This window comes from Aotus nancymaae, unplaced genomic scaffold (genome assembly GCF_030222135.1).
Source record: "Aotus nancymaae isolate 86718 unplaced genomic scaffold, 86718_ANA_hifiasm-v0.15.2.pri h1tg000077l, whole genome shotgun sequence".
In the NCBI taxonomy this organism is placed as follows: Eukaryota; Metazoa; Chordata; class Mammalia; order Primates; family Aotidae; genus Aotus; species Aotus nancymaae.
In genome coordinates, this window is record NW_026988492.1 from 10,039,372 (window position 1) to 10,183,550 (window position 144,179).

General features: G+C 42.1%; 1 protein-coding gene across 4 annotated transcripts; it reads left to right on the forward strand.

Annotated features, from left to right (window-relative positions):
- The first annotated feature begins 14,471 nt into the window (after positions 1 to 14,471).
- On the forward strand, positions 14,472 to 107,484 carry PRTFDC1 (phosphoribosyl transferase domain containing 1). 4 transcript variants are annotated; one of them, XR_010339546.1, is made up of 10 exons: positions 14,472 to 14,549; positions 22,715 to 22,821; positions 29,511 to 29,694; positions 85,327 to 85,392; positions 97,798 to 97,815; positions 99,191 to 99,273; positions 100,791 to 100,837; positions 103,847 to 103,998; positions 104,663 to 104,739; positions 106,207 to 106,219. XR_010339546.1 is itself a non-coding variant. In XM_064368592.1 (10 exons), exons 3-10 carry the CDS (start codon positions 22,718 to 22,720, stop codon positions 106,252 to 106,254), a joined length of 627 nt encoding a protein of 208 aa, XP_064224662.1. In that variant the 5' UTR covers positions 14,533 to 14,549; positions 15,463 to 15,519; positions 22,715 to 22,717; the 3' UTR covers positions 106,255 to 107,484. The 4 variants fall into 4 exon arrangements, 3 of the variants coding, with proteins under 3 accessions (XP_064224659.1, XP_064224662.1, XP_064224660.1); XM_064368592.1 differs by lacking the exon at positions 103,847 to 103,998 and adding an exon at positions 15,463 to 15,519 and having other exon boundaries at positions 14,533 to 14,549; positions 106,207 to 107,484; XM_064368589.1 differs by lacking the exon at positions 103,847 to 103,998 and having other exon boundaries at positions 106,207 to 107,484.
- Positions 107,485 to 144,179: the final 36,695 nt, after the last annotated feature.

Sequence of the window (144,179 nt, forward strand, 5' to 3'; positions counted from 1 at the left end):
GGGTGAGAGTGTGGTTGCCCATAAATAAAGGAATATGCTCAGATACCTAAAGGGTTCCAGAAGTACTCTTCACTAAGATTTCACTTCATCTCCAGCATCCTTCTTATATCATATTCCATCCATTTTAATCCTTACGTGTGTGGAGTGACACATTCTAACAGAGAGTGATTCCATTAAGAGAATAATGAAAAGGGTGTTGGAGGACTGGGCTTGCAGCCCAGGCTGCTCAGCGAATGCTGGAAATTGTCTCAGAGAAAAGGTGTTTCTGGTGTCCAAAAAAAGGCCCACAGCACTGGGAGAAAAGACTGAATAAAAACGGAGGGGGTTGCGGTCTCAGCGAAGGTCAGTGCTGCTTTCAAAGTTAATGAGGAGGTTGCAGGTTTGACACATTGGGGTCTCTCCTTTATTAGCCACTTTATTATTAAGGCCTTTCTTTGCACGCATTTCATTTTTCTTCTTTAAATATAAAGGTGGTATTGATGCCAAAATGGCAAATTGCGTAAGTGACATATTGAATTTTCTATTTTCTGGATGCAGCAGAGAGGTTCCAGTTTCTACTCTCCTTGCACTGTGTTTCATACTCATTCTTCTAGAGGAAGGTGATGAATCTGGATGTGTTCTTGGCAAAGTATTCTTATGGGCATCCTCCACTGAGTCAATATCCAAATACTATTGCAGGCAAAGCCAAATATAACTTATTTTCTCTGCTAATTATATCTCTTATTCTGAAATTTTAATGTTCATACTCTGTAAATTATTTAACTAAAGGTTCAGATCAGCCTCCCAAATTATACAACCCCTACCAAATGCAAGAAACAAGACTAGGTTTCAGGTGGTTGTATAGCTGTTAAATTTGTTTCATAATTTTGTATTCGATGTATTCTCATATAAAATCTTTAAATGCAGCAACTTTATAGGCCCGCGACTTACTGATTTCTATAGCTCACTAGGGAACAAGAAAAGAGATGCAACCAGTGTTGTTCCAGAAGAAAAATCGAGAGGAAAATATCCACACTTTTCAATAATTAGAACTCCTCAAAATGAAATGGAGTGCCCTGCAAAGGACTGAGTATACATCCATAATTCCTCCCAATATTCCTCCCACTCAACCCTAAGGCATATCTGATTATATTTCACAAAGAACTTAATTTTCCAGATTCATAGGCATCTAAGCACTTGGAAATTTAAAGAAATCATTTCAAGTAGTAAGAAATTGGCAAAGTCAATTTGATGAAGCATGTAAGCTTCTTTTTCTGAAAACCCTGCAGAGGTGTGACTGATCTCTCTATAGGGCTGGGACTCAGAATCAAAGTTGGGCAAGTGAAGGAGGGCTGTGGCCCCTGGGAGGCCTGTGGACCAGATGCAAGTGGAGAGGAAAGGAAAAGAAGGAAAGGAGGAAGAATAAGGTGGGTAGCGTTGATAATGATACTAGCATAATCATCACAACAGTCAAATCAATCAATTACAGTTGTTCTCATTTGTTGGAAATAGATAGTCGGTGCCACAAAGAAAAATTAGCACTGGGACGAAGGATTTTTCAGCAACACAATTTTTACTTCCTGGACTGCAGGAAGGGTAACTTCACTAGCCATCATGCCATGAGAGTACAAAGAACAAAGGAAAACACACAAATTTATCCCTTACTCATTTGGGGATCATCCTTACTGCTGTGTCTGATCGCCATTAGCTGGAGCCAGACCTCTCAATCTAAACTAAAACCCGATTGGCTAACAACTTAAAACTTTTCTAAACAGATAAAAGCAATGGAGAGTTGGGACATGCCTGTGAGCGTGGCCAGCATAGATATCTTGGTTAAAGTACGAGGACATAGAATGTACTACGTGCCTGTAAGCATGGCATGTTTAACAGCTACATGGAATAGGGCTTAACAAAGTTATTAGCACATTTATTTTTTAACAAGGAAGAAAATTTTAAAAAGGAACTTTTCTACTTCCCACATCATTTTTCACACAAAGGAACTGAACCTTAGGCCCTAAGTCCCAAGATCACAGAGTAAGTGACAGAGTCAGGACATGGTAGATTTCATGGTTGGGATTCCTGATTCCAGGTTTTCCCACAATAGCAGGACAATGGCTTGTTCATCTCAGCCTGGATGAAAAAAAAAAATTTTTTTTTTTTTTTTTTTTTTGAGACAGGATTTGACTCTGTTGTCCAGGCTGGAATGCATGACATGATCATGGCTCACTGTAGCCTCAACCTCCTAGTCAAGTGATCCTTCCACCGAAGCCTCCTGAGTTGCTGGAACTACAGGGATGCACCACCATGACCAGCTAATTTTTTGTGTTTTTAGTAGAGAAGGGGTTCTGCCATGTTGCCCAGTCTGGTCTTGAACTTCTGGGCTCAAACCATCTGCCCACCCAGGACTCCAAAAGTGCCAGGATTACAGGCATGAGCCACGCTGCTCAGCCTGGACAGTTCTATCTTAAAGGCAGGTCTAAGAAGGGAAGCTCACTTCTAGAAACTTCTGTAAGTCTCATGAATTTAAAATATCATTACTGTGGGTAGTCATAAGTACATTGCTTAGATTCCCGAGAGTCATCTTCCTTTATATAAAATGGAAGTAATATCAATGAATCTTGGATGTCTATTAATATTATAAACTCCAAATTCCAATTTTGAAAGACTAGGAGAAAATGGAAAATGATTACTTTTATATTAAAAAGAAAGTGCAGGTCTCTAACTTCAGCTTTGCGTTTTGGCCTGAGTTTCATTTAACTTATGTTTCTCTACGTTTGGAACAATTAATATTTTCTTTGGGTTTATGTTTTTTATTCTAGGAAGCATGAAAGAAAGAACTGCCCACTCTCCACCCGACCCCGCCACAAACTTTTCTCTCATTATTTCCATATTCAAGAGAGCTATAGACCTGTTGTCTACAGGTCTATCAGCTATGAGCCTAACATTTTCATTTATCTCCTAAAAACAGAGTAAGAAACAGCTGAGTCCAGTATAAGGGCTGTTACTCTAGGGCACTGATGGTTACAAATAGCCGGGGATGAGTTTGTGCTATTACCCTCTACTCCAACCATCAGGGACATTTGGCATTTTCTGAAGACATTGTTGATGGTTACAATTGGGGGTGCTACTAGGTTCCCAGGGGCAAAAGAAGCCAGGAATGTTGCTAAACAGCTTACAATACACAGGACAGTCCCACAGCAAAGAATCATGGAGCTCCAAGTGTCTATAATGCTAACATTGGGAAACCCGGATCTAAAACCAGGTAAAATGCATGGGGTTTTACAAATCCAGTTACTTCCATTGGCAAAATCTTCTAAGCCCCCAAGCCTAGAGAATAACAGCATGACAGAGCTGTCCACAGCTTTTGACAATAGATAGAGAAGACTATCCTGCATTCTCCATTAATGCTCATAGAATGTGCTGTGTGAAATGGGGAATGTTTCTCAGATCATTCTTTTCACCATTTTTATTTTTCTCTAAGGAAAAGCAAACTGGCTTTTGGGAATTTTTGGTTGCCTGTCATTTTACATCATTTTTCATGGTTTGCTTTTAATGTCAGAGTTTTTCTTTTTATTTGTCTTTTACAGGAAGAAAAAGGATATATGAAAGGAAATTTGGAAAAAAAACTTTTCAAAAATGTGTAATGTCTCTAAGAATAAGAAAAATCATCAGAACTGTGTGTTCCAGGTTTTCCAAACCAACTGAAAGAAGTTTCTGAATAATAACAACTTCAACAACCGTTCTGCATATTTACCATTTTAAAAGGTCTGCTGCTTTTAAAAATCAACCCAGTTGATTAGACAGTTGGACTGAACCTGAGAACTATGCCTAAAGCAAAAGCTCAGAAACACAGACAAGTTTTAAGACTTAGAATAAATGTTGAAAAAGAATACGGAAAGGTTACAGGTAACACTGCACACACAAAAAAAGAATGGGAAAGGCAATATGACTTGACTAAGAAGGTGATAGGCAATGTGTACAGAGTCCAGGTATGACTTTACAATTGCTAAGACATTCTGTGTGTGTCATTTAAGCTTTGGCAAAATCCCCAGACCCATAGAGAAGTCTGAGTCACCCTTCTCTCATCTCTTTATTCTCTGCAGAAGGTGACCTGAGTGACGGCTGTGCTCTGTGGCTGATCGTCATGAACATGCTGAGAAATCTGAGAGTGGAAAGCCAGTGACATCAATCTTGGAGGTACAAAGAAATTATTATTTCTGGGTTCAGCATCTGGCCTTGCCTTGCAAACTAGATTTTTCTGGTGTCCTATTCTTTGAATGGCCTTCATTTAAAGTGTGTTGAAAAATTCTCACCTGTGTGTGTGACTTTTAGGGTTGTTTTCTTTGTGGGTTTGGTATGAACCTAAGAGAATCTGAAGGTTCCTTCTCAAGCCAAGAGACAAAGTGAGATAATAACAATGTCGGCCTGAGATTTGGGGTCAGAAGGATCATGATTGTAAGGCAAAGTGAGCACTCGGATAAGAAAACCACTGAGCACTGTAACTGAACAGCATATAAAATGGTTATGGAAAGAGAGAACCGCTTCAACCCAAATACCAAATTCAACGCCCACTTCTGCATCAGGAAACAATCTTTCAATGTGTATGTGACACTTTTTCTAATCCTTTTTTACAGACACTTAGAAAAATGTTTAAACAATTTTAAAACTTTGATCCACTTACACTTGTTCCTTAGAAATTAAATATTGAGATTTAATGATGTAGTTATGTTTGCTATAGAGCTTATTTTAAGTATACTCATTGATTTTGAACTTAATACATATTATTGTTCTTCACATCCAAACATTAAGAGCATCAAATCAGGTTAATTTTTTTTTACCTAATATAAGATAAAAATAATAAAGCAATAATTTTTTTAAATAGGGCTCTTAATTCAGAATCCGTCACCACTTATACTAACTAGACAGAGATTTTCTTGTAAATTACTTTTGTTTTACATACTCACATATAAAGATAAGATATAACGTGTATAGAACAAGTTGATAACACAAGACATAAATATAATTTCATGGAAGAATGTTAGCTCATTTACATAAAGAGGCTTTTACAGATTGTAGGTTAACTTTTTTTTAAACTGCTAACTGACCTGTTTATTATCAGTACACAGAACTTCTAAATTGACCAGGAATTCCACTACAATAATTCTATTTTGATATTGGGTAAAAGGTATTGAGCATTCCTTAGGTACTCATCACTCTGAAAACATTATCTTCTTTAATCCTCACAGTAACCCTAAGAAGCAGGAACTGGCATGATCTCCATTGAACAGATATGAAAAATAAGGCAAAGAAAATAAGCAACTTGCCCAAGGTCAAAATCAGGTGGTAGGTGGTGGAATCTGGTTTTAAAGCTAAGTCTGCCTGAGTTGGAGCCAAAAATCTGAAACACAGCACCATAAACTTTTCATTAGTCTAGGTATTACTTTATGGACTACAACAATAAAACCACATTGTTTTAAAATAGTGTAAAGAATCAATCACAAATTCAAACTGACTTTTCTTATTAGTTCCAATTACTATGTTTTTAACATGTTAGCCAATATTCTTTTCCCTCTAACCTCAAAGTGTTTTCACAGTAAACTTTTATTCACAGTGAAAAATCTTACAAGATTTACTGTATTCTTCCACTGAAAAAAAGACACTCATATTGTAAGCTAAATTTAACAATATATATGTCAAGAGCCTTAAAATATTTATACTCTCTAACTTAGAAATTCCATTTCTGGAGAGCTTATCCTCTAGAAATAGTTAAAATGCATATAAATGTTTCATTACAAACACATTTATTTATATATTTATAAAACCAAAATTTGGAAGTAATATATTTATACTGGGGAACAGTTAAGTAAGTGATGGCATTGCTATTTCAAATGATGTTTATAAGGAATTTATTATACCATGGAAAAACACTTGTGTTATATGTTTATTTTGCTTAGTATGTGAAGCAGACGAGAAGGGAACAGAGCTATGGCTGGAGCATTTAGTCACAACTAGGTAAGATAAACTTTCCAGAACCATAAAACTGGAAGAAGGCGCCAAAATATGTTTAACATGCTTTCATATTTTACTTCTGTTTTTTCTATATTTCCCAATTTAAAACAATTTGTACATGCTAATTTAAAATGGAAAAATACCTTTGCACTTTCTTTCTAAAAAGTGATAAACAGAATGGCTGAAACACTGACCTTCTATGAGTCATGTTCGACTTGCCATGAATCTACAGGTCCAGCTGAGGAAGGGAGTGTCATTAAGAGATGCCTAGTTAGAAAACACAAGGAATGGCCAGGTGTGGTAGCTCACGTCTGTAATCCCAGCACTTTGGGAGTCCAAGGCAGGAGGATGGCTTGAGCCCAGGCGTTTGAAACCAGCCTGGGCAACGTAGTGAGACTCTGTCTCTATTAAAAAAAAAAAAAAAAAATAGGCTAGAGATGGTGCCTCATGCCTGTAATCCTAGCACATTGGGAGACCAAGGTGGGCAGATCACTTGAGGTCAGGAGTTCATGACCAGCCTGGCCAACATGGTGAAACCCTGTCTCTACTAAAAATACGAAAATTAGCCAGGTATCATGGCGCACACCTGTAATCCCAGCTTCTCAGGAGGCTGAAGCAGGAGAATGGCTTGAGCCTGGGAGGTGAGGTTGTAGTGAGCCAAGATCGTGCCACTGCACTCCAGCTTGGGCGACACAGCGAGACCATCTCCAAAAATAATAATAATAATAATAAAACAAAAAATAAATAAAATACAAGGAACCCAGTTTCTTAAAGTGCAGCCCATAGGACTATCAGTCTGAGAGCTGCAATAGATTCCCACCAGGAGAGTTCCTTGGAAAGAACCTTGAGTCCAGTATGCCCACACCTTTGTATGACTTTTAATACCACATCCCCGCTCTGCTTCTTGGTTCACTGGGATATTCCACATGTTGGCAATGTCTAAAAACAAACAATTACCTTTGCAAGCCACCACATGGTTACTGAAAGAGACAAAATGGAATTGCCACAAGGAGATGGCTTTCATCTCTCTTGCTATTCAGAAGCCTGATTTTGTTCACACGCAAGGGAGAGAAAATGGCAAAAATGGGACTGGGGGTGGTGGATGGAGGTGGGGATAGGGAGGTGGAAATAAATTTCTTGTCTTCTCGGAAAACACCAAGTTGCATATCAACTTGAAGAATAACCCAAATTGCAAATCCAGGCTATTTCACACAATGAGAAAGGCCTTAGCCATTTCCATTTAAATTCCTATTACATACTTTCACAAAGAAAAAAAATCTATGCACAGTTTGAAAACAGTATTACATTTAGAATATTTAGTCCTTTTAGTGTATCTTTAAGAATATATAAAACTTCTTACTTGGAGATAACATTAAAAGCATAGATTTAAACATTTTATAATACTGCAATATTTTTAAAACCTTTATAAAACACCTTCCAGAAAAGTTTGCATAGTCAAAAAAAAAAAAAGCTTGGGGAGCATTGCATTTTACAAAAGACTTCTTGAATATTGGCAGTCCATACTGATATATTAAAGATTCCTAGAATACCTACAACGTAGAAGTTGGCTTAACTTTGCTTATCTAATTGTTTCTCAAACCTAATGAATCAAAACACCAACTTCTTCAAACATAAAGTGGATCAAACACACAATTAGGGAAGCGTTGCTCTTTGTAGATGAGTGTCCAGTTGCTTTTACTTTCTCCATCTCTCCCACGCTCAAGCCACATCTCTCAACCTCTTTCCCAAGTTCCTCTCACCTTAACTCTAAGATGCAACCCAGAACCTGGCAATAATGGATCATGTCTTGGGATATTGCCAGTGGCTGTTACACATCAGCGCTGATCTGAAGAGAATCCATGTACAGCTAAGAGAATAAACAGCTCCATTCCTGTTCTAGTTGGTTGTTTCCCCAGGACAGCAGCCAAACTTGCCGCTGACTAAGGAGGCCCCTTTATTTTTTTGTTTTTGTTTTTGTTTTTGAAGTGGACATCTTTCCCTTAGAAACTCAGCACTGGCTGAGGCACAAATTAATTTTGCATAAACCGCCACAGCACCATCAGATGCTAATCCGTTCGTTCATAACCACAGAGTATTGTTTTAGGGTCATGTATGTGACTTCTGCCTCCAGCCCTGTGGATTTATTTACTGCTTAGTCCCTAGTTCCTGCAGCTGTGTCCTTTCAATGACTGCTTTATGGTGGCCAAGAGAGTTGAGGTCGACTGCCAGGACTCTGAGATCTGGAGGAACACATGGACACATTATTCTTTTGCTCTGAAGCTATCCAATTCCTGTTCCGGTCAGATGGGGAGATAGTGGGAGGATATCTCTGAAGCTGCCCAGCACTTACTGCTGATATTCCTTATGTCTGACATTATTGCAAGAGAACAGACTTAGATATACTCTCTATGTGTTCTTCAGTGGAAGATGAATTACTAACGAAAGTGTAATAATACAAAACACAATTGAGTGTAGCCTTGACTTTATTTGTAAGACCTACTCTGAAGACATTATTTTCTTTACTCCAAGACTACACATTAGATCCAGTCTGCTTCAAACAAGAGGCCGGGAAAGACGGGTTACTATGCTAATGGAATACTAATAAGGCCTTTGCTTAAGTTGGGTTTTGTTGCAATTATTTGCCACTACATTTCTTTTGTATTTATGTAGAGGGAAAACTAAAGTACTTCAAAGGTAAGAAGATTCTTACTTAGCCTGAGCACTTGCAGAAAAAAACGATCTTGCTACTCTTTCTTTTGTGCTTGTACCATTTGTAAAGTGTTTTGTTCAGCACTATGGAAAAGCAAAATATCACCATCATTATTACTGGCCTTTGTCCACAGTGGATTTCATCCAGATTCTAACCAGTGACTCTGTGACTAACAATCTGAGTCACTACGTTTCAGATGTTTATGGATTTCAACACAATTCCCAGGCTGAAAGTTTTTTTAAAATTTATGTTTATGTTTCAAGACTCAGAAAGAATTAAATGCTTTTCTGTATTTCCAGTCTAGTGCAGATATGATTAAATGTCTTTCTGTATTTCCAATCTAGTGTCACTGAGTGATTGGCTAGGAACAATTCAGTGGATAGATTGAATTGTTCCTTCAATTACAGATTTGTATTGATGAAAATCAAGGAATTACCAAAATGTCAAAAAAAAAAAAAAAATTAGTATGTACCTCCAGGACAATGTCTCCAGGCTAGAAGAGAATTCAGTTAATTATAAATATTTGTGTTTTCACCATGGTAGTAGCAAAGGATAATTACAGAATTTAAAATGCAGAGAACCATGGTGCTGGGAAAACTGAATATCCACATGTGGAAGAATGAAACTAGACCCCTCTCTCTCACCATATACAAAAATCAACTCTAGGCCGGATGCGGTGGCTCATGCCTGTAATTCCAGCACTTTGGGAGGCCGAGGCAAGTGGATCACTTGAGGTCAGGAGTTCAAGACCAGCCTGGCCAACATGGTAAAACCCCGACTCTTCTAAAAACACAAAAATTAATTGGGCGTGATGGCGTGCACTTGTAATCCTAGCTACTCAGGAGGCTGAGGCAGGAGAATCACTTGAACCTGGGATGTAGAGGTTGCAGTGAGCAGAGATAGAACCGCTGTACTCCAGTCTGGGCAACAGAACAAGAGTCTGTTTCAAAACAAAACAAAACAAAATTAACTCAAAATGAAGACTGAAATGTAAGACCTGAGATGATGAAACTACTAGAAAGAAAACACAGCAGAAACACTTCATGACATTGGTTCAGACAAGAATTTTTTTGGGTAAGGCCTCAATAAAAAAGATTGAAATCCTGTCATTTGCAACAGGGATGAACCTGGAGGACATTATGTTAAGTTAAAAAAAGCCAGGCACAGAAGGCAAATACTACATGATCTTACATGCGGAATTTTAAAAAGTTGATCCCATAGAAGTAGAGTAGAATACTGGTTACCAGAGTCAGGTGAAAGGTGGGGAGGAGTGGCGGAGGTGGGAGAGGTTGGTTAATAGGTACTAGGTTACAGTTAAATGAGAGGAATAAGTTCTGGTACTCTACTGCAGTGGTCTCAACTTTTTTGGCACCAAGGACCAGTTTCATGCAAGACAATTTTCAACGGATTTTGAGGGGGGATGGTTTTGGAATGAAACTGTTCCATCCCATATCATTCAGCATTAGTTAGATTTTCATAAGGAGCACACAACCTAGACCCTCCCATGTGCAGTTCACAATAGGGTTTGTGCTTCTGTGAGAATCTAAGGTGGCTGCTGATCGGACAGGAGGCAGAGCTCAGGTAAGAATGCTTGCCCGCCACTCCTCTCCTGCTGTGCGGCCCAGTTCCTAACAGACCACAGACTGGTACTAGTTTACAGCCCAGGAGCTGGGGATGCCTGCTCTGCTGTACAACAGAGTGATATATGTGGCAATAATGTGTTGTATATTTCAAATTAGCTAGAAGAGACGATTTTGAATGCTCTCACCACAAAGAAATGAAAAATGCTTGAGATGATGGATACGCTAGTTATCCTGATCATTATGCAATGTATACATGTAGTGAAATATCACATTGTACCCCATAAGTAATATGCACAACTATTATGTGTAAGTTACAAATAAAACAAAAAAAAAGAAGCATAAATACAACATAAATACTTAAAAAAAAAACCACAGAGAACCTACTGCTAAAAGGTGATAAAGAGAATGATAGAAAAATGCAAGTATATTAACTGGTTATTAACCTTGCAAAGATGTACATCTTTATTCTTACAGCTCCTTCAAAGGAATATTAGAAAATGGACAATCTGACCAGGGCCTACTTGAGGGTGGAGGGTGGGAGGAGGGTGAGGATCAAAAACCTATATATCAGATACTATGCTTATTACCTGGGTGACAAAATAATCTGTACACAAACCCCTGCACCATGCATTTTTCCCATGTAATAAACCTGCATGTGTACCCCTGAACCTAAAATAAAATTTGGAAAGAAAAAAAAATAAAAGGAAATGAACAGTCTGAGCTAAAATATCCCTTTTTATGGAAAATCTCATTATTTTAATAATTTTATCATTTTTCTGTATTCATTCTCATACCAGTTCTAGATTATCTCTAGACTATAACTATCCCTGATTGATCACCTTACATCAATCTTTTATTACTATTATTATTCATTTGTAGGGACGACAGGGTCTTGCTCTGTCACCCAGCCTGGAGTGTAGTGGTGCAATTATAACTCACCACAGTCTCAAACTTCCAGCCTCAATCAATCTTTCCAGCTCAGCCTCCCCAGTAGCTAGGACCATAGGTGCCACACTACCATGCCTTAAAAGATGATTCCTTGTCATTTTTACATGGAATAATTTTACAAATATTTGGTCATAAATTTTTATAATATCTCAGGTTAATAATACCTTACCGTTTTATAGCATTTTGCAAAGAAGTCTCCTGCATGTTATCTGACATTAATCTCATCATCATATGCAGTAGAGAATAAATGTGTTGCTCCATTTTACAGATAAGAAAATTGAAGTACATTACACTGATGTAATTGACTTAGACTCATTGACTAAAGTAACATGCATTGTTACAGAAAAGCAGAGGTCCTGGTCCAAAGCTGTTCCACTAGACATGGGCTACGGTTCGGCTCTGTGTCCCCACCCAGATCTCAGGTTGAATTGTAATTCCCAATGTTGGGGGAGGGACCTGGTGGGAGGTGATTGACTCATGGGGGTGGATTTCCCCCATGCTGTTCTCATGATAGGGTGTTCTCATGAGATCTGATGGTTTAAAAGTGTGTGGCACTACCCCGTTGCATGCGCTCTCTCTCTCTCTCTCTCTCTCTGTCTCCTGCTCTGTCACGGTAAGACGTACTTGCTTCCCCTTTGCCTTCTGCCATAATTGTAAACTTCCTAGGGCCTCCCAGCCATACTTTCTGTACAGCCTGCAGAACTGTGAGTCTTTTCTTCATAAATTACCCAGGTCTCAGGTAGTTCTTTATAGCAGTATGAGAACAGACTAATACAACATATAACAGAAATTTGAGGTTTAAAAAGAATATCGGCCTCTATATCCTCATAATGCAAGATTAAGAATAAAGCTTGGACAGATGAGCTGTTATTTCTGGATACTGGTCTTTGCAAATACTATTTGGGTTATCAAGTATTATCTTGTATTATGTTAATGCTCTCCAAAGTATCGAAGTATAATCAGATTGCACTAAATATTATCAAAATATACGAAGATAATAAAGAAAATAAATTAGATTTTAAAAAACTATTTATTCATCATTCTGTGACCTTTATAGGATGCCCTATATAAGTCTATGTAGGATGTTCTTGAGCACACATTCATAAAATTCCCATTGTCTTTAAATCAAGTTACATTTTTCACTATGAACCTGTTGGATTTTATGTTTAAACTAACAGCCTTTCTAAGGGAAGAAGATTTATCTACCATTTCCCTTACATCTTCCACAGTGTCTAGGCTGGAACCAAAGTTGTTGCTTTTTGGCTTCTGTATGGCAACTACTCCTGTGACATATTTGAAGTTCCTTGTACCCCCACCCCCCCCCCCAATCTGGTCCTGCACCCATACTGACCCTCATGGCTAAGTCTGATAACCAAGCAATAAGATGGTCAAGTGGAATCCCCTAAAGCATGGTTCATGAACCACCCTCATTATACATCTGGGTGTCTCTGCAGAACTCTAGGTGCTTCCACAGATCTTCTCAACCCAGTGAAGCTGCATTAACCAGCTCCCCAAGAGAGTATTGTGAACTCTAAAGTTTGATCATCACTCTAATGATAGCACTTTTCAGCTCCTAGAAATGTTAGCCACCTTGCTTGTGAATATGGTTCCTGGGCCTGGTCTTCGAAAATGAAAATGGAAGATGGTCCTTGACCTTTGGGAAAAGAAGTAAGAGGCAGACTACAAAAATGGCTCAAAAGAACGCCCTTGGCAATTACTAAGAGAAAATGTTTACCAGTGAGCTGGGAAAACAACACCCCCATTTCCGTGAGGCAGTTCCCAAGCAGATGCTTGATCTTAGGGATCCCTGGAGCTGCATCCTCCAAGGCGCTGGCCCTTAGGAACATGAACACCCAGCCCTGCTGAGCGGGACCAGGGAGCAGGTCTGAATGACTAATATTTTTCCAAACTAGAACGTCAAACCGATTAATAACCATTTCCCCTCTAAACCAGGAAAAATCAGCATTCCTCTCCCCGTTGTGTGCCAGAATCCAAAGATGAATGAAAGAGGCCTGCATCAAGAAAACTGCGTTCAGTTCTCTTGGGTTCAGGGCTTCGACCCGAAGCAGGCTGAATGAATGAAGATGGTGTTGCGTTGTCAGGGACCTGGGGAATGAAGACACACCCAGGAAAAGCAGGACCCTGCAGGAATGGACAAAGATCCAGGGCATTGGGATGCGAGAGGGCTGCGAAGAGGAGTTGAAATGAACAACAGACTCATACAAGGAGGATTTCTAATCAGAGGAGAGCGATTGCTTTAATAAAGCTGCAACCTGGAACAATTACAATCTGACCAGATATTCTTGCAAAATTGGTAAAGCAGAGAATGTGTAAAAATCTCTCCTCCTCCTCCCCTGAATGCAGTTAACGAAAGGCTGAACGGCCGGATTCTCAAAGCCCAGATCTGATCACTGCAGAACAGGGCCACCCTAAAAGCAATCGGGTGGAATCTTTCCAGCTCCAAGCCCGGGGATGAGGGAGGTGGGGGAAGGTGGAGGGAGGTGGGGGAAGGTGAAGGGAGGTGGAAGGAGGTGAAGGGAGGTGGGGGGAGGTGGGGGGAGGTGGGGGGAGGTGAAGGGAGGTGGGGGAGGTGAAGGGAGGTGGGGGAGGTGAAGGGAGGTGGGGGGAGGTGAAGGGAGGTGGGGGGAGGTGAAGGGAGGTGGGGGGAGGTGAAGGGAGGTGGGGGAGGTGAAAGGAGGTGGGGGAGGTGAAGGGAAGTGGGTGGCGGCACCGGGGTTTGAAAACACATCCAGGACACTTCCCCATCCTGGGAGAGCACCCTGGCTCGCAGCGTCTTTCACGCTTCTGCTTGGGACAACCTCGTGCATGAAATCTGGCAGGGGAGGAGTCGGTCGAGGAGATTGTTAGCCCGAGGGCTGGAACAGTGGATCTGGGAAGCAGGGGCTGGGGGACACGTTCTCTTCCCTCCACGGGCTGCCTCGTGCTCCCGAATCCCCGCGGGGCCTGGCGGCCTGACCGGGAGCTGCAGGCGACCATCCGGCAGGCGGCGGCGGCGACAGAGACAGCCGCGAGGGACGCGCCCCGGGCCCGCGCTCAGGGGGAGTGGGCGCGGCTCGGCAGCTGCTCCCCGCGCCCCCGCCAGGGGAGGGGGCGTCACGCCTGGGCCTTGGATCCGCGCCAGGCCGCTCCTTCCAGCTGGCGGACCGGGGGCGAGGCGGCCCGGTCCCTGTCCCCGTCCCATCCCCCGCGCAGCCTTTGCCCTCCCAGCTCCTTCCCTCTCGGTCTTCCCTTCCCGCGTTCCCGGGAGAAACATGGCCGGGAGCAGCGAGAAGGCTCCAGACTACGGGCGAGGCGTCGTGGTAAATGCAAACTCCCGATTTCAGGGCTCGCCCCGTTCCCCTCCCTCCCTGGCACCCTGCTTGTAGATTAAATGCCTGCCGTGCGTCTGGGGAGAGAGCTGGCCACCCCTTTGTTCTCCCTCCCGGCGGGGATCGCTTCCATCCTCAGACCCGGGCCTCCCCTCCCCGCCCCCAATCTGACTAAACGCCGAGTCCAGTCCCTTCACCCCGAGTTCCCAGCGTCCCCCCACCGCGGCCCCCGTCCGGGAGCCCGCTCCAGCAGCGTCCCGCCGGCGCCCAGCCGGGTCCCCACCCCCCTCGAGCCACCGCTTCTGTGAGCCGGGCGGGGCCCCAGAGCCCCCCGCGTGCTGCTCGGGAGGCCTCCTTCTTCCTGGGCCTCCTCTTGACTCCTCCAGTGAGGGCTTCAAGTTTTGTTTTTAAAAGGACACGGAGGGGTTTTGAAGGCAGCTAGGAAATAAAGTAGCTGCAGTGGACGGAGTTTGAGCTTTGACGCCTTTGGTACCCGGGTTGGGACTCTCTGGCTGCCGAGGCCTCCGCAGGAGCTCTGCGACACGCTGGCAGCTCCTGAGTGACCTATGGCTTATTCGTAAAAGGAGCAGCAAGCTGGGCTGTGGAGCGAATTGGGAGGATGCATGTAAAATATCTAGCAGTGTGTCCGGATGGGAGGGCGTGGGGTGCCGGTTTCCCAGAATTGAACCTCTTTAACCCTGAGAATCCTGGCGGTGTCAGCCAGAGGGTACCCATCTCTCAGGGTACTAGGACCCAATCCGTTCTTGACCTTGTGGCCACTTCCTCCCGGCTCCCTGAGTAGTGGTTTTCCTAGAAGCTGGTGGCTATAACTTGTGTCAGGTTCAATGTGAAACTCAACGGTGGTGAGGATGGTGGGTGGGGCTAACTTGCCATCTCTTTCCAGGGATCGGCTTGTCATTCACAGACAATCTGTTTATGAATATGAATGGCCTGAACTAAAGTAAGTGGGTTGGGGAGGGAAACGTGTCACACTCAGACAGAACCGGTCAGGTTGAAATGTGGGGCTCGGTGCTTAATTTAACAGCAGGATCTTTCCTTCTTAAAGGATGAGGAGTTGGTTTATTAATTAATTCCTCACATGTATTGTGCTGCTTCGTTCCAGGAGGTGTTCTAGGCTCTGGGGGTGCAGCAGACAAAGGCCTTGTCTTCATGACCTTGCATTCCAGAGAAGACACAGGCAGGCAGTATGTAAGCAAACAGAAAATTTCAAATAGGAATATGTGCAATAGGAGGAGGGTAACAGGATAGAGGGTAATTGGAGGAGAAGCGGGGAGTGATGCTTTTGTCTAGGTGGTCAGGGCAGCCTCTCTGTGGTGACCTTTGAGCCAAGATCTGAAGGGTACACAGGAATAGCCGTATGGACTGCAGGCAGAGACCCATATACCAAGTGCAAAAGAATCATTGCATCCGATTTATGCTTTTACAAAAATCATTCCAGTTGCCCCAGGAGGAAGGGCAAGCCTAGTGGTGGGATGGACGGGAGGGGAGACTAAAACGCAAAAAGGGAAATCGTTAAGTTCATTCTGGACAAATCGAGTCTGCAGTGCCTGTAAGGCCCACGGGTCAGGATGCACTCTAGGCAATTTGAAATTCACGACTGGAATTCAGGAGAGCGATTGGAGAGATTTAGAAATCATCAGCAGAACGAATAATATTTAATGTTCGTGAGTGCTCAGCGAATATGGAAAAAGCAATTAAAGCAACTGTTAAGGATGGAGGCCTGGAAAGTCCCAAATGTAAGAGGCTGCCTGTGGAGGAGAAGCCGGATGAAGGAACCGAGAAAGAACGCTGACGGGTGGAAGGGCAGGCAGGGTGGTCAGTGCCTTGGGAATAGAGCATTGTTGGGCAGGAGGGGTGGTGTCAAGAGGTCATCAGAAGTGTCAGATGCCACAGGGACAGCAAGTTGGATACCACAATGGAAAACAGCCACTGTATTTAACAATTACAAAGCCGTCAGTAGGAAGAATCTTTTAAACAACCACTCCACTGGTAGAATGATTAAAACATAGTACAAGTTGAGCATCACTAATCCAAAAATCCAAAGCCTCAAATGCTCTCAAATCTGAAACTTTTTGAGCAGCAACATGATGCTCAAAGGAGCACTCTCACTGGAATATTCTGGATTTCAGATTAGGGGCACTCAACCAGGAAGTATAATGCAAATATTCCAAAATCCAAAGGAAAAAAAAGTCAGAAATTGGAAACACATCTGGTCCCAAGCATTTTAGATAAGGGGTACTCAACTTGTACTACCTTGTAACATACTAGATATATATATATTTTTTGAGACGGAGTCTTACTCTGTCACCCAGGCTGGAGTGCAATAGTGTGATTTCAGCTCACTGTAACCTCAGCCTCCCAGGTTCAAGTGAATCTCCTGCCTCAGTCCCCCAAGCAGCTACGATTACAGGTGTGCGCCACTATGCCCAGCTAATTTTTGTATTTTTAGTGGAGATGGGGTTTCACCATGTTGATCAGGCTGGTCTCGAACACCCGACCTCAGGTGATCCACCCTCCTCAACCTCCCAAAGTGCTGGGATTACAGGTGTGAGCCACCGTACCTGGCTTCTAGATACTTTTAAAAAAGAATAAGGTGAATCTAGATGAACGGATGGAGTAGGTAAATTGTTGCAGTCTAAAAAACAAGTGAGATAACGTTGTAAATAACCCAATCTATTGGTGTCAGTGGAGGTCCTCTTGGAAACAAAGTAATCTTGTGAAAGATGCAAAGAGGTAGTGAGAAGGGTATAAAGAGAGTAGAAGGTGGGGTGCAGTGGCTCACACCTGTAATCCCAGGACTTTGGGAGGCCGAGGTGAGTGGATCACCTGAGGTCAGGAGTTCGAGACAATCCTAACATGGTGAAACCCCGTCTCTACTAAAAATACAAAATTAGCTGGGCATGGTAGCACATGCTTGTAATCACAGCTACTTGAGAGGCTGAAGCAGGAGAATCACTTGAACCTGGGAGGCGGAGGTTGCAGTGAGCCGAGATCACGCCATTGCACTCCATCCTGGGCAACAAGAGTGAAACTCCATCTCAAAAAACCAAAAACAAAAAAATGAGTAGAAACCGGACCAGCTGCGATGGGGCCTGGTGCTTGCATGAAAGCCCACCGAGGTGGGAAATTATCCATGTATAATGGAGATAGTCCCTGTATTTACATTGTTTTCTCCAGTAGAACTTGGAATAATTAGATTAACCTCAAGTTGGATGTAAGTAGGCAAATTCAGAGTGAACCCAAGCTGCTGGTAGAAGGCAGTTCATGGCATGTAAGACCAGAGGGAAGGAAGAGCTGAAGAGGGTAAGTTAACTGGGAGAATAGAAAGCTCTCAAGGGTGGGATACAGAAAATCAAATTAGTGCCATTTTAAAAAGGGGGCAGGTGGCTGGGAGCAGTGGTTCACACCTGTAATCCCAGCACTTTGTGAGGCCAAGGTGGGCAAATCACTCGAGCCCAGGAGTTTGAGACCAGTCTGGGCAACCAACTTCATCTCTACAAAAAATACAAAAATTAGCCGGGCATGGTGGTGCATGCCTATAGTCTCAGTTACCAGAGAGGCTGAGGTGAGAGAATCACCAGAGCCTGGGAAATCAAGGCTGCGGTGAGCCATGATCGCGCCACTGCATTCCAGCCTGTGTGTCAGAGTGAGACCCTGTCTCAAGAAAGGGGTGGGGGAAGGTGATAATAGCAAGCATTTCTTGAGCACAAGTCTGTAAGGGAGGCCTAAGGTACTCCCCATTTTACAGAGGAGGAAACTGAGGCACTGAGAGTAAATCACCCAGGTAACATAAGTAGCAAATGGCATGAGTGGGATTTGAACCAGCTTTCAATCACTATGCTACATAGGAAGCTGTGATTCCAGAGTGAAATTTCAGGGTTGGGGTTGTCTGTAGGACTGGGGTATGTGAATGTATTGCTAAATGGAGAGTAAGGATGTAGTTTGAGCTAAGGCCGGTGAAGGAGCTGCAAGATGAAGTAGCTGGAAGGATCGTCCAGGTAGGTATTGGTGTAAATCACCCAAGGAATTGTCCAGGAATTAGGTACAGAAGAAAATTCTGAGTTGGTAGAAATTTGTTGATAAAGAATGCAAGGGAAGTAGAGTCAAATGATAGAAGCATGAAACGAGAAGTTTGTACAAGAGAAGGGAATATTAAGAGATTTAAGATGCTCTTGCCTATAAATGGTTTTCAGTTGAACTGAGGAGGTAGGACATTTATACCGTTAACAATAAATGGTAGTAAATGCTAATTGCCACATAAGAGAGGTAGACTCTAAGGCCAGAAGTTTTGCTCGGAGTTGGCTTGTCAATTGATCCGGAGCTAATAAAGTCACCAGATTCCTGGTTGATACTCTTCGTTACTTCTCAGGGAGAGATAAAGATCTTCGCTAGCCACCGGCTTTTGGGGATCGGGTTATTAGACATGTTTTTGTTTGTTTTTTTTGTCTGGTTTGGTTTTTGCCAAAGCATTATCAACTGAGCCACTGTCAGCACTTAACTGAATTTGGTAGGAATGAGAAGAGAAAAATCTGAGATGATTGTTGTGTTTCTGTTATAGCTGACTTCCCGTCACCACCACCCCCCATGAAAATGTGGCAGTATCTGAGATAAGTAATAAGGTATAGTTTCATCAAAAGCACAGCTCTACTAGGTGGTAATGAGTTTTCTTTCTGAGGGGCAAACCCACCACAGAAGAAGGCATGTGGATATGAGGTGGCTGGGCTGTCGAGCTTCCTTCGTTCCTCTGCTAACAGAACCTGGGAATCTTTTAGCAAACCACTTATCCCCACTTTTCAAGATGTGTGGTTATGAGATGGGGCCCTTCCTAGGCCTCCTCCCTCCCTGGCTCTGGGGCTGGGACAAGAACCCCAGAATTCCTGCTGGGATTCTTTGAATCAGAGTGAAGGAATGAAAGCCCCTTCCTCCTGCTGGTGGAGGATAGATGACAACTGTGGCCTGAAGGAGAGAGCAGGGCCAATCTATGGAGCTCAGCAAGAGACAGGAGCAGAGATGAGCTTCTTATATGTGTTTTCTCCCTGATATGATGTATTCTCCCTTATATGTGCAAAAAAATAGTCTAAGAAAATATATATGTTTTATATATAAGCAAAAAAATATATATAATGATTTAGAAAGTTTTCAGTGCATCTTCAGTGAGAAAAAGAGAATCAGAATTAGTTCTGGGATTTGGATGTTGCATAAAATGACTCAGTTAATGAGTTTGTCACCTCCCCCAGCTTGGCTATGTTTTGCTGTTTTGAACAGAGAAAGCGTTGTGCTGAATAAACGTAGAGCATATTATCTGTGATACTGAAACTGTCTAAAGACTCTGGTTTTGATTTTTAAAAAAGAAGGTGAATAACAATTATCTCCAGTTATAGCAACCTCTATCCCTGCGGTTTCAATGACTTACAACATGATTTGCATGCACCATTGAAGTTAACAAAGCATAAACTAGCATTTTCATCATCGCAAACTGACTCTTGTCTCAACAATGAAAACTCACTATTTCAGATTAATTGCAAATAATGGCCAATTTGGATTATAAAACAGTTTTAGAGAAATATATTTTTTCTAATTTTATACTTTTCTGTTGTTTTCTTGAGACAGAGCCTCACTCTGCTGCCAGAAGTTTGAGGCTGCAGTGAGCTATGATTGTACCACTGCACTCCAGCCTAGGCAACAGAGGGAGATCCTATCTCTTGAAAAATAACATAGATGGCCGGACACGGTGGCTCACCCCTATAATCCCAGCACTTTGGGAGGCCAAGGTGGGTGGATCACCTGAGGTTGGGAGTTCGAGACCAGCCTGACCAACATGGAGAAACCCTATCTCTACTAAAAATACAAAATTAGTCGGGCATGGTGGTGCATGCCTGTAGGTCCCAGCTACTCAGGAGGGTGAGGCAGGAGAATTGCAACCCAGGAGGCAGAGGTTCCAGTGAGCTGAGATCGTGCCATTGCACTCCAGCCTGGGCAACAAGAGTAAAACTCCATCTCAAAAAGTAAAAATATTTTAAAATTTTAAAAATTTTAAAAAAGCAACATAGATGATATATACCATGTGGCCATCAGTCAGCCAATGGATATGACACATTGGAATCTCCAGAACCTTGAACAGTGGTAGTCTTTACACAAGGAGACAAACTCAGAGTTCAGGCTGGAGTTCAGCTTTTCAGGTAGCCGGAGGATGGAGACTGTGTCATCCATTCATTCAACATTTTTGAGCACTTACCATATTCCAGATCTACATTCTAGGCACGGAGAGATTCAACAATGAATCAGAAAAAGTCTCTACCAGAAGGAGCTCATGTTCCGACAGAACACACCCAAGCACTCACACGTCACCCAGGGGTGAAACATGCTCTGAAGGTCAGGGAAGGCCTCTCTGCAGAGGTGACATTGAATGGAGACTTGAGAGAGGTAGAGGACAGCCTTGTGGAAATCTAGAGGAAGCATGTTGCAGGCAAGAGGAGGTGCAAGTGCAAAGCTCGGGAGGGAGGGGCGTGGTTGGCAGATAGGAAGACTCACAGGAGAACAGTGGCTGAAGCTGGGGGAAGAGGAAGAGGAAGATTGCCAGGGATGAGTCAGACAGGTAATCCCTGGCGAGCCACAGTGAGGACTCTGGTCTTTACTCGGAGTAAAATGATAAGCCCTTGAAAAAAATCTCAGCAGAAGGCTGCCATGAAAGGATGTCCTTTGTTTGTTTTTATTTATTGACAGACAAGGTCTTGCTCTGTCACCCAGGCTGGAGTGCAGTGGCACAGTCATAGCTCACTGCAGCCTTGAACTCCTGGGCTCAAGTGATCCTCCTACCCTGGCCTCCTGAGTAGCTCTGACTACAAGCATGGACCTTGCCTGGCTGATTTTTTCATTTTTTGCAGAGACAGGATCTTGCTGTGTTGCCCAGGCTGATCTCTAACTCATGGCCTCAAGGGGTCTTCCCGCCTCGGCCTCCCAAAGTGCTGGGATTACAGGAATGAGCCATGTACCTGGCTATGATGTGCATTTTTAAGGGAGCATGTGCACTTCCATACGGAGGGGCTGCAAAGTAGAAGCGGGAAGACAAGTGGAGAGGCTCCTGGGACAGTCCTGGGAGAAATGATGGTGGTAAGGGACTAGATAAATTTCCAGGGAATTGAAGATACAGTTATCTACTGGGTTGCCTGAGGAGAGTGAAAGAAAGGAATCAGTGACACCTTCAAGATTTTGGACTGAGTAACTGCAAGTATGGGTGCCCTTTAATAAAACAGGCAACAGATACACTTGGTGAGAAATAGCATGCATTTGGTTTGCCTGGCATTCCAGAACCCAGAACTGTACTATACATTCCACTGCCAGAAAATGAACACAGGGGAACTGGCTTTGAGTCCTGCCTGAGGAGGAGGGTGGAAAGTGGGGAATGTCACAGCACACAGTGGAGCAGGAGTGGGGTCTAAGACAGCAGCAAACAGATCAGGCCGAGTGAGCGAGGGGATGGAAGAGACAGGTGCCTTCTCAAGGAGCCTGCATGGGAGCCTTGGGTAGGACAGAGAGCTACAAGGGGCACCAGGAATTTGGGAAAGGTCAGAGGCTGGGAGCAGTCAGCAAGGCCTCCAGGAAGAAGCGGGTTGTGGCCTGAGGATCACTTGAACCTGGGAAGCGGGGTTTCAGTGAGCCCAGATTGCATGAGTTCAAGGTCAGGAGTTCAAGACCAGCCTGGCCAACATGGCAAAAACCTGTCTCCACTGAAAATACAAAAATTAGCTAAGTGTGGTGGCACATGCCTGTAGTCCCAGCTACTGGGGAGGCCAAGACAGGAGAATCACTTAGACCTCGGAGGCAAAGGTTGCAGTGAGCTGAGATCGCCCCACTATACTGCAGCCTGGGTAGCAGAGAAAGACTCTGTCTCAAAGTCTCAAAGAAAACAAACAAACAAACAAAAAACAAATATTGTATGATGCCCATAGTTGGGAATTGAGTGCTCTGTTCGTTTTAGTACTAAGCCTCATATCAGGTTGTAGAAACAAATCGCCTTGTCTCACTAAACTTTTCATAGCTTGAGGGGATTCTGTTTTCAAATGATATTCTTTTGTTATGTTTTTAACATAAATTTCTGATGAAAAATACCATAACCAAAATAATTTGATTTGCAGATTATGGACGACTGGCCGGGGTATGACTTGAATTTATTCACGTACCCACAGCACTATTACGGAGACTTGGAATACGTCCTCATACCTCATGGCATCATTGTGGACAGGTGAGTGTGATTTCCTGTTTCAATCTTGGTCCTGTACTGGGCTGGCCCACTCTTGCATGAATCCTACAATATACTTTAGAACCCTATTCCTGAGCTGCTTTTTATAGTGGTAGAGAGAACTTTTATATAGGGCAGTGAATTTGAGATAAAATGAATTTATGCTGAGAGATCCAAGATGGCCGATGACTAGCAGCTCGGGCACGTACCTCCCAGTGAAAGCGCAAAGAATGAGAGGACGTCACACTTTCAGACGAATATTGGACCAGGAGATTCCCAGTGGAGGAGCCCCACGGGTCGCCAGGGCGACTCTTGTGGCTGGCGCGGCGGTTTTGCTGGTGCCTCAGCGCGCCAATTCTAGGTGCAGAGTCCGGAGATTTCCGGGCAGAAAAGCACCATCAATCTTAACACCGCTGTTTTGGCCGGTGCAGTGGATTGCTCAGATTTTGGCGCAGGGAATCAACAAGTTGGACGTCAAAGACCCAGTTAGAAAGTCGGCAATTACAAAGACGACAGACGGATAAATATATAATGAAGGGAAGAAACCAGCGTAAAAAGGTAGAGAACACTCAAAATCAGAATGCCTCTCCCTCTACAGGGGATTGCAATTCCCCATCAGTAACGGAACAAGGCTTAATAGATTACACGTGTGTTCCAATAACAGAAGCAGGCTTCAAAACGTGGGTGATAAGAAACTTCTGTGAATTAAAAGAACTTGTTTTAACCCAATGCAAAGAAACTAAAAACCTTGAAAAAAGGTTTGATGAAATGTTAACGAGAATGGACAAGATAGAGAAGAATATAAGTGAATTGATGGAGCTGAAAAACACAACACAAGAACTTCGCGAAGCATGCACAAGTTTAAAGAGTCAAATTGATCAAGCAGAAGAAAGGATATCAGAAGTCGAGGACCAGCTCAGTGAAATGAAACGAGAAGACAAGAATGGAGAAAAAAGGATGAAAAGGAACGAGCAAAGTCTCCAGGAAATATGGGACTATGTGAAAAGACCTAATCTACGTTTGATAGGTGTACCTGAATGTGATGAAGAGAATGAATCCAAGTTGGAAAATACTCTTCAGGATATCATTCAGGAAAACTTTCCCAACCTGGCAAGGCAGGGTAATATTCAACTCCAGGTAATACAGAGAACACCACAAAGATATTCTACAAGAAGACCAACCCCAAGGCACATAATCGCCAGATTTATTAGGGTTGAAATGAAGGAGAAAATATTAAGGGCAGCCAGAGAGAAAGGTCAGGTTACCCATAAAGGGAAATCTATCAGACTTACAGCAGATCTCTCAGCAGAAACCCTACAAGCCAGAAAAGAGTGGGGATCAATATTTAACATCCTTAAAGAAAAGAACTTTCAACCCAGAATTTCCTATCCAGCCAAACTAAGCTTTATGAGTGAAGGAAAAATTAAATCTTTTGCGAACAAACAAGTACTTAGAGAGTTCATCACCACCAGGCCTGCTTTACAAGAGCTTCTGAAAGAAGCACTATACATATAAAGGAACAACCAATATCAGCCTTTCCAAAAATATATCAAAAAGCAAAGAACATTAACATAATGAAAAATTTACATCAACTAATGGGCAAAACAGCCAGCTAGCATCAAACGCCAGTATTAAACTTATATATATTTTAATTGGATAAAAAGCCAAAACCCATCGGTATGCTGCATCCAGACCCATCTTACATGCAACAATACACAAAGACTCAGAGAGAAGGAGGAAGAAGATTTACCAACCAAACAGAGAGTAAAAATAAACTAATAAACAAAAAGCAGGCGATGCAATTCTCGCCTCTGATAAAGTAGACTTTAAAGCAACAAAGATCAAAAGAGGCAAAGAAGGATATTACATAATGGTAAAAGGATCAATGTAACAAGAAGAGCTAATGATTCTATAGATCAACGAGATAGAAACTTAACAAGGACATCCAGGACTTGAACTCAGACCCGGAACAAGTAAACTTAATAAACATTTATAGAGCTCTCCACTTCAAATACACAAAACATACATTACCACCTCACACCTATTAGAAAAGTGACTACATAATTGGAAGTAAATCACTCCTGAGTAATCGCATAGCATTTCATAGGTTTAAATGAAATATTGGTTGGCTGTTTGTTTGTTATCTTCTTCCCTTATTCCTTCCTGATTACATCATTAAGTATAATTATCATTATAAAAGAGGTTTTTAATAACCATTACTAAATTGCGTTTTAGCCTGGGCTAGAAAGCAATACTCCCATTCTCTCTCCCTTCCCTCTTTCTTTTCCTTTTTCTTCCTCCCCATTCTCTCTCTCTCTTTCTCTTCCTTTTTCCACCTCCCCATTTTCTCTCTCTCTTTCTCTTTTTTCTTCCTCCTTAAAAAAAAAAAAAAATGAATTTATGCTTAAACTGAACGGTTTACCTGTACGTTTGTTCAGGCGGTATGGTAATACGGTAAGGAGGATAGACGTGCACAAGCTATTGTAAGTAACAGCCTCAAAATAACAATGTCCTAAGATAGCTTTTCCATGGCATAGAAGTCCCACCCTCACAGAGTGGGAACAGTTCCATGATCAAATAAACTTTAGAAATTTTCTATCTCCCATATTTTTGTCTTTCAGTTGACAAATCAAAACAAACATTAGCATATCACAAATATGGAAATTCCAGCCAAAAAAAAAAGAACAAAGGAAAGAAACCTGCTTGACTTTAACAATTAATCCAACTTTTTTTGTGCAAAGGGAGACTTTGTACTCAGTTTACTTATTCATAAGTCTCAGAAGAGATTTCCCTTAATAGTTTTCCCAGTTTGGGAAGCTCCTAATTTAAACAAATTCTTCTTGCATTTCTTACCTGAACTTTCTAATTTTAAATTAATTTAAAATCAGTCAGAACATGATTGACTCTGGGGTAGGGTTACCCTAAGCCTTTTCTCTATACAAGAGAATCATCCAGTGAACTTTTAAAAATGCATATTCTTAAGCTTTATGTCTAGAAATTTCAAATCGATATTCTGGGGTGGGGCCCAAGAATGTCCATCTTCACCTTTAAAATAAATTTATTAGCTAGGGGCTATGGCATGCATCTGTAATCCAGGCTACTCCAGAGGCTAAAGTGGGGGGATCACTTGAGTCTAAAAATTTGAGGCTAGCCTGGGCAATACAGTGAGATCTTGTCTCAAAAAAAAAAAAAAATTTAAGATGTAATTTACAGGGCTGGATACAGTGGCTCATTACTGTAATCCCAGCACTTTGGAAGAGTGAGGCAAGAGGACTGTTTGAGCCAGGAGTTTGAGACCAGTCTGGGCAATGTAGTGAGACCCCATCTCTATAAAAAATTAAAAAACATTAGTCAGGCATAGTAGCACATGCCTGTAGTCCCAGCTACTAGGGAGGCTGAGGCGAGAGGATCACTTGAGTCTGGGAGGTCAAGGCTACAGTGAGCCATGATCACACCACTGCACTCTAGCCTGGTGAACAGAGCGAGACCTTGTCTCAAACACACACACACACACACACACACACACACACACACACACGGTTAATTTATACACTACTGTAGAAAATTCACCTATTGCAGGTGAACAACTAAATGATTTTTAGTAAATTTTTATGGTCAGGCAGCCATCAGCGCCATCCAGTTTTACAACATTTCTGTCATCCCCAAAAGTTTGTTTGCTCCCACTTCCAGCATCGTTCTCTATAAATTTGTCTTTTCCGGCCATTCTGTGTAAAGGAAATTATACAATAGCTAATTATTTATTGGCCAGTGGTGTACATTTAGATGTCCCATTTTTTGCTGTTGTGGAAGTGCTTCAATAAACATTCAGTTTTTGTGAAAAGATATGTGTGGACCTATCTCTTCATTTCTCTTGGATGGATTTCTCAACTTGGAATTCTGGGTTTTCTGGTAAGTGTAAGAAACTGCCAGTTATTTTCCAAAGTGGCTGCACCTTGTTACATTGCCACCAGCAGTGTATGACAGTTCCAAGTCTTCCACATATTTGCCAACATTTAATACTGTCTGTCCTTTTGATTATAGCTATTCTTATAGCTGTCTAATGGTATCTCATTATGGTTTTGATTTTTATTTTCCTAATCATTAGTATACTTGTTATCTATTTATATGTCTTCTTTGGAGAGAGGTCTTTTCAAGTCTTTTACCAATTTTTAAATTCAATTATTTGTCTTCTTATTGAACTGTAAGAGTTCTTTATATATTTTGGATAATAGTCCTTTATTAGATACATGACTTGCAAATATTTTCTCCCAGTGGCTTGTCTTATTATTTTCTTACTGGTATCCTTTAAGAAGAATGTGTATCCTGCTGTTGCAGGATGAAGTATTGTATACGTGTTAATTAGATCCAGTCGGTTGATGGTGCTTCTCAGTTCAACTACACACTTACTGATTCTCTGACTATTGGATCTGTCAACTACTAATAGAGGGGATGTTAAAGTCTCCAAATTGTGGATTTGCCTGTTTCTCCTTGCAGTTCTATTAGGTTTTTGACACTTTGTTTTCAGGAGTATACACATTAGGAATTGTTATGTCTCTTTGGAGAGTTGACCTCCTTATTATTGTGTAATGATGCTCTTTCTTCCGATAATATTCCTTACTCAGAAGTCTGCTATGTCTGAAAGTAAAATAGCTACTCCAACTTTCTTTTGATTAGTGTTAGCATGGCATGTCTTTCTTCTCCATCTCTTTACTTTTAATCTATCTGTGTCTATATTTAAAGTGAGTTTTTGTTTTGTTTTGTTTTTGAGACAGAGTCTCACTCTGTCACCCAGACTGGAGTGCAGTGGCACAATCTCAGCTCACTGCAACCTCCGACTTCTGGGTTCAAGCAATCCTCTTGCCTAGCCTCCCAAGTAGCTGGGATTACAAGCATGTACCACCACACCCGGCTAATTTTTTGTATTGTTAGTAGAGACCGGGTTTTGCCATCTTGGCCAGGCTGGTCTCAAACTCCCGATCTCATGTGCTCCATCCGCCTCGGCCTCCCAAAATTCTGGGATTACAGGCATGAGCCACCACTCTTGACCCAAATGTTCCCTCTTAAGGAACATGCCAGATATTCTGATGTACATTTTTTGTGATCATCTTTTGAGAAATGTTGCCTGAAACCATGGTTACCATTCTTTATGGCTATGTGTATGTATATACGCATATATGTAAAATACATCATGTATGTATATTATATGTAGAATATATGTAATATTTACATATGTATTTGTGTGTGCACATGTACATATACATATATGATTTAGTTAATCCATTTTAAATCTAATTCTATTTGAAGTGCTAGTGGGGATTTTTTTTTTAAGTATATGCCTTAGATCCTGCCTCCATTTAAGATTTTAATGTTGTGGCTGGGCATGGTGGCTCACACCTGCAATCCCAGCACTTTGGGAGGCCCAGGCAAGTAGGATTTCAAACCAACCTGAACAACATGGTGAAACCCAATCTCTACTAAAAACACAAAAAATTAGCTGGGTGGGTGTGGTGGCGGGCACCTGTAATCCCAACTACTCAGGAAGCTGAGGCAGGAGAATCACTTGAACTCTGGCGGGGTGGAGGTTGCAGTGAGCCTAGATCATGCCATTGCACTTCAGCCTAGGCAACAAGAGCAAAACTCCATCTCAAAAAAAAAAAAAGATTCTAATGTTGTATGGTGTATGGGCAATGGACTTAGAGACATGAAACAACGGGGAAAAAAATACGAGGACAGTTCTGAATGAGGTATCAGGTGAAAGTCCCAGGCTGCGGGGAGATCACATTGCACAACTCCAGGGGGCATCCTTCACTTTGGGTTCCATGGAAACACTGCCTCCTACAATTGTACTCTGGGGCAACTTTCACGTGGGCAATGTGAAATATAACGTAATGTTATTAAATATAAAATACATGTTATTCTTTTGATATTACTATGGGCTTGACTTTTCCTTCTGTCTCTTATAATGTTGCAAAGTGGGTGAATCACTCTCCATTTCCTTTTTCTCTGCTCTAGAGTGAGTGTAATATCACCAGATACCATCATAACATCGTTAAGGGTTAATAACTGAGCTCTATAATGATAAAATCATAATAATCAGGACTTTTGACATTCTATTTTACACCTTAATAATTTTTGTGGCATTGAGGACCACATACCATTGATGATGTGGTCCTCAATGTCTTTCAGAAATATGTTTTAGACCAGGCATGGTAGCTCATGACTGTAATCCCAGCATTTTGAGAGGCCGAGGTAGGTGGATCACCTGAGGTCAGGAGTTCGAGACCAGCCTGGCCAACATGGAGAAACCCGTCTCTACTAAAAATAGAAAAATTAGTGGGGCACAGTACAGGTACCTGTAATCCCAACTACACTTGGGAGGCTAAAACAGGAGAATCACTTGTACCCAGAAGGTGGAGGTTGCAGTGAGCCGAGATTGTGCCACTGCACTCCAGCCTGGGTGACCAATCCAGACTCTGTCTTTAAAAAAAAAAAAAAAAAAAAAGAAGTCTTTGAACACCTTACGTTCAACCTGAACAAAGCTTTTCTATCTGTAGGTTTCTGTTTACCAAGCTTTTCTCCATATTCCCCTGAGTAATTGAATATGTATAATACACCATGCATTTTTATTAAAGCAACACAAATACTCAGAAGTAGTTGTGCCTTAATGTATCTTTTATCCTTGACTTCTTCAGAATTGAGCGACTGGCTAAGGATATTATGAAAGACATAGGATATAGTGACATCATGGTCCTGTGTGTGCTTAAAGGAGGCTACAAATTCTGTGCTGATCTCGTAGAACACCTTAAGAACATCAGCCGAAATTCAGATCGTTTTGTCTCTATGAAGGTTGACTTCATCAGACTAAAAAGTTACAGGGTAAATTATTACAAGTTCTATTTTATGATATTTTGCTTTAATAACAATGCTTTTGAATAAAAGAATCAATAATGTCATGAAAATGAAGAGTACAATTTTTAAAAATTGAGATAAAAAAGAAGGGTACTTTTTTTTAATTTGCAAGAATACTGCAACCTACTATAAGAATTCAAATGATATTATTTAGGGCATGGGGTTGGGACTTTCTATTTTCACTTATATGGGAAGACTCTGCAGTAGTGATTTGTGTTTTCTTTTATGGTGATAAAGCGAGTTGGTTATACCCTGGTGCTCAGCCCCACAACTGAGTGTGGTCAGAGTATGAACACTGATTTGTTGTTTCTGCTCTGGATGTCACTGTTGGTCCTGGAGACCTGTGGGAGAGTGTCCAGGCCTGAGAGGAGTCTTAGTACTTGGGTGGCTGCAACCATGGCCTGGAAGTGAAGAAGAGAAAGCTATAGGGACAGCACATTGCCACATGTGAGGAAACATAAGCCAGGGAGCTCCAGCAGAAGGCCCCTCCACCAGTTTACCCCATTAATTCTGGCTCGCTGTGGCCACCACTGGGCAGAATTAATGGGATTATTCTCCAAAGATGTTTCCTAACCAGATGCAATGGCTCATACCTATAATCCCAACACTTTGGGAGCCAAGGCAGAAGGATTCCCTAGGGCCGGGAGTTTGAGACCAGCCTAGGCAACATAGTGAGACCCTATCTATACAAAAAGAAAAATTTTTTAATTAGCTGAGTATGGTAGTGTATGCCTATAGTCCCAGCTACTCAAGAGGCTCAAGTTGGAGGATCGCTTGAGCCCAGGAGATGGAGGCTGCAGTGAGCTATGATGGCACCATTGCACTCCAGCCTGGTTGACAGTGAGACCCTTGACCAAAAAAAAAAAAAGCTGTTATTTCCTTAGTCTCCCTCCACGTCTCTCTCTGATGCTTTTTTATTTAATCCATAGTAAAACATTAAAAATAAGTTGCTGTTGGGTCAAGACCTCTTGGATTGAAACCATTAAAATATTCTCATTGACTAAACTAAATTGACACATTTTAATTCATGAATCACTCTTCGAATTGGCCTTCTATTGCCATGTGGCTAACTCACCACAAACATAGTGGCTCAAACCAACACACACACGTATTATCTTAAACTTTCTGTAGGTCAGAAATCTGGGCATGGAGTAGCTGAGTTTTCAGCTCAGAGCCTTACAGGGATGAAATCAATGTGTTAGTTGGGATTTTGATATCACCTGAGGTTTGTGGTCTTCTCAAGATCACTGGCTGTTGTTGGCCAGCTCAGTTCCCATTTCCTTGTTGACTGTAGGTTGGAGTTGGTAGACTCTCCACTCCTAGGGGTTGTCCTTGGGTGTTTGCTTCAATTACCCCACGGGTCGTTCACAACACAATTAGCTGTTTGCTTCTTCAAGTCTGATGGAAGAATCTTAGCCCTTCTTTTAAAGCTCACCTGATTAGATTGTGTTCACCCAGGTAACCGGCCTTTGATGAACTCAAAACCACCTGACTAGTCACCTAATCTTTGGCATGAATTTCACCATGTTTACAAGTCTTATCCACACTCAAGGGAAGAGGATTATGCAGGGCGTGTACACCAGGGGACCTCGGTCTTCTGGGCCACCAATCCGTCTTCCCTATTCCTCATGTGACTCTCAGTTGCCTCAGTTCTAGAGTAGCTGGAAATTAATTCTGATTTCTTAAGAACACCGCATTTTCCTGATGACCTCTCAGACCAGAGTGAAGCTGGTTTTTGAAGACACCTCAACTCTAATTTCTTGGTTTTATCTTCTCCTGAGAAGTTTTTCTCTTTAGATTCTCTTCATTCTGGGTTAAATCCCTGTGCTTCCTTCTTACCAGATTTTTCTCATTCAGTTGGCCCTGACCCTTACTATATTTGTTCCTGGTTAACAGCATTTTAGAAAACCTTTTAAAATCTTTCAAAAATTAAACTCAGGTTTATGAGCCATAGTTTACATGCAGTAACATCCATCCTTTTTAGTTTATGGTTCAGTGAATTTCAACAAATGCATACAATCATGTAAATCACCACAATCAAGATATAGAAAAGTTTCCTTAACAATACAAAGAATATCCTTGTATTTTTCATAGTCACCTCCTGAACCCCTAAGTCCTGAAAACCACTGATACGTTTCCTGTTACTAAAGTTTTGCCCTTTCCAGAATGTTCTACAAATGTAATCATATATAGCCTTAGTAAATCCATAAATCATAACATAATGCATTCATCCATATTGTGTGTATTGTCGATGAAAAGAGTCAAATTCTGTAAAATATTTGAACAGATGTATTCTGAGCCAAATATGAGTGACCAATAGCCTATGGAACAGCTCTTAGGAGATCCTGAGAACATGTGTCCAAGGTAATCAGGACACAACTTGGTTTTATACATTTTAGGGTAATTGTCTATTTATGGATACTGACATTCTTCCAGCAATTATAAAAGCTGGCTTAACTGGGTTAGGTGAATGTCAAAATAAAGTTCAGGAAAAAATAATGCTTATTCATTTGGTCAAATGTGCTTCCTTTTAGCCTAATTTATCTCAACGCATCTCTATTGGGCTTTGGCATTGAACTTAGATTTAAATACTAGATCCACCACTTACACACTGCTTGACGTTGGGCATGTTACCAGACAGATCTCTGTTTCGTTATCTGTAATACAAATATAATAAGGCTACCTGTTTCTTATTTTGTGTCTACTACTGAATTAATCAAGTTTGGAGTTTCATGTTGGTAACACCAAGAGATTTTTGGAGCTAAAATACAACTCACAGTGTAACCACAGTAGGGCCAAGAGATTTGCCACACAGGGTTATGTGAGCCCCTGGAGAAGCTGGCATTCGTATTAAAGAAGCTCATTAGAGCTAAGGGTTAGCCACAAACCTACTCCCTTGAGGGAAGAGAAATGCTAAATACATCTTCTTCTCTCTCATTCCCACAGTTCAGAATGGAGGGTTTAAATCAGTCAGCCCTTGATAATCTGTGCTAGTGAGGAATGGAAGCAGAATGGATAAGCCAGGTCCAGTGTCTTTAGTTTTAGTGAGTAGTCTTCACTCTACGCCAGGGTGAACTTTTGCTGAACTGTTTCCGAGTAACAAGGGTGCCTGGAATTGAAAGCCTCCTTTTCTTGGCTGGGCACGGTGGCTCACGCCTGTAATCCCAGCACTTTGGGAGGCTGAGGCGGATTACCTGAGGTCAGGAGTTTGAGGCCAGCTTGGGCAACATGGTGAAAATTCATCTCTACGAAAAATACAAAATTTAGCTGGATATGTTGGTGGGCACCTGTAATCTCAGCTACTCGGGAGACTAAGGCAGGAGAATCACTTGAACCCGGGAAGTGGAGATTGCAGTGAGCTGAGATTGTGCCACTGCACTCCAGCCTGGGTGACAGAGTGAGACTCCGTCTTGAGAAAAAAGAAAAAGAAAGCCTCCTTTTCTTTTTGAAACAGGAAATCTGTCTTTAGCAAAGTTTTACCTTGGCCTTAGGGTGAGGAAAAAAGAATCCAATTCTTTGAAGATAGAAGAGTTCCTTAGTTTTGGGGGGTGCCAGATGAGTGGAAAGCAGGATTATAGGTAAGCATATGTGTGCGCATGCGCACGCGCGCGTGCACACACATTTTTAATAAAAACAAAGAGAAAAATAAAGGAATAGAAGAGGGAAGATGAACGTCCAAAAAAATTCTGAAACTTGCCATATTTCATTAAATCTAAAGACATCATAGATTGTTACTTTATATACCACTAAGAAAGGAAAAATGCTCTAAATTAAGCCATGACTTGACATGGATTGTATGTAAGATGTATCTTGATTTGGGAGATATTATAATGTAACAAAAAAAATGTGTAACTTGGAGTTAGTGAAAATTGGTAACTCCTCCTCTTTTGCAGCAATCTTATTTGCAAGTGTTCAAACAACTGAAATATAACAGAAAACACTGTCTTTACTCTCGTCATTTAAAAATGTTGGGTCCTGTAACACCACTTCAATACTCTTTTGCAAACAATTGGGTATTTCCTTTGAAGCTATAGATTTTTTCCATGTTACCGTCTAAAGTAATTTTTACATCCTCAAAACATTTTTGCAGACTTCAAAGGAAGAGTTATTAACTAAAGAGTAAATCAGGAATAGGCATGGGTGGTTTGAATCAGTTCACATAAATCATTAAAAATTAATCAGAAGTATTTATGAAAACCAGAACATAGTATCTATGTGACCTCTGGATAGAGATGCTGAAACAGCTGTCTTGTTTCTATGTGTACTGAAACAAAGTGTATTGATGGACCTGTTTTCTTTTTGACTTTTGGTTCTTAAGATGTATTTACTATGGGCTTTCAGCAGGGTATGGATAAAGAAACGTGGCATTAAACAAGTATCTAGTTTGGCCTAAAAAGAGATCATCTAGCATTGCTCTAGGCAAGTTTACTCTGAGATAGTTAATTCTATGAAGTGAAATACTTTTTGTAAAGTGAAACCAAAGCCCATTTATGTAATAAGATTAATCTGAATAGTTTGCATTATCACTCCTTACAATCTTTTTATTTTATAAATATCCATGCATTTTCTTAATATACATTCTTTATATTCAGATTTAGTTCTCTATAGAGATTCTAGTTAGAGTTTGTTTTTTCTTGTGAAAAGCAAACACTGAGAAAGAAAATAAGAGAATGATGCAGAAGTAATTATTAAATTATAGCGGCACTCAAGTGTTGAGAGATCACCCTTCGGACAGAGCTGTGGTGAATTCAGCTGACTGCAACAGGCCGGGGTTGAATCCAGGACCAGGAACAGGACCCGGCCCTGGAGCGGATGTCTTGGGGAATGGACTCACTCTGCTACAGATGAGAGTTGAAGTCCAGTGCAGCAGAGGTCATAAGTAGTTGACAGATGGATGAAATGGCCGGGCAGGTGGCTCACTCCTGTAATCCTGGTACTTTGGGAGGCTGAGATGGGCAGATCACTTCATCTCAGGAGTTTGAGACCAGCCTGGCTAACATGGTGAAATGCCATCTCTGCTAAAAATACAAAAACTAGCTGGGCATGGTGGCGGGTGCCTGTAATCACAGCTACTCAGGAGGCTGGGAAGGTTGCAGTGAACTGAGATTGTGCCAATGCACTCCAGCCTGGGTGACAAAAGGAGATTCTGTCTCAAAAAAACAAAAAGATGGAAGACTATAGCCTTTTGAATTCCAAGCACTAGGTAGCCAGCATTAGCTCACTTGTGTACATTGGTACCACTCCTAATAAAACGTAATATTCACTGACTACTTATGGCCAACTATTGTTCTAAGTGGTTTATACGTATTCGTTCATTAAGCCCTTGCAAGATCCTTATGAAGTTTCATAGGTGAGGACATGGAGGCCGGAGGGGTTAGCTGGGTTCCCAAGGACACACAGCTAGGAAGTGGAAGTCTGTGTGACTTCCAAACCAGGTCCTTTAACACCACATCTGTCTCCTGGATCAGTGGAAGAGGAAAAGGACTCCAGACCCTAGAGGTGGACTGGCATGAGAAGAAAGCCCCCCAGTTCTGCAGGACAGAGCAGAAAGACCAAAACCATCATGAGAAGCATAACATTGAGTTGCTGGGCATCAGGCTCCAGTTGGCTGCCTGGCAGTTCCAGAGAGTTCCAACCCTGCTTTTCCTCCATTTATCATTTGAGAGTTTGTGATCCCCTGAAACTTAAGCATGCTATGTATATAAACAAAAAGTATGCTTGTAATAGTCTGTTCTCATGCTATAATAAATACATAACCAAAACTGGGTAATTTATAAAGGAAACAGGTTTAATGGACTCAGTGCCACATAACTGGGGAGGCCTCACAATCATGGCAGAAGGCAAATGAGGGGCAAAATCATGTCCTATCTGGCGGCAGGCAAGAGGGCATGTGTAAGGGAACTCCCCTTTATCAAACCATCAGATCTTGTGAGACTTATTATTCACTATCAAGAGAACAGCACAGGAAAAACCTACCCTGTGGGAGGTGATTCAGTTACCTCCCACAGGGTCCCTCCCATGACATGTGGTGATTATTAGAATTCAATTTGGGTGAGGACATAGAGCCGAAAAAAATCAATGCTGTTAATCCCTTTAACTTATATATACCTGATATTTCCCAAAAAGGATCTAATGATGTATTTTATTAATTTGCCCAGATAATTTCTTGTTTTCTGCAGGAAAATAATTGCAGGCAGCAAAATATTAATAATTATCCTTATTTTATGTTAGGTTATTTTTATCAACATTTCGTAACTGATGCAGAATATAAAATTTAGCATCAAGACCATGAAGATCTTTTTGAAATTACATATTCCATATGTATTTTATAAAATACATGCACTTTAAAGGCTAGGAAAGTTACCAGGAAATAATTTGGATTTGGAGGGGGAAAAGAAACACAGTTGATATATTATAAAATGGTTTGGGGAAAATATTTATGGAAAAATAATGCCTTTAACAATTGTTTATGATGTTTATCGTATTATAATAAAGTTTGAGTTTAATGGTTTTATTGTCATTTTAGCCCATAGTATATATTCCTTTCTTGCATGAGTTTGCCATTATTAAACACGATATTATTGTTAACCACTTAGGTAATTTCAACATGCTTACAATCTGTAACTTTCAAGGACAAGAATTTTCTGCTTATTAATTTGGGGTTTATTTGGAGGATAGTTTTGAAATTTTTTGTTTGCCTAGCTTTTTTTTTTCCTAGAGAACAGAAATGAACTCAAACAGACATTGACACATTAGAGAAAAATGTCATTAAAAACAGGATGACTCTCGGTGAGGAAAAGGGCACAACAGTTCGTCAAGGGCCCCCACAACCCACGCCACAGAGAGGAATGACTAGGCAGAAGTGGAAAGGAAAAGACCAGCAGTTGGTGATGAGTCAGCAGTACTTTTGCTAAAAATGCTAATCTAATACAGCAGTGGGAAGTGTTGATGAGCACGTGATCACCAAAGCCGGGAATGACTCCTTCCGCTCTGTGGCTCTCAGGTGTCCCTGCCGAAGGACCGGGATGGGGTTTGGTGCCCTATAGACCTCTGTGTGTTGTTTTGGGGTGTGGCTCCTCTTCTAATTAGGAAAGAAAGCTGGAAGGCAGGCTCAGAAGGCTGCCCCAACTCGCACTTTCAAAATTCACATTGGCCTGTTTGTAAGAGATCTAAGAAATGAAAATGTGTATTATTCTCCCTCATCTTCGTATTAAGATAATTTCTTAGGACAAAAATAGATTTTTAAACACACTCCTTACTCCATCGATATCTGAGCTCATCACTCAGGAAGTGATAATGACACCTTTGTTGTTTTTTTCCTTTTAATCAGACTGTCTAGTTTTGCATCTTGGCCCCATTCTCAATTAATTTCCTTTAATTGTAACTGCTGTGTTGTAGGCAGAGAAATACTTAACTGTGAAAAGTGACGTATCCTAGTTTTATTCCTATACTTAAACCAAAAGCTACTTACTTTCAGTATAGGTCAGTATAGATCTGCAAAATAAAATACCATTTCAGATGCTTTGAGGTAGTGTTCTAACTCTTACAAAGAGATAGAATTGTTAGTAATTTTACAAGATTAGTGAAATATTTTATTTTAAAAACCATTATGGAATTCCATGTTTGTTTCTTTTAATGGATAAATTTAAATATATATCAAATGGATAGATTATTGTAGACTTTTTCAGGGATAATTGTTTTTCCATCAGTAGTATTTTTAGACTATTCTATGCAGAACACATCTACTAGAATGACTTATTTCCTTTTTTTTAAAAAAAGTAAATTTTAAGTTCCAAGATACATGTGCAGGTCATGCAGGTTTGTTACACAGTAAATGCGTGCCATGGTGGTTTGCTGCACCTATCAACCCATCACCTAGATATTAAGCCCCACATGTGTTAGCTATTTATCCTGATGTTGTCCCTCCACATACTCTCCATCCCCAACAGGCCCCAGTGTATATTGTTCCACTCCCTGTGTCCATGTGTTCTCATTGTTCAGCTCCCACTTATAAGTGAGAACATGTGGTATTCAGTTTTCTGTTCCGTCATTAGTTTGCTGAGGATAATGGCTTTGAGCTGCTCCTGTGTTCCTGCAAAGAACATGATCTCCTTCCTTTTTATGGCTGCATAGTATTCCATGGTGTATATATATCACATTCTATTTATCCAGTCTATCATCGATGGGCATTTGGGTGGATTCCATGTCTTTGCTATTATGTGAATAGTGCTGCAATGAACATAAGTGTGCATGTATCTTTGTAATAGAATGATATATTATATTCCTTGAGTACATACCCAGCAATGGGATTACTGGGTCAAATGGTATTTCTGATTCTAAGTCTCCAAGGAATCGCCACTCTCTTCCACAATGGTTGAACTAATTTACATTCCCACCAACAGTATAAAAGCATTCCTATTTCTCCACAGCCTCACCAACATCTGTTGTTTCTTGACTTTTTAAAAATCACCATTCTGACTGGCGTGAGATGGTATCTCATTGTGGTCTTGATTTGCATTTCTCTAATCATTCGTGATGTGGAGCTTTTTTTCATGTTTGTTGGCCACATAAATGTCTTCTTTTGAGAAGTGTCTATTCATATCCTTTACGCACTTTTTAATGGGGTTTTTTTTTTTAATGTAAATTTGTTTAAGTTCCTTGTAGATTCTGGATATTAGACCTTTGTCAGATGGATAGATTGCAAAAATTTTCTCCCATCTGTAGGTTGTCTGTTCAGTCTGATGAATAGTTTCTTTTGCTGTGCAGAAGCTCTTTAATGTAATTAGATCCCATTTGTCAATTTGTGCTTTTGTTGCAATTGCTTTTGACGTTTTTGTCATGAAATCTTTGCCTGTGCCTGTGTCCTTACTGGTATTTCCTTCTAGGGTTTTTATAGTTTCGAGTTTTACATTTAAGTCTTTAGTCCATCTTGAGTTAGTTTTTGTGGGGTACAGTTTCAATTTTCTGCACATGGCTAGCCAGTTCTCCCAGCACCATTTATTAAACAGGGAGTCCTTTCCCCATTGCTTGTTTTTGTCAGGTTTGTTAAAGATCAGATGGTTATAGATGTGTGGTCTTATTTCTGAGATCTCTATTCTGTTCCATTGGTCTATGTGTCTGTTTTTGTACCTGTACCATGTTGTTTTGGTTACTATAGTCTTGTAGGATATTTTTAAGAGAATGACTTATTTCTAAAATATCCTAAGATATCTTTCTAGTTTAATAGTACAAGGTATAGGATTTTTAAAAGTTGAGTTTGATATTTAAACTAATAATATGTTGATTACTCTTGAAAGTACTATTTTAAATGCTTCATAAATATTACTTCATTAGTGCCTACCACAACCTGATGAGTTAGGCAACTTATTATCCCCATTTTACATGTAAGGAAAGTGATCCACAGATAGTTTAAGACAGAGCTGGCTGAGAGTGGGGCTAAGATGCAAAACTAGACAGGCTGATTCAAGAGCATGGAGGGAGCCCACAGTGTTTCCACACTGCCTCCCAGAAGGAGGGCCCCATTACCACCATTCACTTTGGCAAGGAACTCGTTTTTCTGGGTTTTCCTTTGTTCATTTGTAAAATGATGAGGTTGGATTTCAGATTTCAGGATCTGTAAAATCCCTAACAGATTCAAAGTTATATAATCTTCAATGTCTTGGAACGTCTGTTTAAAAAGGACAGATTGGACCAGGCATAGTGGCTCACACCTGTAATACTAGAGCTTTGGGAGGCTGACTGGAGAGGATTGCTTGAGCACAGGAGTTCAAGACCAGCCTGGGCAACATAGCAAGACCCTGTCTCCACAAATATCTAAAAATTAGCCAGGCATGGTGGTGTGCATCTGTAGTCACAGCTCTTGGGAGGATGAGACAGGAGGATCCTGTGAGCCTAGGAGTTCAAGACTGCAGTGAGCTAGAATCCCTACTGCACTGTAGCCTAGGCAACAAAGTGAAACCCCATTTCTAAAAAACAAAAAATACATTGACCACACATATTTGATTTGCATTCTCCACTAAAATGACATGGATATATAATATGATATAATTAAAAGTGACCTCAAATGACAAACTGAACAAGAGAGAAGACAACAGGTCCACAGATAATGAACCTAAAGTCATTAAGTTGGACCCAAGTGCCTGCAGAGAATGACACCAAAGAAGAACCCAGTTAAATGGGGCCTTGAGAGACTCAGTGCTCCAGTGATATCAGGGACAGCAGGCAATGAGATGATGTCATTGTACAGATAGATCATCGGGACTCCCTGGTCTTCCACCCCACTTCCATCACTGGAAGTCAGGTGACAGCTCTCCTCCCCTCCCACCCAGCCTCATCCCCTTCTACCACTATTGCAGGAAACTAAAGATTAATTTTTCAGAAAAAATGAACCAAAGAGGTACCGAAAACATGGACACCAGGTAAAACAGAGGCTTGGGGATATCCAGCTAAACATTCTATATGAGATTCTGAGACAATCAGTTCCCTTCCTTAGCAGCCAGGCATGTGACCCCTCCCAGCCCCCATCAGTGAGGCACTGAGGTTTAACAGTGAATGTTCTTTGAAGAAACTGGATGGTTCTGAAGAAAAGACCTCCACCTATTGCATTTGGGACTCCCCAACTGTAAAGGACATCTGTCTCCATGGGAACCCACTAGTAAATCCATCTGTCATCAATCTCTGCTCTCTGATGGACACATAACTCTTTCCCATCAGCTCTTTTGATGTCTCACTTAGAAACAAAGAGAACAGTGTCTAGCATGAAATACCAGATGAAACAGAACAAAATAAAAATAAAAAAACTAAAAAAGGAACCCCAAGAAAATAAAGCAAAAACAGAAAACAGAAGAAAACATCAAAATATTATGTTTAACATTCCCATGGAGACAGAGTAAAATTTTGGTATCTCTAAAGCAAGAACAAGAATCTGTAACAAAAGAAGAGAAGACAAAGAAGAGAAGACAAATAACAGGAGAAGGAAAATTTCTCGGAAGTTAAAAACATGTATACTGCAGCAGACGCACTTGCTTTTCCTATCCAACAACCATCCCTACCCCCACCACACTTTCTGCATCCCACTGCAGAGGCTGCTCACACCAGCAGCTTGCTTTCCCAGCCTCCCTTGCACTTAAAAAATGGGGCATTTGACACAGCAAAGGGAAGCCTGCTGAGAGTCCTCCCAAAAGGAATGATTTATTTCAACGATGAAGAAGAGATTATATGAGGAAATCTTGCTCTCTTTAGCAAAATGTTATTTTGTCTTTAAGTGACTCCTGGAACTATGGCAATCTCCTTGGGACAATGAGAAGACAATCATATGAATGCAGCTAATTATTGAGCATGGCAAAGAGGAAAGGGACAGCACCTGGATCCTTAAGGACACCATTGAGCTGAGGATCTACATACAGGGCAATGAGAAGATATATGGTAATGGCATATATGGTAATTGGACTCTAAGGGAAAATCTAAAGTTTAGGTGGAAGAGACCCTTTGTCAGGAAAGAGATGATGCTACTGAGGGTTCCAACAAGCTCTAAATTGCACAGCCCATTCACTCGCCAAACAGTTACATTCATATGTCAGGGGCTTACAGTCTAGGTAAAACAGACAGGAAATTGGAAATAAAACAAGAAAATATGAAATATACCAAAAAGTGGAAAATGCTATGGATAAAAAGAGACAGAATGGGCTGTAGGGGTTTTGGGGAGTGGTCAGAGAAGGTGTAAGTAGCACCATTGAAGCAGAGACTTGAAAGAATTCTGACAGGTCATTGTATGGAGTTAGCCTTTGACTCCGAGTAAGTGGGAAGATTTCAATGGGTGTTGAGCAGAGTGTCATGATCTGACTTATATTTTAAAGAATAAGTCTGTGCGTGGTGCTTAGAACAGAATGAAAGGAGTAAAGGTCAAGTAGGGAGATGGTTGAAAAGATATTGCAGTAATTGCAGTCAGAAATAATAATGGCTTGAACCTGGATAGTCACAGAGGAGCTGGTGAGAAGTATTTGGATTCTGTATATATCTTACAGGTAACAACAAAGCCATCACCCATATGTGCTGATGAATTTTACTTTGGTGGACACTGACATGGCTGTAAGGTTTCTGGCCTGAGCAAGAGTATAAACTGAGTTGCCATTTACTAAAATGAGGAAGACTGTGAAAAGAGGAGCTTTGGAAAGCAAACCAGGGGTATGGTTTTGGACTATTTTTCCTCCTAAACATCCAAGATAAGCAGGCAGTTGGATATACCAGTGTGGAGTTCAGGGAAGAGAGGTGGAGGATGAAGATACTAGTTTAAAGGTGGGCAGTGTATAGAAGGGATTTAAAGCTGTGCTAAAGAATGGCTCATCCAGGGAGTGAAGGTGGACAGAGAAGCGCTCTAAGGACTAATGCTGGAGCTTCCCACTATTTGAAACTTGGAGGATAAGAAGGAACTAGTAAAGGAGTCTGAGGAGGAGCAACCAGGGAATCATGTACTGGAAGCCAAGCCAAGCAAGGGCTGATCAACCATGGAATGCAGTTAACAGAACAAGTAAGAAGACTAAATATTGACCACCATAGTTAGCAAGATGGATCCTGCTGGTGACCTTGATAAGGGCTCAAGTGTCTTTAAGAACAAAGAGGGAAGAACAAAGAACCAGTCAGGTTCAGCCAATGATGACGTGTCAGCAGTAGCAGCCGATCTGGACAACCGGTCATGGGAAGTGGAGTGAAGCAGTGAAAATGACTCCTTCCCTGGGAGTGGCACAATTCTAACGTTGCCTAGAGGGATATGGAAGCCAAATGTGAGAAACGGTCATGAAAAGGAGAATAAGAAGTTGAGCAGGTATGCCCTTTGAAGCTGTTATTTATTTGGAAGCACGTTAAAGGAAGCTAAAAGGACCCATTTCCCTGTCCAAATGTCAGGAGCCTTTGAAAAGGCAAGTATAATGAAGAGAATATGGAAACCATAAGCACAAACTTTAGAATAAAGATGCATCTGGTGCAAATTCCAATATCACATGCTGATTTTTGATACCAACTTACTGAACCTTTCTGAAACTCAGTGTTCTCGTCTATAAAATAAGGCCAGCCACATGTATCTCATGAGATTGTTTTTTTTTCAACTTTCATATTAAATGTAGGGGGTACATGTGTAGGTTTGTTACATGGGCATATTGCATGATGCTGAGGTTTACGGTTCTGTTGTACCCGTCACCCAGGTAGTGAGCATAGCGCCGAGTAGGTAGTTTTTCAACCCTTGACCCCTATGAGAAGATTTTTTGATGGGCAATAATTGGATGGCATATGGAAGGCCCCTAGTACTGTATCATCCAAACAGGTGATCAGCAAGTAACAACTGTGATTATTCTTACTTCTTAGCTAGGCCTGAGGTAGAGGTTACTTGTTTTAATGTGAGAAAGATGAAGCATTTGTTGACATGAACCTGGTTGGAGAAGGGGTTGGCTAGAGCTGTAGTTTTAATAAAGCTCTTTAAAAGGCATTTGTTATGGCCTAGACCTTGGAAGCAGCAGAGCAGAGGTCTCAAGGCCATATTTTCTTGATATATTCCAAAATAAATCTCACTGACTTCTCTTAAACTCTGCTCTTCAAGCCAGATCATAGCATGTATAAGGTTAAGATAATATCACACCCATGGGATGCTGAGGGCAAAGAAGTTCACCTTGCTGCCTGAGAGTGTTGCCAGATGCCAAGAAGTACATCTTTGTGAGGCACAAAATGGCCTTAAGCTCACCTTTGTTCTGTGTTTTTCTTCTCGCCCTTACGTATTTTTACTTTAAATCTCTGAGTACACGTGGGTGTTGGCGTTATTCTCTCTGGTTCACAAAATAGAAAGCAGATAGGAAGTACCTAATACATAATTTTTTGAGAGCACACTATGACTTTCTTTTTATTTTCACAGTAACTCAGACCAAATTGGAATACTTCTAGTAGAAATAGTCACATTCCTCAATCTTGAATAAAATATTTAGATATTTAGCAAATGGGTTCTGTGTCCTAAAACAATGTTTACTTGTGGCTATGATTAACTTCATTTTCTTATTTAAATATATGCTTTTGAGTCTTGGTTCTATGATTTTTTTTTTTCTATCTGATTTGATTGTGGAATTCGATGGCATGAAAGCACTTTGGCCAAGAAATTCATAGGACAGTACTAGGTTTTGGATTTCAGTTTTTGTATGAGAGTTCATGGTCATTCAGTTTATCGATGTACAAAAATTTAGACAAAATGGATATTTCCCAGAAGTCAAGCAGTTTCCCCAGAGGGAAAATAAAATTTCGTCAGTCCCTGAATTTAAAAATCTCCTAACCCCATTTAAAAATAACCATAGAAATCCTGTTTCTTCACATACAACTCAGATTTGTTTGTACACCTTGAATCCACAACTGCTTTGTGTGTTTCTTGACCTTTACTTAAATAAGTTCTAGTCCCCATTAGTGGTAAATGGATTCTAAAATTTGCTTTAAAATCATTGCCAAAGTGGCCTTATCTTTATTAGTGTCTGACTCTACAGTCTGAATGAGAATACATTCTGATAGGGGCATTGAAAATCATTGAGATTAACTTGAAAGGATCATTTCTGGCAGAGATGACAATTTCTAAATACTCAGATAAGAGATATTAAGCTTGACTTGATTCTAACCTCTTTGCTGTCATGACCATGGTGGAAATTTACTTAACCAATTCTCTGGGACAAAGGATTATCAGTTTGGGCCTGAAATAGGTTACAGTGTTAGGAATTAACAGTAACAAGTGTATCACTAATACCCAATAGAGAACATTATTACAATTTAAAACTGCACAATTAAATAGAAATACCATTTGATCCAGCAATTCCATTACTGGGTATATATCCAAAGGATTATAAGTCATTCTATTATAATAACACATGCACACGTATGTTTATTGCATCACTGTTCACAATAGCAAAGACTTGGAACCAACCCAAATGCCCATCTATGATAGACTGGACAAGGAAAATGTGGCACATATATACCACGGAATACTATGCAGCCATAAAAAAGGATGAGTTCATGTCCTTTGCAGGGCCATGGATAAAGTTGGAAATCATCATTCTCAGCAAACTGAGACAAGAACAGGAAACCAAACACCTCACGTTCTCACTTATAAGTGGAAGTTGAACAATGAGAACACATGGACACGGGGAGGGAACATCACACACCAGGACCTGTCAGGGGGTGGGGGTCTAGGGGAGGGATAGCAGGGGGTGTGGGGGGGTTGGGGAGGGATAGCATTAGGAGAAATACCTAATGCAGATTACAGGGTGATGGATGCAGCAAACCACCATGGCACACGTATACCTATGTAACAAACCTGAACGTTCTGCACATGTACCCCAGAACTTAAAGTATAATTTTAAAAAACTGCACAATTAACCATCTTATAAACCTAACAAATACACATGCATTTACCCAAAGGGTCAAGCTAAAAGAACAGTAAGAACCCCAAGATTACCTGACATTATTCCTTGACAACATTATACCTTCCAATACGATAGCTAACTTAAGTGAACCAACCTGGGCAAGCTAATTACAAGGTTCTCTCTGCTTTGGCATTGAATTCTTCTGCTTGATGACTTTTCTGTAAAAGCTGGGCAGCCCTAGCAAAGTTCATGTTTCTCCATTAAATTGCTGACATTTCAGTGTCCAATGGGCTTAAAACTTTTAGTTGCCACACTTGAAATCCATTATATTTTATTTAGTGAAAAGATTTTATTAAACTTATTGTCAAATCTGATTTCAAAAAATTATAAGTGGAATTTTCTCTATTTCTATAAGAGTCTGTAGTTTTTGACTTAGTAAAGGGATGACTTTGGAAGTTTTTGAGTGGAAAGGTGACGTGATCTGATTTACGGGTTAAAAGGCTCACTCAGGATGCCATGTTTAGGATAGGAGGGAGAAGAAGCAAGGCCAATTCAGAGGTGACCACAGTAATCCAGGTGAGAGCTGATGGATCAGAGCGCGTGGGTAGAGGCGGTGAGAAATATCAGATTCTGGATACATTTTAAGCTACAGCTGGGAGCACTGGACATGAGGTAAAAGAGATTGAGAGGTGTTAAGGATGACTTCAAGGTTTGGGACAGTGATTGGGAGAAAAGATTTGCAAAACATATGACTCATAAAGATTTGGTATCCAGACATACAGAGTTCTTACAGTACCTCTGTAAGAACACAATCCAATATTTTTAAAACAGGCAAAGGATTTGAATGACACTCTACCAAAAATGACATATGAATGGCCTGCGAGTACATGGGAAGATTTTCATTATCATTAGTCATCAGGGAAATACAAATCAAAACCACAAAGAAACACTGCTTCATACCCAGAGGATGCCTATAACCAGGAAGTCAGATAGGAAGAGTTGTTGTTGAGGAAGTTGGAACTCTGTTACACTTCTGGTGGGAATGTGAGATGGTGTAGCTACTCTATAACTCTTCAGAAGTTTTTTTTTTTTTTTTTTAAGATGAAATCTTCCTCTGTCACCCAGACTGGAGTGCAGTGGCCCGATCTCTGCTCACTGCAACCTCCACCTCCTGGATTCAAGTGATTCTCCTGCCTCAGCCTCCTCAGTAGCTGGGATTATAGGCATGCACTACCATATCTGGCCAATTTTTGTATTTTTAGTAGAGACAGGCTTTCACTATGTTGGCCAAGCCAGTCTTGAACTCCTGATCTCAAGTGATCCACCTTCCTTGGCTTCCCAGAGTGCTGGGATCACAGGCATGAGCCACTGTACCCAGCAGGCAATTTCTTGTAAACTAAATCCACACTTACAAATATGACCTACAATCATACCCTCCTATGTATTTATCCAAATGAAAACACTTTTTTTTTTTCGAGATGGAGTCTCACTCTGTCGCACAGTAGTGGCATGATCTCGGCTAACTGCAACCTCCACCTGCCAGGTTCACGTGTTTCTCCCACCTCAGCCTCTTGAGTAGCTGGGATTACAGGCATGCACCACCATGCCTGACTAATTATTTTTAATGTATTTTTTTTTAACAAATACAGGGTTTCCTCAGGTTGGCCAGGCTTGTCTCAAACTCCTGACCTCAAGTGATCCACCTGCCTCGGCCTCCCAAAGTGCTGGGATTACAGGCATGAGCCACTGTATCCGGCCACAATATATGTATCTTGTTAGAATATGTCAGTAAGGTCAGGTTATGGGCATTGAGAAAGGCCCTATGCTGCTAATTTAGACCCCTACCTAATTACTGAGTTGCTAAGGGCATCATGAAATTTCAGTAGGAGGTGAGATAAAGCTAAATGGCATTTCTCAATGTGGAGGATAAAATCTGGAACAAGAACATCTGAAATCTAAACGTACTGCCAGGTATATAGCATATTCATCTTTAACTATTGGAACAAAGGGATTTTTTTTCTATACAAAGCTATACAAATTTAAAATATATATGCAATATTTTAAAATTCATCCATTCAGCTAACATTTCCTGATATCCTCTGCATCAGTGATTCTGCTAGATCCTGTGAATTAGGGGGACAAAAAAAGTTATAAACAATTCTCATCCTTAAAGGATCTATAGCCTAGTGAAGGAAGCTGACTTGAAAACCATTAAATGAAAGCTGGACCATGAGATAAAGGGTAATGGATATTTTAAAAATAAAAAGATAGCTTATATCCACATATGTATTTAAAGTTCTACAATCTCTTTATCTTTGAGGTAGATAGTTCTTTTTTTCCTGCGATGAAAGTCTCACTGTGTTACTCAGACTGGAATGCAATGATGCAATCATGACTTACTGCAGCCTTGAATGCTGGACTCAGGCAATCCTCCTGCCTCAGCCTCCCAAGTAACAGAGACTATAGGCATAAGTCACCATGTCTGGGTGTTTTTTTGTTTTTTGTTGAGATGGGAGTTTCACTGTGTTGCCCAGGCAGGTTTTGAACTCCTGGCCTCAAGTGATCCTCCACGTCAGCCTCCCAAAGTGCTGGGATTATAGGCATGAGCCACTCCACCTGGCCTGAGGTAGTTATTCTTATCTCCACTTAACATAGAAGGTAACAGAGGCTCAGAAAGGTTGGATGCCTTATTTAGAGCTGATGCTCCTAGGATGAGAGTTTACATTTAGAAAAACTGACCTCCATCCTGCATTCTCACCCCAGTCAGAGGTCTTCTGGTTTTCTTGAGGTGGCTGGAATCAAAGGTAGGAAAAGGGGGATGTCTGGGAGATCTGGCTGTGACATCAGTCACCCCACTGATTTCCAGGGTTGATCTGGCTGATCTGGCTGGCTAGGCAGGTGTCTCCTTCCTCCCTCACTGCTCCACGTGCGTCCCTCCAAAAGCTGCATGCTCGGTTGAAGAGGACAACCATCCCCCATAGAGGAGGACCAGTCCTTGGTCAAAGGTATATGAGTAGCTGTGCTCCCCTGTGAGAATCTCCAAATAAGCTCTCAAGGAATAGGGGTTACTCCAAGTGCTCATTCCCCATTTCCACATACAGTCTCAGTTACCAGGATCAGACCAGAATTAGGTCTGAGTTCCAGTGATGTGAACAGTGGCACCTGGACCATTCTAGGGCTCACCGTCTTCCAGCCCTGGCTGTGCCCACAGTCTTCAGGAAGAAACTGGACGCTATGTTTGCTGGATGATATAGTTCTTCTTGCTTGAGGTTGTGAAAAATGTCAAAATATGTAAAAAAAATTGCTGGATAAAAATATTGCCTTGAAATACAATGTGGTAGTCTTCCAGTTTTTTATTCCATAAAAGACAGAGGGCATGACATGTTCAGTTCCACCCAATGCAACAAAAATGTATCTGCCACTATGGTGGGAATATGAGAGTATGATATAGCCCTGGGCCCTGGGGGACTTTGGTGTGGAGCTAGCAATACTCAGTGAAACTTCTTATAAAAGGCCCTATTCAACATTCATTTTAAATGCCTTGGACCATATCCTAGAAAGCAGTGTTGCCCTCAAGTAAAATTTTCCCACATTTTAATGTTCCAAACACTTGGTTGCTAGAAAACTCTATAAAGAAATTTTACTGAAAATCAAACTCTTAGGACAAAGGTCATGCCATTTTGTTGCCGAGCCCTAGAATGAAATAGTCTTTTATTCTGTGTTCTCTATTTATGTGAGTTAGAATACTTCACTTCAAAATGAACTTGATTGTAGTTTCAAAATAAAAAGGGAAAGTAAAAGAAAACAATTATTCCAATTTTTTTGTTAGACATTAGGTTTGAGGGAACGTAACTTGTTCAATGTTAGAGAAGCTACCCAGGATATTCAGAACTCAAGTGAAGTGTAATAACGCCAAAAACGATTATGTTGCTATTTTCATAGGTGTTTTTTGAGGAATTTGCCTTGAAGTGATTTAAGATCAATACTTGATTTTTACTTTCATTTTTTTTGAGACAGAGTCTCGCTCTGTCGCCCAGGCTGGAATGCAGTGGTGTGATCTCAGCTTACTGCAACCTCCATCTCCTGGGTTCAAATGATTCTCCCACCTCAGCCTCCCAAGTTACTGGTACTACAGGCGTGTGACACCACATCCAGCTAATTTTAATATTTTTTCGTAGAGACAGGGTTTCACCATGTTGGCCAGGCTGGTCTTGAACTCCTGACCTCAAGTGATCTACCCACCTCAGCCTCCCAAAGTGCTGGAATTACAGACATGAGCCACAACGCTCAGCCTAAGGTGAATACTTTTATTCTGCAGAAATTCTAACTCATACACGTCCCCATCAGTCCTCATTTCCTGAGTAATTTTCCATTTTTATTTTATGTTTTTAGAGATAGGGTCTAGCTCTGTTGCCCAGGCTGGAATTCAGTGGTGTGATCATAGCTCAGTGCAGCATCTGACTCCTGGGCTCAAGCGAATCTCTAGGCACGGCCTCCTAAAGTGCTAGGATTACAGGCGTGAGCCACCACACCTGGCCCCATTTTTATACTTATCTTTGCCATCCCATTTTTCTATAACGTGTTTATACGACTTTTATATTCAGGAAAGTAAAACATAAGCTGCTTTATATGCTAAACGTATATAATGATATGCCTATATTCCAAACATATAAAGAAAGATGAACTAATAGTAAAACCAAGAACAGTGCCACAGCCTCCTGACAGCTTGTCCACCTCTCTCCTCTTTGGCCCTATGCATTTTAGAACCAAAGATTGTGATGTTTCAAATGGGAGCAGGTAGCTCAGCCCCTCAAGCCAGCTCTCAAGAGCAGCTGAGGGAAACCTACATGTGGGCTTCATGACCATAGTTGTTCCCATAAAATGAGGTTTCATAGCAATCTCCTTTTTATTTCCTTGATAAGTAAAAATGTTCCAGTTAACTGGCCCCTTAGCAGAAATGCCACAGATATCAAGAAATTAAAGACAGCTTTATATGTTCCTTCTGTGTGATCTATATTCTGTCCATTTATCAAGGGGGAGCCCTTTGCTCCACATGGTAAGACACATCCATTTATTCATTCATACAAGTCATTTGTTCCACATATCAGCATACTCCCTCTGTGTCTGGGAGTGTGTGTGTGTATATGCATGTGTGTGTGATGTAAGCATTCAAGTTACCCCACGTTTTTGTAGTTCTTACTATTTCTTCATATTCAATATATCAGAGTCCCTGTAAGGTGGGTGGTCCAGGTGTAACCGGCACTTGCAGTGTGATCAGAACCATAGGGAAGCACAAGCACAAAGCATGGGACAGAGGTGCAGGCTTTTTCAGCCGAGTTGTGAACGTGGAGTGGGGCTCTCCACACAGCCAAGAGGAGATGGGGAGTCAGAGGCTCAGAAAGTCATGTCTATAGTTGCCCAAGGGCTACAGGAGGAAGCCTGATCTGGGATGGATGCGGCACGGCATGCATGGGAGGTGACAGGAGCACATCTACAAAGATGAGGCTGGACGTCCTGTCATTTGCAACGTGGATGGCACTGAGGGTTATTCTGTGAAGTGAAACAGGCCAGGCACAGAAAGACAAGTGTTGCATGTTCTCACTCATTGGTGGGGGCTAAAAATTAAAACAATTGAATTCACGGAGAGAGAGTAGAAGGCTGGTTACCAGAGGCTAGGAAGGGGAGGGGTGGGAGGGTGGAGTGGGGATTGCAAATGGAAACAAAAAGTAATTAGAAAGAATGAATGAGACATCAAAATGTTATTAAATAATCAATAACTACTAATTCCTCTAAGTGATTAGTAGATAACTGATGGAATACAGTTGATAAAAGGAAGAGATTTGTGGTTACCAGCTTGGGCATATGATGGATAATGTGCAATCACTAAGATAAGAACAGAAGAGAAAGAAATCGTCCAGCAGGAAAGATAAAGATGGCAGACAAGATACCTCTAAAAATGTTCTTGAGACAGGGTTTCACTATGTTGCCCAGGCTGGAGGGCAGTGGCGCAGTCTCAACTCACTGCAGTCTCAACCTCCCAGGCTCAAGCAATCCTCCCACCTCTGACGTCTGAGTAGCTGGGACTACAGGTACACACCACTGTGCCTGGCTTTTTCTTTTTCTTTCCTTTTTTTTTTTTTTTTTTTTTTGGTGCTTGTAGCAACAAAGTGTCATTATGATGCCCCGACTAGTTTCAAACTCCTGCAATCAAGTGATCTGCCCACCTCGGCCTCCCAAAATGCTGAGATTACAGTTATATGCCACCATGCCTGGCCAGCAGAGACTTTTATAGATAACAACTTTGAAGGACCCATGTCACACCCATGTGGAGACTTCCAGTAGGCCATTAGGAAGATGAACCTCGGTACTGTAGAGATATCTTGATGAGAGAGAACAGTAAAAAAAGGAGTCATTAGTGTAAGGTGGAAATTGACACTATTGAAGGGATTGACTAGGGAATGGGGAACTCCCTTTGTTCCTATCAGATAAACTTCATCCACACGAGGTACCTCTGTTAAATTTTAGGGCTTTAAAGTTTAGTTGGTCCAAAGAAACGCTTAAATTTTCGGTTTACAGTTTAGAATGGGGTTGAAGGTGGAGGATAGGATTTTGGATGAAATCCACAGAAGGTAGCAGTCTAATGAAAAGGGGCACAGGGACAGGATCAGTAGTGCAGGCAAAGGAACAAGAGTGGGCTCTCTAAACCATGACTTAGTCTTTTTTCCAGGATTGTTAGAGATCCCTAGAAGTTCAGATGTCTTCTTAAGGTGGTTCCAGACGAGAAGACCTGGAACCGTAAGTCAGGAAGGGGGGGGATCCATGAGGTGGCATAGAAAGTGACCAGTTCATGGGGCTCAAGTGTCCCCAGCCCTCCATGCAGCTGACCTGCCTGCCTCCCTGATGTGCTGTTCTAAAGACCAGCACACTGACCTCAAAGCCTTACAGGAACCCGTTGGTACTTTGCTCTTGATGGAAACGCGTGATTGCACAGCTGTCTTTGAGGAGGGACAGCTCAATAAAGATATATGTTAATGTGACCTGTTCCTCACAAGTGGGTCATTCCCACAGACTAGCTTTTGTCTGCTTCATAAATATTTGCAAGTCTGGGATTCCTCGTGTGTGTGTGTGCGTGCGTGTGTGTATGTGTGTGTGTGTAACATTTTATACGAAAGAGAATCTTAGTGGTATAAATGTACAGCCCACTCAGGGCGGGTATCGAAACAACTCCCTTTTTTCCCCATCAGATAAACTTCATCCACACGAGGTACCTCTGTTAAATTCTAGTGCTTTAAAGTTTAGTTAGTCCAAAGAAAGACTAAAATTTTCAGTTTACAGTTTAGAAAGAATAGAACAAGGTCAAGAAGGAATAAAATGATACTATTTTTCTCAGTGACCCTCCTCAAATATAGTTATTAGAACAGAACTCCAGCTGGTGCAGTGGCTCACAGCTATAATCCCAGCCCTTTGCGAGGCTGAGGCAGGAAAATCACTTGAACCCAGGAGTTTGAGACCAGCCTGGAGAAGACAGCGAGACCCAGCTCTATAAATAATAATAATAATAAATCAGCTGGGTGTGTGGTTGTGCTCACTTGTAGTCCCAGCTACTAGGGAGGCTGAAGAGAAGATCGCTGGAGCCCAGGAGGTCAAGGCTGCAGTGAGCCGAGATTGCACCATTGCACTCCAGCCTAGATGACAGAGCAAGACCCTGTTTAAAAAAAAAAAAAAAAAAGAATAGAACTTCATCCTGAGGAGGAGTGAAAGCACAAATGAAGAGAATTTCAAACCAGGAAGACCAGCTCCTACTCCCGGCTCTGCCTGAACCAGCCGTGTGACCTCTCTGGACTTCAGTACTCTCCTGGGACTTCTATAAATATTATAGGATTGTGCTAAAATAGAAGCTTCTTAGGAACTAGGGCTGTGCCTACTGATTTCTCCTCATTACTTGCACCTTTTAAAAACTTTGAAGTGCAACATACGTTCAGAAAAGTGTCCACATCATGAATGTTCAGCTTAATGAATTTTCCACCAAGTGAACACCCTTGTGTAGAATCATTAACAGCGAACAACAGATAGAACATTCGCAATTGTTTGCTTTATTAGTCTTCACTTTATAGGGGATGCACAATAAATAATTTACTTAGAATGATTCAATCATAGTTTCTCACAACAATCCCACTATTTTCTTTTCTTTTTTTTTAGACAGAGTTTCACTCTTATCGCCCAGGCTGGAGCCCAATGGCACGATCTCAGCTCACTGCAACCCCCTCCCCCAACCCAGGTTGAAGCAATTCTCCTGTCTTAGCTTCCTGAGTAGCTGGGGTTGCAAGTGCCCACCACTATACCTGGCTCATTTTTTGTATCTTTAGTAGAGATGGAGTTTCACCATGTTGGCCAGACTAGTCTAGAACTCCTGACCTCAGGTGATCCACCCGCCTCTGCCTCCCAAAGTGCTAGGATTACAGGTGTGGGCCACCGCGCCCGTCCCCTGTATTTTCTTATTCAATTCACAGGCAAGAACTTAGTCAAATAATCTAACTCAGTCTTTCACGGCCTTCTTAAAATCAGCAGATATTTGACAAAAGAATAAATGAATAAATATCCAAACCAATAATTACGTCAGAGTACCAAGGCAATGAGGAAGAAGGAAATCTAATTGCAATCTTGTTAGACTACATTTTGCTTACTTTCCTTCTTGTTATCTCGTCACCGTGTGGCGAGAGAAGACAGTTCTCTGAATTTGTCATTCTCTTTGGTCTCAGTGTGAAATAAAATATAAAAGTCAGTTTTCTCCAGAGCACCTAGAAAAATCGCCTTTCCTAAGATAGTTTGCACTGGAATGAATTTATGAAGAAGAGATTCTAGTCTTGGTTCTAATGTGACCCACCAAACCACCAGGTCTTGGACAGAAGTTGACGGGGTCTTTCATTTGTCAAAGGCCTGAACTAGACAATTCCTAGAATTCATTCCTGCTCAAGGTTCCAATGACATGTACTTTTTCAAGATGACCGGTTGTAGTGAAGGGTACAGTCTGAGGCCATGGAGCAGATAAAAATAAACTGGGGCCCTGTAATAGTGACTCATTGGCATATCTGTCCACAGCATTGTGAGTTGGCCAATCAAACTAACCAGGCAGAGATTACTGACTAACTAGAATGTGGATTGCTGCTTTGCAAAAGAGCAGTTTAAAGATTAAGGAGAAAAGAAAAATTCCTGGACAATCACGTCCCTCCTCCATCCAGCTGAACTGGCAGTTTTGATGAGTAATCCATTGATTGCTATGAGCCATCAGCTTTCCTCTTCCCTTCCCTTTGCTACAGCAGCTTTCACTGCCAGTAACCACTTCAGCTGTGCCGGGATTGTCACCAAGACACACCCCTCCACTCTGGTCGCCGCCACCTCCTAACCACCACCCATGCCTTAGATAAAGGGTGCAGGAATGGCAGCGACGGTCTTTGGCCTTTGTGGGTGGATACCTGTCCAGTCACCGTGCCTTTAGACCATCTGGGTTTGGAGAGTTGGATGTTCATGCATGTTCTGGAAGAGAAATTCACCGCAAATGCAGAGTGAGCAATAACAGCATAAGAGAGTCTCCGTGTGACTACTACGACATGTGAAAGATAAGAAATGAAGTTGCTTTGTTTCAGCCTCTATTTATTTGTTTACTTACTTAGTAATTTGAGACTGGGTCTGTCACCCAGGATGGAGTGCAGTGGTGAAATCACAGCTCACTGCAGCCTCCTCCTCCCAGGCTCAAGCGATCCTCCCACCACAGCCTCCTGAGTAGCTGTGATTACAGGCATGTACAACCATGCCTGGCTTTAAAAAAAAAAACTTTCTGTAGAGACAGAGTGTCACTATGTTGGCCTAGGCTGATCTCACAGTGCTGGGCTCAAGCAATCCTCTCTTCTTGGCCTGCCAAAGTGCTGGGATTACAGTCCTGTTTCAGTCTTTAAAATAAAAAACATTTTGGGGTGTGTTAGTAAGGTGAGGTGGTGGTCATTTTTCTTTAAATGAGACTTTCTGTCTATAACTTCTATTTTTATTACACTCTCTTAGGCCTGCTGCGTTCCTTCACCCTGAATTGCTGACATTCTGCCAACAAAGAAACACCCGCTTAGTTTCTTTCTTACATAGTTGCAGGTTCCTTTTTTCTTATTGACTTGATGTTACCCTGCTCAGCCATTCAAAAAACAAGAAATGAGAGCATGATCTGGCCCCATGAGAAACAGAAGAATTATAATTGTGGCCTTGTGATACACACATACATACATGAACCAAGATACACTTTTCCGTTAGATTTGCAATGATGTCTGAAGCATATGATTCTGAAAATTTTGAGAAAACTAGACACACTTCCAATGCTTGAATACGACTTCTGGGTTGTAATTACTTTGTACCTTGATAATTTCAGTTTCTATGCTCAGACCAGAAATTTCAAAATCTAATTGTAAACACCTGTTAGTGACAAGTTGCCATGAAATAATCTCCTATCTTAGGGACTTGCCCAGTAAACAGGGTTCTTCCTTTTTAAGTACAAGCTTTATGCGTAGACTTTTATTTACATAAAATGTTTGTCCTGAGTCTTTATAAACAGCACTTACCTAAGTTATCTATTTTTTAATTCTAAATATAAACATGTACAAAATTTAGAAGATAAAATTTCCCAAACTCACTGACTTGCAAACAGTGTTCTATAGATTTGTTGATTTGGTTTGTAAAATGCTTTTTATTCAGTGAATGATTTTTTTCATTCAGTGAATCACTTTGATGAGAATATTTAAAAGAATAAAGAGCTGTGTATCAAAAAGGTCATATCATTTTTCAGCAAGTTATTTTTTCACAAAATTATTCCACACATTCCTTCTCCATTTCCACTCAAGATTCTAGAAGGATCTGAGGTATTGCCTTTCTGTTAATAAGTCAGAGTAAGTGGGTAACTCTATGGAGCTGCAAAAGTTGATGGGAAAAATTCAGATGCAAAAATTCTAAGTTACCTAAGGCTAAAATATCAGCCACAGAGTTTCAGAGTTTCTGGCTTGTTGGTTTCTCTGCCTCTTTGAGCCTAGTTATAGAACAGTGTGTAAGCTACACACCCAGAGCTAAGCCACTGGAAATCAAGACCAGGGCAATGTTCAGTTTCTCACATCTGCTCAAGATTGGCTTAGGTTTTCTCAATAATTTATATTTGGGGGAAATTCTGTAGGGGCAAAGTTATTTAACTTCTCCCAATTGAACAGTGTGGGAAATGGTATTGAATAAATAGGCCACTTTCATCACACTACCTGACTTCAAACTATATTACAAGGCTACTGTAATCAAAACAGCATGGTACTAGTACCAAAACAGAGCTATAGACCAATGGAACAGAGCAGAGGCCTCAGAATGAAGGCCACACAACTACAACCATCTCATCTTTGACAAACCTGACAAAAACAAGCAATGGGGAAAAGATTATCTATTTAATAAATGGTATTGGGAAAACTGGTTAGCCATATGCGGAAAACTGAAACTGGATCCCTTCCTTACACCTTATGCAAAAAATTAACTCTAGATGGATTAAAGATTTAAACATGAGGCCTAATATCATAAAAACTCTAGAAAAAAAACCTAGGCAATACCATTCAGGACATAGGCATGGGCAAGGACTTCATGACTAAAACACCAAAAGCAACGGCAACAAAAGCCAAAATAGACAAATGGGATCTAATTAAACTTAGGAGCTTCTGCACAGCAAAAGAAACTGTCAATAGAGTGAACCAGCAACCAACAGAATGGGAGAAAAATTTTGCAATCTACCCATCTGACAAAGAGCTAATATCCACAATCTATGGAGAACTTAAATTTACAAGAAAAAAAACAAACAACCCTGTCAAAAAGTGGGCAAAGAATATGAAAAGACACTTTTCAAAAGAAGACATTTATACATCCAACAAACACATGAAAAAAAGCTTATCATCACTGGTCATTAGAGAAATGCAAATCAAAACCACATTGAGATACTATCTCACTCCAGTTAGAATGGTGATCATTAAAAAATCAGGAGACAGTAGATACTAGAGAGGATGTGGAGAAATAGGAACGCTTTTACACTGTTGGTGTGAGTGTAAATTAGTTCAACCATTGTGGAAGACAGTGTGGTGATTCCTCAAGGATCTAGAAATGGAAATTCCATTTGACCCCACAATCCCATTACTGGGTATATGCCCAAAGGATTATAAATTATTCTATTATAAAGACACATGCACACATATGTTTACTGTGGCACTGTTTACAATAACAAAGACTTGGAACCAACCCAAATGCCGTCAATGATAGACTGGATAAAGAAAATGTGGCACAGATACACCATGGAATACTATGCAGCCATAAGAAAGGATGAGTTCATGTCCTTTGCAGGGACATGGATGAAACGGGAAACCATCATTCTCAGCAAACTGAGAAAAGAACAGGAAACCAAACACCACATGTTCTCACTCATAAGTGAGTGTTGAACAATGAGAACACATGGACACGGGGAGGGGAACATCACACACTGGGGCCTGGGGGTTGGGGGGCTAGGGGAGGAATAGCAGGGGCTTGGGGGATTGGGAGGTATAGCATTAGGAGAAATACCTAATGTAGATGACCAGGCGATGGATGCAGCAAACAACCATGGCATGTGTATACCTATGTAACAAATCTGCATGATCTGCACATGTACCACAGAACTTAAAGTATAATATAAATTTTAAAAAATTAACAAAAAATTTTTTAAAAAAAGAATAGAAAAAATAAAATAGTAAATAAATAAGTAGGCCACTTTTCAAAAGGGAGATTGCATCGGTAAATTAGGAGAACTGTGGAATTCTGCCCATTGATGAAATAGCTTAAGTTTTTAATGATTTTTAAACTGTCACCAGTTAGTCTCCACATATCTACCACTTCTTCTAAATAAAATTCGTGAGTTCTTTTCCAATCCATTTTCTACCAGTGCCCTAAATCCCAGTACCAGTAAATGAGAGTCCACAGATACCCGTGTCTGTATAATAAAGAAATCCACAAAAGCAGCATTATTGTTCAACTCGGAACACTTCCTGCAACATTGTTGGCTGTTCTCTAACTGAATTAGAGCATTTCATTGTTGTGGGAACATAATTAAAATGACCATCATTGATCATCATCATCTGTCTCTATTATCTTGAAAACTTGGATTTTAAAGAGCCATGATGTATTTTTTCTTTGTCTCTAAAGTATATGGTTCAGATGTCAGATGTGGCATCTCTGATGAGAGCATGGTAGAGTCCACTTTCTGGTTAGTTAAAAATCAGTTTTAGAAATGCTCTGCTTGATTTCCATATAATGGGTAAATAGTTGTTTCCCCAAATCAATTCCTACCCCTAAGTTTTGTGGAGGATGTGGTCATTTGTCGGTGGCAGCAGCTCATTCTGTCTGGTCCCACTCAAAAAGTATAGCCAGGAATAGTCATGCACGGCTCCAAGAATATAACCCCAATCCAGTTGATCCCAAAGCATTTGCCAACCACACAGTCACAGAGGAATGCCTTTACTTGCAATAAAATAAGACAAACTTGCGTTTTAACCTCACAGGAACAAGAGGTCCAACTATTGTGGAAAGAAAGCACTGACCAATAAGATTATCAACTAAAATTGTGGGAGACACAAATTGAGGGGTGGCTCCCTGGTTCCAGCAATCTCCCCAGTCACCCCCAACTGTGCGATTCCATTCACCCCACTGCTCTCACAGGGGACCCACAGGGCCCCGTGATCACAGCACTTGAAAGAAAGGTATGTATTTTAGTTCGTTTGGGCTGTTGTAACAAAGTGCCATAGACTGGTTGACTTACAAATAATAAAAATATATTTCTCACAGTCCTGGAGGCTGGAAGTCCAAGATGAAGGTGCTGGCATGGCTGGGTTCTGGTGAGGACTTTCAGTTTGCATGTGGCTACCTTCTTGGGTCCAGAAGGACAAGCATTCTGGGGACTCTCTTATAAGGGAACCAATCCCATGACTTAATTGCCTCCCCAAGGCCCCACCTCCTTACGGCATCACATTGGGGGTTAGAATTTTAATGTGTGAATTTGGGGAAGACATAAGCATTCAGTTCTTCGCAATATTTCATACACGGTAGGCTGATCCTTATGCTTCATGTATACCTGGCCACAGTGACTGGTCCAGGGTTAGCTGTGTCATCCAAGCCAGACCAATCAAGTCTTTCTTGGAATTTTTCAAGCTGGAGTTTGGAGGCAGAAGTCCTTTCCTCTTGTGCGATGAGGCAAGAATGTGAGGAGAAGCAGAGACAAGAAAGAGAAAAGGAGAGGGAAACCTTAAGCCATCTGGGTCCCCGGTTCTATTACAGATTGCCACTGTCACTTGAACTGCCTTACTAAGCCTGCTGGTCCAACTCTTCATTTCTTTTTTTTTTCTTTTTGAGACAGGGTTTCATTCTGTCACCCAGGCTAGAGTGCAGTGGCACAATCATGGCTCACTGCAGCCTCAATCTCCCAAACTCAATTTATTCTCCCACCTCAGCCTCCCGAGTAGCTGACACTCCAGGTGCAGGCCACCAGGCCCAGCTAATTTTTGTTTTTTTGTAGAGACGGGATTTCGCCATGTTTCCCAGGCTGGTCTCAAACTCTGGGCCTAAGCAAACTGCCCACCTTGGCCTTTGAGAGTGTTGAGACTAGAGGTGTGAGCCACTGTGCACAGCCTCAACTCTTTTCAGCCAACCACTTTTCTGTTTAAATTAGTTCAAATGGAGTTCCTATTACTTGTAGTTCCTATCACTACACCTGAATTGGACACTTATCTAAAAAAAAAGTACTTTATAATATCACAGCTAATGTCTGGTAAGCATCCCATGATATGCATACCTGTACATACTTTTGAAGTATTCCTCCATCACAGAACATTTAGATTGCTTCAAGACTCCCTGCACCATAAATAATGCTGTGATAAACATCCTTATTCATAAAATATGGTGCACATTTCTTATTATTCCGTTAGGCTTGCTCTTAAGACCACAAGACCACATGCATTTTGAAAGCTTTTGAGACCTTATGACCAAATTTCCCTGCCAAACAGTTGCATCTAATGTATATATCCAACAGTAGTTTATGAAATAAAGTGTCTGTTTTTTCACGTCGTTGCCACATATTAGTTAAAAATTGGTTGCAGCAGGTCATACTGTCTGGTCCCACTCAAACAGTATAGCCAGGAATAGCCATGCACCGCTCCCAGAGTATAACCCCAAGCCAGTCGATCTCAGAGCATTTCCCAAACACACAGTCACAGAGGAATGCCTTCACTTGCAATAAAATAAGACAAACTTATCACTCCATTTCTTTAATATGTTTCTCAGTGTTACAGGCCAAAAGTGCTACCTCATTGTGTTTTTAGTTTGCACTTCTTGGGAAAAACAGTCATTCTTACAAAGAAGCCCTGGATTTCCATCAAATTCTGGAGTGTCACGCTGGGGACACTCTTATCACTCTCCTGAAGGCCTTGATGGCTGGCTGACTCTATCAAAATGCTAACAGGGTTTCCTGCCATCAAAGGGTTTTGTCAAAACATCACATTGCCTCATTTTTTAATCCTTAATACCAACAACCTTCTTAATACTGAGAGGAGGGGAAGAGAAGCCGTCAGTGAACATCCTTACTGATGGACAAGGACGCAGGTAGTAGGAGTACTTTTTTATTTTTATTTTAATTTTTTTTAAGTTTAGACTTAGTAACTAGGAAAGGGATAGGAATGCCCTTTAACTGACTCCAAGGAGGGGACTTCTATTGGTTCAGAATGCTCTCCAGTTGAGGGTTTATTTTATTTTTTTGAGACAGTCTTGCCCTGTCAGGCTGGAGTGTAGTGGCTTCATCATTGCTCACAGCAGCCTCAAACTCCTGGGCTCAAGTGATCCTCCCACCTCAGCCTCCTGAGTAGCAAGGACTACAGGCACATGCCACCATGCCCAGCACATTTTTGTATTTTTTGTGGAGATGGGTTTTGCCACGTTTCCCAGGCTAGTTCTGAACTCCTGAGCTTAAGCAATTCTCCCATCTCAGTCTCCTGAGTAGCTGAGACCGAAGACTCACATCACCACATCTGATTAATTCTTAAATTGTTTGTAGAAACAGGGTCTTGCTATGTTGTCCAGGCTGGTCTTCAACTCCTGGCCTCAAGGGATCCTCCCTCCTTGGCCTCCCAAAGTTCTAGGCTCACAGGTGTGAGCTACACCCGGCCTTTTTTTTTTTACAAGAATGGGCGGAGTAGGATGTACTTTTGTTGGGTATTGGAAAGACCCTGAATTTCATAGAGGACATTTCAGGATTTCTCCAAAGAGCGTTCAGTGCTTGACCACCCAGTGTCCTCACAACAGACTAACATACTTTGTCCTTCCGCTGAACTGCCTCCAAATGAGATGCACTTGCTTTCATCTATTTCTCCCTTTCCATTGACTAAAACTAACATCGCACCATCAGCAGTTGAGCTAGTGAACTCGGGGATTCTCGTGAGGAGGCCACAAGTGAAGAAATGGCCTTTCTGCCTAATTAAAGACGTGGGGAAGCATTCTTAGAAGAGCGATCCCCGGGGCCGGGCGTGGTGGCTCACGCCTGTAATCCCAGCACTTTGGGAGGCCGAGGCAGGTGGATCACGAGGTCAAGAGATCGAGACCATCCCGGTCAACATGGTGAAACCCCGTCTCTACTGAAAATACAAAAAATTAGCTGGGCATGGTGGCGCACGCCTGTAATTCCAGCTACTCAGGAGGCTGAGGCAGGAGAATTGCCTGAACCCAGGAGGTGGAGGTTGCAGTGAGCCGAGATCGCGCCATTGCACTCCAGCCTGGGTAACAAGAGCGAAACTCCATCTCAAAAAAAAAAAAAAAAAAAAAGAACAGTGATCTCCAACCTTTTTGGCATGAGGGACCGGTTTTGTGGAAAACAGTTTTTCACTGGACTGCAGAAGGGCGGGGGCATGGGTTCCAGATGAAACTGTTCCACCTCAGAGCATCAGGCATTAGATTCTCCTGAGGAGCGCGCAACCTGGATCCCTCGCATGCTGCAGTTCACCACAGGGTTTGAGCTCCGGTGAGAATCTCACGCCCCCACCGCTGATCCGACAGGAGGTGTCGCTCAGGTGGTAATGCTCCCTGTCCCACCACTCACATCCCGCTGTGTGGCCCTGTTCCCAACATATCACAGTCCAGTACCGGTCCACAGCCTGGGGTTTGGGGACCCCTGCTCTAGAACACCTACTGTTGACTTCCGTGCCCCGGTTTCCCAGGACCAGAAGCTCCTCTCTGTACATGTGTGGTAGGAGCACCGTGCGGCCACAGAGTTAGCCGAGGCCGGAGATGTTTCACTGTGTCAGTGCAGCGAGAGAAAGAAGCGGGAGGAACTACTTTTATTTATTTTTAGATTAAATATGTGTTCACATAACTTCCAGGTATCTGAAAACATTTTGCATACAGAAAGGTCTGTACTCACATCATGATTATTGTTGTAATGGGTTAAAAATTGCATCAAGGGATATCGATTTCCATTTTTGAATTAGTCTCTATATATGGATAGAGAGAGAACGCGTGTATGTATGTATGTGTATTTACGGAGATGTAAATGTATATAAATCCAGCCCAGCTGTAGCCCTCCTAGGTTTTTAGGTTTTCTTTCACTTCTATTCCAGTGCTGTTTCTTTTCCCTAAGTGCACGCCAGGCTCCTCATGCACCAACCCCTACATTCTCTGACTAAGGCATAGAAAACTCCTGTAAGAAAGTGGAGGCCAGGTGTGGTGGTTCACGCCTGTAATCGCAGTGCATTGGGAGGCTGAGGCGGGCGGATCACCTGAGGTCAGGAGTTCTAGACCAGCCTGACCAACATGGAGAAACCCCATCTCTACTAAAAATACAAAATTAGCTGGGCATGGTGGCTCATGCCCATAGTCCCAGCTACTTGGGAGGCTGAGGCAGGAGAATCACTTGAACCCAGGAGGCAGAGGTTGTGGTGAGCCAAGATTGTGCCATTGCACTCCAGCCTGAGCAACAAGAGTGAAACTCCATTTCAAAAAAAGAAAAGAAAAAAGAAAGTGGAGATTTCCAGAAGAAAGAAAAATCCTACTCAGACATAGAAATGGAATGTTTTGCAGGATACAGCTTTCTAATTTAAACTTGGTATGAAGCACAACTTCCCCAGACCTCAGTTTTCAGTTTGTGACAAGACAGGGATTGCCTTTACTCTAAGGTGGCATCCAGTTTTGTGAACTTAGGAGACATTGACTGGTATGACATAGGCAAACCCCTCTCTGCTTCAAGCCTGTTTGGGAGTCAGGCCCAGGGCTTTCTTTCATGAACCACTAGGCATCTCCGTCTCTCTTTCTGAGTTTAACCTGGTTTCCCTCTAGCTCACCAGCCACAGATGGGGCCAGACAATGGTGTGTGTCACCACCACTTCCTGATGCCCACTCTGAGCCAGGCTACATCTGGGGCTCAAGGGGGTTAATTTGCCCAAGGCATACACAATCCACAGAAGCAGAGCCTGGATTTGAACCCACGTTGTCAAACTCCAAAGCCACGATCTTAACCACTGTCCTGTGCTGTCTCCCAGGAGGAGAGTAGTTTTCAAACTTTTTTTCAGCACTGAAACATTTTAAGTTTCAGTGCTGAAACTTAAAACATAAAACCTCAAAAATGGAGCTGCCCTGGGGATCGCAGAGCAGGAACCTGGGTGTGGGCCACTTAGCCTCATCTACAAACCTAGATTGGCTCCCAGGTACCTTCACAGAACCCTGAGCTACATGAAGTGGAAAAAGAAATCAGTCTCCTCCCCAACTACACATGACCGTGACAGAGCAAAACCCACCTTGCCTGTCCAGACCCTCCCGGTGATGGTCAGCGGTCAGCATCCCCAGAGGCCGAAGCCCGAGAGCGTGACTCACAGCTTATGCAGCACTTCCCACGGCCAAAGGGCGTGTAGCGCATTCCTATTTTCATACTTCCTTTGAGGGCCACAGTAATGTTATCAGGAGACAAGCAGTCTCTGCACCTCCTCTGCTTTGACCCAAGCTTATTCCAATAAACGCGATAAGGTGGCAGCCTGTGGGTGCCCATGTTGAGCACTGCTACCGCCAGCATCGCCAAGTCGCTTCGAATTGACATGTGTCATTTCCCTGAAGTTCAGCATGTTCAGGTCAAACAGGAGGGCTCTGCTATGGGACAGGCCTGGGTTCACATTCAGGCTCTGCCAGTTACTGAGGGGGCTTGGACCAACTATTTAATGACGATTCCATTTTCTCATCTAGAGAATGAAATCGAGTAAGTACAACCTTGCACAGTATCCACCACTATAAAGGTTAGATTAGCTATTATTATTACTATTATAAGCTAATGAAACATATTCTTCTAGTAACAATAAAATGAAGAAGCCAGGCATGGTGGCTCATGCCTGCAGTTTAGACACTTTGGGAAGCTGAGGCAGGAGGATCACTTGAGGCCAGGAGTTCAAGACCAGCCTGGGCAACCTAGCAAGACCCTGTCTCTGCAAAAAATAAAAAATCTTAACTGGTTGTGACGGCACACACCTGTGGTCCCAGCTACTTGGGAGGCCTAAATGGAAGGATTGCTTGAGTCCAGGAGCTCAAAGCTACAGTGACCTATGATTGCAGCACTACTCTCCTGCCCAGGCAACAGAGCGAGACACTGTCAAAGGAAGGGAAGGAAGGGAAGGAAGAAAGAGAAAGAAAAGAAAGAAAGAAAAAAAGAAAGAAGAAAGAAAAAGAAAGAAAAGGATCAGTGTTTTCAAAACCTTTATGACTATATATGCTTATTTAATTATTAAGAGATGGACTCATGAAAACTTTTTTTTAAAGTTTGGATACTTTTAAATTGTGTTTGAATTTCAAGTGAGTTTTCTTTCCTAAATATGTAACATTATGTAATATAGGATGTGGTACTTCTATTTTTCTTTTGATCAGGTGTGCTATTACAAAGACTGATACTATATGATCAAATTTTGAGTGGATTGTCTTATCTATTGATAGCTAAATCCCAGGGTTTCAAGAGAACCTAGAAACTCCATCTCCTCCTACCCCTCAGCCAAATACAAACTGGAGTGACAAAAATCAAACATTGTATGTGGCAGGTTTGAAAATCTTTCATGCATCCTTAATGTGTACCCACATCTGCCAGTGGTACCCAAATTGGCTTTTAGGTCTTTAATGCCCCAGAAAGAAGAATCCAAAATGCCAGTTTTCTAGTGAGGAATACTGACTTCATTGCCACTTGCCTTGTGAAATACCCCCGTCTCTTTCTGCTTGTGGACCAGGGCATTTATAGTATGCACAATTTGTTACTAAATTTGAATTGTTGACTTGGGCGCGCTGGAGAAGTGAGGTGACCACAGAGCAGGACTGCAGCACCTACTTGGCCTTCGTGTCACTTTTCCATAAGAATAATGAAAAGATTATTTTTTTCTATTTCTGTGAAGAACGTCACTTGCATACAAATGGTCAACAGGTACATGAAAAAATGCCCAACGTCACCAATCTTCAGGGAAATACAGATCAAAACCATGACGGGATACCACCTCACACTTGCTAGAAGGTCTATTATCAAAAAGACAAAAAAAAATCACAAATGCTAATGAGGATGTAGAGACAGGAAACCCTTATACACTGTTTTTGGGAATGTAGCATAGCTGTTATGGAGAATAGTATGGGGGTTTCTCAAAAAATTCAACATAGAACTACGAGGTCAGTTTCAATGGCTCACACCTGTAATCCCAGCACTTTGGGAGGCCAAAGCAGGTGGATGGCTTGAACCTAGGAGTTCAAGACCAGCCTGGGCAACATAGTGACATCCCGTTTCTTTAAAAGAAAAAAAAAATAGAACTACCATACGATCCAGCAGTCCCACTGCTGGGCATTTATCTAAAGGAAACAAAATCAGTACGTGAAAGGGATACCTGCACTCCCATGTTTACTGCCACACGACTCACTGTAATTGCCAAGATGTGGAACCCAACCTAGGTGTGCATCAACAGACGAATGAATAAAGAAAATGTGGCAGATATACGCTCAACCATTAAAAAGAAGGAAATCTTGTCATTTGTGACAACACGGACCCATCTGGAGGATATTAAGTGGCCTGAGAACTCCAGCACGACAGTAAGCTGAGACAACCATAGGGCGCACCTTATTTGTCTCTGTCTTACAGGGACTTCTGTCCTTTATTGCTTGGTGTATCTTGAAACTGTTGTTTCATATATTTTATCTTTTCTTTTTAATGAACCAAGGTCTCATTCTGTTGCCCAGGCTGGAGTGCAGTGGCACGATTATAGCTCACTGTAGCCTTCTGGGCTCAAGTGATCTTCCCGAGTAGCTGGAACTACACCTAATTTTTAAATTTTTATTTATTTATTTATTTTTAGGGACTGAGTTTCATGTTACCTAGGCTGGTCTTGAAGTCCTGAGCTCAAGCCATCATCCCATCTCAGCCTCCCAAAGTGTTGGGATTACAGACATGAGCCACTACGCCCAGCCTATCTTTTTTGTTTTCAAGAAAAGAGAAAAAATCTGGTTGTTACGCCATCTTGGCAGGAAGCAGAAGTCACAGGGGCTTATCCAAAGTATAATGACATTTTTTAACTACATCAATAAAAATCATTCCCTTCAAATCTTTTAAAATTAAAAAACAAGGTTTTGTTATGGTAGGAATCAGTTTTATAAACTGTATTATGTTACGGGTATATCTTATATATGTAAGGATATATACCCATACTCAATGGAGTTTTATGATATATCATGAATTTTACAGTGAATGAATTTTACATGATCACAAAGAGTAAACAGATTCTGAATAAAGTACTGAAATTTCTAACATCCAATGTCATTTTCTATGTAGCTTTAACCCTTGGCGTAACTGGCCAGTAAATACAAAATTGGGTTCTTTTATGACCATGCCCAAAGTACATTGGATTTGGCTTGAACTCTTCCCACCTTCCTGAGATTTTATTCTCTAGTTATTTCTCATGGTTCCCAAATGGGTCCTCTCTCGTGTCCACAAATCAGTCTGTCAGCTGCAGTTACCACGGAACACCTGGTACCTCCTCCAGCCCCTGCTGCAGTTCCTCCTTTTTCTGGTTCTTCCCGAGAAGCCTCTTCTAGGATCCTTAGTGAAGCCTTTGCTGATGGTACCTATTGAGGGAGTGCCCCCATCAGTGCCAAGGGCCTACCCAAAGCTGCCAGGCAGGGCTAGGTTCCTCACAGAGGCAGGGGACTCCAAACGGTTGTGAACATAGCCTGCTTCTGGCCTTTAACTCCTCCCAGGATCTTACAGCCTCTGATGAAAGCAGTTCAATGCCAGAGGAGCCAGACAGGGAACAGAGTTCATACCGCCCTCCCTCCTGTTCCCTCTTCCCTGCCATCCTGATTCAATCAAACTTCTTCTCCTCCCTCCCTTACAAAACAAAGGCCCTCATACTCATCAGTCAATGACCACAAATATTTGATAGCAGCAGAGGGAGAGAATAGATGTGTTATGTACTAGCAATATCTGAATGCAAAAACTGGACAACCCAAGGGCCCTGTTCCACAGCCGCTGGCCCTTGCTGGGCCACGTAGTGTGGATGTGCCTGACATTCGGAGCTCAGAGGTTGCCTGGTATGCAGCCTCAGGGAAATAGCTCATGGAGGAGCTGTTCTTAGATCCTCCTGCAAACATCCGAGAGCAGAGGTCACTCTCCCCAGGTGATTTTGCATTGCTTGTTGGCAGCCTAGGCTACGGTACTCAATAGTAGCTTCCGATATCGAACCCTCCATTTCTCATGCTCAAAGGAGGCACAACCTAAGTCAGACACAAACTACGGTCTGCTTCTTTCTCCCCCTCCTCCTCCAGGCTCACACCAACAAACTGGTACAGCAAAGTCTCATTTCCTTAGGGGTCCTGGAACTTCCTCTTCACTGTGATTACAAAAACATTTCTTAAAGGATACATTTATTCCTCAGGCACATTAATGGAGTCCAGATTCTATTTGGATAGTATGGACAGACAGATGTGCAGTGTTTTGTGCTACTTTTAGATGAGCAATGCTGTTTACACAGAATTTGCCCGAGACCACCCAACTCATTTCACATGGAGCCTCCAGCTTTCCAAGCCCTTAGCCTCCAGAGGAAAAGAAAAAAATTAATAACTCAGCGCCCCACCCAGTTTTGAAGACATGACTTAATACCAAAGGAATTTGCAAGCCTGCACTGCCAATCAACATGCCTACATCAAATAAACCATCTTTTCTTATTCTGAAAAATGGAAGGTGGCTCTAGAAACATTCTGCTGACTTTCTTCCATAGTGTTTGTTCATGTCTCATTCGAGACCTGGAGAAGTTTGAACAAAGACTGCGAGCCTAAAAAGTAATAACAATGCCTGAAACACTTGATATTTGCCCTTTCTCAAGCCTTCCGCTTTCTATTTCACGAAATTGCCTTTTCCCCTTAGCTCTATCTTATGCCTAATGATATTGTTCATAATCTTTTGCATAGAGAAAGTTTCTTACATTTTTCATAGCGTTTGCATGTATCAGTAATTTGTTTGCTCCTTATGTAACTGAGAAGCAGGTAAAGTGGAGTCTTAGTCCGTATAGGCTGCAAAGACTGGGTGGCTTATAAACAACAGAGATTTCTTTCTTACAGTTCTGGAGTCTGGGAATTCCCAGATCAAGGCGCTGGCAGAATCAGTGTGTGGTGAGGGCCCACTTTCAGACGAGATCAGGCGCGTTCTGGGTGGTGTGGCCACACATGGTGCCTTCTCACTGTGTCCTCACTTGGTGGAAGGGGCAAGTGAACTCTTTGGGGTCTCTTTTCTAAAGAGACTAATCCCATTCACGAGGGCTCAGCCTTCAAGACCTAATCACCCGCCAAAGTCCCCACCTCCTAGTATCATGGTGATTCGATTTCAACATCTGAATTTTAGGTGGGGTTGGGGAGGAGGAGGGGGTCACAAACATTCAGACAAGACCGTAACAGGCAGGTGGTAGCAGCGTCTCCATTTTCCAGGTGAAGTAAATGAGAAATCAAGTGAGTTTGCCAAAGCGTCCCAGGAAGTAACTGGTTAAGTCAATTATTCCAGCTGATCACAATAATTTCTTTTTCCACATTGCATCTGGAAACTATTACCTGCTTTTAAGTTCGGTTGTGTTGGGTTATGTAGAGATATCACCACATTACGGATGTATATCATATGTTATGTTGCTTTATGGTTTATCACGCAAGACCTAAGAGTACATTGATGCCTTTTCTTTCTAAGTCCTTTCTGAATTTGGTCAGTGATGTGTATAGAAAACGTGGACCCAGTAAATAATATTCTAGGGTTTTTCTGTAAATACTGACAAATTTTAGCTGTATGAGTGACTGGGGGCTACTCACAGAGCTAAAGGGCAGCAGAGCTTGGGAGAGTGGGAAAAGCATTGGAATAAAAGCTAAGACACTCGGTGCTAGGTCTGGCTTTGTCCTTAATTCACTCCCATGTATGCTCCCTTCCCTTTTACAGATAATACAAGAGGAAAATTCAATCCAATAAACATTTATCAAGGGCCTATTGGGTAAAGCAGTTTAAATATGACATTTAAATTAAACCTCTCAACAACCCAAACAGGTAGGTGTCATTGTACTCATTTTCTAGAAGAGAAGACTGCCATCAGGGAGCTTAAGACAGGGGCAGGGCAGGGTCTGAGCCTCTCTTCGAGTCGCATAACACGTTCTTTTCTATGTCCAAGGCCCTGCTCAGTGTTAAGGAGTCTTTAAGGAGATAGATGTAAAGTCCCTATCCTCAAGCTGCTTTCAAAACAGCAGCAGTGGGCCTGGTGCGGTGGCTCAGCCTGTAATCCCAGCATTTTGGGAGGCCAAGGCTTGAGGATCACTTGAGCCCAGAAGTTTGAGAACCCGGACAACACAGCAAGGCCTTTGTCTCTACAGAGATACAGAAATAAGTCAGTCCCAGCTACTCAGGAGGCTGAAGCAAGAGGACTGCTTGAGCCCAGGAGTTTGAGACCAGCCTGCGCAACATAGCAAGACCCCGTCTCTACAAAACATACACAAATTTAAAATGTAAAAAACACATCAGAAGTGAACAGATGCATATACAATGAACAAGGGGTACAGACTGGCTGGAGAAAGCAATTCTGGCCAACAGTGGTGGTGGGGTGACGTTCAGGTGATAGTTTATAATGAAAGTGGAACTTAATTTGGATATCTAAGCATGGTCATGATTTTGACAGGCAGAAATGTGGCAGAGAGACATTCTGGATAGAGGGCGTATTAGTCCATTCTCACCATAAGGACATACCGAGACTGGGTAACTTACAAAAGAAAGAGGTTTAATTGACTCACAGTTCTGCAGTGCTGGGAAGGCCTCAGGAAACTTAGTCATGACAGAAGGGGAAACAAACACATCCTCCCTCACATGGTGGCAGCAAGGCGAAGTGCAGAGCGAAGGGGGGCGGGGGGACCCCTTATAAAACCATCAGATCTCGTGAGAACTCACTATCACGAGAACAACATGGAGGTCATCACCACCATGATGCAATTACCCCCCACCAGGTGCCTCCCATGACACGTGGGGATTATGGGAACTATAGTTCAAGATGAGATTCAGGTGGGGACACAGCCAAACCATATCAGAGGGAGTATTAAGAAGATACAAAGATCTAAAATACAAAGATGGTAAAAAGCAGGGTACGCATTAGACTTAGCCCACAAGTTGGTGTGGGTAGAACCTAGACCCTGGCTACTCAAAGGGTGGCCTGTGGACCTGCAGCACTCCCATCCCCTAGGAGTCGGTTAGAAATGAGTAAAAAATTAGCTAGTCATGGCAGCACGCACCTGCAATCCCAGCTACTCTGGAGGCTGAGGCAGAAGGATCACTTGGGCCCAGGAGTTCAAGGCTGCAGCAAGCTATGATGGCACCATTACACTCCAGCTTGGGCAACATAATGAGACCCCAAGTGTAAGGGGAAAAAAAAGAAAGAAACGCAGACTCTCAGGTCCCACCCCAGACATACAGAATCGCAATCTGCACAAGTGATCCATGCATAGTAGAACACACTGGATTACCCGTGAAAGGTTGCTTGTGATCAGGCCAATAGAGAAGCTGCCAAACCTGTTGATCAGGTGGAGGCTTTGAAGCAAGATGGGGTCATGTGTTAAATCTCCATCCTAGCTCCAGAAACATCACTTCCCAGCTGTGGGAACTTAGGCAAAGTTACTTAAGAAGATCACTTAAATTGGGGTGATAACAGTACCTGTTACCTGCCTCACAAGATTTGTTTTTTAAAATAGACTTTATTTTTCAGAGTAGGTTTAGCTTCACAGCAAAGCTGTCTGGGAGGTACACAATTTCCATAAAGCCCCAAATAGACTCCCTCCCTTATCAACATCCCCTGCCAGAGTTGAACATTTGTTATAATAAAACCTGCATTAACACATCATTATCACCCCAAGTTCATAGTTTACATTAGGGTTCACTCTTGGCGATGTACATTCTATGAGTTTAGATCTGCATGATGATATCGATGCACTGGAGTAGTGTCAGAAAGGTAGTTTCACTGCCCTGAAAACCCTGCTTTGCATCTTTAGCCCTGCCTCCCACCTAACCCCTGTCAATCACTGATCTTTTTACTGTCTCCATAGTTTTGCCTTTTCTAGAATGTCATTTAGTTGGAATCTTACAGTATGTGCCCTTTCAGATTGGCTTCTTTCACTTGGTAATATGCATTTAAGTTTTCTTCATGTCTTTTTATGGCTTGATAGCTCTTATTTGCACTGAATAATAATTCATTGCATGGATGCATCACAGATCATTCATCCATCCACCTACTGAAGGACCTCTGGGTTGCTTCCAATTTAGCAATTACAAATAAAGCTGTTGGCCAGGAGTGGTGGCTCATGACTGTAATCCCAGCACTTGGGAGACCGAGGCAGGCAAATCACTTGAGGTCAGGAGTTCGAGACCAGCCTGGCCAATGTGGTGAAACCTCATTTCTACTAAAAATACAAAAATTAGCCTACCATGATGGCACATACCTGTAATCCCAGCTACTCAGGAGACTGAGGCAGGAGAATCACTTGAACCTGGGAGGTGGAGGTTGCTGTGAGCCAAGATCATGCCACTGTACCCCAGCCTGGGTAACAGAGCGAGACTCTGTCTCAAAATAAATAAATAAATAAAGCTGCTATAAACATCTAGGTAATTTTTTGCAGACATAAGTTTTCAACTCATTTGGATAAATATTAAGGAGTGTGATTGCTGGATCCTACCTCATAGGATTGTGTTGGGGTTCATGGAAGTAATGTGCTTACCAGCATGCCAGGCATTTGGTAAATTTCAATGCTCAATAAGTGATTCTGAGAGTCGGCCTTACCCCTAACATTTATGGGGCCCAAGACAAGAGTACAATGGCAGATCCACATACCCTATGCCGAAATAGTTGAGGTTTTGAAACTTGAGAACTTTGTTCATGGCCAAGTTCAGGTTTTCACTTGACCTGGAGACTGACTAAAGGAGCCAGGCTCAACCCTACAGGCTGCAAGCCTGCGCAGACCACGGTATCTGCTGGGGAAGGCTGGGCGTGAGCTGAAGACAGGGCTCCCAGGTGGGGACAGGACCTTCCTGCACCCTGGAAGGGACTCACCCAGGAAGCTCTTCAGAGCTCTGGGGCACCTGGGTCCTTCTCCTCCACGCCCCTCTCTTCCAACTCAGATGCCTCCAAGACTATACCTTCTGAGCCAAGGGGCTGAAGGGAGCATCATTATCTGGGGAGTCCCATCCTGCTGAGACATCTACCCTGGTGATTTAGGGTGGCCAACTGGAAAACATCCCTTCTCTTTGCCTGTTTCCCCGGGTAGGCTGGTCTTTTCTCCACCACTGCTCTCCCCGACACAAACTCTACTCTGTGAAGAGGAGGGGAGGCCTACTTCAGCACGCACGTCCTCTTGAATAATTCCATTAGCTCAATCTGTTACAGAACTTTCCAAAGAAAACCTTCTTTATAAGACCAAAAAGAAAAACAGCAACAATAAATGTCTTTGTGTTTTGGCATTTGTGATACGCAGGGCTCCTCTTGCCTGGCTCTGTGGGTGGCTCTGCCGACTGTTAGGACAAAATCAGACTTTCCAGGCATGGGAATCTTCAGAAATATTTTGAGCTGAGAAGTGACACACCAAGCTCAACTTTCTGGGCCCAAATACGGTAGGGTGGGAATGAAGATAGATTCAGTCAAATGCCGGAAGGTGGGTGAGTGTTCTGAAAGTTTCCATGACTCTATGGCACGGAATCTGCCACCACTTCTCTCCCTGGGTCCTTCCTCAACACCATGGCAACCCCCTGGCAATCTTAAAACAGTTTCATGAGAGCTGATTTAAGATGTTGTTACTGTTGAACAATCACTTTCATTTGATTATTTTTTAAGTGATAATTCTAAACCTTCTCTCTTTTTTTTTTCAATTGTGTGGAGAAAATGGTCTCTTAGCCAGGCATGGTGACTTACACCTGTAATCCCAGCACCTTGGGAGGCCAAGGCTGCTGGATCAACTAGGTTAGGAGTTCTAAACCAGCCTGGACAACGTGGCAAAACTCTGTCTCTACTAAAATATAAAAATACACAAAAATTAGCTAGGCGTGGTGGCACAGGGCTATAGTCTCAGCTACTCGGGAGCCTAAGGCAGGAGAATTGCTCGAACCCAGTAGCGGAGGTTGCAGTGAGCCAAGATCGCACCACTGCACTCCAGCATGGGTAACAGAACAAGACTCTGTCTTAAAAAAGAGACAGAGAAAAAAAGAAAAAGAAAATGGTCTATTAAGAAATGATCACCTCTAGGATATCATCAACCACATTTTAAAACAAACTTTGCTGGAGTCTTTGGGGTCATTCAGATGTGTCAAGAGGCTCCGCGTGTTTGTCCTTCTGCTTCATGATTTAAAAACATAATTTAAATAAAAACAAGAAGTCCATACCACGGTCCAAAACAGAAGGATATCCTGCTTCAAGGTTTCAAACAAAGTTCATGTAAAGCAACGTGGCTGAATCTGTTTTTAAACTGAGTTTCCTCTTTCCCGGGGTTATCTATAACTAAAGTGAGGTAAAGATCCGTTCCCTTCTCCCCTCCCCTTTTTCCTTTTTGTAGTGGTCTTTCTTTCTTCCCACTAGCCTGTAGCTTCTTCCCATCATAGCGTCCCTCCTTCTGACCCATCCTCCCTTTATTTCCCATAAAGAAAATTGCCTTTCTCTGTGCAGTGGGGATAGCTCTTAGCTAACCAGGACCCCTCTTGGAAACTGGGTGGAGTAGAATACCAGTCACAATAGAGTGATAAATCATTGTCATCAGACAGAAAGCCATTTTGGCTTGGAAGAAAGTCACATCATGTTTCCAGAGTTAGACACACCAAAGTCAGGAAATGCAAGATGAATGTGTGCTTTAAAATGAATTAAATTGTACAAGTGAACATATATATAATATTTATATTATTTATAATTATAATATATTCATATTAAATTTATATTATGTATGTGTTTATATATAAATATTTGTATATATAAAATTATATGTATGTTGATATATAAACATATTTGTGTATATATAAGTTATATATATATATAATTTTTTTTCCTGGCTAAAATTGCTAGTTTCACTTGAAAAAATGTATCCTTTACTCATTATCCAATGAACTACTGGTATTAAAACACCAAGAATTCATATTTTTATATTTTGAATGTTCAGAATTCACATGGCTTTTTGCATTTACGTTTTTCTTTTTAAACGTTTTGAGGATGTGGGGCATGTTGGTACATGCCTGTAGTCCCAGGTACTTGGGAGGCTGAGGTGGGAGGACCACCTGAGCCCAGGAGTCCGAGACCTGCCTGGGCAACATAGTGAGACCCCCATCTCTAAAAATATATAAATAAGTAAAAATAAAAAATATATATTGAGGAGCTCTTCAGGAACTGAGATAATAAAATAATAGTAATGAGAATAAAGACATGTAGTTTGGGTGGGACTCAGTCAGACATAACAGGAAGTGTTGCTTGCCAGCATTTAGTGGCTAAAGTGCGTGAGGGAGAAGCATTAAAAATACAGCTAACATGCATACTTACAAGCTTCAGTCTGGCTCAACAAACACTGAATGCTACAACGTGCCAGCTACTGGGGGTACAATTAGGATGGAAATTGGCTGCTGTGCTGAAAGAATTTTCATTCCATCGGCAATTGCTACATTCACAGAAAATTTCGGTCAGTTGTGCTTTGTGGACATCCAGATATGCATAGTGTTACTGGGGCACCCATGTAGAGGAAGTCGGTGGAGTCCAGGAAAACTTCCTAGAAGAGATGATGCCTCAGTCTCTTTCTTTTTCTTTTCTTTTTCCTTCTTTTCTTTTTTTGAGACAGATTCTCGCTCTGTGGACTAGGCTGGAGTGCAATGGCAAGATTATGGCTTACTGCAACCTCTGCCTCCTGGGTTCAAGCAATTCTCCTGCCTCACCCTCCCGAATAGCTAGGATTACAGGCACATGCCACCACACCTGGCTAATTTTTGTATTTTTAGTAGAGACAGGGTTTCACCATGTTAGCCAGGATGGTCTCAAACTCCCGACCTCAGGTGATCCGCCTGCCTCAGCCTCCCAAAGTGCCGGGATTATAGGCGTAAGCCACCGCACCCCGCAAACTGAGCCTTGAAGAAAGAATAAGAATTACCCACATGAAGAGAGGTGGAAAGGTGTGCTGTGAGCCACGCCCAGCCAAGACCAAGAACCAAACTGCATGTCCTGTACCCAGAACTCTAGGACCCTCAGTGCAGAACAGCAGTGTTCATTGGCCATGCTGAGAGGGGTCGCAAGGAATTGGTACTTAAGAATGTTTACCAAAACTTGTGGAGTATTGATTTTCCCTGTAAACTAGAGTGATCATTGAGGCTCTTTTGCTTACAAACAGTGAATTCTTTTTTAAATTCCCACAAGCTAAAATGGGGGATTTATAGAAAGGAGTTGGGGTATCTCCTGATCCCCAAGATAAAAATGCAGCCAGACCTGGAAAAATATCAGGACCTCCATGCTCATGTTCTACTACAGATCTTCTACCTCCATCCTGCAAAGCAGTTTCAGGATCACTCCATGCCCCACAGACTGTAAGTAACAGCTCTCTAGAATAACCAACACGGATCCAATGAGAACCAATAAGTACAAAAGTGGGTTCGAGCATGATCTCCAGGTGACCGCTGTCCATTGAGAAAAACAATGAAAACAGCAAAGTGGGGCCAGGTGCTTTGGGAGGCCAAGGCAGGAGGATCACTTGAGGCCAGGAATTTGAGACCAGCCTGGGCAACATAGTAAGACCCCATCTCTAAAAATAATAATAAAATTAGCTAGATGTGGTGGTGCACATCTGTAGTCCCAGTTACTTGGGAGGCTGAAATGGGAGATTGCTTGAGCCCAAGAGTTTGAGGCTGCAGTAAGCTATGATGCACTACTGCTTTCCTACCTGGGTGACAGGGTGAGGCTCTGTCTCAGAAAGAAGGAAGGAAGGAAGGAGGGAGGGAGGGAAGGAAGGAGGGAGGGAGGGAAGGAAGGAAGGAAGGAAAGAAGGAAGGAAGGAAGGAAGGAGGGAGGGAGGGAGGGAGGGAAGGAAGGAGGGAGGGAAGGAAAGAAAGAAGGAAGGAAGGAAGAAAAGAAGGAAGGAAGGAAGGAGGGAGGGAGGGAAGGAAGGAAGGAGGGAGGGAAGGAAGGAAGGAAGGAAGGAAGGAAAGAAGGGAGAAAACAGCAAAGTGGAATGATGGAAATTCTGCCCATGCAATGGCTCAGTGTAGACGTCAGATGCTGTAGCATGGGAACTGAGAAACCCCAAAGAAACACACATGAGTACCGGCACTGGAGAGATAGCAGTCCTTCTTAACCATGTGCCTCATGGGTCAGTCCACCTCAGTAAACCCTAACCACAGAGCACATGGCTTACATGTATGTGTTATCTGCTATGTGAATGAACAAAGAATAAATCACAAAACCAGTGTCAGGAGATTCACACAGATGTGTATGTTTCTTAAGAATAAAGGCAAGACTAAAGACATGGTGAAACCTTATCTCTACTAAAAATAATAAAAAATAAAAAAATTTAGCTGGGCTTAGTAGCCTGTAATCCCAGCTACTTGGGAGGCTGAGGCAGGAGAATCACTTGAACCCAGGAGGCAGAGGTTGCAGTGAGCTGAGTTCATGCCAATGCACTCCAGCCTGGGCAGCAGCGCAAGATTCTGTCCCAAAAAAAAAAAAAAGAAAAGAAAAGAAAAGAAAAATTACTAAAGGCAATGTCAAGAAGATAGAGCATACTTTATGTACTATTTATTATAAATGCCAGGCACTTTTCTAAGTGTTTAATGTGTACAAATTCGTTTAATCCTCCCTGTGCTCCTATGAAGTAGGAACTCTGAATATCCTCTTTTTATGCATAGGGAAACCGAAGCGAGGAAAGGTTAGGTAACTTCCTCAAAGTCAGTGACCAAAAGCGGATTTGTGGCCGGAACCCAGGCAGCCTGGTCCCTGAATTTGTGGGACACCAGCTGCCTGTTCGCTTGGTCTCCACATTCTCCCTTCTCCCTTCTCACTCCACAGAGAGTGCAAGCGTGAGTTCTCCACAAAAACAATATTAGCAGCAAATGGGTATTGAAATAAACAGCAAACTGAGAAGAAGGTAAGTCAATTTCAAGGGATAAAAACATTAACATAATATTAGGTTGGTGCAAAAGTAATTGCGGTTCTTGCCATTTGAAAAAAGGCAAAAACCACAGTTACTTCTGCACCAACCTAATCGTTTTAAAACTAGGTTTTTTGGTAGCAGAACATTTCCTCCCCAGTGTCTTCTTTAGAATTCATAAATACGTCCAGACATCGTGGCTCACGCCTGTAATCCCAACACTTTGGGAGGCCGAGGCAGATGGATCATCTGAGCTCAGGAATTTGATACCAGCCTGGCTGACATGGCGAAACCCCATCTCTACTAAAAATACAAAAATCAGCTGGGCATGGTGGCGCGCACCTGTAATCCCAACTACTTGGGAGGCTATGGCAGGAGAATCACTTGATCCCAGGACAGAGGTTGTGGGTGACCCAAGATCATGCCAGCTCTACTTGTCTGGTTGTATATATATATGTGTGTATATGTATATGTATATGTATATGTATAAAGACAAGTTGTGTGTGTGTGTGTGTGTGTGTGTGTGTGTATATATATACACACACACAACCAGACAAGTAGAGTTGCTCTGCTGGAAGCAAGGGACAGGCGCGAGAGCCTCACTGACCCCAGTTGTGCGTCACCTTCCACTTTGGCTCCACGCAGCTTCAAAGACTGAGGGACCCAATTACAAGTCACATCTCCCATCAACCACTGATTGGAAAGTTAGGAATGCTGGAATCAATTCAGCTGTCCTGATTATCTGAGCTGTTATCAAAATGCTCAGAGTTAAAAAAAAAAATTCATTTGGAGCCATTTGCAACATTTTAATTAGGAGCTCTCTAGCTCGATCATTAAATCTTCTTATAATGAAATGTTTCTGACTCGGTTTTGCTTCTCTATCCATTTGATAGAGTATCAATGAACTCACTGAACACAGGAGAATAGCTGAGAGGAAGGATTAGGATGAAAAAAGGGGAAAAGCAAAGTTAAAGCCTCTGTCGGGGCAGTGAATATTGAGACAGCCTTTGTGTAGAGATTTTGAAGTAAGTTGCACTCTAACTCTTGAATGGCTTAGAGGGTAGTTCTCTTGTTTATTTGTTTACTTTTCCTCTTCTGGTTCCTCAAAAGGACAGGCTATTCAGGATATCTATTCTTCCTCAGATTTTTCCTGAACATTCTCAAAGCTGTCCAAATTGTCTGTTTGGTGAGGAATCGTCTCCCTACTGCGCCATCTGGGCATGCTCTGTGGAGTACCTAGAGACCAGGTCACCTAAGCTAGTAACTTCCAAAATAGTTCTTCCAAAGATGCCTGACTAAAGGTCAGAGGTTTCCCTTTGTATTTAAATAAATCTACACATCCTCTGCCACCAGCATTCCTATCGAGATGTTGATTTGTCCCTGCCATTTCAGCTTATGCCTCTGACTTCACTGATGCAGCCAGACCCTACACCCCTTGGTGTTTCTCTCTGGGGAGCACCTACTGTGTGCTTCTTTCCCCCAGGAATACTGGGGAGGGGCAGGGGTTACACCAGAATGCTTTGGATTCAGGCGAATCTAGGATTGAACTGGGCTTGTTCACTTACAAGCAGCACCTCTTTGGAAAGTTTCTTTCTTTTTTTTTTTTTTTTGAGACGGTGTCTTGCTCTGTCACCCAGGCTGAAGTGCAGTGGTGCAATCTTGGCTCCCTACAACCCCCACTTCCCAGATTCAAGCGGTTCTACCACCTCAGCCTCCCAAGTAGCTGGAATTGCAGGCACGTGCCACCATGCCTGGCTACTTTTTGTATTTTTAGAAGAGACGGGGTTTCACCATGTTGGCCAGGCTGGTCTTGAACTCTCGACCTCAAATGATCCGCCCGCCTCAGCCTCCCAAAGTGCTGGGATTACAGGTGTTAGCCAACATGCCCAGCCCTCTTTGTGAAAGCTTCTTACACTCTTATTGTCTCTGTTTCTTCATTTGCAAATTGGACATGAAATAATACCTATTCTGGCCAGGCACAGTGGCTCAAGCCTGTAATCCCAGCACTTTGGGAGGCTGAGGCAGGCAGATCACTTGAGGTCAGGAGTTCGAGACCAGCCTGGCCAACATGGCGAAACCTTGTCTCTACTAAAAGTACAAAAATTTCTCCGTCATGGTGGTGCACGCCTGTAATCCCAGCTACTCAGGAGGGTGAAGTGAGAGAATCACCTGAACCCAGGAGGTGGAGGTTGCAGTGAGCCAAGATCCTGTCACTGCACTCCAGCCTATGCAACAGAGCAAGACTCTGTCTCAAAAGTAAAAAAATAATAATAAAATAAAACTTATTCTGAGCTTTACTGAACCTTAGCAAAACAGCTAAATCCATTTATATACAGAATCTTCTAGCACATAGAAAAACCAACTTATTACCCGAAGGTAGCATAACTTTGCTTTAAAAATACACAAAGGTAGCAAAAGAAAATAAAACAATGGACCAATCTTACTTATACTATTTTATTTGGGATTGCTCATCTATCTTCAAACCAGTGACATTCATTAAAAACACACAAACATCAACTCAAGAAATATAGGATGACTTTGAACCATTAAAAATTATCATGGGCCGGGCGCGGTGGCTCACGCCTATAATCCCAGCACTTTGGGAGGCCGAGGTGGGTGGATCACGAGGTCAAGAGATCGAGACCATCCTGGTCAACAAAGTGAAACCCCATCTCTACTAAAAATACAAAAAAAATTAGCTGGGCATGGTGGTGCGCGCCTGTAGTCCCAGCTACTCGGGAGGCTGAGGCAGAAGTGCTTGAACCCAGGAGGCAGAGGTTGCAGTGAGCTGAGATCATGCCATTGCACTCCAGCCTGGGTAACAAGAGCGAAACTCCGTCTCAAAAAGAAAAAAAAATTATCATGGTTAGGCCTCGTGGGATGGTTCACACCTACAATCCCAGCAACTGGGGAGGCTGAGGCTGGAGGATCACTGTAGCCTAGGAGTTTGAGACCAGCTTGAGCAACATAGTGAGACCCAATCTCTACTGAAAAAAAAAAAAAAATTCACCGGGCATGGTGGTACATGCCTGATTAAAGAAGGGCACTGACTGAGCCGAATAGAGAAAGTGAACATCAAAATGCCTGGGGAGGGGAATATCAATGAGAAGTAGGGGGGTTGTGCCATAAATTCCTGAAACGTTCAGGATTAGGTTCTTAGAATGTGGAGTAAGGAAGGAATGGAATCAAAACGACAAGGTTGGTTGAAAGCCTTTGACTGGAGAAGCTGAACCTCTAAGTTAATCTTCACCATCCCAGTGGGAAATAAAGGGCTTATTTTTCTGGAGTGTTTAAACCTGGGGAACTCTAGACTCCTGTGTACCAGTGGAGGACTGAGGAGTAGCCATTTCCTGGGGGACTGAGTCAGGGTCGAGGGTTGGGGGAAAGATGAAAAAGAAATTTGGAGGCTGAGGCGGGAGGAGTGCTTGAGCCTGGGAGTTTGAGACTAGCCTGGGCAACATAGCGAGACCAATATTTCTATCAAAAGAAACAAAAATTGCCTGCCTCTGCAGGCACAAGTCACCACCCTCGGCCCCAAGACAATTTTTAAAAAGAAATGAAAAGTAGACTTGCCCTACCAAATATTAAAACATATTAAAAAGCTATGATAAGTCCAGGCATGGTGGCTCACACCTGTAATCCTAGCACTTTGGGAGGCCAAGGCAGGAGGATCGCTGGCAGCCAGGAGTTCAAGGGTGCAATAAGCTGTGATCACATCACTGCACTCCAGCCTGGGTGACAGAGCAAGACCCTGTTTTTTTAAAAAAAAAAAGAAGAAGAAGAAAAAAGCAACAACTATGATTATAGCAATATGATTTGGGTGTTGGAATAGATAGATTAGATTAATTAATTGGACATGTTAGATTAATTAATGTTGAAGTAGACATCATATATTAGAAAAATATAGAAATTGACCCTTACATTTAAGAATAAAGATATGATCAAAATGATGTCTCAAACCAGTAGGGAAAAATAATAATTCAATAAATGATATTGGAAACATTGACAATATACACACTTGGAAGATATAAATTCCAGATGAACTAAGGGCAAATCTAATATTAAAAACATGTATATACATGAATGAACTGAGAGAACATTATGCTGAGTGTGAAATAAGCCAGGCACAGAGTGATAAATACCATATAATTGCACTTATATAAAAAAGTTGAACTCATAGAAGTAGGAAATAGAATAGTGCTTACCAGAGGCTGGGGGCAGCAGGGGAGAATGGGGACAAGGGAGAGGTTGGTCAATGGGTGCAAAGTTACAGGTAGATAGGAGGAATAAGTTCTGTTGTTCTATTGCACAGCACAGAGACTATAATTAATAATAATGTATATTTCAAAATAGCTGAAAAAGGATTTTAAATGTTCTAAACACAATAAATGATAAAAATCTGAAGTGATGGATATGCTGATTAGCCTTATCTGATCATTCTAGAATGTAAAAATGTATCATAACATCGCATTGTACCCCATAAATATTGTATTAGTCCATTTTCACACTGCTAATAATGACACGTACCAGAGACTGGGTAATTTATAAAGGAAAGAGCCTTAATTGATTCACAGTTCCACAGGGCTAGGAAAGGCTCAGGAAACTTAAAATCAATCATGGTGGAAGGGGAGGCAAACATGTCCTTCTTCACACGATGGCAGGAAGGAGAAGTGCAGAGCGAAGTTGGGGAAAAACCCCCTAATAAAACCATCAGATCTCGTGAGACCTCACTCATTATTACAAGAACAGGCTGAAGGTAACTTTCCCCATGATTCAGTTACCTCCCACTGGGTTGTTTCCCACAACAGGTGGGGATTATGAGAACTGAGGTTCAAGATGATATTTGGGTGGGGACACAGCCTAACCATATCAAATATATATGGTAATTTTTGGTCAATTAAAAACAAAAAAAAGTTTATACACTTGGAAGAAGTAAGACTTTCTTAAGTAACACTTGCTTGGCAGCATACTTTATGACTTTCAGCACATTTAGTTTTCTGATGTTTTTTGGTTTTAATCAATAGAATGAAGACGATAATAGTAGAATTATTGTGAAATTTACGCTGATCTGGCAGAGTATAAATCTCATTGGTTACATTAAACTTTGTGGTTTAGTAGTTGTATTCAATTCTGTACAACCCAGTCGCCTGGGAGTGGTGAAGTTTTATTTTTCCTGCTGCTATTAACAACATATTTAAGTCTAATGTGCAGAAATTCTTCCTATGCTAATTCCTTGATCTCAGCACCTCTAGCAGTGACAAGAAAACTTTCTCCTTTGACATTTTTGACAAGTCCTTACCCACTGTCATGACTACTTGTGAATATCTGATGATACATGTACAAAAACAGAAAAAATCTGTAAATTCTGAATATCCTTTGATTTTTCTCCTTTTGACATCAGTTCCCATCAGAAGAAAATTACTGGGTTTATCTAACTTGGTAGGTCATTTTCAGGATGAGCTAGTGTGTGAAGCCTCTCTCCTTGCCTACCTGTGCTCCCTCCAACCATCCACGGTAAGGAGTGAATGCTTTACCAAGCAGAAGTAAAAAAAATACTTTGCCAGGCATAGTGGCGCACACCTGTAGTCCCAGCTACTTGGGAGGTTGAGTCAGGAGTATCACTTGAGCCCAGGAGTTTGAGGCAGCAGTAAACTATGATTTCACCACTGCTCTCCAGCCTGGACAGCAAAGTGAGACCCTGTCTCTTAAAAAAAAAAAAGTTAAAAATGTTAAGGTCTTTTTTTTCATTTGAGCAGCAAGGTAAAAAGACAAAAAGTTTCTCATTGGCAAAATTGTCCTACTGGTGGATTGGCTGTTTTTTCCCTTCCCAGATGACCAACTCCATAACAAAGTAATTGTACCTCTAGATAGAGACTCAGTTATAAGTGAGAGTCCAATTCAAAACAACCCAAGAAAATTCCTAAGGGAATTGGCTTGAGTAGCTGGAAGGTCTGAGGTTGGCTATAGCTTCAGGCCCAGCTGGTTGGCCTGCACTGCGAAGGCCTGGCCCTACCTGAACTGTGCGAAATGGACTCCCCCCAGGAAGAGGGAGGGCCTCTTTGCCGGGATAAAGGAGGAAGGTGCTGAGCTAGCAAAAGTGACAGCTGTCCACAGCAGTAACTAAAGACGTTTCCTAGTTCAGCACGTAGCACATATGGTGCCTATATTGTCTTTTTCTTCCCAAGGTTATTGTTAGAATCAAGGGATTGCAACATCACGGCATTCTTGCTTGGTCATGAAGCAGACTGCCTGAATACATCAGCTTTGGTTCCTTTAACGTGGGGCTGTAATGAGGCTGGGAGACAAGTGGCTGGTTCTCTTTCTTGTTTCGCCTCTGTGCCACTCTATTACGATGGTCACTTTGTAACAATGCATTTTGTTTGTTTGTTTGTTTTGTGAGGTTTCATTAGGACAGGATAATATGCCGTATATAAACATCATGAAAGTGTATCATCATAAACTCTAACAGGATTAGAATGAAAAGTCTTCTAAATATGGTTCTGAGGCCAGGCATGGTGGCGCATCCCTGTAATCCCAGCACTCTGGGAGGCTGAGACAGGAGGATCATTTGGACTCGGGAGTTCAAGACCAGTCTGGACAACATAGCAAGACCTTTTCTCTACTAAAAAGAAAAATTAACTAAGAAAAAAATCAGACAGGCATTATGGCATGTGCCTGTCTGTAGTCTCAGCTACTTGGGAAGCCGAGGCTGGAGGATTGCTTGAGCCTGGGAGTGGAGGCTGCAATGAGCTGTGAGCACACCACTGTACTCCAGCCTGGGTGACAGTGAGACCCTGTCTCAAAAAAATATGTATATATATATGTATGTATACACACACACACACACGTGCATATATATTATATATATATATATATTGTATGTATATATTTGTATATATGTATATACAGTTCTGAGCGTCATATTCCTAGGACTGCAGAAACTGACTGGGGCCTCATCATTCCTGTCAGAAGGTCTAAGTGCAACACTTCTTAATTCATGGCCTGTTCCAATTGCCCTGGATGTCAGATGAAGGGCTGGGTCTCCACTGGTGGGGAGTAGAGGAGGCCTCCAGGCTCTTGGGGAAGCAGAATCTGACTGTTCTCCACTGCAGGCCTATAGTCAGGGCTTGCTGGCAAAGCTGACATACTTGGCCCACCCCTAGGGCTCCATATTTCTGCCTTCTCCAATTCTCTCTGCTCCAGGAGAGGCTCAGGCACCTTCCAGAGCGTTTTGCTTCATGTTAGGTTTGTCTGTCCTCTCTCCACTCTCCCACTCCCGCTGCACACCCAGCCTCTCCCCGCCAGCCATTACAAAGCTTTGTCTCAAGGGCAGAAGCAGGAGCATGGCTCTTGGTAACCATAGGCAACCATGAATCCCTATTAGCTATTTGTGCTATATTTGTAAGGCACATTCCGGCCACTAACTGGGTAGACAGGAAAACGTACTTTAAAGATTTTCTTGTGCGGTAAAATCATCTCCCTGTTTTTTTCTCCTTTTTTGCAGAATGACCAATCCATGGGTGAGATGCAGATAATCGGAGGCGATGATCTTTCAACACTGGCTGGAAAGGTTTGTTAATGTAACTGTGCTCAGGCCGCATGATGTCTGGGGGCATTGGTGACCTGCATTTCAGGTCAGCACTCACAGAACATTTCAGACACTCTCCCGGGTTTTCCAATTCATACAGATGGCTGTGTGAATCCTTTTAATGATCTCCCCTTTCTAAAACGCTCTTTTTAGAATGCTTCCAAGACACCACGCAGACCAAATCTTTCTTCTCCACGCTTCCTTCCAATGTTATTTCAGACAGCAAAACCCCTTTGCCCACCTTGTTCTAATCCTTTTCTACTCATCTTTCCAGGCACCGTCTGAAAAGGAAGCTTTCTCCTTTATTTATTTATGCCTTTTTTCTCTCATCCCTCCTCCGCACCTAGGCACTCCAGTAAGACATTTAAACAGGTTCATTGAAATGTACAAAATTTGGGGAGGGAAGAGAAAATGACTTCTTAAGAGTGCATTTCAGCAGTTTGCCTTTTTTTTTTTCTATTAGGAAGAACGTAAACTATTAGATAATAGGAAGAACACCTCCAGTTTTAACTGGGAGTTCCGAATCTGCCAGTGCTTAATAATTAAGTGAAAAGACTGTTTAGATTCTGACATAAATAAACTGGAAAGATGGGTTGTTTCCTAACGGATATGATGTTTGTGGAATGTTACTTGAAATGCAAGTTTGCTGTGAATAACAGCAATCTGGAATTTGTTTTGGTTCAGCTGTACTGACCTAGCTTGTATGTCTTATCCCTGAATAGCTTCGGCTTTCTAAGTAAAATGGATCAGTCTATTACACAAGCTTAATCTCTCATTCTTGTGGTTGTTATTGTTATGCAATGCCCGGGTAGGGAAAAGGAATAGCAGCCACATTTAATAAAAATATGTGGAATAATCTTAGGATCATTACAGAGCCCCAAGGACTCTTCTTTTTTTTGAGACAGAGTCTTGCTCTCTCCCCGGTCTGGAGTGCAGTGGTGCAATCTCAGCTCACTGCAACCTCCACCTCCGGTTTCAAAAGATTCCCCTGCCTCAGCCTCCTGAGTAGCTGGGATTATAAGTGTGCACCACCATGCCTGGCTAATTTTTGTATTTTTAGTAGAGATGGGGTTTCACCATGTTGACCAGGGTGGTCTCAAACTCCTGACCTCAAGTGATCCACCCGCCTCGGACTCTGACTACAAAACAGCATACTCTCCTCTACTCTGAAGACAGCACAGTAGACTGTCTTCAGAATTAAACGGCTGTCTAGCAGTAAATCGTGTTCCATAAAAATCAGAAATAACTTGCTGGTCTTAATGCATCACTAAGCCATCATTTGATGTTACCGTTACATTGGTGCATAAACAACATCCTAGAAAGCTAAAATACTCAAAGTAATTTCCAGAAATTCATAAATTTTATCGACCCTGGGGTGGTGTTTAAATAATATGTCATTTTAGCATCTTATTGTAGGACATGACTTACAGGTTTATTTCACAAAAGAAATAGCTTACTTGCGCTTTTGCTATGGAGACTGTCAAAGTGACAACTCTAAGATTCTCAAATGAATGCCAAGAAGAAATTTGCACATAGACAGCCAAGCACGGTGGCTCATGCCTGTAATCCCAGCATTTTCAGAGGCCGAGGCGGGTAGATCATTTGAGGTCAGGAGTTCAAGACCTGCCAGGCCAATGTGGCGAAACCCTGTCTCCACTAAAAATACAAAAATAAACCCCAGCTACGTGGGAGGCTGAGGAGGGAGGATTACTTGAGTCCCAGAGTTAAGGCTGCAGTGAGCTATGATAGCACCACTGTACTCCAGCCTGGGCGACAGAACAAGACTCTGTCTCTTAAAAAAAAAATTATTTTAAAATTAAAAAAATCTTTATATTATACCTTATTTCCACTAGAGCCCTTTCCCCAAGTTGCAGTGTTTACCTTAGGGCTGATTTTTTATTTGCCTGTCTCCCTGACCAGGAAGTCAGCATCAAGTGGGCAGAGACACTGCCTGGTCCATAACAAATGGGAATAAATATTTGGTGACTGAACAAGTGGACAATCCTCTTATTTAGAAATTAGAAAGAAGTCCTTGATTAATTTTGGGGAAGGGAAGACAAAGCAGAGGGAAAAGGTAAACATAAGCCCACGTGGTCACACCCAAGGACACACCTGCCAGCTGGTTAAGTTGAGAGGTGGGCAAGAAAGGTGCTGAGTGAGGGAGGAGCACCTTCTTTGTTGAGGCAGGAGGGCTTCCTTACAAGAGATTCAAGGGGAGGCTGGGTGCGGTGGCTCATGCCTGTAATCCCAGAACTTTGGGAGGCCGAGGTGGGCCAAGGTGGGCCAAACTTACCTGAGGTCGGGAGTTCGAGACCAGCCCGATGAACATGGAGAAACCCCATCTCTACTAAAAATACAAAATTAGCTGGGCATGGTGGTGCATGCCTATAGTCCCAGCTACTCAGGAGGCTGAGGCAGGAGAATCGCTTGAACCCAGGAGGTGGAGGTTGTGGTGAGCCGAGATCATGCCATTGCACTAGAGCCTGGGTAACAAGGGTGAAACTCTGTCTCAAAAGAAAAAAAAAAGAGATTCAGGGGGACTGAGGAAGTGAATGCAATACAGCTGAGGTGGAAGAGTGAATAAAAAAATCACTTAGCTATTAAAATTTCCTTTTCCTTAAAAAGATAAAGGCCAATACGCCTTGGCATAACACCAAGTAACCACCAGAAGTAGCCAGAGCCCAGTTTGAACATCACAACTGTAAGTGTTTCAGAAGCTACTTCTGGCATGCGTCAACAGATCCTGTAGGTAGAGACAATGTATTGTTTGTGGAGTTTTTCAGCTATAGGGGCACTGTTAAAATCCATTTGTTTCTATTCAATAGGTAATAAAAATGATCAGTTGTTACTGGGTTTAGGAAACTTGAATGCCCATTACAGCCCTGGGGGAGGGTTTTCTGTCTTATAGAGCGAGTCTGTTAGCATTTAAGTTATAGTTTCTGCCTTAAAATAATAGGCAGCTCGGCCGGGCACAGTGGCTCACGCCTGTAATCCCAGCACTTTGGGAGGTCGAGGTGGGCGGATCACCATGTCAGAAGGTCGAGATCATCCTGGCTAACATAGTAAAACCCTGTCTCTGCTAAAACTACAAAAAATTAGCTGGATGTGGTGGTGCGTACCTGTAGTCCCAGCTGCTTGGGAGGCTGAGGCAGGAGTATTGCTTGAGGCCAGGAGGTGGAGATTGCAGTGAGCCAAGATTGCGCCACTGCACTCCAGCCTGGGCAACAGAGCCAGACTCCCTCCCCACCACCAAAAAAAAAAAAAATAGTACGCTACTACAATGACTTCTTTGGGTAGCCATTTTCATAAGAAATAAAATACAAGACATGAACAAGGTAAAAAAAAAAATAAAAAGATAAAGGCCTTCACATGGCCCACCCTGTTCACTTATTCTTCATTCAGCCTCTCCATGAAACGTTATCAATTAAGTTAGATAGAACGAATAAGCTCCAGTATTCAATGGCAATGTAAGGTGACTATGGTTAGCAACAGTGTGTTGTATATTTCAAAGTATGTAGAAGAGAGGACTTGAAATGTTCCCAACACATAGAAATGATAGACAGTCAAGGCAATGGCTACCCCAAATGCCCTGACCTGCTTATTATACATTCTGTGCATGTAACGAACATTCACAGGCACTCCATAAATACAGACAACATTTTGTATCAATGAAAAAATAAAATTTTAAAAATAAGAATTGGCAAGATTTTACAAATAAATTTTAGAGGCTCTCCAAAATCTTTCCATCATGAAGACTATACACTAGCTGGAAAACAAAGCGAAGGGAAAAGGCACCCAACAGTTAGTGGGTGCTTGTTTTAATGGGTGTAGAAGAAAGGCTGAAACTGCAATAAATATCTGCACCGGATGAAAGAATTGTTGAGGCCAGGAGTTTGAAACCAGACTGGGCAACGTAGTGAAACTGCGTCTCTACAAAAGAAATTTAAAATGTAGCCAGGCACGGTGGTGTAGCCTGTAGTCCCAGCTACTCAGGAAGCTGAGGTGGGAGGATCGCTGGGGCTTAGGAGGCTGAGGCCGCAGTGACTTCTCCTTTCTCCTGTGGTCATAATACAATTTGTCAGTCATTCAATAAACTTACATTTAAAATACACTTATTATCATGTTATTATTCTGCCAGGAATTTGTTCCCAGCAACATACTTTCTCTTGTTTAATGCTTGGCACTTTAAGAAGAGCCCCATGGGTCTTTCCACACAAGACTCTTTCCTTGGGTTTAAAGAAATCCAAAGAATGAAGGATTCCTTAGGATTCAGATCATCTTTGAAAGGGGAGGGTGAGCTTTAACTTGGAATAGGAAGGTTTGTGATTAACAGAGAAGATGGGGAAGGGCACCCCAAATGGCAACACTTGACCCCCAAGCCTCAGGGTACTCCTCAGTAGCTATCGCCATCATGTACCCCAAAACAACCATCACTCCCTCCAAATAAATTTAAAAACCATTAAGCCAGCCAGGCACAGTAGCTCACGCCTGTAATCCCAGCACTTTGGGGGCCGAGGTGGGCAGATCACTTGAAGTCAGAAGTTTGAGACCAGCCTGGTCACCATGGCAAGACCCAGTCTCTACTAAAAATACAAAAATTAGCCAGACATGATAGCACACACCTGTAGTCCCAGCTGAGGCAGTAGAATCGCGTGAACCTGGGAGGCAGCGGTTGCAGTGAGCCGAGATCATGCCACTGCACTCCAGTCTGAGCGACAGAGCAAGTTCCTGTCTCAAAAAAAAATTAAACCTACAAAAACCCCACCAAAATTTAATATGATACTGCAACCTACTCTCCCACTAAAAATTGCCCTAATCCTCCATAAATAGCTGAAGGCTTCGAAGAAAATCCCACAAAGCCTACAATAAGAATAATACTTAATAAAAATAAAAACACGGAATGGGGTAATTGAGAAAAGAATAGGATCACTGGGCAGGAGTGGACCAGCATACCTGAAGGAAATTCATCAAAAACGGATAAGTAGTAAGCAAAAAAAAAAAAGACCCGAAAACACAGGGTTTGGTGTGTAGAACACATTCAAAGTCCCAAAGAAGAGTTGAACTTGCTCGGCAAAGCAAACAAGAGACACAAAAGTATTTGAGCAGAGATGACATCATGGAGCTGTGTTTTAGGAAAATGAAACTGACAAGAGGGAAGAATGGCTGAAAGAGGGGAGAAAGCAGTTTGGAGTTGGGGTTGGCAGAGGCTGCAGGAGCACTTCAACTACAGGAGCGAAGTAAGGATGGAAGAGAAGGAATCGTGGTATCAAAAGGAGCCCTGACAAAGTTAAATGAAGGAGGGAGGGCTAGAAGGATTTTTTTTTAAATTAAATTTGTGTATGAAAGAACTCTATAAAACATGGGGAAATAGCTCACCTACATAATCTTGTCACGCTGTGAGTTAGGGGCACTATGAACCCATAACTCACTGTGAACCCATCACTGTATAATACTTCTGGAGCCCTTGAAGACATGGGATTGAAATATTTAGAAAAAAGGAGACTCTAGACAACCACCCATGCCTCCCTAACCCCCTGACCTCTGGCTTTCTTTTTCTTTCTTTCTTCCATTTCTTTCTCCCTTTTTACTTTGAACCCTGAGAAACTCCTTTCTCTTTTCCTGTCTTTTTGCTTTCTTTTTTTGTTCTCTCTCTTTCTTCTCTCTTCCTTTCTCTCTTTTTTTTTTTTTTTGCTTTTTTAAATTCCTTTCTCTCTCTTCTTTTCTCTCTCTCTCTCCTCTCTCTCGCTCTCTTTTCTTCCAAGGAAAGGAGGCTCACAAGGGAGGCAGTCTGAGTCATGGTTCTAAATAGGTCATTGCTGTTGAATAAAGGGAGCCCTCAATGATTAAGTTAAATGGCCTCTTTAAAATATTAAAAGAATTTTATTCGGTTTTTAAGCTGTCTATACAATGTATTCTCTGGCTGATTTTTTTTTTTGAAAGTTGATTTAATACTGGCACTTCATAAAATGTGTTTATCTATTAAAGCAAGATTTCATTCATATTCAAGAGAAACCTCTGAAAGGGTGGGATAAAACAAAATGCATGGAAACAGGCTCAAATCTGCCAACATGAAAACAGAGTGTGCAGGTTAAGCCCAAGATTGTGGGAGACATGACCCCCAAACCCACCATCAAATAATTTTGGGTTTTGTTTTTGTTTGTTTTTTGAGACAGAATCTCGTTCTGTCGCCCGGGCTGGAGTACAGTGGTGCAGTCTCCGCTCACTGCAACCTCTGCCTCCCAGGTTCAAGTGATTCTCCTGCCTCAGCCTCCCAAGTTGCTGGGATTACAGGCGCACACCACCACATCCAGCTAATTTTTGTGTTTTAGTAGAGAGGGTGTTTCATCATGTTGGTCAGGCTGATCTCGAACTCCTGACCTCAAGTGATCCACCGCCTCAGCCTCCCAAAGTGCTGGGATTACAGTAACGAACCACCACGCCTGGCCTAAGATTCTAATTAAATGCCAGAATGAAGCATCGGAACCTGCCAAAAGTTCCCCCTTGGCTGCCTTAACTGTTTAAATCATTCTTTTTTTTATTGCATCTGACTAAGCTGAGAACGATAATGGAAATACCCACTGACTGATGACTCTGGAAATTTTGTGAATTATCAAAAAATTCACAAAACTACATTCCCTTCTCCACGGGGTTTCTATTCACATTCCTACTCATGCTCCACATCCACGATGCAGCTCAATGTCACTGCTGCCATTGCTCTTGATTAGTGTGACCACGGCCACCAAACTACACTGCTGCAGATGAGTCAGTGTGGGGCACAAATCACTGTGTGCTCTAAAATGCTAGAAGTCGGAATAACTCATTTAAGAATATCATGTAAATTTGTGCAATTCTTTCCTCCTTTCTTCTTTCTTCCTTTTTCTTTTTGTTAGGAAACCGCTGTGATTAGCTTTGATCAGAATCGTGCAATAGCAAAGAAAGCACACTGCAGAGATTCTTCACAGAGTTTTTGCCTGAAGCTCCCAGGCTGCAGATTTTACTGGCTTTCTGGGAGGAAATGAGCTAGGTGTGAGGTGATGACTAAGACAGTAACTGGCAAACATCTCAGATGCAGTGATTAGAGTTATCAGATTGGAAGTGTTTAGGAGGCACAGCGTGTACTGAAAAGAGAAGTTGCCTACTCAAAAAATGTGAATTTTAGGAAATTGCTTAGCGCAAAATGAAAAGCGATAGACACTGACGATAGCTTGGTTAAGGAGGAATTGCAGACTGTTAAGGAAAGATGGAGGGGATGAATCAGCAGTACAATGAACTAGAGTAAGTGAAAGAAGGGCAGTCAAAATTGTTGATTCACTACACAGGTATTTCTTGAGCACCTACTAGATGCCAGTCTCCACGTTATTTTTGTTTGTTTTGTTTTGTTTTTTTGAGACAAAGTCTTACCCTGTCACCCAGGCTGGAGTGCAGTGGCACCATCTCAGCTCACTGCAACCTCCGCCTCCCAGGTTCAAGCAATTCTTGTGCCTCAGCCTCCCAAGTAGCTGAGACTACAGCCGTGTGCCACCATGCCTGGTTAATTTTTGTATTTTTAGTAGAGATGGGGTTTCATCATGTTGACTAGGCTGGTCTTGAACTCCTGGCCTCAAGCGATCTGCCTGCCTTATTACAGGTGCAAGCCACCACACCTGGCCTCAATGTTACATACTGATTATATAAAGATAAATTAGTGTTGGCTCCCTAGCTCTTTGAGCTAATCTTAGGTGCAGCCATATCTCAGAGTTATTGTGGATTTGGTTCCAGATCACCACAATAAAGAGAGCCACATAAACTTTTTGGTTTTTCAGTGCAGATAAAACTTACGCTTATACTATACTATAGTCTACTAAGTGCGCAACATTATGTCTAAAAAATAACATACATAACTTAATGAAAAAATGCTTCATTGCTAAGAAAATGCTAATGATCGTCTGAGCCTTCAGTGAGTCATCGTTTTTCCTGGTGGAGGGTCTTGCCACGATGTTGATGGCGGCTGACTGATCAGGCTGCTGGTTGCTTCAGAAGGTTGGGGTGGCTGTAGCAGTTTCTTAAATCAAGGCAACAATGAAGTTTGCTGCTTTGATTGACTTCCTTTTATGAAAGATTTATCTGCAGATTGTGATGCTGTTTGATAACATTTTACCCACAGTAGAACTTCAAATATTTTTTTCACAGTTAAGTGGGCACCTGGTCTTTGAGAATCTTCTCTTGAGACAGCTCTCTTTGGTTCCACAACTCTTCCATCCACCTTGTGTGGCCTGGCACTCATGGCTGCATCCACCTTCTCCGCAGTGGCATATATGATGAACCCAAAGCCCCTGGAGCGCTTGGTGTTTGGATCTCTCATTATCACACAGTCTGTGAGCATTGCCCATTGCTCAAAATGGCTCCTCGGGCTCTCATCAGTTGTTTCAAAGCTCAGCCCTCCAGTGAAGAGCTTCCTCAGTTGTTCGGGCTCTTTAGGAGACTCTGACTTAGACATGGCCACAAGGAGAAGAGAGACTTTAACAATGTTTCTTTGGTGATGTCCACAGGCAGAAAGGGACAACTGGGGGAATTTGAATCTCTAGTAGGCTTTATATGATGTTAAGACATTATCATCATTTTTGTTAGATGTTATAATACTTTAGCTATACATAATAAAGAATGTCATGATACCTTTAATCTATTTTACAGTACAGAAACATTTTTAAATACTTTAAAGAGTTAAGCATGTTTCAAAACTTTAGAAAGTGTTTAGACTTTTCTGTTTTCAAGCATTCTATAATTGTTTATGTTTACATATTATAGAAAGGACAAACTTTCTTGGACAGGTATATATTTATATATAAGGAAATATATGCACTTTCTATAATAAAAATGAATCCACAGCTGGGCACAGTGGCTCATGCCTGTAATCCTATCACTTTGGGAGGCTAAGGAGGGAGGATCATTTGAGGCTGGGAGTTTGAGGTTACAGGGAGCTATGATTGAGATACTGTCTCTAAAAAATAAAAATAAAATTTAAAAATATGCATTTATACTTAAACCTTTTTTAAGAAACAAGCAACCTAAAAATCGATGTGATTTAAACATGTCTTTAAGTACAGAAATAGCTATATGAAACATTACTAAATCTATTTTTTAGTCTTTGAGAATCATTACCACATGATTAAAATAAAATAAGAAAAAGGAAACCAGAAAATAAAAATTAAGAAGTAACCAGAAAAACAGCTAAAAGAGTTAAAAGTGACTATCTCTGGAAAACAAAATTGGGAGTGAAGAGAGGTGAAGTGACGGGAGGGGTGTTTTTCTTTTAAAAACCTTTCAATCTGTTTGATTTTTTTTTTTTTTTTGAGATGGAGTCTCACTCTGTTGCCCAGGCAGAAGTGCAGAGGTGTAATCTCATCTCACTACAACCTTCACCTCCCAGGTTCAAGCAATTTCCTGCCTCAGCCTCCCCAGTGGCTAGGGCAACGGACATGCACCACCACACCCAGCTAATTGTTGTATTTTTTGATAGAGACAGGGTTTCAATATACTGGCCAGCCTGGTCTCAAACTCCTGACCTCAAGTGATTTGCCCACCTCGGCGGCCCAAAGTGCTGGGATTACAAGTGTGAGCCACCACGCCTGGCCTCAATCTATTTTAAACAAGTGTTTGCATTACCTTGATTTTAAAATGTATTTGAATAATTTTGACAGTGTTTCTGAGGATCAGTATATATCCAAGCCCGACCTTCCCACCTGCCACTGTGTCTTAGAATTGAAGCTAATCTTTTCAACGATGACTCTATTGTTTTGCAAGGTTTTGTACTGTCAAAAAAATATTTGATTACATTCAATACATACACTCTACCTAATTAGGCAGGAACGCAGACTAACACATTTTAGAAAGGTTTTTCTTTATAAAGTTGAAACAAAAAGAGATTGTGAGCCAGAAAATTAAATTAACCACAACATTCTCCAAGTATTCTGTTTGGTTTATAGGCCTTATGGTAAACCTCAATCAAACTAAAAATGCACCTCCCAAGTAACTGCTGCAAATTGATCGTTAAGATCATAGCCACCCGTGTTCAAAATACCAAGGGGACTTCCCGAGCAGCATGACTCTTAGAGTGGAGGGTACCATGGCATGAGCTGCTTCAAAAATGGACAAAATAATCTTATACATTTCCATGATAAAATTAAGATTTTCAACGGATTTAATGAATAAAAATGCCATACCTGAGAGAAAAACACTTCCAAGAAGATACTTTCAGGTAAGAATGCATTTGACATATGGTGTGAAGTTAACAGAGTTCTTGGTTGGTTGGTTTGGTGGGTGGGTGATTAACATTTTTGTTAAATTAAATCTTGCATTAAACGTAAGTAAGTTATCTAATGTGTAGTATTTGATCTGTTTTTTTTTTTTTTTTTTTTTTTTTTTTTGAGTCAGAGTCTCACTCTGTCACCCAGGCTGGAGTGCAGCAGTGTAGTCTTGGCTCACTACAATCTCGGTCTCCCAGGTTCAGGTGATTCTCCCGTCTCAGTCTCCTGAATATCTGGGACTACAGGCACCTACCACCACGCCCAGCTAATTTTTGTATATTTTAGTAGAGATGCAGTCTCACCAAGTTGGCCAGGCTGGTCTCAAACTCCTGACCTAGGTGATCCACCCACCTCACCTCCCAAAATGCTGGGATTACACTCGTGAGCCACTGCACCCAGTCATGATTCTTAAAATATTACATAAATCATAGGGATAAATGAAAGATCATCTAAAGAAAGAAAAACACCATTACATTGAAAGAATAGTCTCACCATTTAGTAAATTGGGATGGCATATTAATAGTCATATTTTAATTTGGTGGGGCAGCATTGACATGTCACTACTAATCCAATTAGTCAGTTTAAACTCATTAATAAGTTTAATCAGTTATTATTGCTTTATTAAACGACTATTTATTAAGCATCTATATGCAGGCATTATGCTAGTTTCTGGCAATGTGGTAGGAATCAAGATAAACATGATCCCCCACCTTGTGGAGATTAGAATCTAGTGGGGAAGACAGAGATCAAACAAGAATTCCAATACAATACAATCAGCGTGTATCAGTCCAGCCACACAATGTAAAGAAATACCTGAGACTGGGTAATTTATAAAGAAAAAAGATGTAATGGGCTCATAGTTCTGCAGCTGTATAGGAAGCATGATATTGGCATCTGTTCTGCTTCTGGGGAGGCTTCAGGAAACTTAAAATTATGGCAGAAGGCAGCCGGGTGTGGAGGCTCTTGCTTGTAATCCCAGCACTTTGGGAGGCTGAGGTGGGCAGATCACTTGAGGTCAGGAGTTTGAGACCAGCCTGGCCAACTTGGTAAAATCCCATCTCTACTAAAAATACAAAAATTAGCCAGGTGTGGTGGTGGATACCCATAATCCCAGCTACTCGGGAGGCTGAGGTGGGAAAATCGCTTGAACGCGGAAAGCGGAACTTGCAGTCAGCTGAGATTGCTCTCTATTGCACTCCAGCCTGGGTGACAGAGTGGTACCCTGTCTCAAAAAAAAAAAAAAAATCATGGCACAAGCAAAGGGAGAGCAGCACTTCACATGTCTGGAGACAGATATGGAGCAAGAGAAAGAGGGGTGGTGTCACACACCTTTAAACCAAATTTCAGGGCAACTCACTATCAGGACAACACCAAGGGGCATGGTGCTGAACCATTCAAGAGACCTGCCCATGTGATCCAGTCACCTCCCACCAGAGGCCCCGCCTCTAGCACTGAGGATTACATTTCAACGTGAGGTTTGGGCAGGGACACAGATCCTAAGCATATCACAGTGTTCTTAGGGGAGAAGTAGAGGAATGCCTTGAGAGCTTATTGCAAGGACTCTAACCCTCCCACTAAAAATACAGACCAGGCACCTCGAAGCCCTTTCTCTGGCCTACCCTCTTCATCTAGGTTGGCAATTCAAGAGCAAATCCTGACTCCCCAGGGATTTTGGTGGCTGTGCAAGAGTAAGGCTGTCACGGCCGAACCCATGATGCGTTTACCAAGCACAGTCTCTCTCCATTAGTGATGCAGTTCATGTTGCTTTGTTTTCCTGGTAAAAGCTTAACAAGCTTTGCCTCCCAAGGGAATGCTGGGGGTGGGGGGCCCTTGGCGGAATTATTGAGATGGGATGACTTTATGGATAGCTTGTCAGACAGGTCTAAGATAAGCTTGCTTCTAAGCTGAATGTAGATACTAATGTTCCACCAACTAATTCCAGGGAATGTGCTCAAATGAATCTCTAGTCCTTTGAATTAGATGGATGGGGAAGGACCATTTAAGCAAATTGTGAAATTCTAACTTTAAGCAAAAAAAATATGTGTATGTATCCTGTGAGTCAGATTGGCATCACATTCTAAAATATGGGTTTTGTTTATTTCAGAATGTTCTCATTGTTGAGGTAAGCTGGCATTTCCTTTGCTACACTTGGAGGTTGAAAGAACCTAACAGTGAGTAAGCTGTAAGCCTTGCTATCAAATTGACCAAGGATTTCTTGAGTTCCCACTGGGTGCATACTCTCCAAATGTAATGAATAGGGGCCAACTAGCATCCCTGGTTTCAAATAATGTAGAATAAAAGCTTTGCAACAATACTCGTGGACGACTTCATCCTTTTTTGTATCCAGTTCCACATATCCCTGTGTTGATTTTTATACCTCTTTGTGAATCAGACGAGTTTAAAGAAGAAGAAACTAGTTCACCAAACCAAGTTCATTTCACAGTAAAACCAAGGTTAGAACTCTGTTTACCCTGAATTCAGTGTTTTTGCTAAGGACATCTAATGATTTTGAGAATTCTCAAATACTTTCAGCATCAAAATCATAAACACAATCAATTAAAACTGGCGAGCTATGGGGAAAGCTACAGTTTTTTGTGTTTTTTTTCTTTTGTCTTTCTGTTAAAAAAGAGAGAAAAGACAATGTGTGAAGCCTGTGGCAGTGGTGGACAACCACAGCAAATGGCTGCGTTTCCTTCAGGAGCACACTTGTCTCATCAAACTGCAAAAAATTCAGGGGAACTGTTTTCAAGCTTTTGTTACACCATTGCCTGTGTGCGCCATGTGTATCTGCAGTTCTTGCTCCATGTAACCCACGGAGTAGACCCTCTCACCAAATGAATTGCCCAGCCCTGGCTACATTCAGACCTGTTGTTTTGATAATCAGCTCGCGACAGCTGATTCCTGTCCTTAGGACAATAAATCGCCGCTGCCCATTCTCCTCTAATTGTGCAGCAGCTCATCAGCAGAGATGAGCCTCAGCTCGCTGCAGCCGTGGACCCTCAGAATTCACAGGCTGTCACCAGCTGCTGTCCAGACACCTCTCACTTCCCAGCAATAGAATCCCCCATTGAGTGGAGGAGGACAAGGGGGAGGCATTTATCCATTCAGTGTATTCAGATGTACATATCCATGAAAATTCATGTGCCTTGTATTGTGTTACACAACCTCAGGGCCAAATTTAGTCCCTGAATGTGCATATACGAGTCCAAACGTACTCAGCGAGGAGTCCCTCATGCTGTCCAAAGGCTAAATTTGGCCCTTCCACACAGCTAAAGGATTCAAGGAGGAAAGAATCTCCAGTAGATTCCCCAAACTCAGCTTCCAGAAAGAAGTGCCTGTCTAAATAAAACATAACCAACTCGTCCTCCTACTTTGACTCCAAATTGGATGGCATTTTTAATTACAATGCATTATTAATCAGGAGTATCTCCCTGGATAAAAAGTCTGTGATGCTGCTCAAATGCATTGTGTTGAATGTATCTGTCCTTTCTGCAAAGGATGTCGTTGGAACTGGGAGGACCATGAACGCACTCCTCAGCAGTATAGAGAAATACAAGCCCAACATGATTAAGGTAGCCAGGTGAGTCGGATATTCATAGCATGGTGATTTCTGCTTTTCCAAGCAAGCCCAGAAGGGATGCTAACACAGGACGCTCTTTCTGAAGAGTATAATGTATTCCAAACTAGCGCCCTTTTCCCCTGGGGTATTACAGTTTGACCACACTGAAAAACAGCCCTTGACTGCTAGCCTAGAAGAAAGGGAAGAAGACGTGCTTTGCCGTGTTTCTGGGTTCCTTCATTAGCTTTACCGTGCCTTCATTAGCCGTTTCCAGGAACAGCTGGATGAGCCTCCCTGCAATTGCTTTGCCCTCTTCTTTTCTTTTTTTTTTTTTTTTGAGACAGAGTCTCGCTCTGTCACCCAGGCTGGAGTGCAGTGGCACAATCTCGGCTCGTTGCAACCTCCGCCCGCTGGGTTCAAGCAATTCTCCTGCCTCGGCTTCCCAAGTAGCTGGGACTACAGGCGCCCACCACCACGCCCAGCTGATTTTTTATATTTTTAGCAGAGATGGGGTTTCATCGTGTTGGCCAGGCTGGTCTTGAACTCCTGACCTCAAGTTATCTGCCCACCTCAGCCTCTCAAAGTACTGGGATTACAGGCATGAGCCACCGTGTCTGGCCCTTTTTTTTCTTTTGTTAGGAGACAGGGTCTTGCTCTGTTGCCCAGGCCAAGCTGGAGGGCAGTGATTCGATCATAGCTCACCACAGCTTCAAACTTTTGGGCTCAAGTCATCCTCCCACCTGAGTAGCTAGGACAGCTATGTTTTTTTGTTTGTTTTTTTGAGACAGAGTCTTGCTCTGTCACCCATGCTGGACTGCAGTGGTGTAATTTCGGTTCACTGCAAACTCAGCCTCCCGGGTTCAAGTGATTCTCCTGCCACAGCCTCCCATGTAGCTGGGACTACAGATGCACATCACCATAACCAGCTAATTTTTGTATTTTTAGTAGAGACTGGATTTCACCATGTTGGCCAGTCTGGTTTCAAACTTATGAGCTCAAGTGATCTGCCCTCCTTGGCCTCCCAAAGTGCTGGGATTACAAGCATGAGACACCCTGCCTGGCTGACAACTAACTTTTCAAAAAATTTTTTATATTTTATTTATTTTTTGAGACAGGGTCTCGCTCTATCACCTAGACTGGAGTATAGTAGCACAATCATGGCTCACTGCAGCCTTCAACTCCTGGGCTGAAATAATCCTCCCACTGCAGCCTTCCAAGTAGCTGGGACTACAGGCATGTGCCACCATGCCCAGCTAATTTTTAAAATTTTTCTGTAGAGACAGGGGTCTCACTATATTTCCCAGGCAGGTCTTGAACCTCTGGGCTCAAGTAATCCTCCTGCCTTAACCTCCCAAAGCACTGGGATTACAGATGTCGCCACTGTGCCTCATCTACTGTCTTCTTTTTATCCAGAACCATCTATATAGTGCCACAGTAGCAAAATGTATTTCAAGTATATATTTTAATGATGCTTGATTCTATTTACAGTTCATAGAGATTTGATTGGGATCACTAAAGCATTTCTTTTTTAATGGTAGTTTGTTGGTGAAGAGACAACCCAGAAGTGATGGCTTTAGACCTGACTGTAAGTGTTTTCTTGGTTTTTTGTTTGTTCGTTTTATGCTTGTATTGTTTCATTTTATGTTTAGGAATCTTTTGTTTCCTATTTGACAGCATTGCATGTGGAGTGGAAACTGCGTTGGGCTGACAGTCCCACAGATTCCTCATGGTCTCCCCCACCTTAGTAGGGAAAACAGAGCCCTTTAAAATGAGGGTCTTCGGTGTTCTAATTTGCATCTTTCACAGGAACTCTGTTCTGTGCATTGGGTATTTTTATTTGTATGTTTCACACGGCACCTTCACTGCAGAGAAGTCAACTGAAAAGTTTCAGGGAGTAGAGAAAGACCTGACCCCGCTGGACTGACTCAGACACATGGCATCCCACCTTGGCCTCTGGACTGACTCAGACACATGGCATCCCACCTTGGCCTCTGTTCTCACCAGTCAGACGAGGAGAGGTGCTCTAGGGGTTTAGAGGGATTCTCATGCCATCATTAGGAACTGTTACCAGACGATGCACAATGGTGACCTTTAGCAAGCCTGAATTTTAATGCACAGAAGGGGAAATCTAAGACAGCTTCCCACCACCTCCAAACCAAAGCTCCGTAACACAGAGAATTAGCAGAGCAGATATCTCTAGACATAATCTTCACACTTGACTTCAGATGTGTGTTCTGCGGGGCTTCCTCATCTAGTACACTCTCCTCCCTTCTCCCCATAATAAGCTCGGTTCCAACACCAGGAAGGATAAACACGCAGCCTGATTATTTATTATTCTAACACTAGAGGCAATTTTTTTCACTTGCATAGGCAGACTTCAGCTTGATTTTTATAACTTACATTTGCTCCAAAGCCCCTGGGACAATTTGGCTACAGTTCTCTTCAGCAAGCTGAACAAACATTAGCGAAAGAGAAGCACAGTATGGATGGGTGACAGGCCAGCGACATTTAGCCAGTGACTCTACATTCTAAAAACAAGTTTCATTCGTGTGTCGGATGTGTTCACTCTAGACCATGTCAGTTCTGGGCAGAGAGACCCAATCGCATGTATTACTAGTATCAAAGATATAATCTGGATGAAGTGAAGGTTGCATGAGGTTACTAAGCAGAAACTGTCTAAGGAAATAGTACAGGATACTCAATGTATAGATAAGATTTTAACTGAAGTTGAAAACCATTTTCTTCAAACATATCCGATTAATGACAAATTTCTTATATCACTTATAATAACAACAGTAATAAAAGAATAGCAGCTAACACTAAGAAGGGTTGTGATGTGCCAGACTATTCTAAGAGCTACACAGAGATGAGCTCATTTCATCTTCACAATAGCTCTCTAAAGGTGGGAGCTATTGTTATACTTATTTTACAGAAGAGGAAATTGAGCACAGCCAGTTTCAATAGCTTGCCAAGGTCTTGTAGCTGTGTCAGGTGAGTATTAAGCCCAGGCAATCTGGTTCCAGTCACCGCCCTGACTCTTGGACTAGATCTGCAAGTAACATGTGCTATTTCAAATGTAAGTGTAGGAGCTGCCCGCATTTCGCAGCTAAAGATAGGTCACTTTGATTCCTGATTGTCCTACTGATCTATCGTCCTTCTTTTCTGCTATGACATCGCAAGGTTTGGTCTTCTGAATAGGCGCTGGGCTCTCATTTTCCCAGTGTGATTTGCCCTGCCTAATGGAAGGATTGCATTGCTCCCTGTCAAGTCATTATTACAACCCTGCTTACAAACAGGGTTTCTTGGGATTTGCTCATATATTTTTTTTCTTTTTCTTTTTCTTTTATTTATTTATTTATTTTTTGAGATGGAGTCTTACTCTGTCGCCCAGTGCAGTGGCGCAATCTCGGCTCACTGCAACCTCCACCTCCAAGGTTCAACCAATTCTCCTGCCTTAGCCTCCCAAGCAGCTGGGACTACAGGCACCCGCCACCACACCCAGCTACTTTTTGTATTTTCAGTAGAGATGGGGTTTTACCCTGTTGGCCAGGCCTGTCTTGAACTCCTGACCTCAGGTGAGCCAACCACCTCCGTCTCTCAAAGTGCTGGGATTACAGCCATAAGCAACCACGCCCACCCTTTTTTTTTTTTTTTTTTGAAATGGGATCTCACTTTGTTGCCTAGGCTGATCTCGATCTCCTCAAGCCTCCTGCCTCAGCCTTCTGAATAGCTGGGACTGCAGATGCACCCCCGGCTTCACATTCTTTAGCTCAGAGTCTCTGTTCCTTCTTTCTCTCTAGATTTATGAGGCTTTTTTTTCATTTGTGTTCCTTTCTCCTGATTCTTCATTTTATGCTCAATGTAACTTCTGACATCTTCTGCTCTTCCTTCTCCTCTCTGATTCTTTTTTTCAAGAAACTCTGCAGTTTGGAGGAATCAAACAGGCTTCCTGGGAAGGAGCTCCATAATGCAACCCCCTAGAAAACAAGTCCCTCACCTCCAGTACTTTCTGTAAGCAGGAACAGTTGTTTTCTTCTTATGAAAGCATCATTGGTCATAGTCACCATGGAGATAACTTTGCCCAGGCAGTTCCATTCAAAGTAAGCAGTTAAATCTCTCACCTATAATGCTGTAATAAACAAACTTGTAAGATTCCAAAACACTGAAAAAGTTTGAAAATCATTTGACCAATGCCCCTTTATTCTGTTTCAAGACCTCTGAAGAAGGAGAGCTATCGTCTGTTCCTTAAGAATTCTCACCGATAAGTATTAGCCAGGCATAGTTGTGCATGCCTGTAGTCCCAGCTACTCAGGAGGCTGAGGTGAGAGGATCAGCTGAGCCTGTGGATGTAGAGGCTGCAGTGAGCCACGATCACACCACTGCACCTCTGCCTGAGCAACAGAGTGAGACCCTTTCTCAAAAAATAGCCAAGTGCAGTGATTCACGCCTGTAATCCCAGCACTTTGGGAAGTCGAGGCAGATGGATCACTTGATGTCAGGAGTTTAAGACCAGCCTGGCCAATATGGTGAAACCCTGTCTCTACTAAAAATACAAAACTTAGCTGAGCATGATGCCTCATATCTGTAATCCCAGCTCCTCGGGAGGCTGAGGCAGGAGAATCGCTTGAACTCATGCCACTGCACTCCAGCCTGGGTGAAAAAGCAAGACTCGGTCTCAAAGAAAAAAAAAAGAATCCTCTCAGATAAAAATCATCATGTTTTCAATGAATTCTTCTTTTGCTTATTGTAAGTACCTTGAACCGTGCATAAATCCATTTCCTCTCATTCTGCCCTTGATAGAGAGCTCATTAATGTCCTCTGCATCATGAACCCAAAGACCAGCATTAACGTAAACTTCACATTCTCTTCCTCAAGTTGAACAATCCTCTTGCCTTTCATCTTTTGTCCAGGTTTTGCTTTCCAGCCCTTTAAACAGCCAAGACACTGAGTACAGCGGGAGAATTGCTTTCTAGTTGCTGTGGCCCGCACACCTGTTCACATAATGCAGCATCGTAACGCCTTCGGCTTGAACTTTCCTTTGTGTTGTTGAGAGTGTTTCCTTTGGCATCGTATCACTGCAAACTGCTTGCTTTAGAACACCAGGGCCACGTGACTCACTTATGCATATTTCTTGTTATGCACTGGGCTTCCTGAGGCCTTTCTCAACTCTCCATGCTGGATCGGTCACTCTTCATCGTAGCCTGGCTTGTTTGCTTTCCCTCCTTCCTCCCGAGTACTCCTTCTGGTCCAGGTCCCTCTCGGGCTCATCCTGTGCATTGCTCACCATTTCTCACTCCCTCCTGCCTCAATGAAAGGTCCTCGAGTTTGACTGCCGACAGCAGCATATGGTGCATTTACATAATCTAAATTTTGTTCCTTTTTTTTTTTCTCTCTTTCTCTCTCTGCTAAGATGCTGGATTTGAGATTCCAAACTTATTTGTGGTGGGATATGCCTTAGATTACAACGAATACTTCAGAGATCTGAATGTAAGTCTTGCATGCAAACCCTAACCCCCCTTTTTATAAGAACTTAACAATTTAATAAAGTATTGAATGCATGCTAGTGATGTCTGCTATTGATCATCTTCTAAGGACTTCTATGTGTCAGGACTATGTGAACACGTTGCATCCATACTCCCAATTAAGTCCCACTACTATTCTGCAAGGTAGGTATTAGGATGATGGAGGCAAATTACTATTATCTCTATTTTGTGCTAAAGACATAGGAAGCTAAAAGCAGAACTATGGTTTGACACTGATTCTTCTCCATAGTCATTGACTGTGCCCAACCAACCATAACAATAGCCAATATTCTGTCCACTGGTTTGTGTCTGTGCTTGAACTCTAGGAGGTTTCAATTACAGTGGCATGCAGCTCATAACGGTTCCCTCTTTGGGGTAAAGAAGCTCAACACGCAAACGTGGACCCCCAGTGTGGACCCCAGCTGTGTGACCCCGACCCACACTGCATGATCTAGAGGTAGACAGCTTCCCCAAAGTGGACCAATCAGTCTTTCTCTCTCCTGGAAATTAGAAACTTAAACCAAAAGTCACAGAGACTGAGCATGTTCAGACTTCAGCCACTAGGACGGCACCATGGGCGAAAGTCTCTGCAGCTGCCCTTGTTCCTGCCTTCTAGCTGCTTCACTGCCCAGCTCATCCTTGGATTCTGAGAGCTACCCCTGTATTCTACCAATAAATTCCCCCTCCCCGCTTTTTAAAGACACAGGGTCTCGATCCAGGGTCTCACCTAGGCTAGAGTGCAGTGACTCAGTCATAGCTCACTGCAGCCTTGAAGTCCCAGGCTCAAGCAGTCCTCCCACCTCAGCCTCCTGAGTAGCTGGGACTACAGGTACACACCACTATGCCTGGCTAATATTTTTACTTTTTGTAGAGATGGGGGCTTGCTATGCTGTCCAGGCTGGTCTCGAACTCCTGGCTTCAAGCGATGCTCCCACCTCTGCCCCCCAAAGTACTGGGATTACAGATAGGGGCCACCATGCCCAGCCAAATCTTCTATTTTGCTTACATTAGCCTGGCCCCGTTTCTGTTGCTTTCAATCAAAATATTCCTAACCCATTCCTTGTCGCCCAGAAAGGGTTGAATAAGAGCCCGTGTTGTGCTTGCCACTGTTATTTCTCCATTCACCCAGTTGTCATCTTACCAGTAGGAGACTTCTGTTTCTAGCAGGGCTAAACATACTGCTCCCTCAGCATTTCTGGGTTTTAGGGACCTGGGGAGCCAGCTTCAGAATAGGGCTCCAAACTAAAACCACAAAGAACCTTTTGTGAAGCATTTGAATGGGTCTCTTTAGATTTTACCCACACATATAAATACACACATTTATATTTAAATGATCAATAGCAAATTACAGGACGGTATTTGTTTATTACAGCATCACATTTTCTATGTCTCATATTTCGTAAAGAAACTGATGGGGGCTTTATTGTTTCAGCACATATGCGTGATCAACGAGCACGGTAAAGAAAAATATCGAGTCTAAAAACATGAATTCTCAGCACCGGAGTCCCAGATACCATCATACATACGACTGTACTCGGGAAGCCAGCTGTCAAGTTTCTCTCCCCAGGCGTCTTCACTCAGCAGGATATAAAAGAAAAAAATGTTCTAATGAGAGCGCTTTCTTTTCTGAGGTTAATATAAAGAGTATCAAAGGTTTTTAAGGAAAAGAAAGCAGTGCTTTTATTTGACTTGTTCCAAACTAAACACTCCGCCTTGTGACTCAGCAATACTGTCTACTTTCGAACTCCTGAGCTCCGCCTTCCTTTGTTTTGATTCAGTCATTATGTTTGATTACGATTCCCAGGAATACCCCCACCTAGTTACTCAAATATTTTCCGCTTAACTTTGTATACTCTATTTCGGTAATAAGCTTACAATATTAAGAAGCTGGGGACCTTTTTTTTAACTGAAGCCTTGAGCCCCATATAGCAGGAATGCAACTACTAATAGATTCCTGTATTTTAAAAGGAGGGAAAGGACAATTTAATATCAATTTCTGTTTGCGCATTTCTGACAGGCTGTTATTATCCTCTTCGACAAAGCCTTTCTGAAACTCAGTGTACAATGAATCTTAATGATGTTATGAAACGGGTTTTGCTCAGGGCTCTTGATTGGAGCTTCCGGTATGTGATGAAGGTATGTCATGTATGCATGGATGTACTCAACTGTGTTTAATTCTCTGAATTTTAATTAGAAAAAAATACAATGGCAGCGAGGCCCTGGTTTCTAAGCTGTATCCTTTTATTCATGTGGGACATGAGCAAATGGCAGAATTAAGGGCGAGTGCTTTCAATGCTCCAAATTAAGCAAGTATAAATTTTACCTCTTATTTGCATGAAAGGACAAGACACTGCTATGTTCTGCCATAAATGTGAAGACAGAGGATGAATTATTTTTAAAAATCTCTTTAAAAGACTGATCACAAAATCCAAAGTGCTACAAGAAACAAGCATACTTAAGAAAGTTTTTCGTGAATCACGTTTTTTCCAATTTCTCCGTTTTATGAGACGTTTCCTAATTCATGGGGATTTTAATTGAAAATAAACGTGAGTGCCAATAGAGCTGGTTTCTTCTCACTTCCTACAAAATGCAAATGCAAAATAAATAACTAAGCAGCTTATGTTTGGTTCTGAACCGTATGTGGCGTATTGTTATTAGGTTCTAGCTTCCTTTAAACTAATAAAGAATAAAACAAACTTTTTACATTTTATCACTGCTTACTGTTTTTCTTCCTGCCTTCATATTTTTAAAATACGTTCAGCCATTAAAATGTACGTGAGTCAGTAGCTTAAGCATACGACTGCCTGTACCTATCCGGTGGCTTTATTTTTGTTAACTTGGATGAACTCCAGGGTATGTACTAGTATAACCGAATGATTAAGCCTGGCTCAATCTGCTGCCTTTTTTCTCCCTAAGCTTGTTTGTAAGAACAAAGAATTTTAGTTGTAAAAGAAGATTTTCCAGCATATCTTTGTTTCGCTCAGAAAAGAAAACAAGCCACACCCCTATATCCCAAGGGATAAGTCAGCAAAAGGAATCTCTTCTAGCTTTGTTTCACAGAAGCATTGGTACCCACGTTTAGCTTTATAATTGTATCTGACTGGTGAATTTCTTGAAATGTCAAAATTAATATTCTGAATATAGTTGTTGTTTTTTTTCCACAATGCCATGTTTATGTCAGAGGACCTAGAAGAAATCCAGGCACACATTTGGATTTAAATGTAAAATTATCCATAGAGTATACAGTAGGAAAATATTTTCTTAAAAGGGTTGAATTTTAGTAAGCTTCAGTATCCTTTCTGAGGAGAGTCTGTTTATTCAAATTAGAAAGGAAATTGATCTACTTCACAAGAGTGTGAGGACTTGTATGGTTAATGCTGAAAATTCACTAAAGACACAAGAAGTTTAATCATGCTTGCAATTTTTTCCTACTAGACAATATTTTAACAGTGATATCCAAGGAATTCATCTTGGGAAAAATAGTATTTCCTTTTCTCTTGCAAAACTCCTGTCTAGTTAATACCACCAAGTTTATTCACTCTGAACCAAACATGCAAAAACTTATTACTTGATTAACAACAAATCCATTATGAATTTAGTGTTCCAAAACTGATTTGTAAGGTGGAAAATGTCTGAGTTTGCCTCTGTGTGTGTGTGTGTGTGTGTGTGTGTGTGTGTGTGTGTGTGTGTATTTCATTGGGAAGTTTGGATTCAGTTATAATCAACATAATTAGTAATACTCTGAGATTTCCAAACAAATTAGAACCCCTCATTATAAATGGGTCCTTTCTTACAGGGACTGGAATGTACTCATTGCTGATCCACGGACCCCCTAGATGTAAATGGCAAATAGTCAAATCCCATCGTACCTTGTTTAATTTTTGCATATAAGATGGTTTGCCATGTTCCAGGCCTTTTGAGACTGTGAAAACAGTCTTTCAGAGCACAGTCAGGCATTTGAACAGCCTCCTGTGAAATCATCTTGTGTTTTCTCAATGGAGAGAAAAAGCAGGCTATCCCACGTCTAGAGACCTGGTGTCATGGAAATATGCCCTCCCTTTTGTAATAGAGGTAGTGTGTTCTAGGAAATCGAAACCCGAAACCACTCTCTCCACCCAGTTGTCTGACTAATTTGGGCAAACTTAGCATTTGGGACTTTTACTGACTTTGCAATCATGAAGCTTCTCTGGATCCCAAGATGACACTTGAGAGCTGGCAATAAGCTAGTTTCAGGAAGGGAAGAAGGGGATCCCAGGAGGAGCCTTTGCATGCTGCTGACAGGAGATGTACAGAGATGGGAAGAAGGTGGCTCTCACCTGTAATCCCAGCACTTTGGGAGGCCAAGCCTGGTGGATCACGTGGTCAGGAGTTGAAGACCAGCCTGGCCAAGATAGCGAAACCCCGTCTCTACTAAAAATACAAAAAAAAAAAAAAAAAAAAAATTGCCGGGCACAGCAGCAGGTGCCTGTAATCCCAGTTATTCTCGAGGCTGAGGCAGGAAAATCACTTGAACTTGGGAGGCGGAGGTTGCAGTGAACCGAAATTGCGCCACTGCACTCTAGCCTGGGCAACAGAGCAAGACTCTGTCTAAAAGAAAAAAAAAAAAACAGTTGTATTCATGGTTATCTTTGTGCTGCATAGTGAAGCTGACAGGCAGATACGGCCAGGCGCGGTGGCTCACGCCTGTAGTCCTAGGACTTTGGGAGGCCAGAGTGGGTGGATCATTTAAGGTCAAGGGTTTGAGATGCCTGGCCAAGATGGTGAAAACACATCTCTTACTAAAAATACAAAAATTGGCCAGGTGTGGTATCAAGTGCCTATAGTCCCAGCAACTAAGGAGGCTAAGGCAGAAGAATCACCTGAACCCATGAGGTGGAGGTTACAGTGAGCCAAGAAGACACCACTGCAATTCAGCCTGGGAGACAGAGCAAAACTCAGACTCAAAAAAAAAAAAAAAGATTTAGCAGACATGGTTATTAAAGCATCTACTAAAACTCTTCCAGATATTTAAAAATATTAAAGTTAAGTGGAGATATAAAATATACATTTTTAAAGACCCAAATCAAACTTCCAGAGTAAAAATAATGTTTGATTTGAAAAATACACCAGATGGGATGACTGCTAGATTAAATTTCTTGAAGAAAAGATTCATGAACTTTAAAACATAACAAAAGAAGGCTATCTAAAATAAAATGTACAGAGAAAAAAAGAATTTTTAAAAATTAACAGAGCATCATAAGATCTGAGTGGCTTAATATAGGTGCAGCTGAAATCCCCAAGAATAGGAAAAAGATGATGGCACAGAAAATATATTTGAAGAAATTATGGCCCAAAATTTTTCATATTTGATGAAAACTACACACCCAAGTTAAATAAATCCAAGTATAAAAACATTTTTTAAAAACCCACAGAAGAGAATGAGTACATCTTTAAGTACTGAAAGCAAAATCTGTCAACCTACAATTCTATATGACGGCGAAATAAAGATGTTTCAGAAACACAAAAGTGAAAAAATTCATCATCAGCAGACCTGTATTACCAAATGTTAAAGAAAGTTCTTTAAGCAGAGGAAGAAATGATACCAGATTAAAGTATACAGTCATCCTTCAGTGTCCGCAGGGGCTGGTTCCAGGACCCATAAGGACACCAAAAACTGCAGATGCTCAAGTCCCTTATATATAAAATGCTAAACTCAGTAAGAACATGGTAGAGTTGAATAACACTGTAGATCAACACGACCTGATAAATATTTTTAGTGCACATTATTCAACAAGTACAAAATACACATTCTCCTCAAGGGCATGTGGAACATCTGTATTCTATGTGGTCAAACGAGCCTCAAAACTTGTTAAGAAATTTAAGTTATGCAAGATATATTCTCTGACATCCTCTCCAGCCATGAAACAAGTCTCAATAAATTTAAAAATATTGAAATCATATCAAGTATATTTTCAGGCCACAGTAGAATAAAGTAGAAAGCAACTCCCTTAAAAGCATACAAATAAGGAACATTTAAAAAAAAAAAAAGCATACAAATACATGGAAATTAAATGATCTGCTCCTGAATGTTTTTGTGGTTAATAATAAAATCAAGGTGGACATTTAAAAATTCCTTGAAATGAATAATAATAGCGATACAAGTTGTCAAAACCTCTGGGATACAGCAAAAGCAGTGCTAAGAGGAAAGTTTAAGCACTAAATGGCTACATTAGAAAGTCTTAAAGATCAGACATTGACAGCTAATGTCATACCTTAAGGAGCTAGAGAAACAAGAACAAATTCAAAGCTAGCAGAAGAAATGAAATAACAAAGATCGGAGCAGAACTAAATGAAATTGAAACCACAACAACGATGCTAAAGATCAACGAAACAAAAAGCTGGTTCTTTGAAAAGATAAACAAAATTGATAGACTATTAGCTATATTAGCCCAGAAAAGAAGAAGATTCAAATAAAGTCAATTAGAAATGAAACTGGAGACATTACACCTGACACCACAGAAATACAAAGGGTAATTCGGGACTACTATGAATACATTTATGCACAAAAACTAGGAATCTAGAGGAAATGAAAAGAATTCCTAAAAACACGCAACCCTTCTAAATTAATCAAGAAGAAACAGAAAACCGAAGCAGACCAATAACAAGCAGCAAAATTGAATCAGAAAAAAAAAGCCCAGCTGAACTCTACCAGATATTCAAAGAGGAATTGATGCCAATCCTACTGAAACTATTCCAAGAGAAAGAGGGAATCTTCCCTAATACATTCTCAGCCTGATACCAAATCCAGGAAAGAACGTAACAAAAAAGAAACTACAGACTAATATTCCTGACGAATATAGATGCAAATATGCTTAACAAAACACTAGCTAACAGAATCCAACAGCACATCAAAAAGATAACGCGCCATAATTAAGTGACTTTTATCCCAGGAATGGATGAATGGTTTGACACACACAAGTTAATAAATGTGATACATCACATAAATAGAATTAAAAACAAAAACCATATAATCATTTCAATAGGTGCAGAAAAAGCATATGATAAAAATCAGCATCCTTTATGATAAAAACACTCAACAAACTAGGCATAGAAGGGACTTAACCTCAAAATGATAAAAGCCATATCCGACAAACGCACAGCTAACGTCATACCAAATAGGAAAAAGTTGAAAGCATTCTCCCGAGAACTGGAACAAGACAAAGATGCCCACATTCACCACTTCTATTCAACATATTACTGGAAGTCCTAGCCAGAGCAATCAGGCAAAAGAAAGAAAGGGCACCCAACTTGGAAAAGAAGAAGTCAAACTGTTGCTGTTTGCCAATGATACAATCACATACTTAGAAAACCATAAGGACTCCTCCAAAAGACTCCTAGATTTGATAAACAAATTCAGTAAAGTCTCAGGTAACAAAATCAATGTATACAAATCAATGTGCACAATGTATAGTGGTGTATAGCGCTACTATACACCAACACCAACCTGAGAATCAAATTAAGAACTAACCTTACTTTTGCAAGAAAGCCCATTATTTAAAAAGTCAAAAAAACATTAGATGTTGGCATGGATGTGGTGAGAAGGGAACACTTTTTCTTTGAAACAGAGCATCACTCTATTGCCCAGGCTGGAGTGCAGTGGCATGATCTTGTGGTTCACTGCAACGTTTGCCTCCCAGATTCAAGCTATTCTCGTGCCTCCGTCTCCTGAGTAGCTAGGCTTACTAGGGTTACTAGGGCACCTGCCACCATGCCCATCTAATTTTTGTATTTTCAGCAGAGACAGGGTTTCCCATGTTGGCCAGGCTGGTCTCAAACTCCTGACCTCAGGTGATCCACCCATCTCGGCCTCCCAAAGTGCTGGGATTACAGGTATGAGCCACCTCGCCTGGCCAGGATGTGACTTTAATGTTTGTAGTTTATTATAGCCTAGTTTGGCTCTTGGTGCTTTCAGGGTTGAAGACTCTGTATAAGTTCCTTGGTTATAGAGTCTTTGTATGATGGCTTTCTCAGATACTGGTTGTAGTAGCAATGCACTCAGTGTGTGAGCAAGTTCACCACCTGCTATGGGGTTGGAATGGCAGAGGTCTCTTGAAACTTACCTTGTTCACCCATGGTGTACACTTATTTATTTCCCCAGTATTTTATTTATCAAGTTGAATAATTCAGGCTTTAGGCCAGTGGGGGAGGTGTCCCTGGATAGAAATTGGTTGTGGCTAAAGCAGGTAGATAAATGCAATACCCAGTGGTGGGCGGACATCCCAGTCTTGACAGAGGTGTCTGAGGGAGCTCTCAGTGAAATGCACTGAGATCTTATCGGGGAAAAGCCACTTCAGCTTCCCGGTCAGGCCAGTAGGAAAGCAATCTACTACCAGACGTACTTCTGACCCAGTGTTCCAGTTAGTCAGAGCAGACAGGAACCTCTTTTCACCTGCAGGAACGTTGATGTTCCGAGAGGTAGAGGAATAGTGACTCTACCTCTCTTGCAAGCCTACACCTGGCGGGTGCTCCACCTGTGGGGATGCAGCCACCCTGAAGTGTTCCGGAGAGGCTGTGTATATCCAGGTCCACCCACGTCGAGCTCCCATGCGAGAAGCCCCAGTTGTTTCTGTAGTGGTGGAAGAGGAGGAAAAGAAGTCCCCTTCAAGACCCTTCACAAGCACCAGGGCTGCCTGTCTGTTGAGACAGCGCTACAGACTTTCCCCGCTGTGTCTCTGCTGAAAGAAATTTACTACCAGCGAAAGATCTGAGAATCAAGGCCTGCTGTTCAGATTCTTTTGTCCCATGGGGTGTTCCTTTGATGTGGTGCATTCTCCCTTCCTCTAGGAGTAGGAGTCCCTGATAGTCAAACTACGGTGAATGCTGTTCCTCTTCTGGATCTAGCCCCCACTGGGGCTGCCATACTCGACTGGTACTGGGGAATATCTGCAAGGGATCCAATAATGTAACCTTTCCTCAAATCTCCCAGCAGCGGGTACCAGCACCTGCTCTGATGAGGGTCGTAGGGGAGTGACGTGGATTCTGAGATTCCTTGGTCGTATTATAAATAGCCTTAGCGCAATGGCTTTCTCAGATGCCTGTTGTAGTAGTAATGAACTGGTTATGTAGGCAGGCTCAGGAACTCCTGGTTAGCCAGGGTGGTGCAGGCAATGGTGATAGCGAGGTCATACACAAGTTTTCTCCTTTCTGGGTGCAGTGTTCTTCTACCTAGAGATGCTGTAATGGACCATGTTGGTAAAAATAAGCTTGCAAAAAGAGCACAGCTGTGGTAGCAGTGGTAGGATTTGTGTTTGTCTTATGTTACCTAAGGGAGGTATTCTGGTGTCTCAGGTGATAGGCAGGGCCATGGGGCTCCCCCAGATTTCTGTCCTTTGTGTTAAACTACCAGGGTGGGTGGAGGGGTAAAGCCAGGTGGGGGCTGGGTCAGGCAGGTCTGAGCTCTGGCTCTTATGCAGGGCAGGCAGAGGCCCCTGTGGGGTCAGGAGAGCTGTCCTCTGGCCACTAGGGTGATGTTTCAGAAAGGAGCATAACTGCGTCTGCTGCACAGAAGAGTTTGTGCAGGGAGTGGGGAGTAGCAGGAGGCTGTAAGCCTCACCCAGCTCCCACACACTTGGCAAGGCAGGGCAAGATCTGTTTCTTAAAAACCAACAAATTAAAAAAACTAATAAAAAAGGAACAAATTAATTACAAAGTATATAGAAAAAAGGAAAGGAAATAACAAATGTTAGAGAGAAAATCAGTGATATGGAAAATAAAAAAAGACTAGAAAAAAATAATGAATGCAAAAATTGGTGCATTGAGAAGATGAATAAAATTGATAAAGTATAGCCACACTGATCAGAAAAAAAGGCACAAGTTACTAATATCAACAGTGAAAGAGGTGACATTACTACGGATTGTACAGATTATAAGAACATATTGGACAAATGCAGTGGTTCATGCCTGTAATCCCAACACTTTGGGAGGCCTGGGATCCTTGAGCCCAGGAGTTTGAGACCAGTCTGGGCAAAATAGTGAGACTCCATCTCTACTTTTTTAAATAAGAAAATGTTACCAATATTATATGCCCATAAATTTGATGACTATGGTTCCTTTTTTTTTTTTTTTTTTTTTTTAGTAGAGACGGGGGTCTCACCATTGAGTGATCCTCCTGCCTGGCTTCCCAAAGTGCTAAATTTACTGTCATGAGTCACCATTTTAGATTACCATCACCATACACTGTTGATGGTAATCTAAAATGATACAACCTTCTTATACCATGTTTAGAGAAAAAATAAATAAAATAATGCAACCAGTTTGGTTGTTTTTCTTACAAAGTTAAATATACACTTACCATATGATTCAGCCATTCCATTCCATGCCTGGGTATTTACCCAAGAGAAAGAAAAGCTTCTATCTAGAAGACGCCTGAGTCCAGGCACACTGGCTCATGCCTGCAATCCCAGCATTTTGGGAGGCCAAGGCAGGTGCAACGCTTAAGGCCAGAAGTTCGAGATCAGCCTGGCCCACATGGCCAAACCCCATCTCTAAAATACAAAAACTAACCAGGTGCAGTGGCACACACTTGTCATCCCAGGAGGCTGACACGTGAGAATCACTTGAGCCTGAGAGGCGGAGGTTGCAGTGAGCAGAGACTGCACCATTGCATTTCCAGCCTGGTCAACAAGAACCAAACTCCATCACAAAAACAAACAAACAAAAACATTTTTTCAATTCTCTGTCTGGTCATACACTATGCTTCTACACTTCAACATTTTAAAAATACGGCCAGGCACGGTGGCTCACTCCTGTAATCCTAGCACTTTGGGAGAATGAGGTGGGTGGATCAAGACCAGCCCAGGGAACACGGTGAAACCCCGTCTCTAACAAAAATACAAAAAATTAGTCGAGTGTGGCAGCATGCACCTGTAATCCCAGCTACTCGGGAGGCTGAGACAGGAGAATCGCTTGAACCCACGAGGGGGAGGTTGCAGTGAGCCGACATCACACCATTGCATGACAGCCTGAACGACAGAGTGAGATTCCAACTCAAAAAATAGTAATAATAATTTAAAAATAATAGATTTCTCCGAAATGTGTCTCGGGGTGCAGAAGGGAAGTAGGGGGGATGATAGACCCAAAGTCCTTTCAGCTATATTAAGAGTTTCTAAATGGGCAAGAATTGAAAGCATTTTTCTCTAGTGTTTCAAATACACACACTGATGAACTTCTCCATGTTCACACACACTTGATAAACAACGTTGTCTTTAGGATTATCAAAAGTAAAATGTCTCCCAAGACGCGTCGTCTTTATCGGTCCTAATATAGTTGTGCTTTTTATCATACACTACTATGTCTGTGACCACTGTTTACTAAATATCATCTATTTTCAATATCATTCCTATCTATGGCTCAAATCATGTTTTGAATACTTAAATTCTGTTTGGTACAGGATCGATATTTTCTCATTTTGTAACATTGTTTATTACGCATATCACGACATGCTTTAATCCAAAGGGCTGCTAAACTTTGCTCAACTGTGGTTGCACCCGATGACTCATGAGCTTCTTTTTTTTTCTTTTCTCAATTCAATTCAACAACATCTGGTAGCTTATATAAGGAGAGAGGATGCTCTTTATAATCGGTGACTTTTCTGGACAGCATGTTTCCACAATTGGCAGCCTTCCATTTTTCCCTGAGTTACTGCTCTCTTCATAGAGTCTAATATTGGCATCTTAATTTTTTTCCTAGAGATAAACATGTACGGGAATTTGGTCTAATATTGCACCATCAACTTTTACAACGATTAGTTCCTAAGTCTCTTCTATTAATTTGTTTTGAATTGGTCCAACCTTGAAAAAAAAACTAAAAATAAATGTGAACAAATTAAAAGAAACAAGATATCCGTCTTAGGCACTTCCTATGTAGGATTTTTTTTTAGGGGATTTTATATTATGAAATCTTTGTAGTCTTTGATAACCACTAAAAAGAAGATAAGGATCAGAGATTGCAAAATGTATCTCTAGATACACTGTTCTTTTCTACCCAGATGTTTTCACATCCTTTCTGACTCACAGTCCTTCAGACAGAGCTGAACTATGCATAATATTCAGACTCCTAAAGATTCGTGAAATGTGCCCCCGCATTTCCTTAATGTTCTTACTTTAGTTTAGTCTTTTAGTCAGGTTCATTCATTCATTTGACAAATATTTATTATTCAAGATATACTAGGCAGTGGTCCTTTACAATACAGTACATGCCTGGCCAGGCACGGTGGTTCATGCCTGTAATCCCAGCACTTTGGGAGGCAGGGGCAGGTGGACCATGAGGTCAGGAGTTTGAGACCAGCCTGGCCAACATGGTGAAACCACGCCTTTACTAAAATTACAAAAAATTAGCTAGGCATGGTGATGCATGCCTGTAATCCCAGCTACTTGGGAGGCTGAGGCAGGGGAATTGCTTGAATCAGGGAGGCGGAGGTTGCAGTGAGCTGAGATCACTGCATTGCACTCCAGCCTGGGTGATAGAGTGAGACTCGGTCTCAAAAAAAAAAAAAAGTGCATGTCTATTTAGTATGACTCTTTAGTATCCTAGATATTAGCCCTTTAAAAATCATGAACTGTTTGAGGCTGAATGATACTCCACTGAATGTATATACCACATTTGCTACAACATGGATGAACCTTGAATCTTGAAGACATTATGCTAAGTGAAATAAGCCAGTCACAAAAAGACAAATACTCTATGAGTCCACTCTTATGAGTAGTAGGTAAACTTATAGAAACCAGAAAACAGAATGTAATTGTCAGAGACTGGCAGGAGGGGAGAAGGAAATGAATTGTTCAATGGGTAGAGAGCAAGCTTGTCCAACCCCAGCCCGCAGCCCTAGGAGCCCCAAGCAGCCCAACACAAATTTGTAAACCTTCTTAAAACATTATGAGATTTCTTTTTGTATGTGATTTTTTTTTTTAGCTCATCGGCTATAGTTTGTGTTAGTGTATTTTATGTGTGGCTCAAGACAATTTTTCCTCTTCCAGTGTGGCCCAGGGAAGTCCAAAGATCGGATACCCCTGGTAGAAAGTTGCAGTTTTGCAAGATGAAAACGTTCTAGAGAGCTGTTGTACAGTAATGTGAAGTACTTAACACTACTGAATGGTGCACTTAAAGACAGTTGAGATGATACACGTTATGTTCTGAGGTTTTTTACTACAGTTATAAGTATATAAATATATAAGAAATTACTGTTTGCTCAGAGAGGCTTTCCTACTGTGGTAAGAAAGGAATGGAAACCTGTTATCTCATACATAATATCTTAAAAATAGCGCATGCATCCATTTTTCCTTTTCTAAGCTTCATAGGGATTAATTTTTCCTGTCAAAACTTGATTTTTTTGTTTTGTTTTGTTTTGAGACAGAGTCTTGCTCTGTCACACAAGCTGGAATGCAGTGGCGTGATCTCAACTCACTGCAACCTCTGCCTCCTGGGTTAAAGTGATTCTCATGCTTCAACTTCCTGAGTAGCTGGGATTACAGGCGCCCACCACGACACTCAGCTAATTTTTGTATTTTTAGTAGAGACAGGTTTCACTATGTTGGCCAGGCTGGTCTCAAACTCCTGGCCTCAATTGATCTGCCTGCCTCAGCCCACAGTGCTGAGATTACAGGTGTGAGCCACCAAGCCAGTCATTGATTGGGTTATAGAATTTCCCAGCTTTCAGGCAGGAGAATTTTTAAAATTGAAATTTGAAAGGAAGCAAGCACTATATTTCTTTAAAGGATATTGAAAATTGCAATTAACTCATACCCACGCTCACCCGGGGAACTATTAATTTTCATCAAATGGGATGGAGGATTCGTTTTTGGATAAAGAGGAAAGCACTTGGAAAGAAGGGGATACATACGTGGTACAGGCTGAATATTCCTTATGAGAAATGCTTGGGGCCAGAAGTGTTTGCGATTTCATGTGCATAATGAGATCTGCACATACACAATGAGATGGGACCAAAGGCAAAACACAAAATCCACTTATGTTTTACATACACCTTATATATATAATCCGAAGGTAATTTTATACAATAATTTAAATACTTATGTGCATTAAACAAAGTTTGTATTAAGTATTTATGTGTGGAATTTTCCATTTGTGGAGTCATATCAGTGCTCAAATAGCTCTGAATTTTGGAGCATTTCAGAATTTCAGATCAGGAAGGCACGACCTCTATAAAAAACAGAGTGTCTTCTATTATTCTTACTTCTATGCTCTCCTCTCTCGCTCAGCCAATGCTGTGGTCCATTTCTGTTGTGTGGGTGTTTAAGGTAGAGGCAAGTGACTGAAGTCTCTGTTTCAGATGCTCCCACATGCAGCATTTAAGAATCTGGCATTTAACTCATTTTCTGACCTGCTAGTGGTACACACAGACTTTAGGAAGCTGAATATATCCTCTTCTGCCCTGGCGCCTGTGAGAAGGTTGGAGGCAGGAAGGCTGAAATTGACCTTCATCAATTTCACTACCCTCACTCCACACCCTCCCTGGGGTCCCTTTCCTAAGTTTCATTTTTGTGGGGAAGGGGATGGTTTCTCCACTTCACAAATGAAAGAAGTATTTCATGATGTATTAGTTCGTAGTTTCTTTGGGTTTATGTAGGTCTCCTAACAGAGTTCCAGAAAGTACCATTGTCCCCACTCATCCTCAGTTTTGCTTTCTGCAGTTTCATTACCCACAGTCAAGAGTGATCCAAAAAATATTAAATAGAAAATTCTAGAAATCAACAATTGGTAAGTTTTAAATTGCATGTTGTTCTGAATAGTGTGGTGAGATCTTGCACCACCCTGCTCCATCCTGCCTGGGAAGTGAATCACCCGTTTGCCTAGTGTATCCTGAGTTATAGATGTCACCTGCCCCTGAGTCACTCAGTAGCCATGTCATCTCAGTTATCAGATCAATGGTGAAGAAATCACAGTGCTTGTGTCCAAGTCACCCTCATTGTACTTAATAATTGCCACAAGGTGCAAAACTGGTGATGCTGGCATATTATAATTGCCCTACATTTAGTTATTGTTGTTCATCTCATATGTACCCAAGTTATAAATCAAACTTTATCGTAACTATCTATGTATAGGAAAAAATAGAATATATACAGGATTCGGTACTATCCGAGGTTTCAGGCATCCACTGAGATAGTCTTGGAATGCATCCTTTGCAATTAAAACAGACTACTGGATAGATCCTTTTTTTCTTTTTCTTTTCTTAAGAGATGGTGTCTTGCTCTGCCACCTAGCAGGCCAAGGTGCAGATCATGACTCACCATAGCCTCAAACTCAAGGACTCAAGCCATTTTCTTGCCTCAGCCTCTTGAGTAGCTGGAACTATAGGCCCAAGCTACCACACTAATTTTTTAATTTTTTGTAGAGACAGGGCCTCACTATGTTGCCCAGGCTAGTCTCAAACTCTTGGCTGCAAGGGATTCTCCCCACCTCGGCCTCCCAAAATGCTGGCATTATAGATATCAGCCATTTCACCTGGCCTAGAGCTTCTCTTTGTGCCAGTTCAGGTTCATTCATTCATTTGACAAATATTTATTATTCAAGATATACTAGGCAGTGGTCCTTTACAATACAGTACATGCCTAGCCAGGCACGGGGGCTCATGCCTGTAATCCCAGCACTTTGGGAGGCAGGGGCAGGTGGACCATGAGGTCAGGAGTTCGAGACCAGCCTGGCCAACATGGTGAAACCACGCCTTTACTAAAAATACAAAAAATTAGCTAGGCGTGGCGATGCATGCCTATAATCCCAGCTACTTGGGAGGCTGAGGCAGGGGAATTGCTTGAATCAGGGAGGCGGAGGTTGCAGTGAGCTGAGATCACTGCATTGCACTCCAGCCTGGGTGATAGAGTGAGACTCGGTCTTGGGGGGAAAAAAAAAAAAGTGCATGTCTATTAAGTATGACTCTTTAGTATCCTAGATATTAGCCCTTTAAAAATCATGAAGTATCTCAAAAATGAATCTAGATTTAAACTGAATGATGATTTTTTTTAAAGAGAGGGGTCTTGCTATGTTGCTCAGGCTTGAGTGCAGCAGCGATTCACAGGCACAACCACAGCCTGGAACTCCTGGTCTTAAGCAATCCTCCTGCCTCAGCCCCTTGAGTAGCTGGGACTCTAAGACCCAGCTTAAATGATGATCCTGACCATGAACTACTAGATATTAGATATATAATGAGGCATGTTTTTAAAAATTGCACAGATTCTTACATCATTTATGAAAATAAATAAACCAGCCATCTTTCAAGTGTGATATTTCCCAAAGTACCCATGGTGGTGCTGACACAAGCTTGCTCACAAGGAATCTACCCTGGCCTTGAACGCTCAGCCCTGTGACCCAGCTCTGGTCTAGGGCTCCCCTGTACAGACCCCAGGACAGGCTACTGTTGGAGCAGCTGAAATATGCAAGGCCTCTAGCCTGGGCCTGCTGGGAGCTAGGGCTGGTGCCTCAGGGCATCCTGACAGGCTGGCTGGTTTCCATCCATTTTGCCTTGGCCCATGGACTCTCCTGTCTGCTCACTTTCTGGACCTGAGCTGACCCCACAGCCTCGGGCTGTTGGCATTTCCAGTCTGCTTCTGGCTTTGCACCCCGTCTCCATGATCTGCTGCTGCTCAAGCCCAAGCTTGACAGTCGTGACTAATGGGGGCAGGTCACCCTTTCAGCTCCAAGGTGATATCCCATCTACCTCCCTCTAGCCTGTCTTACTCAAACAAAGGCATTTTCTTCTAATCCCCGGCAACCTCAGAGCGACTCCAACTGTACATTTGCTTCCTAAACTATAAAAACTAAATGAGAAAGAAGTTTCCTTTATATTCCTTAGAAACAAATGGGAGCAAATTTATTAGAAATCACCTTGCAGTTTCATCCAACCTCTTACTGTCTACGTATCAACACATCATTTTACCTCTCTGGAACTCAAACTTAAAATGCTGGTGCTAAGCTAACCCACTCCAGCTAGCTCTACTGATATAATACTGGAAGGAAGAGGTTAAAAGCATAGTCTTTGCAAACAGTCAGGCCTGTGTTTGAGATTTCTTTCTCTTTCTTTCTCTTTCTTTCTTCTTTCTTTCTTTCCTTTTTTCTTCTTTTTCTCTCTTTCTTTTGTCTTTCTTTCTTTCTTTTATTTTCCTTTCTTTTCTTTTTTCTTAGATGGGGGAGTGCAGTGGCATGATCAGGCTGGAGTGCAGTGGTGTGATCTCGACTCATTGCAATCTCTGCCTTCCAGGGCTCCAGCAATCCACCCACCTCAGCCTCCTGAGTAGCTGGGGACAGAGGCGCATGCCACTTGCACCCAGCTAATTGTTTGTATTTTTGGTAGAGACAGGGTCTCACCATGTTGCCCAGCCTGGAAATTTACTAACTTTCAACCATGGACAAGTAGTTTAACCTCTCTGAACTTCCATTAAACAGAGATAATACCGACCTCATAGTGCTGTTTTGAGAGTTAAATGAGACACTATATGCGCAGTTCTTACAAAACAGTATTAAACAACACACATAAAATGTACAAATATGTAATTACATGTAAATGCTTAGTGCTTATATATTTTTTTATCATTCATCTCTGGATATCTTCTTCTTAATCTCAGTCCTTGCTACTTCAAAGCATACTTTAAAGAATAACTAAATGTTTCTGTGGCCAGGTAATATTTGCCAGAAACTTTTTTTTTTTTTTAATTGGGGTACAAAATTTTAGTTTTTAAAGTTACCTTTATCAAAACTATGGTTAAAATAGTTGTGGAGATGCTCTAATTTGAACAGATGGCTTGTTTTTTGGTATAAATTATTTTGGCAACCATTTTCTGATCTGATTACAATTAAAATTTTCAAAAGAAGTTTCCGTTTTATGGCCAGGCACAGTGGTTCACACCCGTAATCCCAGCACATTGGGAGGCAGAGGTAGGAGGATCATTGAGCTCAGGAGTTGGAGGCCAGCTGGGCAACATGGCAAAACCCCATCTCAAATTAAAAAAAAGAAAAGTTCCAGTTTTAGCTGTTAGGTTTTTGTTTTTGGAGTTTTTTTTCTTGAGACATGGTCTCACTCTGACACCGGAGTATAGTGGCACAATCATGACTCACTGCAATCTCCCCTCCAGGGCTCAAGCAATTCTCCCACCTCAGCCTCTCAAGTAGCTGGGACAACAGGCGTATGCCCCCATCCTCAGCTAATTGCTTTTTAGTAGAAAGGGGGATCTCACTGTGTTGCCAAGTCTGGTCTCAAACTCTTGAGCTCAAGCGATCCTCCACAGAGAGGCCAAGATTACAGGTGTGAGCTACAACACCCAGCCAGAATTTCCAGTTTTTAATCTGAAAACCAGAGTAACTTGGTAAATCATTTCTACACTGAGGGAAGAAACCATCCAAGAGGTATTCGTTTAGTGCCCTAAGTTCATGAACACTTTATAAGGCATCTTTCAAGTCAGGCACCAAAAGAGAAGGTGTGCCGACAGACAGGGGAACAGAGAATTGTAATCTCATCATAACTCTACTCTGTGATGTCAAAAATTAAGACCTACCATGTTCCACCCTTCTTTTTCAATTAGAGGCAAAGATGTGAAAGATTGAAGCTGACACCCAGAACTCAAGTGATTCTGATGGCTACAGCATTGAGCTATAACTCCAGGTCCAGTGGATCCTTTCCAGGCCTTACTCTACTCATCTAAGAAACTCACGAGAGCCAAACAGGCCCCCTCCTCAGCATAGCTATGATGAATAATTAATTAGCTAATAATAGAAAGGGAAATGTATTAGCAATAGTAAATGAGATGCTTATAATTAACTTGGGAGAAAGAAGTAGAAATCAAGACATAGCCTGCAGCTGGGCGTGGTGTCTCATGCCTATAATCCCACTGCTTTGGGGGGCCAGGCCTCCTGCTTGAGGCCAGGAGTTTGAGATCAGCCTGGGCAATATAGTGAGACTCTGTCTCTTCAAAAAAATTAAAAAATAAAGAAGTTAGCTGGGCATGGTGGCACACACCTTGTAGTCCCAGCTGCTCAGGAAGCTGAGGTGGGAGGATCGCTCGAGCCCAGGAGTTTAAGGCTGCAGTGAGCTATGATTGCGCTGCTACACTCCAGCCTGGATGACAGAGCAGACTCTGTCTTAAAAAAAAAAAAACAGCCTGAGATACTTATTTTCATCACAAACTGCCTTTTTCTCTGAGGCAAGGCTGTTAAACTGCTAGCATTTAGCAAGGCCTATTGCCAAGTCAAATGTTCTTGGAATTTATATAAGTTCCAGGGCAGACTTGTTCAGCATGAGACAAACTGGGCAATGTCAGGTGGTGACCAGAGGCTCTGGAAGGCTGTGCCCACGTGCAGCACACTGTCATTCATTCCTTCTGTGGTGGTAATAGAATGGCTCCACAAAGACTTCACATCCTCAACCTTACAATCTGTGACTATGTTGCCTTACCTGGAAAAACGGACTCTGCAGAAGTGTGAACAAGTTAAGGATCTGAAGATGGAGAGCTCATCCTTGATTAGCTGCGCAAGTCCAGTGTAACCTACGTAAAAGAGAAGGAGAGTCAGACTCAGAGAAGGAGCTGGGATGGCAGAAGTGAGGCCAGTGTCATAGACGGAACTTTGAAGATGCTTCACTGCTGGCTGTGAAGATGGAGCAGGAGGACACAAGCCGAGAAATGCAGGAAGTCTCTGGAACCTGGAAAATGCAGGGAAAGAGTCTCCCCTGCAGCCTCTAAAAGGAAGGCAGCCCTGTGGACACTTCTTCGACTTTGGCCTAACGAAGGCTGTTTCGGATTTCTGACTTCCAGAGCCATCATAATAAACTTGTGTTGTTTTCAGTTACTAAATGTGTGCTATTTTGTTGCAGTGGCAGTAAGAAACTAATACCTTTAGGAGGCAGAGAGTCAAAGATGAAAAGGCACATTTCTCCTGTGGGCATTAGTTCAACGAATATTTATTGGGTTGCTCAAAGTTGCATGATAGCTAGTGCTTATCAGCCACCCACTACCTGTCGGGCAGAATGGTAGGTTCTTACCATCCATTTCTCCAGTCCTCAGACCCATCCTCGTAAACACATTGCTGACATTTATTAAATACCATACACCAGACACAGTCTTAAACACTTAACATGTATTATCATGTTTAATTCTTATAACCCTGAGATAGATCACAATCATTCTCATTTTACACAAGTGGAAACGGACAAAGGGAAGCTGAAAGTAGTTTCTCAAGGTCAAATTGCTAAAAGTGATGAAAAGTTTAGCTTGTCTGCTTCCAGAGCCTGCTCTCTATTTTCCCCATTTTCCAGATGAGTAAAATGAGGGGAACATCACACACCAAGGCCTGTTGGGGAGTCAGGGGCTAGGGGAGGGTTAGCAGGGGGTGGGGGGACTGGGGAGGGACAGCATTAGGAGAAATACCTAATGTAGATGATGGGGTGATGGATGCAGCAAACCACCATGGCACGTGTATACCTATGTAACAAACCTGCAGGTTCTGCACATGTACCCCAGAACTTAAAGTATAATAAATGAAAAAATGTTTAAAAAGAGGCAAGGACAAGGGGTAATTTATCTTTTAAGGAATATAGTGACTTAAGTAAGAGACACAGAGAGCCACAGGCTCTGTCCTGTTTTGTCTTCAAAGCATCCCTCCGGAGATCTGCACGTCACCACAGAGCCAGGTGCTTGGTGAAATTATGCTGGCAAGCAGAAATGAGCAGATAAGGCTTCTGTTTGCTACTTCATCTCACAAATGCTTTTTACTTTCTCTTTACCAATTCATACCCCTCCTGTCCATCTCCTCCTGGGTTATCGCCACCCTAACCAGGTGATCCCTGAAGTCACATTCCCTCTGTTCTTACAGGTGTGCTGGATTGCCGAGGTAAGATTATGTCCACCAAGGCTTGTATCTATGCAACCTGTGTGTCCTCAGGAACGTCACAAGCCTTGGGCTGGTAGAAATCATAAAATCATATCTTCTATTTCTTTCCTATCAAACTCTGCCAAGACACTTATTAGTATAGATATTAATGAATTCAGTTTTTGTAAGTATGTCAAAAATGGTTCTCACTGAGCTTGTTCTTTTATACAGGTAGAAAGAGCAGACCTTGGTTTTAGTCCTGGTTCCGTCTTGAGCTATCTGACTGGTATTAGCTGGGACGCTTCGCTCCTGCCCACATGCCTCTCGATTATAAAATGAGAAAGGCCAAGCACAGTGGCTCGTGCCTGTAATCCCAGCACTTTGGGAGACCAAGACAAGAAGATCATTTGAAGTTAGAAGTTCAAGACCAGCCTGAGCAACATAGCAAGTCCTACATCTCTATAAAAAAATTTAAAAATTAGCTGGGCATGCTGGTGCACAACTGTGGTCCAATAGAATGCTCAGTAGATGTTAGTGATCGTCATCATCTTTATTATTATTTGGGCTTTATTAATTATTATTGTTATTGGCTCTTAAGCCAACACAGTTTTTGCCACATTGCCCAGGCTGATCTCAAACTCCTGAGCTCATGCAATCCACCCGCCTCGGCTTCCCAAAGTGCTGGGACTACAGGTATGAGCCACTGCACCCGGCCCCTGGGTATATATTGAAAAGGATGAATAGCTGTGAGCTTGGGCAGGTTGCTCAATCGCTCAATGCCTCAGTTCCTCACCTGAGATGAATAATGCTCCCACTTTATAGGCTTCTGGTGAGGATTCACACAATTAGACCTAGACTAGCTACCTAGTAAGCACTCAGTAGATGTTAGCTATCATCATCATCTTGATTATTATTAGGGCTTTATTTATGATGATGATGATGATGATGATGATGATGATGATGATGATGAGACAGTCTTGCTCTGTCACCCAGGCTGGAGTGCAATGGCGCAATCTCGGCTCACTGCAACCTCCGTCTCCCAGGTTCAGGCAATTCTCCCGCCTCAGCCTTCCAAGTAGCTGGGATTACAGGTGCCCACCCCCACGCCTGGTAAATTTTTTGTATTTTTAGTAGAGACGAGGGTTTTACCATGTTGGCCAGGCTGGTCTCTGAACTCCTGACCTCAGGTGATCCGCCCACCTCAGCCTCCGAAAGTGCTGGGATTACAGGCGTGAGCCACCACACCCAGCCAATTATTATAGACTCTTAAGCCAATTCCCAGTAGGACTTTTACCCACGTGAGGAAGGAGCTCCAGCAGGACAGGGAGGTGAGCTCGTGTTAGAGCCAGTCTACTTGCTGGGAAGCAGAGAAGCCCAGGGTGCTGCCTGCCAGTAATTTTAGCAGTGATGGTGAATCACGAGCAGTTAGTGTCAGAAAGACTGAAAATTGAAATAGCTTCTAACACCTCGACAGTATTTTTACCACACTGTTTTATCTGGGCATTACAAATATACACGGTTTTAATTATATCTTGCTTTGCAGGAGAAAAAAAAAACCCTCAGCCACTTGCCATCTCTCTCCTTTTTATACGCGTCTTTCTTCATGAACAGGAAGCCTCTAAAAATGATGGCATGAAGTGGGGTGTCTCTCGGTCAGGTGGAGCTGGCCTCCCAGGTCGCACTGAGCCCAGTGTTATGACAGGAAATGAATGCATTGTACTGAAGGCCGTTTGTGGCCCATTGTTCCTCAGGCTCAGGCCTGCGTGGGACTGTTTGTCCTCCTGCACACACAGCAGCCATTGTGTCCCCTGCAACATCCGACATGCAGCTGTGAACAGTTGTGCCCGAGCCAGTTTCTCGGCCGTGGAATTCACTGAGAAAGGAATTGTGAACAGCATATAAAGTCAGGGCCCACATTTTCTCTGGGAATGTTCTGAGCTCTCCGGCATTCCTCCTGCCACTTGGCCAAGAAAAACAAACAAACAGTGGCCTCCTTTGATGTATGCACCTCTGGGCTATTCAGAGGTGGGACTTTTCGGGGAAGAATTGCCAATGTCTACACGGAATCTCCATTCACAACTTTCTGAACCCAGAGACCTAAGGCAACAGAGTCTCATAACTGCAAAGGCTGTCCCTGCCACCCATCTCTGGGGCCAAGTGGTGTCCCCACTGGAAACAAAGTCAAGGGTGGGTCCCACCCCATCATTCCACACCATGACAGCTGTGAGACTAATTTGCAGTGTGATTCTATGAACACTGTGTGGTCCTTTCAGGTTTCAGATGGCTCACCTCCCATAGGACATATATTTAATTCATCAGAACATGAAATACTTGGCTGGGCACAGTGGCTCACCCCTGTAATTCCAGCACTTTTGGAGACAGAGACGAGAGCATTGCTTGAGGCCAGGAGTTCGCGACCAGCCTGGGCAATATAGCAAGACCCTATCTTTATTTTTTTTTAATGAAAAATAAAAGAAACAGGAGGCCGAGCATGGTGGCCCATGCCTATAATTCTAACACTTTGAAAGGCCAAGGTGGGTGAATCACCTGAGGTCAAGGGTTTGAGACCAACCTGACCAACATGGCAAAACCCTGTCTCTACTGAAACTACAAAAATTAGCCAGGCATGGTGATGGGCACCTGTAGTCCCAGCTACTTGGGAGGCTGAGACAGGAGGAGCACTTGAACCTAGGAGGCAAAGGTTGCAGTAAGCCCGAGATTATAGCACTGCACTCCAGCCTGGGAGACAGAGCGAGACTCTGTCTTAAAAAAAAAATATATATATATATATATGTATATACACATACACACATACATAAAGAAAAAAAAAAAAAAAAACAGGAAAAATGGCTCCCAGGCTAGAAATAGGAGTCAAGGAAGACTGAAGTGGTGAGTTCACAGATGAACATTCATATCAAGTCTTGGCAACTGTTTACATGGGACAGTTGAGGCTTGGGTTGGCTTAGAAACATTGGTCATTTTTTCTTAAGCACAGTGCCTACAGTTTTGGTTGGTAAATGGTGGGGTTTATAGGCTTGGTTGTGTAAAGTGAATCAACCATCTGGGTTTTTCCTTGGACTGCAGTGATGCTCAACACAACATTTTGCATGAGGAGACATAAGTTAAACATTCGCTATAAAACATACATGTGTATCTATATGTGTATGTACACGTAAATATAAAACCGTGTGTGTACGCTTGTCAGAATGAATCTCTAATGCTGGGAGCAGTGGCTCCCACCTGTCATCCAACACTTTGGGACGCCAAGGTGGGTGAATCACTTAAGCCCAGGAGTTCGAGACCAGCCTGGGCAACATGGTGAAACCCTGTACTAAAAAATACACAAATTATCTGGGTGTGGTGGTTCATGCCTGTAGTCCCAGTTACTAGGGAGACTGAGGTGGGAGGATTGCTTGAGCCTGAGAAGTCAAGGCTGCAGTGAGCCATGAGCATGCTACTGCCTGGGTGACAGAACAAGACCCTGTCTCAAAAAAAAAAAAAAATTAAATCTCTAACAAATACAATATATCAATATTTGCCAACAAAGTTTAAAGTAAGTAGAATTTAGGAGAACATGACTTAACTAAGTCAAAATGCATAGATGTAACTTTTCCTGACTGACCAAATTTCCAGTTTTCACTATTGAATGTGACTCTGATGTTCATGAACAGTGCAAAGGAGGAAACAGACTTAACTCATTCAACTTGTTCTTCAGAGTCTAAAAGCCTTGTGGGGCATATGTTCAACTTTTACACAATGGCTTTGGCATTAAAAGTCTTTGCATAGGCTGCCTGTAATCCCTGCATCTTGGGAGACCAGCATGGGTAACATGTGAGACCCTGTCCCTACAAAACATTGTAAAAACTAGCTGGGCATGGTGGTGCATGCCTGTAATCCCAGCTACTGGGGAGGCTGAGGCAGGAGGATTGCTTGAGACCAGGAGGTTGAGGCTGCAGTGAGCTGAGTGTGCCACTGCACCCAAGCCTGGGCAACCCTGTCTCAAAAAAAAATAATAAATACATAGAAAATTTTAATGCCATTGCAGTTTTCCCTGCTGCCGGAATAAATCAATCTTCTGCTAGCTCTAATTGCCCTAGCAAAAGAATATTACATTTGACCATGGACCCTAAGAACCCAAATTTCTTGCAATTCCTTTGCTAAAGGAAATCCCTGTCTTCCCTGCATTCCCAGCCCCTGAATGCTGTTTTTCTCGTAACCAACAAAGAAGAGTATAAAGGTGTTTATGGAAAGAGCATCCCTGGGAGCCCCTTTTCTGGGACAGTTATTCTTTTTCCAAACAGAGAAGGGTTCTTTTAATAATGAAGTTACCAATGTATTCTTGACTCTGCCCTCCCAACCGGTATTTGAAGCTTGGAATGGCAATAAAAATAACATCACATAGAAGGCTAATTATATTCCTCTTCCCACCCATCCTTCTTGCCAAGTAATCTTGGGTTTTGCCACTTTGGTTTTTTTTTTTAACATGAAAAAACAGAAGAAAGAGGAGGAGGCAGCCGAGAAAGGGAACAGATTAGACTTTAAAATAGATGTGTCAAGGTGGTTCCCTGGCGGCTCTGTTCCTTGATCTAGTAATTGGTAACTTCAGATCCACTTGCTTTCACAAGCATCTAGATAGCAGTAGATTGAGCAGCAATTAAGGGATATGCCATCAAGCTGAATTAACTTACTTCTCTAGCGTAACTATTGTCTTTCATGGTTTCCAGTGAAAAACAAATTTAAACAAACATAAAATATTTACATGAACAAACAACATGTGAAGAAACAAATCCATAGAAATCGGTCAGTTGTTCAGAGGATATTTTACTCATAACTCCCCACCTCCACTCAAAAACAAGAAGTTTGAAAAACCATGCAGCACTTTCTCACCTGTTCTAACGATAGCATCTAAAGCTTTTCAACAGCAGTTTAAATAGTTGCCAAGGATGTAATTTCCAGCGGACTGTAAATGTTAATATGGTAAACTAAACCCACAGAACACTTTTAAATGTGTCTGATGGAATCTAAATATCTGGACAACTTAATATTTTCATTCACTAAAAAGTATACGAGGCTGGACACAGTGGCTCATGCTTATAATCCCAGCACTTTGGGAGGCCGAGGCGGGTGGATCACCTGAGGTCGGGAGTTTGAGACCAACCTGGCCAATATGGTGAAACCCGTCTCTACTAAAAATACAAAACACTAGCCAGGCATGGTGGCACGTGCCTGTAATCCCAGATACTCAGGAGGCTGAGGCAAGAGAATCACTTGAACCTGGGAGGCAGAGGTTGCAGTGAGCCAATATCGCACCATCACACTTCAGCCTGGGTGTGACAGAGCAAGACTCCATGTCAAAAGAAAAAAAAGTATATGAAAGCTGTTGTTTAATATTTCAAAATAAAATATCTTTGTTTCTTTTTATAGCCATTCTATTTCTTCATATAATTTTATCCTAATGAAATTTATTCTTATCTTTCTTTTTTTTTTTTTTTTAGACAAGGTCACCCAGGCTGGAATACAGTGGCATGATCATGGTTCACTGCAGCCTCAGGCTTCTGGGCTCAAGGGATCCTCCTGCCTCAGCCTCCCTAGTAGGTGGAACTACAGGTACCCACTGCCATGCCAAGAGACTTTTATATTTTTGTAGACATGGAGTCTTGCTATGTCGCCTGAGCTAGTCTCAAACTCCTGGTTTCAAGCGATCCTCCCTCCTTGGCTTCCCAAAGCACTGTGATTGCAGGCATGAGCCATAGCACCAGAAATTGTTTTGTTTTGTTTCAAGATAGGGTCTGACTTTGTTGTCCAGGCTGGAGTGCAGTAGGGAGATGACAGCTCACTGTAGCCTTGAACTCCTGAGCCCAAGGGATCCTCCTATCTCAGCCTCCCAAGAAGCTAGGACTTCAGGTGCATACTATCACGCTCAGCTAATTTTTAAATTTTTGAAAATGTGTTGTAGACATGGGGTTTTGCTATAGTTGGGGTCCTAAACTCCTGGGCTCAAGTGATCCTCCCACCTCAGGCTCCCAAAGTGCTGGGATTACAGGTGTGAGCCACTGCAACCAATGAAAAGTTGTCTTATTCATCATACTGTCATACTTCTCTGTCACAAAATAGATTTAAAAACTGCATTTATGACTGGAGTTTGGAAGGAGAGATCGAGGCAGATTTGTGATTTGAGGGACTGGCGCAAGCCTGGGAAAGCACTCAAGTTTGGTTCAGCATCATGATCAGTGTGCGAGGAGTAAACAGCATGGGGTCTGGGACATAGCTGTTTCCACCAGTTTCTCCCAGTGAACAAGCATCAGAATCTTGACACAAAAAAAGAGGGAGGCAAGGAAAAATGAAAGTGCTTTTTCAGCTGGGTGTGGTGGCTCACACCTGTAATCCCAGCACTGTGGGAGGCTGAGGTGGGCACATCACTTGAGGTCAAGAGTTTGAGGCCAGCCTGGTCAACATGGTGAAACCCTATCTCTGCTGAAAATACAAAAGTTAGCTGAGCATGGTGGTGTGTGCCTGTAATTCTAGCTACTTGGGAGGCTGAGGTAGGAGAATAGCTTGAACCAGGGAGGCCGAGGTTGCAATGAGCCAAGATTGATCCACTGAACTCCAGCCTGGGCAACAGAGGGAGACTCCGTCTCAAAAAAAAAAAAAGTGCTTTTTCATGCAAAACTCTTTGTGAGACTTTGGGAACATAAAGCAGGACTGCTTTGGTCTGAGGTATAAGACCATGCCCTAAAAGTGATGGGGAAAGTTTATCCCTACTTTGTAAGGCCACCTCTGCATGGGTGCCCTGGACACCTTGAGACCGCAGCCCTGGAAAGCAGCATGCAGTCACTATTTGCAGCCCCAGGCCAGCATCTGCTCTTGGTGCCTGCCCGACAAGGGGTTGCAGACCCCAGCCCAGAATGAGAACTAGGGCCGTATCTGTGGCCAATCCATCATAACGGCACTGGCAATCTCAGCACGGTGTTGGCGGAGACACCCCAACATCAGCCCCAGCATCCCTAGAGCAATGATGCCTTCAGTGGTTGTGAGCGACTTCACCCACAGCTGATGAGAGCAAAGTGTCAGTACTTTTGTTCAGATGAAAGTCTGAGCTGCAACTTCTGGGGTGACATCTCCTAAAGGAGCCAAAAAAAAAAAATGGCCAACACTCAAAAGACATATTTGCAAACCCAGGTGAAACATCAACTAGGACTCCCTCAAAAAGACTGGTATGGACTTTGAAGAGTCCCGGAGGTACTGCAACAGCAGAGGAAAGCCAGAACCAAGAACGCATTGCTCTTCTGCATGGATCTGCCTTTATTTATTTATCTGCAAGGCAGAAACTAGGAATTTTCCAGTCCTGCAGAGCACCCAATCAAATTAAGGGAAAACAGTATTACTGTGGATCAAATCAGAATGAAGGGTAGAGGTTGCAAAGAAAAGCAGAAGTTAGCATGGCAAGACCAACCTTCTAATTCTCTACAAGAGGAGAGAGAGGAAAAGAAAGAGGCATTTGTCGATAATCAGTATCTAGTTCCAATAAACAGAATGCTCAGCGGCCGATTTTAGTTGTCTTTTTTCTTTTGTCTTTTTGTTTGTTTGTTTTTTGAGATGGAGTCTCACTCTGTCACTCAGGCTGGAGTGCAGTGGCATGATCTTGGCTCACTGCAACCCCTGCCTCCTGGGTTCAAGCCATTCTCCTGCCTCAGTCTCCTGAGCACTTGGGATTACAGGCGCCTGCCACCACGCCTGGCTAATTTTACTATTTTTTTGTAGAGACAGGGTTTCACCCTGTTGGCCAGACTGGTCTCGAACTCCCAACCTCAAGTGTTCCGCCAGCCTCAGCCTCCCAAAGTGCTGGGATTGCAGGTGTGAGCCACCACACCCAGCCTTATTTTAGTTGTCTTTTCAGAGGGTTTGAAGATCTATGAATAAGAAGTAATGTAGGTATATACCAAGTGTATCATGGATGCCTAAAACAGATGTCTCTCTCTTGTCTATGAGAAAAATGGAGGGTTGCAGGCAGGAAAAGAATCTGTACTCTAGAGAAGATAACATTTTTTAAAAATGAGGCCCTACTTCTAGCAAATTGCCAAAAAATTAAAAATTCGTAGGCAGCTGAGCCCGGCACAGAACATGTTCCGAAAAGAACTTGCTGTATCCACTAGCATTCTCCCTCTGGGTTTTTAATTTTTCCCAGAAAGATGAGAAAACAACCCTGTACTAAAACAGCTCTGAGCAGGGAAAGCATTTTGGCTTCTGAAGACAGGTCAGCATGTGCACACATTCCCAGAATCCCCCAGACCCCACCCGCCATTAGCATGAAACTCCCTAAACCCCAGTTAGCTCTGCAGAGATGAAGATGAACGCTAGGCTCTATTGCACGGCTGGGTGAAGAAAGCCATCAAGGTCTCTCCCAATCCCAACTTCAGCAAGTCTCCAGGCCTCTGTCTATAATCCACTACTTGGTTCAGTTCTAGATGACTTATCTAGTTGTTTGGTTTCTTTCACAAAATTGTAAGCTCTTTTCTTCTTCCTCTATGTCCTCCATATTACCCAGGACATTGGATGGGGCTTAATAAATACTGTTCAGTTGATTCGATACACATTATTCAATTGCTGAGCAAAACAAGCCATTATCAGAGAGAATTTCGCATAGTCCTGAAACATTTAACCTCTGCAGATCCTTTAAAAGTGAATGTCCTGTAGTGGAGTAATTGCAGTGGAGCGGTGTAATTGCATTTTGGTGTTGCCTGGGCCAGATCCTGTGTAGCTGTGGGAATCTGGGAGTTATATTTTGGGCTGATAATTATGTACAGTGGGAAAGGAAGCAAAAAATGGGAGCAAAGGAAGTTCTAGGATATGCCAGACAATTTTTACATATGCAAACTCATTCATTTACATGACAACACTGAGAAGTATTCATTTTACAGATGAAAAAAGCAAAGTTTATAAAGCTGTGAGAAACTGAATCAGGGAAAAAACTAGAACTCAGATCAAACAGACTCTGAATTCGGGTTCTTTTCAGCACACCAGAGGTCCTCCTGTGGGATGGAAGAAGTCAGGGTTAGGGCATCCGGATGTCTGCTAAAGCTTGCTGACCTCCAGCTCTTGTGTGGGTCCCAGCCCCTGCCAACCCCTTTCCTTTCCTCAGCATCAGGCAAGGGTTCAATGTCACAGATCCGCCAGAGCAAAGTGCCCCACTTCCCACAAAAATTTCCCATCCAATTCCTGAGTTCATTGTACTCTTCCAGGCACCTGGCAGCTATTTATTTAAAGGAATCAAATAAGAAAGGGACTTTCCTGGGACGAGTGTCCCAGGCTCATGCCTGTAATCCCAGCACTTTGGGAGGCCAAGGCAAGTGGATCACTTGAGGTCAGGAGTTCGAGACCAGCCTGGCCAATGTGGTAAAAATCTGTCTCTACCAAAAACACAAAAATTAGCCAGGCATTGTGGTGGGTGCCTGTAATCCCAGGTACTCAGGAGGCTGAGACAGGAGAATCACTTGAACCTGAGAGGTGGAGGTTGCAATGATCTGAGATCATGCCACTGCACTCCAGCCTGGGTGACAAGAGTAAGACTTCATCTCAAAAAATAAAAATAATAAATAAAAGGACTTTCCTGGAGAGAAGGAAAGAGGACATCTAAGGATGCCACACGAGCACACACGGAGTATCCCTGACCCACTCTGGGCACATGTGGCTTTATTAGGCAAACTTTAACTTTCACCTTGGAAATACCAATAACTCATACAGCAAAGGAATCCAGTGGGTCTTCAAAAAGCAGTCCTTTGTATGTCATTTGAGGCTTAGTTCCTACAGAATGAGCTCCACATCTTGTATTTGATCAACAGCTGTAGACTGTTCTGTTTTGTTTTTCTTCTAATGGTTGTCTTAAAAAAACAAAACAATACCTGTCATTTGAAATAACAACAGCAATAATCATAGCAAACACTTATGTAACACTTAAAAGGTGTGAGGCATTATTTTAATCTTATTTTCATATTTTACCCTGGGAGGCAGTTACTATTGTATCCCCATTTCACAGATGAGGACACTGAGGCATGAGAGATTGAGTATCTTGCCCATTGAGTAACTTGGCCAATAGGTGGTAGAGCCAGAATTCAAATCTAGGCAATTTGGCCAGGTGTGGTAGCTCACACCTGCAATCCTGGCATTTTGGGAAGCCAAGGTGGGCAGACTGCCTCAGCTCAGGAATTGGAGACCTGCCTGGGCAACATGGTAAAACCCCATGTCTACTGAAATACAAAATATTAGCTGGGCGTGGTGGTGTGCACCTGTTGTCCCAGCTACTCAGGAGGCTGAGACAGGAGAATCACTTGAACCTGGCAGCTGGAGGTTGCAGAGAGTGCAGAACGCGCCACTGCACTCCAGCCTGGGCGGAAGAGCCAGAGAACATCAAATGCACCATCTGGGAGAGGACTCAGGTTAGGCTGGGATTGCACTGTCAGAATTTTACTTTCTTGCCTGTGCTGAAGTCAAAAAAAATAAATAACAAATTTCAGTGTCTGGTTCCCTGAAAATGATATAACCCACGGTCTTCTGTTTTTTGTTTGTTTGTTTGTTTGTTTGTTTTTTGATCCTGTCTTGCTGTGGGAATCTAGGAGTTACATTTTGGACTTACAGAGTCTCACTCTGTCACTGAGGCTGGAGTGCAATGGTGTGATCTCTGCTCACTGCAGCCTCTGCCTCCCGGGTTCAAGCAATTCTCCTGCCTCAGGCTCCTGGGTAGCTGAGATTATAGGCACCCACCACCACGCCCAGCTAATTTTTGTATTTTTAGTAGACACAGGGTTTCACCTTGTTGGCCAGGCTGGTTTTGAATCCCTGACCTCAAGTGATCCACCCTTCTCGGCCTCCCAAAGTGCTAGGATTACAGGTGTGAGCCATCGAGACCAGTCCTCATGGTCGGTCTCCTCTTAAGATCGCTGTATTTACATCAGATTTGCAGACTGGCACTCACAATGACTGCTAGCTCCATATTCATTGGTCAGCCCAGGTATGAGAAACAATAGATCCTTGAATTGTTAGCAACGAAGGAGGCTAGCAGGCAAGAGGGAAAGGCTAGAGTTAAACTGATGCCATTTGTATCATTTGCTGCCAGGAGGCAAGCAGTTAGGTTCGCTAAACAAAACAGAAGGCCAGGTGCAGTGGCTCAACCCTGTAATCCCAGCACTTTGGCAGGCTGAGGTGGGGGGATCGTGTGAGGTCAGGAGTTTGAGACCATCCTGGCCAACATGATGAAACCCTGTCTCTCCTAAAAATACAAAAACTAGTTGGGCACAGTGTACGCACCTGTAATCCCAGCTACTTGGGAGGCTGAGGCAGGAGAATCGCTTGAACCAGGGTGTCAGCAGTTGCAGTGAGCTGAGATTACACTGCACTCCAGCCTGGCAACAGAGTGAGACGCTGTCTGAAAAAAAAAAATTAGCTAGGCCTGGTGGCATGTATTTGTAGTCCCAGCTACTTAGGAAGCTGAGATGGGAGGATTGCATGAGCCTGGGAGGTCCCCATTGCAGTAAGCTGTGATTAAATCACTGCAGTCCAGCCTGGGCAACAGAGCAAGATCCTGTCTCAAAAAAAAAAAACAAAAAAAAACTATGTACACAATACACCTCGTCTAATTTTCCTTATATATCCAGACATGAGACATACTACCCACCCACTGACCCTAACTCCATCCCACACATATAGGAAACAAGAAATTACTGTCAATCTGAGACTCTGGATTTAAAAGGGCCTGTTGTACACCAAACCACAGACATCACTGGGAAATTCCAGAACATAAAAAATAAAGAGGAGATCCTAAGAAGTTCTAGAGAGGAAAAAAATACACAACAGTTTACATGAAAAGTATTAAGAATCAAAAGGGCATTGAATCTCTTGATAACAATAGCAGAAGCTATACATGAATGGATTCGTTTCTGATTTTCAAAAAACCTGAGGGGATTTTGTTTTCTGACTTCAATTTCTATATCCAGCCAAATTATAAACAAAGTATAAAGATAGAAACAAACAAACAAAAAAGATATTTTTGGGGCTGGGCGTGGTGGCTCACGCCTGTAACCCCAGCAATTTTGGAGGCTGAGGAGGGTGGATCACTTGAGGTCAGGAGTTCGAGACCAGCCTGGACAACATGGTAAAACCTTGTTTCTTCCAAAAATACAAAATTTAGCTAGGCATGGCAGCCAGTGCTTATAGTCTCAGCTACCAGGGAGGCTGAGGCAGGAGGATCACTTGAACCCAGGAGACAATGGAGGTTGCAGTGAGTCGAGATTGCACCACTGCACGCCAGCCCGGGCAACAGAGTTAAGGCTCTGTCTCAAAAAAAAAAAAAACAACAGATCTTTTTAGATGTTTAAATCCACAGGTATTTTACTTTTCATACACACTCACAAAGCGTGTATAAAATACTGAATGATGTTATTTGGAAAAATAAGAGAGAAAACCAAGAAACAGAAATTATAGAAACCAGAGAACGCAGCACAGCATGACGGCTACATGGTAGGCACAGGAAGCAACCAGTTCGGGTTAGACCTGAGGAGAGAAGTCTCCAAGAAGAAGCTCTCCTGGATAAAACAAAACCAAACAAAACTGATGCACTTCTGTGAAAAGCAGAATCAAGAGGCCTATTACAGAGCTGCAGGAGTATTTAGAATTAATGATTGCACAAATTTAAAAAAGTACTGAGTCAATAACTCCAGAAACATGTAGGAACTTTGCGTGATGATATCTTGTAAAATATAAAGCAAAGCAAAAAGAAAAAATTCCGGGAACATTCCTCATCAGTAATAGAACAAGCCTTAATGGAGAACGAGTGTGTTCCAATAACAGAAGCAGGTTTCAAAAGGTGGGTGATAAGAAACTTCTGTGAATTAAAAGAACTTGCTCTAACCCAACGCAAAGAAACTAGGAACCTTGAAAAAAGGTTTGATGAAATGTTAACGAGAATGGACAATTTAGAGAGGAATATAAGTGAATTGATGGAGCTGAAAAACACAACACGAGAACTTCGCGAAGTATGCACAAGTTTAAACAGTTGAATTGATCAAGCAGAAGAAAGGATATCAGATGTCGAGGACCAACTTAGTGAAATGAAACGAGAAGACAAGATTGGAGAAAAAAGGATAAAAAGGAATGAGCAAAGTCTCCAGGAAATATGGGACTATGTGAAAAGAGCTAATTTACGCTTGATAGGTGTACCTGAATGTGACAAAGAGAATGAATCCAAGTTGGAAAATACTCTTCAGGATATCATTCAGGAAAACTTTCCCAACCTGGCAAGGCAGGGTAATATTCAACTCCAGGTAATACAGAGAACACCACAAAGATATTCTTCAAGAAGACCAACCCCAAGGCACATAATCGCCAGATTTATTAGGGTTGAAATGAAGGAGAAAATACTAAGGGCAGCCAGAGAGAAAGGTCAGGTTACCCATAAAGGGAAGCCTATCAGACTTACAGCAGATCTCTCAGCAGAAACCCTACAAGCCAGAAAAGAGTGGGGATCAATATTTAACATCCTTAAAGAACTTTCAACCCAGAATTTCATATCCAGCCAAACTAAGCTTTACAAGCGAAGGAAAAATTAAATCTTTTGTGAACAAACAAGTACTTAGAGACTTCATCACCACCAGGCCTGCTTTACAAGAGCTTCTGAAAGAAGCACTATACATATAAAGGAACAACCAATATCAGCTTTTCCAAAAATATATCAAAAAGCAAAGAGCATCAACACAATGAAAAATTTACACCAACTAATGGGCAAAACAGCCAGCTAGCATCAAATGGCAGTATTAAACTTATATATATTCTAATTGGATAAAAAGCCAAAACCCATCGGTATGCTGCATCCAGACCCATCTCACATACAACGATACACAAAGACTCAAAACAAAGAGAAGGAGGAAGATTTACCAACCAAACAGAGTAAAAATAAACAAATAAATAAAAACAGGAGATGCAATCCTCGCCTCTGATAAAGTAGACTTTAAAGCAACAAAGAGCAGAAGAGTCAAAGAAGGACATTACATAATGGCAAAAGGATCAACATAACAAGAAGAGCTAATGATTCTATAGATCAACGAGACAGAAGATTAACAAGGACATCCAGGACTTGAACTCAGACCCGGAACAAGTAAACTTAATAAACATTTATAGAACTCTCCACTTCAAATACACAAAACATACATTACCACCTCACACCTATTCCAAAAGTGATGACATAATTGGAAGTAAATCACTCCTCAGTAATCACATAGCATTTCATAGGTTTAAATGAAATATTGGTTGGCTGCTTGTTTGTTATTTTCTTCCCTTATTCCTTCCTGTCTACATCATTAAGTATAATTATAGGTATAAAAGAGGTTTTCAATACCCATTACTAAACTGCATTCTAGCCTGGGCAAGAAAGCAATACTCCCATTCTCTCTCTCTCTTTCTCTTCCTTTTTCTTCCTCTTCTTCATTCTTTTTTTTCTTTCTTTCTTTCTTCAAAAAAAAAAAAGAGAATAGAAAAACCCAATGATAAATTACTTTGATTATATACTATAATATGAATGTCACTGATATCGTATTTTTTACATAATCAGATATGAAACTAACTTCTATATGAATATAATTTCCTGAACAAAATATATTAAGTGATGGGTTTAGAAAAAAAGAAACTTGGAACCCTGTGACTCCAAGTATATGCTCTGATTGTATATTTTTATTCTTTATACATTTGAAACCTCACCACACATTATTATTGCTTTAATAATTCAGTGTCGTTTGATATATCTCTCTTTCTGAAAAAAAAAAAAAAATTCCGGGAACATTTTAAAATTTGTAATAAGAAAAGGAACATATGCTCGTCTACTTACCTCAGCCAAAAAATAAAAAACATTTACATAGTCATAATAATGTGAATTCCAAATATTGATTTACCCAAAAATTATGATATAAGTTAGGAAGAATGAGAAGTCGGGACAGCAGTGGTGTAAGAAAGCCAAATCTTCATCTAGGATAACAGATGATTAAATTTCAAAATGGATTTAGTGAAATATGGTGCTATAAACACCTTACTAAGAATGACGGAGGAAAATGCCTTAGGGGATAGCTTTGAAGTAGTATCATTAAAAAGCAGGACTATGGCTGAGGAGGTGTGGGAGAGGGGTCTTAAAGGTTTTTTTTTATTAGTTTGTTTCTTTTTCTTTGAGATGAAGTCTCACTCTGTTGCCCAAGCTGAAGTGCAATGGTGCAATCTCGGCTCACTGGAAACTCCGCCTCCCGGTTCAAGCAATTCTCCTGCCTCAGCCTCCTGAGTAGCTGGGATTACAAGCATGTGCCACCACGCTTGGCAAATTTTTGTGTTTTTAGTAGAGATGGGGTTTTGTCATGTTGGCCAGGCTGTTCTTGAACTCCCGACCTCAAGTGATCTGCCCACCTCGACTTCCCAAAGTGATGGGATTACAGGGGTGAGCCACCGCACCTGACCAGGGATCTTAAAATTCTAATACTACATTCATGAGTAACTTTGATAAAAAATTTAAATTAATTCACTTTATATGGCAGTGTGGAAGTGCCATTTCAGGTGTCTAGGATGGCAGATGACATGTTTTTGTGTTTGCTAAGACTTGTAGAGGTCGCTACCCATAGTAATGGACAGTAGATCACTACCCCTCTAATTGTTGACGTAATTAGGGAAAAAAACACAGAGTTAAAATGAGTTATTTTACAATGACTGTGTTTTTGGTTTACTTTCCCTTTTGCATTTATAAAATTACAACATTTAGAATTGGAAGAGACAGGCTATTGAATTAAGATGGTTAACTCAGCACAGATGCCTAAAAATGACAGAAAAGAGATTACAAGTTTAAAATAATAAACCCATCACAGGACTAGAGAACAGGAAGGGGTATTCTTGGTGCACCAGAAATAAGAAGGAATATCTAAATAAGGGAAGGCAGGCAGGGTTGGTTCATAGAGGAGGCTGTTTTTCTGAAAGCCAACAACTGTTGCAGAGGAAGAAGTCATTCTGGGATGCTCCAAGCCTCCAGCCCCGAGCCAGGTACAGGTTGGGAGGAGTAAGAGAGGATCCCAGAGGCAAACCTGGGGGTAACTGGCTTGGGACATGCATTAGGAGCAGCCAGATAAGATGAGCTCTGACCTCTTCTTGCCGAGTAGAGGTGTCTGCCATTGGGTAGGAGCAATGAATGTGAGCTTTGGAAGAAGTCTTGCAAACATTCAGAAATAATGGGAGTCCCTACATCCAGGAGACTGACTATGGGTATAGTCCACTTGGCAGTAGGTATATCTCACCCCTTCTTGAGAATGCTGGGAAGCAGAGAAGGCACTCTAGACAGGATACAAGGACATCCCAGTCATTATATGAGTTCACACCTAAGAATGGGCACTTTTTTACAAAACCAATATCCTGAAGAGTGATATCAAACTCAATAAGCAGAAGCTCATTTTTTTCTGAGGACACAGAGTTAATATGCTCAGAGAGATAAGAGAGGATATTGCATCCCTGAAACCGAACAGGACTTTTTTTTTTTTTTTTTTTGAGATAGGGTTTCACTCCATCATCCAGGCTGGAGTGCAATATCACAATCATAGCTCACAGCAGCCTTGAACTCCTGGACTCTAGCAATCCTCCTACCTCAGCCTTCCAAGTAGCTTCAGGGCTGCAGGCAAGTGCCACCATGCCCAGCTAATTTTTTTATTTTTTATTTGGTAGAGAGAGGGTCTTGCTATGTTGCCCAGGCTTGTCTCCAACTCCTGATCTTAAGTGATCCTCTCACCTTGGCCTCCCAAAGCACTGGGATTACAGGCATGAGCCACCACACTTTGGCCATTTTTTTTTCCTAAGGAAATGATAATCAAAACTACAGCCAGGAGTGGTGGTTCATGCCTGTGACACCAGCGCTTTGGCTTCCTATTAAACTATAAACTTCCTCAGGGCAGCAACCATACGTCATTCATTTTCAAGCCTCAGTCGCACCCAGCACCGTCTCTGGAGCATAGCTTGTGGTTAATAACTATTTACTAAGGAGATAAACCTAGTAGTGAACATTGGAGAAACAGGTCTACTTACTTACTCCCTGGGGTTCTTCAAGGAGAACACCACCACTTAGGTCTGCTTAGATGTTATTACTAACAGCGGTTGAGTAACCTGCAGAAGTACTAAAACCACTGTGTAAAAATTAGGCCACATCCGGCCGGGTGTGGTGGCTCATGGCTGTGTGCAGTGGCTCACAGCCTGTAATCCCAGCACTTTGGGAGGCCGAGGCAGGCAGATGATGAGGTCAGGTGTTCGAGACCAACCTGGCCAACATGGTGAAACCCTGTCTCTACTAAAAATGCAAAATTAGCTGGGTATGGTGGCATATCTCTGTAGTCTCAGCTACTCGGGAGATTGAGGCAGGAGAATCACTTGAACCCAGGATGCAGAGGTCTCAGAGAGCCGAGATCGTGCCACTGCACTCCAGCCTGGGTGACAATGGTCACCCATTTCTACTTTCCTTCCTACTGCATTCTTGACCGTCTCTGTGTTGACAGGGAGTTCACCATCTTATCAGTCTACTCTGTTGCTGGAGAGCTCTAAAAACAGTTCTCTTAGATTTTGAATTTTGTCTCCTTGCTCTTAAACCCACTGGTCCTGGATCTACCTCTAGAGCAAAACCAAGTTTGCTTCACCTTCTACAGGAAAGCCTTTCAAATATTTGCAAACACTTATGATGTCTCTCTCCTCAGCCTTCTTGTCTCTGAGCCAAACAGTCAATTCATTCAACTGTTTTTCACCTGACAGCTTCCAGATGCTGTTTTCTTCTGCTAACCTTTCCCCTGAGCTCTTTTTAGATTATCCCCAATACCTGGGATAGAAACAACCTGTGGTAGATCTGGAATTGCACATATTTTGGATGCGGCCTAATTTTTATTTTTATTTTATTTATTTTTTTTTGAGACAGAGTCTCACTCTGTCACCCAGGCTGGATTGCAGTGGTGAGGTCTCAGCTCACTGCAACCTCTTCCTCCCAGGTTCAAGTGATTCTCCTGCCTCAGCCTCCCAAGTAGCTGGGGCTACAGGTGCGTGCCACCACACCCGGCTAATTTTTGTATTTTTAGTAGAGATAGGGTTTCACTATGTTGGCCAGGCTGGTCTCGAACTCCTGAATTCATGATCTGCTTGTCTCAGCCTTCCAAAATGCTGGGATTACAGGCTGTGAGCCACCACACCTAGCCATGAGCCACCACACCTGGCCGGATGTGGCCTAATTTTTACACAGTGGTTTTATTACTTCTGCTGGTTATTCGACTGCTATTAGTAATAACAACTAAGCAGACATGAGTGGTATTGTTCTCCTTGAAGAACTCCAGGGAATGAGTAAGTAGAAATAGTTATTAACTACAAGCTATGTTCCAGAGACAGTGCTGGGTGCTACTGGGGCTTCAAAAATGAATGAGCTATAGTTGCTGCCCTGAGGAAGTTTATAGTTTAGTAGGAAACTTAAGATAGACATATAAATAAACCTCCAATGTAGAAAGTGATACCGATGGTAGAAGGATACAG

Coding starts and splice junctions, on each gene's coding strand:
- PRTFDC1 (XM_064368589.1), top strand. CDS start 14,502: ATGGCCGGGAGCAGCGAGAAGGCTCCAGACTACGGGCGAGGCGTCGTG. Junction 99,274..100,790: donor AACATGATTAAGGTAGCCAG/GTGAGTCGGATA, acceptor TTTTAATGGTAG/TTTGTTGGTGAAGAGACAAC. Junction 104,740..106,206: donor AATACTTCAGAGATCTGAAT/GTAAGTCTTGCA, acceptor TTATTGTTTCAG/CACATATGCGTGATCAACGA.